Source organism: Anomaloglossus baeobatrachus, unplaced genomic scaffold (assembly GCF_048569485.1).
Source record: "Anomaloglossus baeobatrachus isolate aAnoBae1 unplaced genomic scaffold, aAnoBae1.hap1 Scaffold_177, whole genome shotgun sequence".
Lineage (NCBI taxonomy): Eukaryota > Metazoa > Chordata > Amphibia > Anura > Aromobatidae > Anomaloglossus > Anomaloglossus baeobatrachus.
The window spans coordinates 2252-146430 of NW_027441947.1; the positions used below are offsets into that span (position 1 = coordinate 2252).

Consider the following 144179-nt stretch of genomic DNA (forward strand, 5'->3'; position numbering starts at 1 on the left):
TGTGCGGCTCTGCAGGTGGAGGTAGGTGCAGGGTATTATATATCTAGTGTGCGGCTCTGCAGGTGGAGGTAGGTGCAGGGTATTATATATCTAGTGTGCGGCTCTGCAGGTGGAGGTAGGTGCAGGGTATTATATATCTAGTGTGCGGCTCTGCAGGAGGAGGTAGGTGCAGGGTATTATATATCTAGTGTGCGGCTCTGCAGGTGGAGGTAGGTGCAGGGTATTATATATCTAGTGTGCGGCTCTGCAGGTGGAGGTAGGTGCAGGTTATTATATATCTAGTGTGTGGCTCTGCAGGTGGAGGTAGGTGCAGGGTATTATATATCTAGTGTGTGGCTCTGCAGGTGGAGGTAGGTGCAGGGTATTATATATCTAGTGTGCGGCTCTGCAGGTGGAGGTAGGTGCAGGGTATTATATATCTAGTGTGCGGCTCTGCAGGTGGAGGTAGGTGCAGGGTATTATATATCTAGTGTGCGGCTCTGCAGGTGGAGGTAGGTGCAGGGTATTATATATCTAGTGTGCGGCTCTGCAGGTGGAGGTAGGTGCAGGGTATTATATATCTAGTGTGCGGCTCTGCAGGTGGAGGTAGGTGCAGGGTATTATATATCTAGTGTGCGGCTCTGCAGGTGGAGGTAGGTGCAGGGTATTATATATCTAGTGTGCGGCTCTGCAGGTGGAGGTAGGTGCAGGGTATTATATATCTAGTGTGCGGCTCTGCAGGTGGAGGTAGGTGCAGGGTATTATATATCTAGTGTGCGGCTCTGCAGGTGGAGGTAGGCGCAGGGTATTATATATCTAGTGTGCGGCTCTGCAGGTGGAGGTAGGCGCAGGGTATTATATATCTAGTGTGCGGCTCTGCAGGTGGAGGTAGGTGCAGGGTATTATATATCTAGTGTGCGGCTCTGCAGGAGGAGGTAGGTGCAGGGTATTATATATCTAGTGTGCGGCTCTGCAGGAGGAGGTAGGTGCAGGGTATTATATATCTAGTGTGCGGCTCTGCAGGTGGAGGTAGGTGCAGGGTATTATATATCTAGTGTGCGGCTCTGCAGGAGGAGGTAGGTGCAGGTTATTATATATCTAGTGTGCGGCTCTGCAGGTGGAGGTAGGTGCAGGGTATTATATATCTAGTGTGCGGCTCTGCAGGTGGAGGTAGGTGCAGGGTATTATATATCTAGTGTGCGGCTCTGCAGGTGGAGGTAGGTGCAGGGTATTATATATCTAGTGTGTGGCTCTGCAGGTGGAGGTAGGTGCAGGGTATTATATATCTAGTGTGCGGCTCTGCAGGTGGAGGTAGGCGCAGGGTATTATATATCTAGTGTGCGGCTCTGCAGGTGGAGGTAGGCGCAGGGTATTATATATCTAGTGTGCGGCTCTGCAGGTGGAGGTAGGCGCAGGGTATTATATATCTAGTGTGCGGCTCTGCAGGTGGAGGTAGGTGCAGGGTATTATATATCTAGTGTGCGGCTCTGCAGGAGGAGGTAGGTGCAGGGTATTATATATCTAGTGTGCGGCTCTGCAGGAGGAGGTAGGTGCAGGGTATTATATATCTAGTGTGCGGCTCTGCAGGTGGAGGTAGGTGCAGGGTATTATATATCTAGTGTGCGGCTCTGCAGGTGGAGGTAGGTGCAGGGTATTATATATCTAGTGTGCGGCTCTGCAGGAGGAGGTAGGTGCAGGTTATTATATATCTAGTGTGCGGCTCTGCAGGTGGAGGTAGGTGCAGGGTATTATATATCTAGTGTGCGGCTCTGCAGGTGGAGGTAGGTGCAGGGTATTATATATCTAGTGTGCGGCTCTGCAGGTGGAGGTAGGTGCAGGGTATTATATATCTAGTGTGTGGCTCTGCAGGTGGAGGTAGGTGCAGGGTATTATATATCTAGTGTGCGGCTCTGCAGGTGGAGGTAGGTGCAGGGTATTATATATCTAGTGTGAGGCTCTGCAGGTGGAGGTAGGTGCAGGGTATTATATATCTAGTGTGCGGCTCTGCAGGTGGAGGTAGGTGCAGGGTATTATATATCTAGTGTGTGGCTCTGCAGGTGGAGGTAGGTGCAGGGTATTATATATCTAGTGTGCGGCTCTGCAGGTGGAGGTAGGTGCAGGGTATTATATATCTAGTGTGCTGCTCTGCAGGTGGAGGTAGGTGCAGGTTATTATATATCTAGTGTGTGGCTCTGCAGGTGGAGGTAGGTGCAGGGTATTATATATCTAGTGTGCGGCTCTGCAGGTGGAGGTAGGTGCAGGGTATTATATATCTAGTGTGCGGCTCTGCAGGTGGAGGTAGGTGCAGGGTATTATATATCTAGTGTGCGGCTCTGCAGGTGGAGGTAGGTGCAGGGTATTATATATCTAGTGTGCGGCTCTGCAGGTGGAGGTAGGTGCAGGGTATTATATATCTAGTGTGCGGCTCTGCAGGTGGAGGTAGGTGCAGGGTATTATATATCTAGTGTGCGGCTCTGCAGGTGGAGGTAGGTGCAGGGTATTATATATCTAGTGTGCGGCTCTGCAGGTGGAGGTAGGTGCAGGGTATTATATATCTAGTGTGTGGCTCTGCAGGTGGAGGTAGGTGCAGGGTATTATATATCTAGTGCGCGGCTCTGCAGGAGGAGGTAGGTGCAGGGTATTATATATCTAGTGTGCGGCTCTGCAGGTGGAGGTAGGTGCAGGGTATTATATATCTAGTGTGCGGCTCTGCAGGAGGAGGTAGGTGCAGGGTATTATATATCTAGTGTGCGGCTCTGCAGGAGGAGGTAGGTGCAGGGTATTATATATCTAGTGTGCGGCTCTGCAGGTGGAGGTAGGTGCAGGGTATTATATATCTAGTGTGCGGCTCTGCAGGTGGAGGTAGGTGCAGGGTATTATATATCTAGTGTGCGGCTCTGCAGGTGGAGGTAGGTGCAGGGTATTATATATCTAGTGTGCGGCTCTGCAGGTGGAGGTAGGTGCAGGGTATTATATATCTAGTGTGCGGCTCTGCAGGTGGAGGTAGGTGCAGGGTATTATATATCTAGTGTGCGGCTCTGCAGGAGGAGGTAGGTGCAGGTTATTATATATCTAGTGTGCGGCTCTGCAGGTGGAGGTAGGTGCAGGGTATTATATATCTAGTGTGCGGCTCTGCAGGTGGAGGTAGGTGCAGGGTATTATATATCTAGTGTGCGGCTCTGCAGGAGGAGGTAGGTGCAGGGTATTATATATCTAGTGTGCGGCTCTGCAGGTGGAGGTAGGTGCAGGGTATTATATATCTAGTGTGCGGCTCTGCAGGTGGAGGTAGGTGCAGGGTATTATATATCTAGTGTGCGGCTCTGCAGGTGGAGGTAGGTGCAGGGTATTATATATCTAGTGTGCGGCTCTGCAGGAGGAGGTAGGTGCAGGGTATTATATATCTAGTGTGCGGCTCTGCAGGAGGAGGTAGGTGCAGGTTATTATATATCTAGTGTGCGGCTCTGCAGGTGGAGGTAGGTGCAGGGTATTATATATCTAGTGTGCGGCTCTGCAGGTGGAGGTAGGTGCAGGTTATTATATATCTAGTGTGCGGCTCTGCAGGTGGAGGTAGGTGCAGGGTATTATATATCTAGTGTGCGGCTCTGCAGGTGGAGGTAGGCGCAGGGTATTATATATCTAGTGTGCGGCTCTGCAGGTGGAGGTAGGTGCAGGGTATTATATATCTAGTGTGCGGCTCTGCAGGTGGAGGTAGGTGCAGGGTATTATATATCTAGTGTGCGGCTCTGCAGGTGGAGGTAGGTGCAGGGTATTATATATCTAGTGTGCGGCTCTGCAGGTGGAGGTAGGTGCAGGGTATTATATATCTAGTGTGCGGCTCTGCAGGAGGAGGTAGGTGCAGGGTATTATATAGCTAGTGTGCGGCTCTGCAGGTGGAGGTAGGTGCAGGGTATTATATATCTAGTGTGCGGCTCTGCAGGTGGAGGTAGGTGCAGGTTATTATATATCTAGTGTGCGGCTCTGCAGGTGGAGGTAGGTGCAGGGTATTATATATCTAGTGTGCGGCTCTGCAGGTGGAGGTAGGTGCAGGGTATTATATATCTAGTGTGCGGCTCTGCAGGTGGAGGTAGGTGCAGGGTATTATATATCTAGTGTGCGGCTCTGCAGGTGGAGGTAGGTGCAGGGTATTATATATCTAGTGTGCGGCTCTGCAGGTGGAGGTAGGTGCAGGGTATTATATATCTAGTGTGCGGCTCTGCAGGTGGAGGTAGGTGCAGGGTATTATATATCTAGTGTGCGGCTCTGCAGGTGGAGGTAGGTGCAGGGTATTATATATCTAGTGTGCGGCTCTGCAGGAGGAGGTAGGTGCAGGGTATTATATATCTAGTGTGCGGCTCTGCAGGAGGAGGTAGGTGCAGGGTATTATATATCTAGTGTGCGGCTCTGCAGGTGGAGGTAGGTGCAGGGTATTATATATCTAGTGTGCGGCTCTGCAGGTGGAGGTAGGTGCAGGGTATTATATATCTAGTGTGCGGCTCTGCAGGAGGAGGTAGGTGCAGGTTATTATATATCTAGTGTGCGGCTCTGCAGGTGGAGGTAGGTGCAGGGTATTATATATCTAGTGTGCGGCTCTGCAGGTGGAGGTAGGTGCAGGGTATTATATATCTAGTGTGCGGCTCTGCAGGAGGAGGTAGGTGCAGGGTATTATATATCTAGTGTGCGGCTCTGCAGGTGGAGGTAGGTGCAGGGTATTATATATCTAGTGTGCGGCTCTGCAGGTGGAGGTAGGTGCAGGGTATTATATATCTAGTGTGCGGCTCTGCAGGTGGAGGTAGGTGCAGGGTATTATATATCTAGTGTGCGGCTCTGCAGGTGGAGGTAGGTGCAGGTTATTATGTATCTAGTGTGCGGCTCTGCAGGTGGAGGTAGGTGCAGGGTATTATGTATCTAGTGTGCGGCTCTGCAGGTGGAGGTAGGTGCAGGGTATTATATATCTAGTGTGCGGCTCTGCAGGTGGAGGTAGGTGCAGGGTATTATATATCTAGTGTGCGGCTCTGCAGGTGGAGGTAGGTGCAGGGTATTATATATCTAGTGTGCGGCTCTGCAGGTGGAGGTAGGTGCAGGGTATTATATATCTAGTGTGCGGCTCTGCAGGAGGAGGTAGGTGCAGGGTATTATATATCTAGTGTGCGGCTCTGCAGGTGGAGGTGGGTGCAGGGTATTATATATCTAGTGTGCGGCTCTGCAGGTGGAGGTGGGTGCAGGGTATTATATATCTAGTGTACGGCTCTGCAGGTGGAGGTAGGTGCAGGGTATTATATATCTAGTGTGCGGCTCTGCAGGTGGAGGTAGGTGCAGGGCATTATATATCTAGTGTGCGGCTCTGCAGGTGGAGGTAGGTGCAGGGTATTATATATCTAGTGTGCGGCTCTGCAGGTGGAGGTAGGTGCAGGGTATTATATATCTAGTGTGCGGCTCTGCAGGTGGAGGTAGGTGCAGGGTATTATATATCTAGTGTGCGGCTCTGCAGGTGGAGGTAGGTGCAGGGTATTATATATCTAGTGTGCGGCTCTGCAGGTGGAGGTAGGTGCAGGGTATTATATATCTAGTGTGCGGCTCTGCAGGAGGAGGTAGGTGCAGGGTATTATATATCTAGTGTGCGGCTCTGCAGGTGGAGGTAGGTGCAGGGTCTCTTCTATTTCGGGGTCATCATTATCATTAACCTTTTCATTTCTCAACTATTTTCACCTTTAACCAGTTCAGTACCAGTTTCCCGCTATTCCTGACCGGCTCATTTACATTCAATTTAACCCCTTAAGGACTGAGCCAGTTTTGTACTTCATGACTCGGCCATTTTTTTGTAATTCTGACCAGTGTCACTTTGACAGGTTTCGAGAGGTAACGCCAAAAAGTGGACCCCACAGTTTGTTCCCCACTTTATTATGAGCGTGGTGATTCCCCACATGTGGTCAGAAACCTCTGTTTGGACAAATGGGAGGAGCCGGAACAGAAGGAGCAATATTTGAATTTTGGAAAGGAAATTTGGCTGAAATAGATTGTGGGCACCATGTAGCATTTGTAGGGCCCCCAAGGTACCTAAACAGCAGAAACCCCGCACAAGTGACCCCAGTTTAGAGACTAGACCCCTCAAGGAATTTCTCTAGAAGTTTGGTGAGCATCTGGAATCCCACGGAATTTTATAATATTAATAATATTAATATAATATAATTATAATTTGGTATAATATAATATATATATACCAAATTTCTCACTTTTTCAAGAGGAAACACCAAAAAGTGGACCCCACAGTTTGTTAACCAAATTTTAATGAACTCATTGATAACCCAACATGTGGCCAAAAACCTCTGTTTGGACAAATAGGAGGTCTCAGCACGGAAGGAGCACCACGTAAATTTTGGAAAAGTTTAAATAAATGGCGGGCACCATGTCGCATTTGCAAGGCTCCTAAGGCACCTATACAGCAGAAACCCCCCACAAGTGACCCCATTTTGGACACTAGACCACTCAAGGATTTTATTCAGGGGTACAGTGAGCATTTTGAATTAACAGGTATTTCACAAAAAATGCTGCTGTAGTGACAAATTTCTCACTGTTAGGCTGTGTGCCGACAACCCAGCGACACTGCATCTAGGACGCAGTGTCAGCCCTTCTGCGCAGATGCCAGTGTTGTCCACACGAGAATGCAGCTGCCCGTGTCCACAATCCGGGTTCAGGCCGCTGCGGACTTTATTCTCCCTGCGAAGAACACTCTCCTCTCCACAGCATAAACTGACATCCTGCGTCTCAGGAAGCCGCACCGCTGGTCAGTTTATGTTGCAGAAAAAAGAAGCACAGTGGGCCGGAGATTTCTAAACATCCCGCTACTGCGCTTGTACTGCACAACATCGCAGTCAAAACACTGCATCCAAACCACTGCAAATCCTGATCGTGGGCAAATAACCTAAAAGCTAGGATGGATGGATGGATGGATAGATAAATAGATGTCAAACACAAATATAATGTCCCACCCCCCCCTGCATATTCTAAGCTGGCTCCATTTAGTAACTTTCATGTGGCACTAAAGGGTGTTTAACCTTGTATTTAGCTAAAAAAATAAATTAATTAATAAATAAATAATTTAAAAAAAAAAACCCCAGCTAGGGTAAAGCAGACCACAGCTGTCAGCCTCACTTTGGCTGGTAATCCAAAATGAAGGTCTCCCCATGCTGTTTTTTTTTAAATTTATAAATAATTAAAAAAAAAAAGTGGGGTCCCCCCCAGATTGGATTTCCAGCAAAGGTAAAGTGGATAGCTGTGGCCTGGTATTCTTAGGGTGGAAAGAACCATGGTTATTTGGCCCTTCCCAGCCTAAAAATAGCAGGCCACAGCCGCCCAAAAGTGGCGTATCCATTAGATGCACTAATCCTGGCGTTTCTCCCTGGCTCTTCCCATTGCCCTGGTGCGGTGGCAAATGGGGTAATAAATGGGGTTGTTGGGGTTAGGGTTAATGATGTCACGGCATCTATCAGATACCCGACATCACTAACCTAGTCAGTAATAAAAAAAAAAAGTTATTTGAAAAAACACTCCCCAACACATTCCCTCTTTCACCAATTTATTGAAAAGAAAAAAAAAATCTGCCGCAATCCATTTTGGAGGATTTACGAAGACTCTGAACCTTCAGGAATATGGGTGGCACACTCCGAGAACGTATCCCCCATTTTCTGGAAGTGCAGACCCTCCATGTGAGGAGTGTGGGTGCAGTTATACTGCACTCACACTCCCGGGGTCCACAGAATGGCAGTGTGAGCTGCAGTAAGCTCAGTGTCACTACTAGCAGGGAACTGGCTGAGAGCCACTCTGCACATGTGGCCAGGATCTTCTGAGAAGGAAGAGCAGGGATCGTGGGGTATTGTCGCTGCAGGAGGTAACAGGAGACCCGGGATTGACATCTGGTGACCTGGCTGGACCTGGGGAGAACTTTAATTTCGCATATGACATGTCAGATACGACAAAACTCAGAGGAAGAGGATGAGCACAGTGTGCGTGCCGGCCATTTTAGATGATATGGGGGGGCATTTTGGCCACATCGGGGGACCAGAGAAGGCAACTTATCCCCCATCTGACATGATTGATCATGCCAGGTGAGAGATAAATATTTTTTTCGGCCCGAATCGTGATCTCCAGGGTCTGAGCTACCCTCAGTAGCTGAAACCACTGAAATTTTCCGATGCTGGGGGGTGGTATACACTTTATTTTTTTATTGCTTGCCGGCAGCAGCGGGAGGGGATTAACACTGACCGCTAGGACATAATTTTACTGCCCACGGTCATTAAGGTGTTAAAGTCTTCAAGCTCCGAAATTAGTTTAGAATATCTAAACTTTCATATTTACATAATTTTTCTAGTTTAGGAGTGAAATATAATGGGGGCACATTTTGTAATTGGGTAATTTTCACTATTTTGCTGCATTCGTTCAAGAAATGGGTGGTAAATTGTGCGCGTCAGCGAGTGCACAAATCCGTACACCATGTGTGACCCCTATTCTTCCATTAGAAACAAGAAAACATCGAATCCTAATTCCATTGCCCTGTTCTTAACCGAAAAACTGGGAAATTATTTAGTTTTGCACTTTTATATTTTCCTGCTCTTATTCCGGGAGCAATTACTGTTTTATTTTTCCGTTCACATTGCCGTGTGAAGGATTGTTTTTTTTTTATAAAGATAATGTGCTACTTTTATGGTTGTACTATTTACATAGCACATTTCATGTTGAATATTTTTTAGTACCGAAATGGTATCTCACCTATAGGGCTGATCGAATCCACCAAAGTCCTGAAGCGGCAGATCCCTGCCGGATTCAACAAAAACTCTGTATCCGCTCCGGATTCCGGTCCCTATATAAGTCTATGGGGACCAGAATCCAGAGATTAAAAACGTTTGTGGAGGGGACAGGGGGTAGGAACGCGCGTGCGGTGTACTCACCCGTGGCTGTGTCATGGTAGCAAACTTTTTCCAGGTCACGCTTTTCCCTTCCGGAGCCGACAATTCAATATGCATTGTTTTACCTGCCCACCGACGCGTGTAATTGGTTGCAGCTAGACGCGCTCCCCCTCTGAGTGGCAGCATGTCAGCTGACTGCAACCAATCATATAAACTGAAAAATAAGGAGCGCTGATAGTGTAATACCAACAGATCAGTGAGGTAGATCAGGAAAAATACACTCACCTGAAATGGTTGTGATAGTCACAACCACTGATAGAGCATAGGATGAAGGCGTCTGCTGCAGCCCCACATGGATGTGCATACAAATCAGAGTGAAGAGGGGGTTAATGCCGCGCATCAGCCAAAATGAAGATGCAGCACGTTGATGTTATAAACGTATTCTTTTATTCCATCGGTCTACGCGTTTCGAGGATATACCTCTTCTTCAGGACCAGTGCATCAACATACTATGTTGATGCACTGGTCCTGAAGAAGAGGTATATCCTCGAAATGCGTAGACCGATGGAATAAAAGAATACGTTTATAACATCAACGTGCTACATCTTCATTTTGGCTGATGCGCGGCATTAACCCCCTCTTCACTCTGATTTGTATGCAACCAATCATAGGCAGCAGGACAGCCGGTGGGCGGGGAAAGCAGTGCAAGTGTCTCCGGATCAGTATGGTGAAGTGCATGTCTTTCAGAAACACATGCACGTTCCTGTCAGAAAAGTGCGGCTGTGCCGGTGATGTACTGTTAGACTCGTACAAGTCTGACATAACATCAGTCGGCACAGCCTGCCCTCTCTGAGCATGAGCATGCATGTACACAGAAACACATGCACGCTCCTGTCAGAAGTGTGCGCGGCTATGTCGGTGATGCGGTTTTCTGTTTGTTTGTTTTTTTATTATTATTTAAATAAATAATTTAAAAAAAAACCCGACGTACGGTCCCCCCTAATTTTGATACCCAGCCATGATAAGGTTGGCTGGGGGCTGGTATTCTCAGCCCACAGCTGCCCGGTATTGCTGCATCTATTAGATGTGACAATCCCCAAGCAATACCAGCTCTTCTCGATTGCCATGGTGCGGTGGCAATCGGGGTAACAAGGGATTAATAGCAGCGCACAGCTGCTGCTAAGCTCTAGGTTAGTGATGGCACAGGCGTCTGAGATACCTGCATCAAATCCTGTAAATGAATGAAAATAAACACAGAAAAAAACCTTTATTTGGAATAAAGTACAACACCCACCCTCCTTCACCTCTTTATTAACACCCCTGCAGCTTCCGCATAATCCACATGATTTACCAGCTCTGCTACATAGCCATCGGCCATAGCGCACTACCGCTGGCTGTGCAGACAATGACAGCCGTGATGACTGCATAGCAGATACTGTCACCTGCTGGGGGCGCATCTACCTACAACCAATCACAGATGAGAGGATGGCAGGTGGACGAGGAAAACATGGAAAGCTGTGTGTATACATTGTACAGTACAGGAAGTGAATGCGCGACCCGGAAGCAGTGTGCTGCCATGACACCGAGTCTCGGTAAGTATGAAACGCTGTTTTATTTCTGGTTTTCTTTATTTTTCAATTATTTTCTCCAGTGCCGGATCTGGATTTTGCACCTGGAATACCGGATACGGCACCCGGAAATCTTTGAAACTGCACGGATCCGGATTTTTACAATATGGATCCGCTCAGACCTACTCAACTCCCTTATCGCCAATAATTTTACATATCGGCTCATCTCCTTCCCATTCAGGTCTTTATAATATTGGATCCTCTCAGCGATTTCATTCTGTTTAAGAAAACTTCCTGTCCAGGATGGATAGAGACAGAGACAAGATGGCGGATAGGATATTACACCTCACCCTAGAGATCCTCTTCCGGCTTACTAGAGAGGTGAGAGATTCTGATGACGTCACATTACATCATTCTTATCTATGGGAATAACAGATGGACAGAACTGGAGAGGTGACGACTCTGGAAATGTCTGGAGTGAGATTTATTACTGTGTCTCTCCATAACCAGGATTACACAGTAGTGAAGAAGACCTCTAGTGAGCGCTGTCAGGACCCTGTGTCTGAGGGATGGGGAAGACCCCTGAGCCCAATCACGGGGCCTCCACCTCACCCCCCGATACATGAGGACATCAATGACCAGAAGATCCTAGAACTCACCTACAAGATGATTGAGCTGCTGACTGGAGAGGTGACACTGCTGGGAATGCTGGGACATTATACAGTAACGCTATGAAGGGATCGGGGGTGACGGTATCATTGTATGTGTCAGGTTCCTATAAGGTGTCAGGACGTCACCGTCTATTTCTCCATGGAGGAGTGGGAGTATTTAGAAGGACATAAAGATCTGTACAAGGACATCATGATGGAGGTTCCCCAGCCCCTCACATCACCAGGTAATAGACAGGACTAAATACACACGGCCTATAATTATCTGTATGTAAGGAATGAATTCAGTCCCTGTATGTGTCTCCTCCAGTTCTATCCAGTAAGAGGACAAGACCAGAGAGATGTCCCCGTCCTCTTCTCCCACAGGACTGTAAACAAGAAGACCCCGATGTTCCTCAGGATGTGTTTCCTCCAGCTCTATCCAGTAAGAGATATCTACTCATGTACTTTCTGCACTCATTTAGAGTTTACATTTTTAGACTTTCTGCTCTGTATTTTTCAGCTGTATTTTCTTTGCTTCTGCTTTTTCTGCTGTTTGTTTCTAGTGCCTTATCTATGTTGTTACCCTGTTTCCCCGAAAATAAGACCTAGCCCAAAATAAGCTCTAGCATGATTTTATGGGATTTTTGAAGAATGCTTGAAATATAAGCCCTACTCCAAAAATAACCCCTAGTTACAGTCAGGGCTAATGTTAGGAGGAATCAAACTGCGCAATTTCTCAGGAACCCCACTCTCTTAGGGACCACATCAGTTGTTTTCTGAAGTTGATTGTTTAAGGACCTTTGATGACTTCAAAGTCATGTGACATGATGCAACCAAAGGCCTCTTAATTACAAGAGTCTAAATCAACTGAACAGAAGAAAGGCTGCCATGCAGGACTGGCACTAGGGGAAAGGGACAGCAAACTGGGTAATTGCACAGGGCTCCCTTTCTCCTAAAATGCAGGCGTAATGACTTTTATAAAAAAACACGGTTACATTCCAACTTATTCAAGAAAAAAAAGATGACATGGGACGATTTCATATTCTTGCCTGTAAAATCAATAACTGCTCATGTACTAATGTTAATATTTACGCTCCCAATACTGGCCAAATTAATTTCTTTGAAAAACTGCTAATAGAAGTAGATAAAATAAAAATTGGTGACCTACTAATGATGGGAGATTACAATATGGTAACAAATTGGGATCTAGATTCAACAGCACATTCACACTAGAAAAAAACAAACCCTCCATAATTGGCTGCTAAGAAATTAACTCCTAGGCACATTTCACTGTCTTGGGCCTCTTTCCCACATCCGTGAAAAACCACGCACGTTTTTCACTGACGTGTCAAAGGTGCGTTTCTTTGTCGCTCCATTGGGAGACCCAGACAATTGGGTGTATAGCTCATGCCTCCGGAGGCCACACAAAGTATTACACTAAAAGTGTAAAGCCCCTCCCCTTCTGCCTATACACCCCCCCCGTGCATCACGGGCTCCTCAGTTTTTATGCTTTGTGCGAAGGAGGCTGACATCCACGCATAGCTCCACAGCTTGGTCAGCAGCAGCTGCTGACTAGGTCGGATGGAAGAAAAGAGGGCCCATAACAGGGCCCCCAGCATGCTCCCTTCTCACCCCACTGTGTCGGCGGTGCTGTTAAGGTTGAGGTACCCATTGCGGGTACACAGGCAGGAGCCACATGCTGTTTTCCTTCCCCATCCCTTACTGGGCTCTGGGTGAAGTGGGATCCTAATCGGTCTCCAGGCACAGGGACCGTGCTCCCTCCGCAGCCCCTGGGAATCTGCTGGATAGGAGCCGGGTATCGTCAGGGACAAGGCCCTGCTACTGTGAGGTACTCTGTGTCCCCGTGGGGACCGCGCATGGAGCGCTTGTGCCATACACATTACAGCACTGCTGGGTGTGTTAGTGCGCCGGGGACTACCGCGCATGGAGCGCTTGTGCCATACACATTGCAGCACCGCTGGGTGTGTTAGTGCGCCGGGGACTACCGCGCGGCCGCGCTTATTGCCGGCCGCACTTATAACTTTAGTCCCCGGCTTCTGCGGCCTAGTATCGCATATTCCCGCCCACAGGCCTGCCAGTCAGGGGAAGGGCGGGACGCTGCACACATCGTCAGCGCGGAGGGCTGGAGCATACATTAGTATCCTCCTCCCTCCTCACTCAGTACACTGGGGCACTAGATTCCCGCACTTTTCTTGGGCACGCCCACGGTCCCCTCCTCCCCACAGAACGCCGGCAGCCATTCCTGTCAGCGATTCAGACGCTGGAGAGGAGAGACAACACAGGGAGACCCAGGCAGGGAATCTGGTGATCACACAACCGCTCTGAGCGGTCGGTAAGCAGCACCTGTGGTGCTGGCCCCACTGAGTGCCGAAGTGTGTGTATATATATATATATATATATATATATATATATATATATATATATATATATATATATAGGCTATACATTTGCACTGTACGGTCGCTCTGTTGTTTTTTGGCTATATACCCTCCTGGATTGTTCTCAGAGGAGACAACAGCATGTCGTCCGCAAAAAGCAAGGGTGCCAAAGCACAGGCGTACTTTGCAACCTGTACATCATGTACGGCTGTACTGCCGGCAGGTTCCACTGACCCTCATTGTGTGCAATGCTCGGCCCCTGTGGCACTTACTCAGCCGGAGCCTCTGCTACAGGTGGCCCAGGTGGAACCACCTGCTACCACTGTCCAGGTGACAGGGACGGAGTTTGCAGCTTTTGCTGACAAACTGTCTGAGAGTATGGATAAATGGTCTGCTAAAATACTAGAATCCCTACAGTCCAGACCGGTGACTCAGGCCCCGGGCACTGTTCAATCTTTGACCCCTGGTCCCCCTCCTTTGGAACAGCAAAGTGCCCCTGGGATGACCCATAGGTCCCAGGGTGAGGTCTCTGACACGGACCGCAGTCCCAGACCGCCTAAGCGGGCTCGCTGGGAAATTCCCTCCACCTCATCACACTGTTCAGGGTCTCAGCAGGACTCTCTGGAGGATGAAGCGGAGGTAACATATCAGGATTCTGATCCTGAAGCCGCTCTCAACCTAGATACACCTGAAGGTGACGCCGTAGTGAATGACCTTATAGCAACCATTAATCAGGTGTTGGATATTTCTCCCCCAGCTCCTACAATTGAGGAGTCAGCTTCTCAGGAGAAATTCCGTTTAAGGTTTCCCAAGCGTACATTGAATACGTTTCTGGATCACTCTGACTTCAGGGAGGCAGTCCAGAAAAACCGAGACTGTCCAGACAAGCGTTTTTCCAAGCGCCTTAAGGATACACGTTATCCCTTCCCCCCTGATGTTGTCAAGGGCTGGACTCAGTGTCCCAAGGTGGATCCTCCAATCTCCAGACTGGCGGCTAGATCCATAGTTGCAGTGGAAGATGGGGCTTCACTCAAAGATGCCACTGACAGACAGATGGAACTATGGTTGAAATCCATCTATGAAGCTATCGGCGCGTCGTTTGCTCCAGCATTCGCAGCCGTATGGGCACTCCAAGCTATCTCAGCTTGTCAGGCGCAGATTAATGCAGTAACACGTACATCTGCCCCGCAAGTGGTGTCCTTAACCACTCAGGCGTCGGCGTTTGCGTCCTACGCCATTAATGCTATCCTGGACTCTGCGAGCTGTACGGCGGTAGCATCCGCCAATTCGGTGGTAGTCCGCAGGGCCATGTGGCTACGTGAATGGAAGGCAGATTCTGCTTCCAAAAAGTTCTTAACCGGTTTGCCATTGTCTGGCGACCGCTTGTTTGGTGAGCGATTGGATAAAATCATTAAACAATCCAAGGGAAAGGACTCATCCTTACCCCAGTCCAGACCAAACAGACCTCAACCGCGGAAGGTACAATCGAGGTTTCGGTCCTTTCGGACCGCGGGCAGGTCTCAATTCTCCTCGTCCAAAAGGCCTCAGAAAGATCAGAGGAACTCCGATTCATGGCGGTCTAAGTCACGTCCTAAAAAGACCGCCGGAGGAACCGCTCCCAAAGCGGCCTCCTCATGACTTTCGGCCTCCTCAAACCGCATCCTCGGTCGGTGGAAGGCTCTCCCGCTTTTGCGACGCCTGGCTGCCACAGGTAAAAGACCGATGGGTGAGATACATTCTATCTCACGGTTACAGGATAGAGTTCAGCTCTCGTCCTCCGACTCGTTTCTTCAGAACATCTCCGCCCCCCGAAAGAGCCGATGCTCTTCTGCAGGCGGTGGGCACTCTGAAGGCGGAGGAAGTGGTGATCCCTGTTCCTCTTCAGCAACGGGGTCACGGTTTTTACTCCAACCTGTTCGTGGTGCCAAAAAAGGACGGATCCTTCCGTCCTGTTCTGGACCTAAAACTGCTCAACAAGCATGTGAAAACCAGGCGATTCCGGATGGAATCGCTCCGCTCCGTCATCGCCTCAATGTCCCAAGGAGATTTCCTAGCATCAATCGACATCAAAGATGCTTATCTCCACGTACCGATTGCACCAGAGCATCAGCGCTTCCTGCGTTTCGCCATAGGGGACGAACACCTTCAGTTCGTGGCACTGCCTTTTGGCCTGGCGACAGCCCCACGGGTCTTCACCAAGGTTATGGCAACAGTGGTGGCAATCCTACACTCTCAGGGACACTCGGTGATCCCTTACTTAGACGATCTACTTGTCAAGGCACCCTCTCAAGGGGCATGCCAACACAGCCTGAACATTGCTCTGGAGACTCTCCAGAGTTTCGGGTGGATCATCAACTTTCCAAAGTCAAATCTGACACCGGCCCAATCACTGACATATCTTGGCATGGAGTTTCATACTCTCTCAGCAATAGTGAAGCTTCCGCTGAACAAACAGCGTTCACTACAGTCAGGGGTGCAATCTCTCCTTCAAGGCCAGTCACACCCCCTGAGGCGCCTCATGCACTTCCTAGGGAAGATGGTAGCAGCAATGGAGGCAGTTCCTTTTGCGCAGTTTCACCTGCGCCCACTTCAATGGGACATTCTCCGCAAATGGGACAGGAAGTCGACGTCCCTCGACAGGAACGTCTCCCTTTCTCGGGCAGCCAAGGCTTCCCTTCAGTGGTGGCTTCTCCCCACTTCTCTGTCGAAGGGGAAATCCTTCCTGCCCCCATCCTGGGCGGTGGTCACGACGGACGCGAGCCTGTCAGGGTGGGGAGCGGTTTTTCTCCACCACAGGGCTCAGGGTACTTGGACTCAGACAGAGTCCTCCCTTCAGATCAATGTTCTGGAGATAAGGGCAGTGTATCTTGCCCTAAAGGCGTTCCAGCAGTGGCTGGAAGGCAAACAGATCCGAATTCAGTCGGACAACTCCACAGCGGTGGCATACATCAACCACCAAGGCGGGACACGCAGTCGGCAAGCCTTCCAGGAAGTCCGGCGGATTCTGCTGTGGGTGGAAGCCACAGCCTCCACCATATCCGCAGTTCACATCCCGGGCGTAGAAAACTGGGAAGCAGACTTTCTCAGTCGCCAGGGCATGGACGCAGGGGAATGGTCCCTTCACCCGGACGTGTTTCAGGAGATCTGTTGCCGCTGGGGCATGCCGGACGTCGACCTAATGGCGTCCCGGCACAACAACAAGGTCCCGACATTCATGGCACGGTCTCAAGATCACAGAGCTCTGGCGGCAGACGGCTTAGTTCAGGATTGGTCGCAGTTTCAACTCCCTTATGTGTTTCCTCCTCTGGCACTGTTGCCCAGAGTGTTACGCAAGATCAGGGCCGACTGCCGCCGCGCCATCCTCGTCGCTCCAGACTGGCCGAGGAGGTCGTGGTACCCGGATCTGTGGCATCTCACGGTCGGCCAACCGTGGGCACTACCAGACCGACCAGACTTGCTGTCTCAAGGGCCGTTTTTCCATCTGAATTCTGCGGCCCTCAACCTGACTGTGTGGCCATTGAGTCCTGGATCCTAGCGTCTTCAGGGTTATCTCAAGAGGTCATTGCCACTATGAGACAGGCTAGGAAACCAACGTCCGCCAAGATCTACCATAGGACGTGGAAGATATTCCTGTCGTGGTGCTCTGCTCAGGGTTTTTCTCCCTGGCCATTTACCTTGCCCACTTTTCTGTCCTTCCTTCAATCCGGATTGGAAAAGGGTTTGTCGCTCGGCTCCCTTAAGGGACAAGTCTCTGCGCTCTCTGTGTTTTTTCAGAAGCGCCTAGCCAGACTTCCACAGGTACGCACGTTCCTACAGGGGGTTTGTCACATCGTCCCTCCTTACAAGCGTCCGTTAGAACCCTGGGATCTGAACAGGGTGCTGATGGCTCTTCAGAAACCACCGTTCGAGCCAATGAGGGATATTTCTCTCTCACGCCTTTCGCAGAAGGTGGTCTTCCTAGTAGCAGTCACTTCACTTCGGAGAGTGTCTGAGCTAGCAGCATTGTCGTGCAAAGCCCCTTTCCTGGTGTTTCACCAGGACAAGGTGGTTCTGCGTCCGGTTCCGGAATTTCTCCCTAAGGTGGTATCCCCCTTTCATCTCAATCAGGATATCTCCTTACCCTCTTTTTGTCCTCATCCAGTTCACCAATGTGAAAAGGATTTGCACTTGTTAGATCTGGTGAGAGCACTCAGATTCTACATTTCTCGTACGGCGCCCCTGCGCCGCTCGGATGCACTCTTTGTCCTTGTCGCTGGCCAGCGTAAAGGGTCACAAGCTTCCAAATCAACCCTGGCTCGGTGGATCAAGGAACCAATTCTCGAAGCTTATCGTTCCTCGGGGCTTCCGGTTCCCTCAGGGCTGAAGGCCCATTCTACCAGGGCCGTGGGAGCGTCCTGGGCCTTGCGGCACCAGGCTACGGCTCAGCAGGTGTGTCAGGCAGCTACCTGGTCGAGCCTGCACACTTTCACGAAACACTATCAGGTGCATACCTATGCCTCGGCAGATGCCAGCCTAGGTAGGCGAGTCCTTCAGGCGGCGGTTGCCCACCTGTAGGACGGAGCCGTTTACGGCTCTATTACGAGGTATTATTTTACCCACCCAGGGACTGCTTTTGGACGTCCCAATTGTCTGGGTCTCCCAATGGAGCGACAAAGAAGAAGGGAATTTTGTTTACTTACCGTAAATTCCTTTTCTTCTAGCTCCAATTGGGAGACCCAGCACCCGCCCCTGTTACATAGTTACATAGTTACTTAGGTTGAAAAAAGACCTAGGTCCATCTAGTTCAACCTTCCTCCACCAGTTGTACATTTAGTCACTAAGTCATTTATAACCAACAATGTTTTGTGTACTGAGGAAATCATCCAGCCCTTTTTTAAAAGCTGTTATAGTATCTGCCATTACTACCTCTTGTGGTAGGGCATTCCACAGTCTGACCACTCTAACTGTAAAGAACCCTTTCCTATTTAGCTGTCGGAATCGCTTTTCTTCCACTCGCAGTGAGTGCCCCCTGGTCCTTAGTATTGTTTTCGGAAGAAATAAGTTATGTGCCAGTCCTTTATATTGACCACACATGTATTTATACATATAAATGAGATCTCCTCTGAGACGTCTTTTTTCTAAGCTAAACATATCTAACTTTTTCAATCTGCCATCATATGGGAGGCCTTCCATTCCTTGTAATAGTCTAGTTGCCCGCCTTTGAACTGACTCTAACTTCTGAATGTCCTTTTTAAAATGTGGAGCCCAAAACTGGATCCCGTATTCCAGATGTGGCCTTACAAGTGATTTATAGATGGGTAACAATACGTTGGGATCACGGGATCTTATCTCTCTTTTTATACACCCTAGAATCTTGTTTGCTTTAGCAGCTGCTGCCTGACATTGAGTGCTGCTGCTCAGCTTATTTGTAATGAGAATACCCAAGTCCTTCTCCTGTTCTGTAGTCCCTAGTTTACTTCCATTTAATGTATACGCAGCTATAGGATTACTCCGTCCTAGGTGCATTACTTTACATTTATCAACATTAAATCTCATTTGCCAAGTATCTGCCCATTCTGACATCTTATCCAGATCTTTTTGTAATATTGTACTATCCAGGTCAGTTTTTAATATCCTACATAGTTTGGTGTCATCGGCAAAGACTGACACTGTACTATCAATCCCATCCACAAGGTCATTAATATAGAGAGTAAAAAGAATTGGTCCTAGCACAGATCCCTGCGGCACCCCACTGCTGACTATAGCCCATTTAGAGAATGTAGCATTTATGACTACTCTTTGTTTCCTATCTTTTAGCCAATTCCTTACCCAGTTGCATATTGTGTCCCCTAGTCCTTGCTTCTGGAGCTTTAGTATAAGGCTATTATGTGGTACAGTATCAAATGCCTTTGCAAAGTCCAAATAAATCACATCAGCTGCATTACCAATATCCAGGTTTGCACTTACCCCCTCATAGAACCCCAACAGGTTGGTTAGACACGACTTATCTTTCATGAATCCATGCTGTTTGTCAGTTATCATATTATTTTCTGCAATATATTTTTGCATGTCATCCCTTAAAATGCCCTCAAAAACTTTGCATACTACTGATGTCAGGCTTACTGGACGGTAGTTGCCTGGATCTACCCTCTTACCTTTCTTAAATATCGGTACCACATCAGCAATCCTCCAATCCTGAGGCACCAACCCTGTTACAAGTGAGTCTAAAAAGATGAGATACAGCGGTCTGTCGATTACGGAGCTCAATTCCCTCAATATTCGTGGATGAATGCCATCTGGCCCTGGGGATTTGTCAATGTTTAATTTACTCAGACGTAGGCGTACTTCATCTTGTGTTAAATTAATTATATCGGGTGGTGGACTTTGATTTTTCACTTGTTGAATGATCCCTGGTACAGTCAGTTCCTTGGTGAATACAGATGAGAAATGCCTATTTAATATCTCAGTCTTTTGTTTGTCCTCTATAACTAACTTGTTATTATATTTTAAGGGTCCGATACTATCCTTTGTTTTCCTTTTGGCATTAATGTATTTATAAAAGATTTTGGGATTTATTTTAATGTCATTGGCGATTTTTGTTTCAGTAGCTAGTTTTGCTTGTTTGATTTCTTTTTTGCATTGCCTATTGATATCTTTATACTCCTGCAATGCTATTTCTGTATGCTCAGCCTTTAAGATGTTAAACGCCCTTTGTTTTTGTTTTATTATACTTTGTACAGTCTTATTTATCCATAGTGGTTTCTTTTTATTCCTGGACATTTTATTACCAGAGGGTATAAGTTTTTTACAGGACTCTAGCAGTATATCCTTAAACTTACCCCATTTATGTTCGGTATCCCCAGTTACCATGACTCTGTCCCAATCTACACATTTAAGCTCTTCCCTTAATTTGTTGAAATCAGCTTTCCTAAAATTCCAGGTTTTAGCATTCCCCCTTTGAAATGTTCTATTGAATATTATGTCGAAGCTTACCATATTATGATCGCTGGTGCCCAAGTGCTCCCGGACCTGTAGATTTGAAATTGTATCCGGTCTATTTGACAGGACCAGATCTAGCAAATTATCTCCCCTGGTCGGATCATCTACCATCTGAGAGAGGAAATGGTCCTGAATGGTAGATAAGAACTTACAGCTTTTAGCAGAACCAGAAGATTCTATGTCCCACTGTATGTCTGGATAGTTGAAATCCCCCATAATAAGAACCCGATTATTATTATTAGCTGCCTTTTCAATTTGTTCCAGCATTTCACCCTCTATTTGTTCAGGTATGTTAGGAGGCTTATAGCAAACTCCAATTAGCATTTTTCCATTATTCCCCTCCCCATGTACATTTACCCATACTGACTCTACATTGTTGCTGTTCCCCTCAATGTCATCATACAACACAGGTTTTAGGTTAGATTTGATAAATATACACACCCCACCACCTTTTTGGCCTTTCCTGTCCTTCCTAAATGTACTATAACCCTGTATGTTTGTCACCCAGTCATGGCTTTCATCCAGCCAGGTTTCCGTAATGCCCACCACATCATAATCCATGGTTGACATAAGAGTCTCCAATTCATTCATTTTGTTTGCAAGACTTCTTGCATTTGCCAGTAGACATTTAATCCTATTAACACCTTTATTACTCCTAGCCTCCCTACGTTCCTTGTATGTCCCATCCCCCCCTAATCCTTCATTGACCCCTACCGTCTCCCTGTCTCTATCTGCTCTATCTATCCCCTTATTTGCTCCACTACCCTCCCTCCCCCCCGATCCTAGTTTAAAAGCTCCTCCATCCGTCTGACCATTTTCTCCCCCAGCACAGCTGCACCTTCCCCATTGAGGTGCAGCCCGTCCCTACCGTAGAGCCTGTAGCCGACTGAGAAGTCGGCCCAGTTCTCCATGAACCCGAACCCTTCCTTCCTGCACCAATTTCTAAGCCACATATTTATCTCCCTAAGCTCCCGCTGTCTTTCTAGTGACGCTCGTGGCACCGGTAGTATTTCTGAAAACACCACCTTGGAGGTCCTGGACTTCAGCTTCTCTCCTAGTTCCCTGTAATCATTTTTAAGGACCTTCCACCTGCCTCTAACTTTGTCATTAGTACCAATGTGCACCATGACCGCTGGGTTTTCCCCAGCCCCACCCAGCAATCTGTCTATCCGATCCACAATATGCCGAACCCGAGCACCCGGCAGACAACACACTGTTCGGCATTCACGGTCTCGGCGACAGATGACCCTGTCTGTCCGCCTAATTATAGAGTCCCCTACCACCAACATCTGTCTGGGCTTTGCTGCACTCCTATTTCCCTCCTTCCTACAGCAGTTGTTTTCCTGGTTGCTAGGAGCAACGTCCTGCTGTAGTGACCCTAGTCCAGGCCCTTCATTCCTAATATCAGCCAAACAGGCATATTTACTAGGTTGTGCCAGGTCAGGACTAGGCTCCCTGACACTTTTCCCCCTACCTCTTCTTCTAACTGTTACCCAGCTACCTACCTCTGGGTCCTGATCTTCCCCACTTCCACCCTCCTCCATATCACTGGCCCCAGCCAGAGAAAGCTCAGTGAGCTCTAAACTCCTCTCCAGGTTTGCAATGCCCCTTAGTGTTGCAAGCTGCTTATTTAGATCAGTTACCTTGGCTTCCAAATACGCAACATGCTTGCATCGAGTGCAGACATATTCACCCTCGAACGGCTGCTCAAGGCATGCATACATCTGACAAGATACACACCTGGTAGCATTGTCCATGGAGCACCTATCAAATGGGGATCAACAGTAAAGTAGAAAAACAAAGAGAAAACAACGAAAGAAACCCAATGGGAAACGTATAAGGATAAATTCAAACTATGTTCTTGTGTCAAACTATGTAATTGTGTTGAAACTATGCACTTATCTTAAATTCAGCACTTTACTTGAATTCAGCACCTCGCTCGCTCAGCCCCCTTCGGGCTGTTGTTCTTTGTGTACACATGTTGTTCATGTTGAATGGTTTCAGTTCTCCGATATTCCTTCGGATTGAATTTACTTTAAACCAATTTATAATTTTTTCCTCCTTCTTGCTTTTGCACCAAAACTGAGGAGCCCGTGATGCACGGGGGGTGTATAGGCAGAAGGGGAGGGGCTTTACACTTTTAGTGTAATACTTTGTGTGGCCTCCGGAGGCATGAGCTATACACCCAATTGTCTGGGTCTCCTAATTGGAGCTAGAAGAAAAGGAATTTACGGTAAGTAAACAAAATTCCCTTCTTTGCTCTCCGTGAGCCGTGATTATGGCACACGTGTGTTCTCCGTGTGTTATCCGTGATAACACACGGAGAACGGGAACTTTCTACTCACCTGTCCCTGGCTTTGCTGTCCGTGGTGCTGATCTGCGGTCTCCGGTCCTGCCGACTCCCCGCTGCTGCTGTTTCCGGCCGCAGTGAAGTGAATATGCAATGAGCATAATGAGCGGCGGTCGGAAGCAAGTAACAGCAGCGGCAGAGACAGGAGGGCTGGAGACGGTGAGTAAAGTTTTTTTTTTTTTATTATTTTCTCAGACACGTGTGTTTTCTCCGGTGCGTGTCACACGAAATACCTCCGTGTGGTCCGTTTGCGTTCCGTGTGACACCCGTGATGCCGGAGAAAAACTGACATGTCTACGTGTGGAGCACACGGACACACATCTGCTCCACACGTACACACGGTCCATGGCAGAACACGCACGTGAGCGCAGACCCATTGATTTTAATGGGTCTACGTGTGCCCGTGTCTCCGGTACGTGAGGAAACGGACCAAACACGTACCGGAGACACAGACGTGTGAAAGAGGCCATAACACCAGATCCCGAGAGTTCTCATACTACTCAGAAAGTTATAAAACTTATTCCCGCTTTGATCATATCTTTACCACTTCTCAATCAATTTATAAATTTAAAAAAGTAACAATATTAAATAAAACATTTTCGGACCACTCACCCTTATTAGGAGAAATACAACTAAATTACAATGCTCAAAAAACTATGCTCTGGAAATGTAGTCCTGGAAACATTCTCAAATTATATTTTGAAGAGAATAATAAAGGAGATATATGTCCTACAATGGTATGGTTAGCACACAAGGGAGTACTCAGGGGGAACTAATAAAAATTTCAACATTAAAAAAAAAAGAAAAAGTAAAATTGAAGAACTGCAAAAATTAATAAACGATAAAGAAAAAATTCAACAAGAAAGTCCCACTCCACCATCAAACATATATAAAGAGTTATTAGATATAAGAACAGGTAAAATATATCTTTGAACTGTGTTAGCCAGTAAAGATAAAAAAATTGTTTAAAAGAACTGAGAGTCCTCAGTGGTTGATACCTTTAATGGCTAACTGAAAAGATGGTAATAATAGCAAGCTTTCGAGACTGCTCAGGTCTCTTCTAAAGGGGGCTTTACACGCTACGACATTGCTAATGCGGAGTCGTTGGGGTCACGGATTTTGTGACGCACATCCGGCCGCATTAGCGATGTTGTTGCGTGTGACACCGATGAGCGATTTTGCATTGTCGCAAAAACGTGCAAAATCGCTCATCGGTGACATGGGGGTCCATTCTCGATAATCGTTACTGCAGCAGTAACGAGGTTGTTCGTCGCTCCTGCGGCAGCACACATCGCTATGTGTGACGCCGCAGGAACGAGGAAGCTCTCCTACCTGCCTCCCGGCCACTATGCGAAGGGAAGGAGGTAGGCGGGATGTTACCTCCCACTCATCTCCGCCCCTCCGCTTCTTTTGGGCGGCGGATCAGTGACGCAGCTGTGACGTCGCTGTGACGCTGAACGAACCGCCCCCTTAGAAAGGAGGCGGTTCGCCGGTCACAGCGACGTCGCCGGGCGGGTAAGTATGTGTGACGGCTCTGGGCGATGTTGTGCAACACGGGCAGCGATTTGCCCGTGTCGCACAACCGATGGGGGCGGGTGCCCACGCTAGCGATATCGGGACCGATATCGCAGCGTGTAAAGTAGCCTTTAGCCTGATGAAGAGACCTGAGTAGTCTTGAAAGCTGCTATTATTACCATCTTTTCAGTTATCCATTAAAAGGTATCAACCACTGAGGACTCTCAGTTCTTTTAAACAATTTTTTTACATCTAAGAATTAAAATAAAAGCCCAACTATTTGATGAATATGAAAGCTATTTACACTATTAAAAAATGATAAATTATTCCAATATTAACAAGACAACCAGAGTAATGGCAGGAAAAGTCAAAACATAAAGGATAGAAATGAGATTAGTAGCCATAACCCAAACGCAGTACTGGTACATCAGCCGAAGGAAATTGGTGATGCATTCGCGGACAACTACTCCAGACTGAATAACTTAAAAAATCATTCCTCTACTCCCCACCCAACCCCTGAACAAATTAATGAATTTCTAGCCCAGATCAACCTTCCTAAAATAGAACCGGAACAATTACTGTCCCTTAATGCTCCCTTTAGTGAACCAGAAATCCTTATCACAATTTCATCCCTAAAATCAAGAAAAGCCCCTCAAGAAAACAACATTATTTGACAGTAAACTGAGAGGAGGCCTGGGAGTCCCTGATATTACTAGGTACTATTGGGCAGCACACTTACGTCACATCCCTGCATGGTCTAATCGCAGTGCCTTCTCTAGATGGATGGAAATAGAGAAGTTATGGCTAGCCCCAATACACCCTAACTCCTACCTTTGGGGCACCTCATCTAATAAGCCTGACCCACATACCCTGGGCCCTATAGCCTTCACGAAGAGGATATGGGACTGTTGTGTCAAAAAGTTTCCACTTAAATCTGAACACTCTCCATTGACCTCTTTTCTTTTTAATCCCAGAATGCCAGACGGTATGCAGGGTACAGCGACTAAAACGTGGTTTGACAGGAAACTCTTTTGCTTTGCTGACATAGTAGACGCACACTCCAGAGTCCTTCTCCCATACGCCACCATAGCTGCTAAATTTAATCTCCCAGGCAATTCCCAATATCGGTATTTACAAGTTAGACACCTGATGCACTCCCTTTTTACCTCATTAGAAGTCTCTATCCTACACTTTTTGAGAGATTGTGCAGAGCTGGGGCCTCTACTAAAGGCCTCATCTCCGATATATATCGTATTTTAATGGCTCCGTGCCCAGAAGACAAGCCAAATCATACATATATGAGGAAATGGGAAGATTTCCTTGGTGAGTCCATTCCCTTGTGTATGTGGAAGCGGATCTGGGATACGGCCTCAAAGACATCTTCGTGCTATGTTTATAAGGAAAATCAGTATAAATTACTTATGTATTGGTATCACACCCCATCACTACTACATAAACTAAACCCAGCTATACCTGACAATTGTTGGAGGTGTGGAGCCACAGGAGGAGACATACCGCACATATTCTGGGTATGCCCCAATATCCAGTGTTTCTGGAGGTTGGTGCAATCTCTTATTTATGAAGTAACTAACCTTCGGATTCCCCTGGATCCTAAATTCTACTTATTAAATATACCACTTGCTCAGCTGGGGAAAAGAGTGAAGCGGTTACTATTACACATGACCACAGCAGCTAGATGTCTAATTGCCCGTAACTGGAGGTTGGCCCATCCACCCTCACTTACAGATCTCCAATCTCGGATCCAAGATGTGAGAAGGATGGAGTATTTATCTGCCCTGTCAAATAACACAGTAGATCTTTTTGAGAGTGTTTGTGTCACTTTGGGATACTTATTGGGCCAACAAAGAATAACAGTGAAGTACGGCCTTGATGGAAGCCTGATATGCTCACCCTCCCCAATCCATCCCCCCTCCCTTATGTTTCCCTGTCTAGTACTGTATTGTTCGTCTTGTCATATTCCCTGTTTTCAGTGTATTAGTGGATAATGTGTATACTGATTTCTGGTTTACAGTTATTGTTAACAAGCTTGTGAGACATATCCATGTACTTTTTTTTGTATCTGTTCTAAAAACTTAAAAAAAAAATCAAGAAAAGCCCCAGGACCTGACGGATTCACAAATGATTATTATAAAGCTTTTTCCTCCCTCTTAGCCCCCCACCCAACTAAAGTTCTCAATAATCCTTCCTGTCGGGCACATTTTCACCCAAGATGTTGGGAGCAACTATCATACTAATACCAAAAACTGGAGACTGCAATGAATCTGTCGGCAACTATAGGCCTATCTCTTTAACCCCTTCACGGCGGGCTGATTTTTCGCTTTTTGTTTTTTGCCATTCTTCTTCTAAGAGACGTAACTTTTTTTATTTTTCAGTCAATATAATTATGTGAGGGCTCATTTTTTGCGGAACGAGCTGTACTTTTAAATGAAACCATATTTTTTACCATGTAGTGTACTGGAAAACGGCAAAAAAATTCCAAATGCAGAATAATTGCAAAAAAGTGTGATCGCACTATTGTTTTTGAGATATTTTATTCACTGTGTTCACTACATGGTAAAACTGATGTCTGGGTGTGATGCCTCAGGTCAGTGCAAGTTCGTAGACGCCAAACATGTATAGGTTTACTTTTATATAAGGGATTAAAAAAAATCAGAAGTTTGTCCGAAAAAAAGTGGCGCACATTTTACGCCATATTCCGTGACCGGAATGTGATAGGCGTTCTCATTTCTCGGGATCTATGGCACAGTGATGGCTTATTTTTTGCATCTTGAGCTGACGTTTTTAACTGTACCATTTTTGCGCACATGCCATGTTTTGATCGCCTGTTATTGCATTTTGCGCAAAAGTTGTGCCGACAAAAAAAGTAATTTTGGCGTTTGGAATTTTTTGCTGCTACGCCGTTTACTGATCAGATTAATTGATTTTATATTTTGATAGATCGGGCGTTTCTGAACGCCGTGATACCAAATGTGTGTATATTTTTTATTTTTTTAACCCTTTAATTTTCAATGGGGCAAAAGGGGGGTGATTTGAACTTTTAGGTTTTTTTTTTTTAATTTTTTAAAACTTTTTTTTTTTATTTTCTTTTACTAGTCTTCCTAGGGGGCTATAGCGATCAGCAATCCGATTGCTCTGCCCTATCTGCTGTACACAGCTGTAAACAGCAGATACGCTCACTTTCTGCTTCACTCTGCTCCGGGCCGAGTGATCACATCACTTGACTTCCGGTATCGGCCTGTAAGTAAAAGTTTACCGCAATCGCGATTATAATGGCGCTGTCACATATTGATAGCGCCATTTAAGAAGTTAAACGGCACGAGCAGATAATGATTCTGCATGCTGCCGGCGACAGACCACGGGCAGTAACATTATGACCCTATGACGTAATATTCCTGCCCGCGGTCGTTAAGGGGTTAATAAATACTGACATTAAAAATCTATTAAAAAATGATTGCTGACAGGCTCAATATATTCCTCCCAGATGTGATAAAGATCAGCTTGGTTTTGTTGAAGGACGGCAAACCACTGCTGGTACGAGGAGGACAATCAACCTCTGAATTAACAAAGATGTAACTCTTAAGGCCACTTTACACGCAACGACATTGCTAACGAGATGTTGTTGGGGTCACGGAATTCGTGACGCACATCCGGCCTCGTTGGCGACATCGTTGAAGTCTGAAACGCAGGAACGACCGTTAAGGTTCAAAAAATACTCACCATATCATTGATCGTTGACACGTTGTTCTAATCTCAAATATCGTTGCTGCTGCAGGTGCAATGTTGTTCGTCGTTCTTGCGGCAGCACACATCGCTATGTGTGACACCGCAGGAACGAGGAACAACATCGTACCTGCGGCCACCGCCAATGAGGAAGGAAGGAGGTGGGCGGGATGTTACGGCCGCTCATCTCCGCCCCTCCGCTTCTATTGGGCGGCCGCTTAGTGACACCGCACAAACCGCCCCCTTAGAAAGGAGGCGGTTTGCCGGCCACAGCGACGTCGCTAGGCAGGTAAGTATGTGTGACGGGTGTTAGCGATGTTGTGCGCCACGGGCAGCGATTTGCCCGTGACGCACAACCCACGGGGGCGGGTGCTTTCACCAGTGACATCGCTAGCGATGTCGCTGTGTGTAAAATGGCCTTTAGATGTCGAAATTGGACAACAGATTTAGAATAATTTGTTTCCTAATATAATTTCTGATATTATGGCTTAAAAAAAATGTATTTTCAAAATAATATCATTAAATAACTGTGTTTATTTTTAGTAGATGACTGTATTGGGAGTTCAGATGGAAATCTAATATCTTCAGAATTTATAACAGACGGTCAAAGTATCACGCATGATACATATGAAGAGCATGCTGTTGTCCCAGATACACCTCCAGTCCTTCCTTGGAAAGCTCTATCATCTGATCTTTTCCAACAAGTCCAAACTTCTGATTTATCACAAAATTGTAAGCAAAATAAAAGTTACAGAAGGGATGTGGAACATGAAACGGCTCCTACGAGGGAGAAACCATTTTCGTGTTCAAAATGTGGGAAATGTTTTACCAGGAAATCAAGTCTTTTTACCCATCAAAAAGTTCACACACATGAAAAGCCGTTTTCTTGCCCCCAATGTGAGAAATGTTTTACTCGAAAATCAATTCTTGTTAACCATCAAAGGTATCACACTGGGAAGAAGCAATTTTCATGTCAAGATTGTGGGAAATGTTTTATTCAGAAATCACATCTTTTTAGACATCAGAAAATTCACACAGGGGAGAAGCCATTTTCATGTTCAGAGTGTGGGAAATGTTTTATTCAGAAATCAGAACTTGTTCAGCATCAAAGATCTCACACAGGGGAGAAGCTGTTTTCATGTTCAGAGTGTGGGAAATGTTTTACTCAGAGATCAAAATTTTTTATGCATCATAGATCTCACACAGGGGAGAAGCCATTTTCATGTTCAGAGTGTGAAAAATGTTTTATTCAGAAATCACACCTTGTTAGACATCAGAGAATTCACACAGGGGAGAAGCCATTTTCATGTTCAGAGTGTGGGAATTGTTTTATTCGAAAATCAACACTTGTTGAGCATCAAAGATCTCACACAGGGAAGAAGCAATTTTCATGTTCAGAGTGTGGGAAATGTTTTATTTGGAAATCAGATCTTGTTAAGCATCAAAGATCTCACACAGGAAAGAAGCCATTTTTATGCCCAGAATGTGGTAAATGTTTTGCTAGGAAATCAGGTCTCGTTTGCCATCAAAAAAATCACACAGGGGAGAAGCCATTTTCATGCTCAGAATGTGGTAAATGTTTTACTAGGAAATCAAGTCTTGTTTACCATCAAAAAAATCACAGAAAATAAACCATTTTTATGTTCTGAATGTGGAAAATGTAATTCTCAGAAATCAGATCTTGTTAAACATGTGAAGTAGCCACACAGGGAAGGAACCTTTTTCATGTTGTGAATAATTGAAATGTGTAACTGGTAAATCAAATCTTGCCGACCATTAGAAAACCAACAGAGCGGAGCAGCCATTCTTGCTTTCAGAATTTGCCAAATGTTTTTAAGATTAATCAGGTCCTGTTGTCAGATGAGTCACACGGGAGAAGCCATCATGATGTACCATAATTCAAAGAGTTTATAAAAAATTCTGTTACAATTGCTCAAGTAAGAATTTGTGAGGGAAAGAACCATTTTCTTTCTCTTTAAACTTATTGTAATTTTCGGAACCATAAGACACACGTAGATTTTGAAGGAATAATGTAAAAAAATAACACAAAAAATGTGATCATTCTGCACTGTTATGGGGGGGGGGATCTTCTTCTGACATTGTTATGGAGATAAAATGACCCAATTCTGTACTGATGTCCCCCATCCTGGGCCCCTTCCAGATATACGTGTCTCCCATCTTCGTGTATTTGTCTTTCATCCTGGTACATTTGTTGACCATCTTTATCCCATCCTGGTATATTTGATCCCCATCCTGGTATATATGGCCCTTGTCCTAGAATATATGTCCCGATCCTTGTATATATGGCCGTCATCTTGGGCCCATTCTGGTATATATTTCCCCATCACACTGAACACATAAGAAAATAAATGATTATACTCACCATCCCTCCACTCTCCTGGTGCACGGTGTTCTCTTCTGATGCTGGCAAATAATCTCAGCATGTACACTTACACACGGACATCACTGCTCCCCACACCTGGGATTATGGGCTTGGGGAGCAGTGAATATTCATTCTCTAATAGTAGATATACATGATCGCCCAATCACAGCAGTAAGCCAGCGGCTGGGTGATCATGTGTACCTGATATTAAAGAGAATGAATATTCACTGCTCCCCATGCTAATAATTCCGCCCACCTCTTGGTTGGCGCTGGCTTAACTGCCTAGAGGGGGGCGGGATTATGGCACGGGGAGAAGTGAATATTCATTTTCTATTTTAGCTGTCACACTGTTAGCCTTTTTGAGAGCCTTTAGGAACATTCGTGAAATGTTTTTATACTGGATTATATTTAGATAATTCACTAATCTCAGATTTCCCACTGCTTTATTTACTAAAAAGCCCCAGATTGGAGACAGGAACTCTTAAGTATATCACATTGTATATAATTGCATTTCAAAACTTGTTGTTTTGTTAATAAATGCTTGTAAATATACAGTATATTTTTCATGCCTGTCTTTCTCTATTGTCTAGATGTGATGATTTTGACTATGAACTGTTGTGAATGTCAGTTATGCTTTTGCTGCTGTGAGGCTCCCTCTTGTGGTCAGGAATGGTTTGGTCAGAGACCAGGTGTGTTGAGCAATGGGCGTTTCCATTGCTAACTCTCTGCCTATTTAAACCCTGGTCTGATAGCAGGCTATGCAGGATGTCAGTTGTTCTTTTTGTACACCAGCCTGCTTCATCCTGCTCCAGACCACATCTACCCCAGATAAGTGCTTGACTCTTTATTTCTTGTTTAGTTCTTTTTGCTCTTATCTGAGTTTGTCATTTGCTGTGGTTGTTTTCAGTTTATTTGCATGCAGGGATCTTCCCTCTCAGTTGCTTAGCTGGGAAGCTCCCTGCAGCTATGTTTGGAGTATTGCTCTTATTAGTCCATGTGTTTGTTGCTTCTTGAATTTGTAATGGTTCCTGCTTTCTGTTCATTGGTATGACAAGAGCGCCTGGTATAGGACGGAGTTCAGATCCAGCGATCTGAGGGCTTTTTTGTACTATCAAGTTTTTGGATTTTTGCAGGGTTTTTCTCTGGCCACCATCAGTCCCTTTCCTATCCTGTCCTATTTAGTCAGGATTAGCAAGGCGAGGCCCTACTATCATCTATCTGTGTATTGTGTTTTCCTATATCACCGCAGTCTTTGAATGTGGGGGGCTTGCTATTCTTTGGCAATCTATTTTCTGAGGCAGAGAGTTATTCATCTTTCCTTCCTTTAGGATAGCTAGTTCTCCGGCTGGGTTCGCTGTGCACAGGATGTTAGTTCACCCCTCGGCTACTTCTAGTGTTGATGGTTAATAAGGGGATGGCGGCCAGATTAGTTGCCAATGCTCTTGTCACCTTTTACCAATGATTTATGGTAGTCTTCCATGGTTCCGGATCATAACAATTAACCTCTGGAGTTGAGGCAGAGCTGTAGGCATTTTGCACAAAAATAGTGAGGGGAGAATTGGATCACACTACAGTCTAGATATGAGGACGTTGTTAAGACTAGTGATTGGCGACTGTATTCGTTACTATTCGCTATTAGCAGAATAGTATGGTACTCGAGATATTCGTTAGACTGCAAGTAATACTGTATTCGCCTCGCTATATTTGGATGTCCCGCCCAGCCTTTTTGGCACCTGATTTGCAGCCACAAAACATGTTGGGCTTCTTAACCAATCACAGTAATGCCGCAGCCGTCTTGTTTGTGGCGTTACTGTGATTGGCTGGCCGCTGCCATTTTGTACACAGTACATTGCCAGTGTCTCTCTCCAAGCGCTTCATACTCACCGATCACAGGTGCGGCTGTCACGCTGCTCCCGCTGCCTCTCATTCTTCTTCCCTAGCCTCTCATTAGCCTCATTACATGTTCACTCCTCCTGCACACCGGTGGCCATGATTGGTTACAGTCAGACCCGCCCCCAAGCTGAGTGACAGCTGTCTGACTGCAACCAATTACAGCCACCGGTGGGCGGGTCTATATCATACAGTAAAAAATAAATAGTTAAAAAAACGGCATGCGGTCCTCCCCAATTTTGATACCCAGCCAAGATACAGCCTCAGCCGAGGGTTGGTATTCTCAGGTTGGGAGCTCCCCAGCCTAAAAATATTAGCCAGCAGATGCCCAGAATTGCCGCATTCATTAGATGTTACAATCCCGGAGCTTTACCTCGCTCTTCCCAATTACCCTGATTCAGTGTCAATTGGGGTAATAAGGAGTTAATTGCAGCCCATAGCCGCCACTAAGTTCTATATTAATCATGGCAGGTGTCTCTGAGACACCCCCCCATCATTAATCTGTAAGTGAAAGAAAATAAACACAAACACCAAAAAATCCTTTATTTGGAATAAAATATAAAAAAAGCCCCCTCTTTCACCACTTCATTCACCCCAATAACACAGAAGTCCGAGGTAATCCACACAAGGTCCCATGACGGTCCTGACTCTGCTACATCTGAGCCTGGAGAGACCGCAAACATGTCCGATCTCTCCAGGATCTGGAAAACACTGACAAGAAGAACCCGGCTGGGAACAGTGACGTCATACAGTTCATCAGCGGTCATACCCGGGTTCCCACGTTATGACCTCTGGTGACTTGAAGCACTCTGGCCTAAAGTTCAGGACCGTGTCCCACATCTTGCCAGTACTTTAACAGTGACAGTGCCGGCATGGAGATGCGAGCTGCCTTGCACTCCCCGAATGGCATTGTCAGTGTTAAAATGCGGGGCCGTGTCCCACTCACCACCAGCACTTTAACCGCGACTGGTAGGGTCTCTGCTACTTGTCCCTGGTTTTCCAGGATATCTGCTACATGTCCGTCCACGGCTTTCAGTCTCCTGTCTGCCTACAGCTTCCATTAAACCACTTTGTGAGCCCTTGAAAGAATACCAAGACCATGGTTCCCAATGGCGCAGTTACAAACTTTTTTGGGAGAGTCCCTACACAGCTCCACTCCGTACACCTCATACATACACGGCTCCGCTCCGCACACCTCGTACACACGGCTCCCTTCCATACACCTCGTACATGTACCGCCCTGGTGTTGGTCGGGCTGCTTGGATCCGGGATCCTGATGGCTTGAGGGGGCCCGGACCCGGCTTGGCGGACACTTGGCTCCGTAAAAAGGGGGGTATTTACAGGGAAAAAGTTTGTGACGCCACCTGTGGGTTGCGGTAATGGGAGTACCGCCATTGCTGTAAGGAGTACCGGGGCAGATGGATTTAAGCAGCCTGATGTTAGTCCCTCCACAGGTAGGGATGGCCCCGGGCTCGTAAGCACTGAGCAGCCATATATCTAGTTTGCGGCTCTGCAGGTGGAGGTAGGTGCAGGTTATTATATATCTAGTGTGCGGCTCTGCAGGTGGAGGTAGGTGCAGGGTATTATATATCTAGTGTGCGGCTCTGCAGGTGGAGGTAGGTGCAGGGTATTATATATCTAGTGTGCGGCTCTGCAGGAGGAGGTAGGTGCAGGGTATTATATATCTAGTGTGCGGCTCTGCAGGTGGAGGTAGGTGCAGGGTATTATATATCTAGTGTGCGGCTCTGCAGATGGAGGTAGGTGCAGGGTATTATATATCTAGTGTGCGGCTCTGCAGGTGGAGGTAGGTGCAGGGTATTATATATCTAGTGTGCGGCTCTGCAGGTGGAGGTAGGTGCAGGGTATTATATATCTAGTGTGCGGCTCTGCAGGTGGAGGTAGGTGCAGGTTATTATATATCTAGTGTGCGGCTCTGCAGGTGGAGGTAGGTGCAGGTTATTATATATCTAGTGTGCGGCTCTGCAGGTGGAGGTAGGTGCAGGGTATTATATATCTAGTGTGCGGCTCTGCAGGTGGAGGTAGGTGCAGGGTATTATATATCTAGTGTGCGGCTCTGCAGGTGGAGGTAGGTGCAGGGTCTCTGTTATTTTGGGGTCATCACTATTATTAACCCCTTCATGTCTTGGCTATTTTTAGCTTTAACCAGTTCAGGACCAGTTTCCCGCTATATATCACCGGCTCATTTCCATATTGTTTTGATACAGGTCAAATATATCTTTGTACCGTGTTAGCCAGTAGAGATAAGGGAGATGCTAGAACGTACGGGCTCCTGCCCAGTATGACGTAACTTGTCAGGGTGCAGGGGGGTGCGAAGCTACAGGATGGAAGGGTGCAGGGGGGGCGAAGCCACAGGAGAGGGGTTCAGGGGGGGCGAAGCCACAGGAGAGGGAGGGCAAAGCCACAGGATGGGAGGGTGCAGGGGGGGGCGAAGCCACAGGAGAGGGGTGCAGGGGGGGCGAAGCCACAGGATGGAAGGGTGCAGGGGGGGGATGAACCACAGAATGGGAGGGTGCAGGGGGGGGCGAAGCCACAGGAGAGGGGTGCAGGGGGGGGCGAAGCCACAGGAGAGGGGTGCAGGGGGGGGGCGAAGCCACAGGAGAGGGGTGCAGGGGGGGGCGAAGCCACAGGAGGTGGGTGCAGGGGGCGAAGCCACAGGTGGAGGGTGCAGGAGGGGGGCAAAACCACAGGAGGAGGGTGCAGGGGAGGCGAAGCCACAGGAGGGGGGGAGAAGCCCCTCTTGCATGATTACAGTAGACAGGGAGACATTGTCATGCCCCCAACCAAGCTGGTCACGCCCACTAACCTGATAGGAGCCCGTACATTCTAGACTCAGCCATAGAGATAAAAAAAAATGTTTTTAAAGAACTGAAGTCCTCATTGGTTGATGCCTTTTAATGGCTAACTGAAAAGATGGTGATAATAGCAGCTTTCAAGACTACTCAGGTCTCTTCATCAGGCTCAGTATAACACAAGATCTGAAGAGTCACATATTTATACACAACAGGACTTAGAATAGTACAGTAAATAAGACACGTTATGTGAAGCAGAACTATCAGTATGGCAAGGGGACAATCAGTTGTGGCAGTAATTATTGCAGCTGTTCATAAATAAGGAGGGGGAAAGTTTTATTGTTCTCTGATTGAGGTCTGGTCCAGAGTTGTGATGCCCCCAGATGCTCCGAGGATCACATTTCTTAATTGATGTAAAAAGACATAAATCCATGTGACACCTTTATTCCTGCTCTGAATGTGTCACCGGTCGTCATACGTTTGTATTACCGGAGTCTTCTTCAGAAGACTGGAACAGCAATGGGAAGCAAAATGGCACCACGATATGCAAATCTTTTCATGGCCAAGCTTGAGAGTGACTTTTTATCCTCTTGTCCTATCAGGCCTCTGGCCTACTACCGTTACATCGACGATATTTTAATCATCTGGACAGAGTCGGAGCAGCAGCTGAAGACCTTCCATAAACACTTTAGTCAGTTTCATCCCACGATCAACCTAACACTCAACTACTCCTGCATTGAAATAAACTTCTTGGACAACATTATTAAACTACGGAACAATGAAATAGAGACCTCCCTGTACCAGAAGCCAATTGACCGTCCAACATATCTGAAATGGGACAGTTTTCAACCAAAACACATAAACTCTATAGTGTACAGTCAGGCCATCAGGTACAATCGGATATGTTCCAACACTACAGATAGAGACAATCACCTTGAGGTCATCAGAAAGACCTTTTTGAATCAAGGGTACCACCCAAGAACAATTGAAAACCAGATTACAAGAGCCACCAGAATATCAAACAAATCCCTTTAAAATTATTCTTTATTTCATAAATATTAAAAATTCCCAAGTGATTCACCCATACACATAATTATCATGGGGAATTTTATAAATACAGTGCCTACAAGTAGTATTCAACCCCCTGCAGATTTAGCAGGTTTACACATTCGGAATTAACTTGGCATTGTGACATTTGGACTGTAGATCAGCCTGGAAGTGTGAAATGCACTGCAGCAAACAAGAATGTTATTTCTTTTTTTTTTTTTTAAATTGTGAAAAGTTTATTCAGAGGGTCATTTATTATTCAACCCCTCAAACCACCAGAATTCTGTTTGGTTCCCCTAAAGTATTAAGAAGTATTTCAGGCACAAACAACAATGAGCTTCACATGTTTGGATTAATTATCTCTTTTTCCAACCTTTTCTGACTAATTAAGACCCTCCCCAAACTTGTGAACAGCACTCATACATGGTCAACATGAGAAAGACAAAGGAGCATTCCAAGGCCATCAGAGACAAGTTCGTGGAGGGTCACAAGGCTGGCAAGGGGTACAAAACCCTTTCCAAGGAGTTGGGCCTACCTGTCTCCACTGTTGGGAGCATCATCCGGAAGTGGAAGGCTTATGGAACTACTGTTAGCCTTCCACGGCCTGGACAGCCTTTGAAAGTTTCCTCCCGTGCCGAGGCCAGGCTTGTCCGAAGAGTCAAGGTTAACCCAAGGACAAGAAGGAAGGAGCTCCGGGAAGATCTCATGGCAGTGGGGACATTAGTTTCAGTCAATCCCATAAGTAACGTACTCCACCGCAATGGTCTCCGTTCCAGACGAGCTCGTAAGGTACCTTTACTTTCAAAGCGTCATGTCAAGGCTCGTCTACAGTTTGCTCATGATCACTTGGAGGACTCTGAGACAGACTGGTTCAAGGTTCTCTGGTCTGATGAGACCAAGATCGAGATCTTTGGTGCCAACCACACACGTGACGTTTGGAGACTGGATGGCACTGCATATGACCCCAAGAATACCATCCCTACAGTCAAGCATGGTGGTGGCAGCATCATGCTGTAGGGCTGTTTCTCAGCCAAGGGGCCTGGCCATCTGGTCCGCATCCATGGGAAGATGGATAGCACGGCCTACCTGGAGATTTTCGCCAAGAACCTCCGCTCCTCCATCAAGGATCTTAAGATGGGTCGTCATTTCATCTTCCAACAAGACAACGACCCAAAGCACACAGCCAAGAAAACCAAGGCCTGTTCAAGAGGGAAAAAATCAAGGTGTTGCAGTGGCCTAGTCAGTATCCTGACCTTAACCCAATTGAAAACTTGTGGAAGGAGCTCAAGATTAAAGTCCACATGAGACACCCAAAGAACCTAGATAACTTGGAGAAGATCTGCATGGAGGAGTGGGCCAAGATAACTCCAGAGACCTGTGCCGGCCTGACCAGGTCTTATAAAAGACGATTATTAGCTGTAATTGCAAACAAGGGTTATTCCACAAAATATTAACCCTAGGGGTTGAATAATAATTGACCGCACTTTTAGGTTGAAAATTTATTAAAATTTAACTGAGCAACATAACTTGTTGGTTTGTAAGATTTATGCATCTGTTAATAAATCCTGCTCTTGTTTGAAGTTTGCAGGCTTTAACTTATTTGCATCTTATCAAACCTGCTAAATCTGCAGGGGGTTGAAGACTACTTGTAGGCACTGTATATATACAACCAAGATAGAATAGCCGTATTCTAGGAAGATATATAAATTCAATTGGTGGCAGAGGTCAGGATCTAGGATCTTACATTAAAGATACTCTTGCCCTATTGTACACTAACCCCTAACTACCAACAGAGGGTATGACGCCTTAGCTTAACTGGGCGCCCCCGTTCCTCGACGACTATCCCTTAATTCCCCTGATAATTTGCCCTACCATATAAGGACAGAATATTACTCTAAACTATGGTTGGACAGGTGGACCTTTAAATTTTATCTGAGAAAGCTATGTTCTGATTCAATATGCTAAAAGCTTTCCTCCTATGTTTAATCAGTAATGATCCATATAATCATAAATTCTTACACCTTATAAAAGCCCATGATGACCAAATGCATATAATCACCCGCATAGGATAGACACAAATCCTGGAACAATGCCAGTATATCAACCACATATATCCTGGAGCAATGCCAGTATATCAACCACATATATCCTGGAACAATGCCAGTATATCAACCACATATATCCTGGAGCAATGCCAGTATATCAACCACATATATCCTGGAACAATGCCAGTATATCAACCACATATATCCTGGAACAATGCCAGTATATCAACCACATATATCCTGGAACAATGCCAGTATATCAACCACATATATCCTGGAACAATGCCAGTATATCAACCACATATATCCTGGAGCAATGCCAGTATATCAACCACATATATCCTGGAGCAATGCCAGTATATCAACCACATATATCCTGGAGCAATGCCAGTATATCAACCACATATATCCTGGAGCAATGCCAGTATATCAACCACATATATCCTGGAGCAATGCCAGTATATCAACCACATATATCCTAGAGCAATGCCAGTATATCAACCACATATATCCTGGAGCAATGCCAGTATATCAACCACATATATCCTAGAGCAATGCCAGTATATCAACCACATATATCCTGGAGCAATGCCAGTATATCAACCACATATATCCTGGAGCAATGCCAGTATATCAACCACATATATCCTAGAGCAATGCCAGTATATCAACCACATATATCCTGGAGCAATGCCAGTATATCAACCACATATATCCTGGAACAATGCCAGTATATCAACCACATATATCCTGGAAAAATGCCAGTATATCAACCACATATATCCTGGAGCAATGCCAGTATATCAACCACATATATCCTGGAAAAATGCCAGTATATCAACCACATATATCCTGGAGCAATGCCAGTATATCAACCACATATATCCTGGAGCAATGCCAGTATATCAACCACATATATCCTGGAGCAATGCCAGTATATCAACCACATATATCCTGGAGCAATGCCAGTATATCAACCACATATATCCTGGAACAATGCCAGTATATGAACCACATATATCCTGGAGCAATGCCAGTATATCAACCACATATATCCTGGAGCAATGCCAGTATATCAACCACATATATCCTGGAGCAATGCCAGTATATCAACCACATATATCCTGGAACAATGCCAGTATATGAACCACATATATCCTGGAGCAATGCCAGTATATCAACCACATATATCCTGGAGCAATGCCAGTATATCAACCACATATATCCTAGAGCAATGCCAGTATATCAACCACATATATCCTGGAGCAATGCCAGTATATCAACCACATATATCCTGGAACAATGCCAGTATATCAACCACATATATCCTGGAGCAATGCCAGTATATCAACCACATATATCCTGGAGCAATGCCAGTATATCAACCACATATAAATAACCTGATCATTATTTACACAAGATTATTCACTTCCCTTTGTGTAGTGCATCCGCACTGCCTCAACGCGTTTCTCCGCCCTTTAGTCCGGTTCATCAGGAGGCCAGGGAGAAAGGGAGTTGCAGTCATTCAGTGGTGATAAAGAGACCCTCTCTGGTAGTGGCTGCCACCCATAAGGCGCCAGTTTAAATAGAAATATGTCACCAGCAACAGAATACCAGGTAGACATGTCTGGGATTTCCACCAAGGTAATATAAGATCTATGCGTTTTCGAGTTTTGGAAATGATTAGACCAAGCCCCAGAGGGGGTGACTGGGATAATAGAATTTTGAGGAAAGAATGCCAATGGATCTTCCGTTTAAAGACCCAATCTCCGAATGGTCTGAATGAAAAATTGAACTATACACTGTTTATTTGAGGGGTCCCCCTGTTGGGGTCTATCAGAGTGTTGGACATCTAGTCTCTAGTGAGAATAGCCAAATATTATACCCCGTAAATGGGGGTGGGACGACTCTGCATATAGCATGGAGTGGAATTATTTAGTGAATTTTCAGGTGATCTGTTTGGGTAGGTTTATGTCATCAGTAATTTGAATGGATATTATACATGAAATTATTCACAGGATGCCATATAGCCATATTGATTATTATTTAGAACTGATATTAAGGAATGTAATTCTGTGTGAAACTAATAGCCGCGTCCCTGGGGATAAGATTAAATAAATAAATATAAAAAATCTAAAAATGAAAATGAAAAATATAAAAAATAAATAGCGCTGTGTGATGTATGGGGACTAACTCATACCGGATTTAATTATTCAAAAATCTGGGGGGTTGGAGAATTATGATACTATATCTGTTTTAATATATACACAAATATATCATTGGGTATTATGGAACATCTAAGTATATTATTAAACAGAGATTCATGAGGAGATTTTACCCCATATCTGGTTGTTGTAGAATGTAGCGCTATGTATTGATATAATGAGAAGTGGTTTCCGTTGGCATGGTGACCAGGGAGAGTGTATGGACACTGAACGCTTTAAAGATGTAGCGTTTCTTGGAATCCATTGCGCATGCGCGGTGAGGCGGCATGACGTTATAATATAATATTTTGGTGGTTGCTATGGCGCCGCATCCGGATATGCGCAGTACCCGTTTGGACAGCGCGATTGCAGAAGCCTGAGGGGATGTGGCAACCGGATGGTTGATATGGTAACCGGGATATCGCTTCCGGACACGCGCAGTTGGATACTGCGTGCTCTAGTGACACAGAATGGTCATGACATGCGCAGTATACTCTAGCAGACAGAAGTCTGCCTTGGGTTTGTCGACCTGGTATTCTGTTGCTGGTGACATATTTCTATTTAAACTGGCGCCTTATGGGTGGCAGCCACTACCAGAGAGGGTCTCTTTATCACCACTGAATGACTGCAACTCCCTTTCTCCCTGGCCTCCTGATGAACCGGACTAAAGGGCGGAGAAACCCGTTGAAGCAGTGCGGATGCACTACACAAAGGGAAGTGAATAATCATGTGTAAATAATGATATCAGGTTATTTATATGTGGTTGATATACTGGCATTGCTCTAGGATATATGTGGTTGATATACTGGCATTGCTCCAGGATATATGTGGTTGATATACTGGCATTGCTCCAGGATATATGTGGTTGATATACTGGCATTGTTCCAGGATATATGTGGTTGATATACTGGCATTGCTCCAGGATATATGTGGTTGATATACTGGCATTGCTCCAGGATATATGTGGTTGATATACTGGCATTGCTCCAGGATATATGTGGTTGATATACTGGCATTGCTCCAGGATATATGTGGTTGATATACTGGCATTGTTCCAGGATTTGTGTCTATCCTATGCGGGTGATTATATGCATTTGGTCATCATGGGCCTTTATAAGGTGTAAGAATTTATGATTATTTGGAACATTACTGATTAAACATAGGAGGAAAGCTTTTGGCATATTGAATCAGAACATAGCTTTCTCAGATAAAATTTAAAGGTCCACCTGTCCAACCATAAATAATTTGATGTACCGCATAGTTTAGAGTAATATTCTGTCCTTATATGGTAGGGCAAATTATCAGGGGAATTAAGGGATAGCCGTCGAGGAACGGGGGCGCCCAGTTAAGCTAAGGCGTCATACCCTCCGTTGGTAGTTAGGGGTTAGTGTACAATAGGGCAAGAGTATCTTTAATGTAAGATCCTAGATCCTGACCTCTGCCACCAATTGAATTTATATATCTTCCTAGAATACGGCTATTCTATCTTGGTTGTATATATATTTATAAAATTCCCCATGGTAATTATGTGTATGGGTGAATCACTTGGGAATTTTTAATATTTATGAAATAAAGAATAATTTTAAAGGGATTTGTTTGGTTTACACTTTGAATAATTTTGACTATCCTGGAACAATTTGAACAGTTAGCCACCAGAAAATCAAGAAACCATCTCCTACTTTATAAAACTAAAGAAGAAAACAACCGGATCCCTCTCGTGATCACCTACAATCCAAATCTGGAGGTGTTAAGAGGAGCTGCACAGAAAGTACAACCATTACTGCAAAGAGATGCCCAATTAAAAACTATTTTTCCAGACCCCCCACTTCTGTGTTTTAGGCAGCCCCCAAATCTAAGGAACATCATTGTCAGAAGCTCCCTGTCCTCTCCAACAACAGGAACATTTCCCTGCAACCAGAAAAAATGTAAGACCTGTCCATTTATACTGACAACGGACAAGATAAAAATTCCCAGATCACATCAGGACTACACGATCCCAGAGACCTTCAGCTGCACCACAACTAATGGGGTGTACTTAATTATATGTACCAAATGTCCAACTGGGGTCTGTATGTAGGGGAGACAGGACAACAGCTCAGGACAAGGATGAATTCTTATCGCTACACAATTAGAGAAAAAAAGGATACATCTACCTGTGGCCAAACATTTCTGTAACCCAGATCACAGCATCATGGACATGAAATTACTGGTATTGAAAGGAAACTTCAAAACTGACAGACACAGAAGAGTCTGGGAATACAAACGTATGATGATCGGTGACACATTCAGAGCAGGAATGAAGGGGTCACATGGATTTATGTCTTTTTACATCAATTAAGAAATGTGCTCCTCAGAGCATCTGGGGGCATCACAACTCTGGACCAGACCCCAATCAGAGGACAATAAAACTTTCACACTCCTTATCTATGAACTGCTCCAATATTTACTGCAACAACTGATTGTCCTCTTGCCATACTGATCGTTCTGCTTCACATGACTTGTCTTATTTACTGCACTATTCTATGTCCTGTTGTGTATAAATATGTGACTCTTGAGATTTTGTGTTATACTGAGCCTGATGAAGAGACCTGAGTAGTCTCAAAAGCTGCTATTACCATCTTTTCAGTTAGCCATTAAAAGGCATCAACCACCCAGGACTCTCAGTTCTTTTAAACAATTTTTTTTATCATATTGATTGGTACATTCAGGTTAATGCTTTGTCAAAATCTTTTTTTTGTTCGGATTTTCCAGAAAATTTTGTGTCTTTTTTCGTGATTTTCTCGGCTTTATTTTCATGTTCCTGTCTTTATTTGTTTGTTTGCTTTTATGGCGATGCTGAAGTCGGTTTCTCATTCGGGTTTTTTCTGTTCTTCTGTTTTTTTTTTTTTAACAGGTTTAACAACAAAAATAAAAAATGAATAAACCCCTGCAATGTGGAGCCTGAATGTGAATACACTGAAAAGGACCAACAAAAATGATAAAACTGGCACAAAAATGGGCATCAAACTGGCACCGAAGGGCGTTGTGGAAAGGGTTAAATGACCTTGGATCACTGATCTGTATAGGTAATTTGATAATAGACTGAAATCAGAGAACAATGGCGGCTTTCCCTTTATGATTACTAATTAGTGACACAAACCCATTTACATCAGCCGGAAGAGAACTTAACAGAACACCAGTTACTTATTCACATCTGGGTGAATTGGCTATTTACTCACTTTGGTGCCAGTTCTGACGCCCAGAACCCATTTGGGCCGGGTTGGAGTGACCTGAGTTAGATGCGAGACATCACTATATAATGGTGGTGTGAGATCAGTGCTCCAAAGTCATTTAACCCTTTCAACTACGCTTTTCAGTGCCCACTTTCATGCCCAATTTATCCCAGTTTTATCATTTTTGTAGCTGCTGTTAAGTGTATTCACATCCGGGCTCCTCGCTGTATTGTACTTTATTATTGGGATTTTTTTTTTTACGTTTGTTGTTAAAGCTGTAAAAAGAAAAACAGAGAAAAAACCCAAATAAGAAATCAACTTCAGCCACGAATAAGAAACTGGACCAATAAGAAACCAACTTCAGCATCAAGTTTTTATTGCTGATGTCGAGCGAAACTGGTGGGAAATAAGGGAAATGTCTGTTATTACCACATATATACCCTGCCCCCCGCAGTGACTGACAGCCGCTCAGCATTAGAACCTGCTGTCAGTCAGTGCTGATAGCATGGTTTACTGAGTGGAGATTAAAACTGCATCAGTGCCACCCCTATGACTGAAAGCTGGATGCTGTCATAATATCTGTTGTTAGAGTTAAAGAAATTTGGGGATCTAAGTAACTTTAAGGTCAAATATGGAAAATCCGAAGCCTTGAATGTTTCTCTGAGCCCCACAGAGGTATCGATGGCCAAAACTAGCTTCCCTTTTAAGTGGCAGTCCAGGGCAATCCAATTTGTTAGGTATCTCCATCTCTGCTAATCTAGACTCCCTCTACTCCATGAACTATCAGGCGCTTTTCTCATATACTGTAAGGGAGCTTCTAGCATATCATAAAAAAAGCATCTCTTAGCTCGGGCGTATTAACACATTCAAAATGGATATACTCCCTCGGTTCTTATATTTGTTCCAAGCATTCCAAATACTCCCTCTCACCAGTTTTTTCCACACTTTAAAGTCCGCCCTGCATACATTTATTATATGGGGACACTCTAGAGCCAGGATTAAGTATCAGATACTCACACGCCCTACCTCTAAAGGTGGCATGGGTCTCCCAGACTTCCGTAGACATCATCTCTACTGCACGTGTTTGACTGTCATTTCCATGCAGACACTAAAAAGTGGGCTGCCCTGGAACAGGGACGTACAATCAATGCCCCTAAAATATATACCGAGGCTGGGGACATGGGACAGGGTGCACACAGGAATGGCAGATATCTTGACTAAAACCACATTGAAAGTTTGGGATGAAAGAGTCCCTGGTTGGACCCTCTCTTCTGTTATCCCCAAATTTCTCCAACCCGGAATTTCCGCCAGGCATCTCGCGAAACACATTCTTACGTTGGAATGTGGAGGATGACTGTCATATCTACGACATATTACAGGGAACTAATATTATGCCGTATACTGATATGCAGAACTTAGAACCCCCTCAGTCATAGTCGTGGCTCGAATATAGACAGCTGTACTCCTTTGTTTGTGCTCAGTTGAAGGGGGTTTGCCCTCACCTAATAGTACACTTTCCTTTTTGAGAAACTATTCTTACAGGACACCATACCTCTCCATTTGATATCACTTATCTATAAATTATTGGGTCAAGGTACACCTTCTGCGCACATGGATCTGAGTTTGATTACTATCTGGGAAGCAGAGCTGCGGACATGTTTTACAGATGAGAAAAAACAGAAAGTGTATTTATTTACACAGAAGATGTCCGCAGCTGGATACACCAAAGAAAAAAACTATAAGATTCTAACCAGGTGGTGCCAATATCCGGTAAGGCTTCACAGGATTTTCCCTTTGGGGTCCAAAATGTGTTGGCGTTGTGGAACAGACCGTGGAACCATGACACATGTATGGTGGGATTGTTCTAAACTTCAGCCGTTTTGGGAGGCAGTTATACAGCCGTACTTTATAATTACCGGAGAGGTTAGTGATCCCTTCTCTTCAGATATCTCTAGTATCGATACTTCCTGGCTCTATTAGATCTCAGAATGTGATTTGCTGCGGTTTTGCCTAACGGCCGCACAGTGGGTGATACCTAGGCATTGGCGATCATCAGGGGTTCCATCCCTGAGGAAATGGCAACAGGAACTAGCTTTTATTTATCACATGGAGGATCTGTCAGCTGAGGTAGAGGGGGACAATGAGGGATTTTTGAAGATGTGGCAGCCTTGGATCCTCTTCAAGGACACTAGCGATTACCGGCATCTCTTTGGCCCGTGAGTTGGATCCAGTTACGCTCAAGATCGATCCTATATCTCACACTATCCGACATTCCCCTCCTTTGTTTTCCTTTCTTACCTCCCCTTTTTCCCCTTTTCTTTCTCTTTCTATCCTATCTGTTCATTTCCTCGCTCTCTTTCTCTCTTTCTCTCTCTATATCTTTCTATATCTCTCTCTATCTCTTCTCAATATCTCTTTCCATTTTCAATGATATAGACTCGATTCACCTCTACACTTTGAGGTTTCGCGAGTCATAAAAATTTGTATTGTTTACATGTAGAACTGCTCACACTTTGTGAACAGCTAGAATTTACAGTGCACTCGGTGGCAATTATTAGAACGTCAGATGGCTGTAGAGTTGTTTGTTCTGATTCATGTATGTTGCTTTGCTGTTTTGTTGTTTAATAAAGACAGATTATACATAATATATCTTAATGACCACATGGAAATATTTCTTAGCTATTTTTTAACTTCATTGTTTTGTAACAAATCTATTTTGTTATTTTGTATATATGTTTGTTTTTTAAATGGTCGGGGCCAATAACATTGATAGTGGTATATTCCTATATTTCACACTTTCTTGCGGGGGGGTGTCACAGTTTTTCATTTTACATAGAAATCTACTGGAAATTAAGTAAATTCAAAGTCCGATGAAATGGTGAATAAATAGTTGGTGCACACTACATCCGATCTCGCTGTTGTTACCCCCAGTGTGAGCCGATCAAACACTGCAAGCGGCTCACACTGGGCTGAGCACCGAGCGTACCCGAGCACATCGATACTCCCAAGATTAGTTTGCATACATAAAGCATCCGATCTCCGCACCTTATCGGAAAAGTCTGAGTTCAGGTTCACTCATCTCTAGTGGTGAATAAAAATCACTTTTGTAAAATAAAATCAGCTTGTGTTGCCATTTTCCGACACCGGTAACATTATTATTTTTGCGTCGATGGAGTGAGGACTTGTTTTTTTCTTGATGAGCCGACATTTTCATTGATACCATTCTAGGTGCAATATGGATAATTGATCACTTTTCATTGTATTTATATTGCTATAAAATAATGTGCTACTTGTATCGGTCGGTTTTATTACTTACATTGCACATTTCATCTTGATATTTTATCCTACCTAAGTGATATCTCACCTCGCTTATTATCTGCAGTATTTTATATATCGGTTCATCTCCTTCACATTCAGGTCCTTATAATATCGGATTCTCTCAGTGGAGATCTTCTATATAAGAGAATTCTCCTGATTGCCCCGTGAAGGATGGATATGGACAGGGACAAGATGGCGGAGAGGATATTACACCTCACCCTAGAGATCCTCTTCCGGCTTACTGGAGAGGTGAGAGATTCTGATGACGTCACATTACATCACTCTTATCTATGGGAATAACAGATGGACAGAACTGGAGAGGTGAGGACTCTGGAAATGTCTGGAGTGAGATTTATTACTGTGTCTCTCCATAACCAGGATTACACAGTAGTGAAGAAGACCTCTGGTGAGCGCTGTCAGGCCCCTGTGTCTGAGGGTTGGGGAAGACCCCTGAGCCCAATCACGGTGCCTCCACGTCACCTCCCGATACATGAGGACATCAATGACCAGAAGATCCTAGAACTCACCTACAAGATGATTGAGCTGCTGACTGGAGAGGTGACACTGCTGGGAATGCTGGGACATTATACAGTAACGCTATAAAGGGATCGGGGGGTGACGGTATCATTGTATGTGTCAGGTTCCTATAAGGTGTCAGGATGTCACCGTCTATTTCTCCATGGAGGAGTGGGAGTATTTAGAAGGACACAAAGATCTGTACAAGGACGTCATGATGGAGGTTCCCAAGACCCTCACATCATCAGGTAATAGACAGGACTAAATACACACGTCCTATAATTATCTGTATGTAAGGAATGAATTCAGTCCCTGTATGTGTCTCCTCCAGTTCTATCCAGTAACCGGACAACACCAGAGAGATGTCCCTGTCCTCTTCTCCCACAGGACTGTAAACAAGAAGATCCCGATGTTCCTCAGGATGTGTTTCCTCCAGTTCTATCCAGTAAGAGGACAACACCAGAGAGATGTCTCCATCATCTTCTCCCACAGGACTGTAAACAAGAAGATCCCGATGTTCTTCAGGATCATCAGGTAGATGTAGAGAAGGTGCCATGAAATCTCCCTATGATGTGTAGATGGCTGTGAAGGTCTTATGTTCAGTCTTGTTTTATCCACCAGTGTTATGTTTTATACTTGTGTAATGAGAGTGGTGGAGATGGCAGTGTAGCACCCCGGGGTCGTGGGGTTTTCACCCAACACATCGCCGGGCCAGGGGTGCGGATTCTCTACATCGTCATGGGCCAGCCTTGCCCAGTTTCGTGATCCTGAGACGTACAGGAAGGGAGGGAAGGCAGTGGACGGGTTGGTAGGATGGAGGGAGAGGGCGGTGAGGAAACTCTTTTTAGATTGTGACGCCACCTGTGGTACGCGGCCCCAGGGATGGGCCTCCGCTGCACTTCCGGGTGCTGCTCTCCGGGGCTGATGGTGAAGGTCAGAGTTGGGATGCTGTCACTCCTCACAGGCGGAGCGGGGTTACCTCGGGGAGGATGACTGAAGACGGACGGGGTGGTGGTGGTCCCCATTGGTTCCGCAGCGTTGGGCGACAGTGCCGGTAAAGATGAGGGAGAGACAGGGGCTGCGGTTCCAGGTCTTTTTACTCACTGGTAGTTCAGGCGCTGCCCCAGAGTACCGTTCTCCACAACGATGGACTCCAGCCGATACCGATTCCGTGGAAGTTCAGATCTGGTGTGTGTCAGTCTATGGTTCAAGACCTCAGCCCCAGATCCTTTATGCTATTTGGCTGCACACTTGGTGGGACAGGTTCGGTGACTTTTCTAGCCGTTCCCGCGACCCTTGCAGAGTTGGTAGACAACGTGAAGTATGCCTGCGCTAGGGTTCTGTACCCTGACATTACTGGTTCTGTGGAAGCAGCCACCTGCTTCTCCCCAGCGACCGTGTTCAAACACCTTGGCCCACAGAGCTGCTTCTCGGCATGTCTGCTTTGCTCTGTGTCTAGAGCTGTTCTCTCCTTTTGTAGTTGTGTTGTGTGTTCCAAGCTGTTGCCCCCAGCCACTGCATCGGATGGTTCACTACTCTCACTAGGTCAACCTGCTCTTCCCACTGTGTGCGCCTGACTCCCCCTGTGGTTGCTTCTCCCTGACCCTGAGTCCCCGGTTCCAGTAGATCAGGGAGCCCCTGGTGCGGTGGCGTCCTGTAAACCCACCGCTGTAGTGACCCCCTACTGTGACCCGACCCTGGCACGGTCCCCATTGAGTAGGGCAACCCACTGTAACTGTGTGTATGTGTGTTGGTGGAACTGGTACCGACCCTCCTTGAACCCGGGATAAGTACTACACCCTAATTGAGGTGCAGTACCCTGTGGCACCTGAAGCCTCAGGGGCAACCACAGCAGGATTAGAGCTGATCATAGATGTGACTTCTCCATCTGTCTGTGACTTTTGGATCACATTTATCCCGTTCTCTACACTGAACACTTACATCAGGGTTTCGACACCAGGTTATCAGACAGAGAGAGGTCACCCCTAACCCATGGGTCAGAAGGTCACAGCGCAAGCCAGCACTAGTTGGATCTGCTTTGCCTTCCACTTAGCTGTGGATACTATCCTCGTGCTGGCGCTGCTAGGGTTAAGCAGATCCTTGTGTCTTTCTTGGCTTACCATCCTGAGATGTCTCAGCTGTTCTGATTTTTGTACTCCCCTCTGGTATAAGTTCTCACCACTTCACCTCAGTATTTGCCAGTGATAACTTGCTTTTCCATGGTCCTAGCATGGAGGTGTGAGCCATGGAAAGAGCAATGGTTTTGAATTTGATCCTGGAGATTGCTGCCTGGAAGTTTTCTTTGGTGTCTTCCTATTAATCATCTCCCTTTTTATTAATTTCTCTTTCCACCCCCCTTTTTTACCACTTGTTGTTTGGGAATGCAGTTTCTTTTTCCTTTGCCTGTCGTTTTCTTTTTGTGTCATTATTATAAAGCAGGACTAGTGTTCCTCCTGCCCTGCTCACTAGACACGGTTGTGATTAGGGTAAGACAGGGATAGACACGTGATTGCAGCACAAGAGGAAAAAACCTGTCTTGGGACATCGGGGAGCTCAGGGTTGCTCAGAGTAAGTGACAGGGTTTATCCTTCCTGTTCTTCCCTAGAGGCAGTGACTTCCACCCCATCTTTTTCATGATACACCGCTCAGCCTCTTTGTGGAACACAACAACCAGGGACTGCCCTGTATTGGTAACTGGTGCCTACTGTCAGCAAAGTCCAACCTCAGAGGCTCTGGTGATGACTGAGTCGGCACTTAATCATGCCCCCCTGGATAAGCCTGGTTCAGGGCGCAGTGAAGCCCTCACACAACGTATTAGCATGACATGTTTACATGTAATTATTCAAATGAAATGATTCAGATGAAACCCCCAAATGATCCATTCACTGTAATGAGGAAGCAGAGTTAGTCTGGACTTCTCATGGCAGCGCGGCAATCATCCCTATCTAGTGAATGGTTATCTCCAGTAATTGTATTATTACACCGGATTCTTTATGATGTTATGTCGCGGGCGGAGGAGGGGACGCTGCGCTCTCCCACTGCTCGGGTCCAGCTGCTGCTGCTCGGTGATGGCTCGAGCGGTGGGCCGGATCCCGGGGACTCGAGCGGCGTTCCTCGCCCGTGAGTGAAAAGGGGGAATTGATTGTGGGGATTTGATATTGTCCGTGACGCCACCCACGGTTGTGGTGAGATTGGTAACACCACCGCTGCTCTGGACGGGGATCCCGGGAGCGATGACAGGGAGCAGCCTGGATGTTAGTTCTCCCCTCCGTGGGTAGGGGGTTGGTTGTCCCGGGGCCCGGTGAGGGGGTAGGGATGGATGGCAGGCTGGTTACAGGGCCTGGTGAGGTGCAGGGTCGTGGGGGCAGCGCTGTGCCGCACAGCACGGTGGTACTCACTCAGCCAATGATGAACACAGAGTCTCCGGTAAAACAAACGGCTGGATGGACGGGTCCCACAGACGGCTGTGGTGTTTCTCCTCCCGGCAGGTTGATGGTGACTGCCTTTCCCTGCACCTGTGTAGTGTGTACGGTTCCAATGGGTTCCCACCGGTAACCCGCTCCCCAGCTTGGATATGTGCTGAAGGAGCCCCTTTTGCCCGCAGGCTCTGGCCCTGAGAACTGTAGCCTTGGCGGTGACTGTGTCTCCCTCTCTCAGTTGGACTGTTGCCTTCTGTCGGGACTTGGCTGCTGGGAAACCCAGGAGGTTCCCTTCGCTAACGGATTTGACAAATTGCACGGCGACTCCTAGCCTTGTCGGGGTCCGTAAGCCCCTGCCGGATGGTGCTGGCTTCTCTTTGTGTACCGGTCCGGTACCGCCGGGCCACCGCCCGTCCACGGTCCTTACGGCTAGCTCCAATAGGCCTCTCCTGCAGACGGTCACCACCGTCTGCCAACCTTGCTGTTCCGTCCGGGCCACACACCCGGACCACTTTCTGTCTGCTCCTTTACCACTTCACTCTCCTCACTCAACTCCCAACTATCTGCTCTCCTTTTCCCACCTCCAGGACTGTGAACTCCTCGGTGGGCGGGACCAACCGCCTGGCCCACCCCCTGGTGTGAACATCAGCCCCTGGAGGGAGGCAACAAGGGTTTTTGTTTGACTTTGGTGTGCCTGACCGGGAGTGTGGGGTGTGTTGGTGTAGTGCTTGTGACGTCCTGGCTTGTCCAGGGCGCCACAGTTACATCGTCATCTCCTCCCCATTCAGGTCCCTAGAATATCGGATCCTCTCAGTGGAGATCTTCTATATAAGAGAATTCTCCTGATTGACCCATCAAGGATGGATATGGACAGGGACAAGATGGCGGAGAGGATATTACACCTCACCCTAGAGATCCTCTTCCGGCTTACTGGAGAGGTGAGAGATTCTGATGACGTCACATTACATCATTCTTATCTATGGGAATAACAGATGGACAGAACTGGAGAGGTGAGGACTCTGGAAATGTCTGTAGTGAGATTTCATATTGTGTCTCTCCATAACCAGGAATACACCGTAGAGAAGAAGACCTCTAGTGAGCGCTGTCAGGCCCCTGTGTCTGAGGGATGGGGAAGTCCCCTGAGCCCAATCACGGGGCCTCCACCTCACCCCCCGATACATGAGGACATCAATGACCAGAAGATCCTAGAACTCACCTCCAAGATGATTGAGCTGCTGACTGGAGAGGTGACACTGCTGGGAATGCTGGGACATTATACAGTAACGCTATGAAGGGATCGGGGGTGACGGTATCATTGTATGTGTCAGGTTCCTATAAGGTGTCAGGACGTCACCGTCTATTTCTCCATGGAGGAGTGGGAGTATTTAGAAGGACACAAAGATCTGTACAAGGACGTCATGATTGAGGTTCCCCAGCCCCTCACATCCCCAGGTAATAGACAGGACTAGATACACACGGCCTATAATTATCTGTATGTAAGGAATTAATTCAGTCCCTGTATGTGTCTCCTCCAGGTCTATCCAGTAAGAGGACAACACCAGAGAGATGTCCCCGTCCTCTTCTCCCACAGGACTGTAAACAAGAAGATCCTGATGTTCCTCAGGATGTGTTTCCTCCAGCTCTATCTAGTAAGAGATATCTACTCATGTACTTTCTGTACTAATAGACTTTTAGACTTTCTGCTCTGGGTTTTTCAGCTGTATTTTCTTTGCTTCTGCTTCTTCTGCTGTTTGTTTCTAGTACCTTCTCTATGTCATTATGACGGCAAATGCAGAGGGTTAATGAATACCGTTTCTCCGAAAATACGACCTACACTGAAATTAAGCCATAGCATGATTTTATGGGATTTTTTGAGAATGCTTGAAATATAAGCCCTATTCCAAAAATAAGCCCTAGTTACAGTCAGGACCAGTGTTAGAAGGAATCAAACTGCACGATTTCTCAGGAACCCCACTCTCTTATGGACCCCATGAATTGTATTCTAAGGTTGATGGTTTGAGGACCTTTGATGATTTCAAAGTCATGTGACATGATGTAACCAAAGGTCTCTTAGGCTGGTTTCACACTACGTCTTTTTAACATCCGCTGAAAACGTTTTTTTAGCGGAAGTACGGATCCTGCTTTTACAGCAAATAACGTATGCAAACGCATATGTTATTTTGCAGGATCCTGCACTGGATGTTTAGGGGCGGGCATTGGAGTCATGTGATCGGGAGTGAGGGGAGCTAGACTGGGAGGAGGCTTCTGACAGCTGCAGACGCTGGTAACCAAGGTAAACATCGGCCTTGGATACCCGATATTTATCTTGGTTACGAGTGTCTGCAGCTGCTAGGAGCCGGGCTGCCTGCACGCGTAACCAACGTAAACATCGGGTAACTAAGAGAAGTGGTTACGCGATATTTACCTTGGTTACGAGTGTCTGCAGCTCTCAGGCAGGGGAGAGAGAGACAGGAGAGGAAGGGGGAAAGACATAGATAGAGAGAGAGAGAGGGTGAGGGAGGGAGTAGAGAGATAGACAGATCACGCGAGACTGGTTCTGGGCATGCTCAGTACTTTCTGGGCATGCTCAGTACAAAAGCAGGATCCTGTTACAACGCAACTGAACGCATTCTGCTAGGCAGGATCCAGCACTCATTGAAATGCATTGCAGCTCGCGGCGCAATGTGAAGGATCCTGTGAGATGCGTTATTTTGACAAAGCAAAAAAACGCTACATGTTGCGTTTTTGAAACATGTCAAAATAACGCAAAAGGACGGATCCTGCGTCTAACGGACGCAAACGCATGCAAACGCAGGTGGACGCGAGTCCATTGAAAATGCATTGCAGTGAAAACGGATTTGCACAGGATCCGTACTTCCGTTAAAAAAACGTTTTTAACGGATGTTAAAAAGACGTAGTGTGAAACCAGCCTTAATTGCAGAAGTCTAAAAGAACTCAACAGGATACAGACTGGCATTAGGGGAAAGGGAGAGCAAACTGTGAAATTTCACAGGCCCCCATTCTCCTAGCAGTCATAGTGTTTATACGCCAATTATAGGACTGCTTAAGGACCTTTTTGACATCATATCATGTGACCAAAGGCTGGTGTCTGTGTCTGTTCACACCAATTTTAACCAGCTTTGCAAAAATGGGCAGAGCTTGGCCAGAAGCAGGGTGTGATGCCACCGCTTCTCTAATTCATAACAAACTGTGGCGTTCCCTATGCCAGAAATCTCACTTCAGTTCCTGATGTCATTTGTCAGTGTCCATTGCCGGTCTTGATGAACTGGAGCCCTAATGTTTATCTGGACAGACCGCAAGACCCTGCTACTTGCTTTGGTTACAAAACCTAAGGATGGGCCATCAACGTTACAGTCCCGGACAATCCCGTTAAATATCCGGCATCTGTCTAACTATTTTAAGTTCGTCTTTGAAAAAAAATTCTTTGAAATTGTCCATGTTGTGGATCAAAGATACAAGGAGATTTTTGCAGGTTTTGCCAACTGTAATGGCGGCGCCAGGATCTGTGAAAATTATAGATTCTGGTACTCTGCATGTTAACTGCTCTGATGTCTGTGAGCAGTGCAGGGAGACGCAGGCGTCGAACCACAGGCTTGGGCAGGCTAGCAAGAGTAAGGGGCACTTTGCACACTACAACATCGCAGGTGCGATGTCGGTGGGGTCAAATTGAAAGTGACGCACATCCGGCGTCGCAGGCGATATCGTAGTGTGTAAAGCATTTTTGATACGATTAACGAGCGCAAAAGCGTCGTAATCGTATCATCGGTGTAACCTCGGTCATTTCCATGAATTGGGAATGACCGATGTTACGATGTTGTTCCTCGTTCCTGCGGCAGCACACATCACTGTGTGTGAAGCCGCAGGAGCGAGGAACATCTCCTACCTGCGTCCTGCGGCTCACGCCGGCTATGCGGAAGGACGGAGGTGGGCGGGATGTTTACGTACCGCTCATCTCCGCCCCTCCACTTCTATTGGCCGCCTGCCGTGTGACGTCGCTATGACGCCGCACGACCCGCCCCCTTAATAAGGAGGCGGGTCGCCGGCCAGAGCGATGTCGCAGGGCAGGTGAGTGCATGTGAAGCTGGTGTAGTGATAATGTTCGCTACGCCAGCTATCACCATGATATCGCAGCTGCGACGGGGGCGGGGACTATCGCGCTCGGCATCGCAGCATCGGCTTGCGATGTCGTAGTGTGCAAAGTGCCCCTTATTCTCTGCTGGGTTGCTTGTTAATGTCTTTGATCACATGCTGTAGAGGAGAAAGTATCTATCAATCCCCTTCTGTATATGCTCGCTGGACTATTCCATTAATGCCATCTATAGGTTACCTATACTGGTCTGGTGAGGTGTTGAGATCCAGACTTACGGGTGGTTGTTGTGTATTATTGCCGTGAGCTGTTGTGGTGTTAACCCTTGTCTTTTTGTTGCTGCCTTTCTGCATTTCCATCATATTCCTGCCCCTTCCTTCCCCGGGGGATAACAGATTAGATCTGGTCAGGAGAATAGTAAGGCACAGGACTCAGGCATCTCCATCTTCAGGGGTAATCAAGAGGTTAGGAACAGTTTAGGGTCCCCTAGCTTGAGGGACAGTATAAGGGCCCCCTGTCTCTCATTATCCTGCAGTCATATTGTGACAATCAATCAGATTATTTCCTGTAGCACATTCCAGAGAACTGGTGCTAGTAATGGGAGATTCAAATTAATGAAGATGTAACTCTTAGGGGTACTTTGCACACTACGACATCGCAGGTGCGATGTCGGTGGGGTCAAATTGAAAGTGACGCACATCCGGCATCGCAGGCGACATCGTAGTGGGTAAAGCCTAGATGATACGATTAACGAGCGCAAAAGCATCGTAATCGTATCATCAGTGTAGCGTCGGCGTAATCCATAATTACACTGACGCGACAGTCCGATGTTGTTCCTCGTTCCTGCGGCAGCACACTTCGCTGTGTATGAAGCCGCAGGAGCGAGGAACATCTCCTACCGGCGTCACCGCGGCTCCCGTAGGATATGCGGAAGGAAGGAGGTGGGCGGGATGTTTACATCCCGCTCATCTCTGCCCCTCCGCTCCTATTGGCCGCCTGCCGTGTGACGTCGCAGTGACGCCGTACAACCCGCCCCCTTAATAAGGAGGGGGGTGCCAGCCAGAGCGACGTCCCAGGACAGGTGTGTCCATGTGAAGCTGCCGTAGCGATAATGTTCGCTACTGCAGCTATCACAAGGATATCACAGCTTAGACGGGGGCGGGGACTATCGCGCTCGGCATCGCAGCATCGGCTTTCGATGTCGCAGCGTGCAAAGTACCCCTTAGATAGGGATGGGAGATCCCGATTTGTAAAGATCGGAGATCATACCGATCACATAGTAATCGAGTCCACGATGCCGATCACGAGCTTTCCTGAAAAGCTTGTGTTACAGATCAGTCCAAATCGGGACCAGGGGCTGTAAAAAGAAAGCACATTAATAAAATAAAAAACTTTATGATCATACTTACTGGTCACATGACTATGACGTTTTCAAAGGTCCTCTTAACTTCCGGGGGTATTCACTGCACTGCTCGTCACTTGGCAGTTATCGGCTGTTTTTGTCCGTGTTCGCGGTGATGTCAGGGTTCACCCAAGTCCATGGCTCATAGACTCGATTGAAGTTTGACTGTCACTGTGCGAGTGTCGCATCGCAAAATGGCGCTCAATCTCCAGACAGCAGCGGGTCGGCTGCATGTCATTCCATGCAGCTGAAGCGCTCCTGTCCTGACATCAGTCGGTGCGGGGTGATGCCCATGCAAGACGCCAGTGCAATCATCCGCTCATTGTCCGCCTGCTTCTTGCTCTGTACAGAGCGATGTAGCAGAGCTTACAATGCTCTCTGCTTCTCGCTGTGTTTAGACTGTGTCTGTACAGAGTGATGAAGCTGACAATGCTCTACCTGTGGATTACGTCGGACTAAGGATTTTTTTATTATAAAGATGGAGTCTCTAAATGTTTCTTTGTTTTATTTCTAATAAATTTTTTCTCTGTGTTGTATTTTTTTTACTGTTTACTAGAAATTCATGGTGGCCATGTCAATTTGGCGTGACACCATGAATTTCGGGCTTAGTACCATCTGAGAATACAAAGCTGGTATTAACCCAATTATTACCCAGTGTGCCACCATCATTGGATGAGCCGGGTAAAGCGCCTGGAAATGGCGCTAAGAAACAATGCGCCATTTGCAGGGGCGGCTGCAGGCTGCCTAGAATCCCAGCCCCCATCTGCCAGGGCTCTACCTGACTGCCCATCAAAATACAGCGGGAGCCCACGCATTTTTTTTTTATTATATTTTTAAATAAAAAAATAAATAAATAATGGGTTTCCCTGTATTTTTATTGTCAGGCAGGTGGGGGTGGCAGCCCGTAGCTGCCCGCTTCATCTGCACTGAGAATCAAAAATACTGTGGAGCGCCACGTCATTTTTTAAAATTATTTATCTTTATACAACTATATATACTATATATTGTGTACAATATATATTGTGTACAATATATATTGTGTGTGCGCATATATATATATATATATATATATATATATATATATATATATATATACAGTTCTGTCAAAAATTGAGTGACCACTGCAAAATTTTCAGTTTTTCTGATTTTTTACTTTATAGGTATATTTTTGAGTAACAATTAAATTATTGTAAAATAAATACAAATTTTTTTGCTTCGAAATTTGGAGACGTTGCCAGTAGTTTATAGAATAAAAGAACAATTTACATTTTACTCAAAAAATATAAAGAGAAAAATCAGAAAAACTGAAAATTTTGCAGTGGTCTCTTGTGTGTGTGTGTGTGTGTGTGTGTGTGTGTGTGTGTGTGTTTATATATATATATATATATATATATATATATAATGTATATATAATTATTGTACACAATATACAGTTGTATGAGAGTAAATAAATAATTTAAAAAAATGCCGAAGCGCTCCGCAGTGTTTTTGATTCTCAGCACACATAAGGCAGATGGCTACGGGCTGCCACCCCCATCTGCCTGGCTTTACCTTGGCTGGCAATCAAAATACAGGGAGGCCCTTTTTTTAAAAAAAGTTTTTTGCCAAAAATAAAAAAAAAGTGACGTGGACTTCGCCATATTTTTTTATGCTAGCCAGGTACGGCAAGCAGGTACGGGCTGCCTCAAACCCCCAGCTGCCTATTTGTACCCGGCTGAGAACCAAAAATATAGAGAAGCCTTTTTAAATTATTTCATGAATTTCATGAAATAATAAAAAAAAATGACGTGGGCTTCGCCCAATTTTTGTGTCCAGCCAGGTACAGCTAGGCAGCTGGGGATTGGAATCCACAGCACAGGGTGGCCCAAGCTTTCTGGGCCCCCCATGCGCTGAAAATTGCAGTCCGCAGTTGCCCCAGAAAATGGCGCTTTTATAGAGGTGCCATGTTCTGGCGCTGTATCCAACTCTCCAGTGGCCCTGGTGGCGGGTAGCACGCTGGGTAATAAGGTGTTAATACCAGCTTTGTTTTACCAGCTGGTATTAAGCCCAAGATTCTTAATGTCAAGCAAGTTTGACCCGGCCATTAAGAATCTCCAATAAAGGGTTCGAAAAAAGACACCACAAAGAGAAAAAAATACTTTAATAGAAATATATACACAGACACACTTAGAGACTCCATCTTTTTTACTCCCTCTCACCCCTCCACGATCCTAGTCTTCTGTCACCGATCTAGCTCTGCTATATCAGAATGCACAGGGGGGTGGAAGAGCGCTGCTGCTGCTCCCCGCGCTGTCTAATCACTCAATGAGTGATCAGAGGCTGCGGGTTGGTAAACGGTGACGTCGCCGCTGCCACAGTTGCCATAGTAACCTAACAAGCGGGTTACTATAGCAATGGTGATCTCCGATCACCTGATTCCCGGTGCCGCTATTCATCACCGGGTGTAGCAGCCAATCTCTGCATGTGGGCTAACTCTGTAAAGAGCGCCAACATGCAGGGAGGGGGGGCAGGCATGTACCCGAGCATCTCGTTGGTATACAGCAATCGCCAAATATATCGAGTACTGAGATACTTGGGCGAGCACCGTGTACCGGCAAGCATGCTGGCACTACAGGACCTTTGCATGACGTCATAGCCATGTGACCCAGTCTGTAGCCAATGAGATAATACCACATTCCCACATGACTGATCACATGGCTATGACGTCACAAAAGGTCCTTTGGTTACCGGGAGGACACAGCGATCATCGCACTCGGAAGTAGAAGCGGTGGGAGACAAAGTGCAGGACGCGTCGCGGGACCTGTAAGTATAATGACAATGTTTATTATTGAGTGTATTCTTTATTTTACAGCCCCCCTCCCCCGCCCCATCCCATAACTGTAAAGTCCAACATCGGTGATCGGACGCAAGATCGTGTTATCTCGATCCCGATCTTGATCTTTACAAAATAATCGGATGAGTCTCCCCGATCCCGACCATCAGGGGGATCACCCATGACTACTCTTCAGGCTGCTTTACACACAGCGACATTGCTAGCGATGTTGCTAGCGTTTGCACCCGCCCCCGTCGTTTGTGGGTCACGGGCAATTCGCTGCCCGTGGCACACAATATCGCTAGGACGCGTTAAACTTACTTACCGTCCTAACGACGTCGCTGTGGCCGGCGAACAACCTCTTATTTAAGGGGGAGGTTCGTGCGGAGTCACAGCAACGTCACACAGCGGGTCACCAATAGAAGCGGAGGGGCGGAGAGCAGCCGAATAAACGTAACGCCCACCTCGTTGCCGGAGGACACAGGAACGCTGTTGTTCGTTGTCCACGGGGTGTCACACGTAGCGATGTGTGCTGACTTAGGAACGACGAACAACCTGCGTCCAGAACGTGCAACCTTGTAAAACTGTAAAGGGGAAAAAAGCGCAATAGGGTCTTACCCGGTATGAGGGTGGACAAACAAGACAAAGAAGCACTCACCTGGTGAGGTTGTGCCAGTCACAACCCCTTATGATAGCCTGTGAGTGCCTGGTGGTTTAGCTGCAGCCCCGGGAGAGGAATTTTGTATCACACAGGTAGAAGAAAAGACCGGGTTTATGCCGCGCTGAAAACCACTGATGCGTGTAAATTAAAAGATTTCCTTTTTATTGGATAGTTCCTACGAGTTCCTACGAGAAATTTCTTTTCCTGAGGAAGGAGACGGATGTCTCTGAAACGCGTAGGAACTATCCAATAAAAAGGAAATCTTTTAATTTACACGCATCAGTGGTTTTCAGCGCGGCATAAACCCGGTCTTTTCTTCTACCTGTGTGATACAGAACGTGCAACGATCTTTTGAAAATGAACGACGTGTCAACGATCAACAATTAGGTGAGTATTTCTGATCGTTAACGCTCGTTCGTAGGTGTCACATGCAACGACGTTGCTAACGATGCCAGATGTGCCTCACGAATTCCTTGACCCCCGACGACATATCATTAGATACGTCGTTGTGTGTAAAGCGGCCTTTAGATGTTGAAATTGGACAACAGATTCAGAATACATTTTTTCCTAAGTTAATTTCTGATATTATGGTTTAAAAAATGTATTTTCAAGATAATATCATTAAAACATTGTGTTTATTTTTAGCAGATGACTGTATTGGGAGTTCAGATGGAAATCTATTATCTTCAGAATTTAAAACAGATGATAAAAGTATCACACATGATATATATGAAGAGCATGCTGTTGTCCCAGATATACCTCCAGTCCTTCCTCGGAAAGTTTTAACATCTGGTCTTTTCAAACAAGTCCAAAATTACGATTTATCACAGATTTGTATGCAAAATAAAAGTTACAGAAGGGATGGGGAACATGAAACGGCTCCTACAAGGGAAAAACCATTTTCATGCCCAGAATATGGAAAATGTTTTACTCAAAAGATACTCAATCAGAATCTTATTGAGCATCAAAGAATTCACACAGAGGAGAAGCCATTTTCATGTTCAGAATGTGGGAAATGTTTTATTCAGAAATCAAATTTTGTTATGCAAAAAAAAAAATCACACAGGGGCGAACCCATTTTTATGCTTGGAATGTGGTAAATGTTTTACTAGGAAATCAAGTCTTGTTGACCATGGAAAACTTCACACAGGGGAGAAACCATTTCCATGTTCAGAGTGTGGGAAATGTTTTATTTTCAAATCAGATCTTGTTCGGCATCAAAGATGTCACTCAGGGGAGAAGCCATTTTCATGTTCAGAGTGTGGGAAATGTTTTGATTTCAAATCAGATCTTGTTAGGCATCAAAGATGTCACACAGGGGAGAAGCCATTTTCATGTTCAGAGTGTGGAAAATGTTTTATTCAGAAATCACACCTTGTTAGGCATCAAAGATATCACACAGGGGAGAAGCCATTTTCATGTTCAGAATGTGGGAAATGTTTTAGTCAGAAATCAGCCTTTGTTATGCATCAAAGATCTCATACAGGGGAGAAGCCATTTTCATGTACAGAGTGTGGGAAATGTTTTATTCAGAAATCAGATCTTGTTGTGCATCAAAGATCTCACACAGGGGAGAAGCTGTTTTCATGTTCAGACTGTGGGAAATGTTTTATTCGGAAATCAAAACTTATTCAGCATCAAAGATCTCACACCGGGGAGAAGCCATTTTCATGTTCAGAGTGTGGGAAATGTTTTAATTTGAAATCAGAACTGGTTGTGCATCAAAGATGTCACACTGGGGAGAAGCCATTTTCATGCTCAGAGTGTGGGAAATGTTTTAATTGGAAATCAGAACTTCTTGTGCATCAAAGATGTCACACAGGGGAGAAGCCATTTTCATGTTCAGAATGTGGTAAATGTTTTATTCAGAAATCAGATCTTGTTGTGCATCAAAGATGTCACACCGGGGAGAAGCCATTTTCATGTTCAGAGTGTGGGAAATGTTTTATTCGGAAATCAAAACTTGTTCAGCATCAAAGATCTCACACCGGGAAGAAGCCATTTTCATGTTTAGAGTGTGGGAAATGTTTTAATTTTAATTCAGAACTTGTTGTCCATCAAAGATATCACACAGGGGAGAAGCCATTTTCATGTTCAGAGTGTAGGAAATGTTTTATTCGGAAATCAGAACTTGTTGTGCATCAAAGATCTCACACAGGGCAGAAGCTGTTTTCATGCCCAGAATGTGGTAAATGTTTTACTAGGAAATCAGGTCTTGTTCACCATCAAAAAAATCACACAAAATAAACCATTTTTATGTTTTGAATGTGGAAAATGTAATTCTCAGAAATCACATCTTGTTAAACATGTGAAGAAGCCGCACAGGGAAGGAACCTTTTTCATGTTGTGAAAAATTGAAATGTTTAACTGGTAATCAAGTCTTCCGACATCAGAAAACCAGCAGAGCAGAGCAGCCATTCTTGTTTTCGGAATTTGCCAAATGTTTTTATCATTAATCAGGTCCTGTTGTCAGATGAGTCACACGGGAGAAGCCATCATGATGTACTATAATTCAAAGGGTTTTATCCTAAAATCGGCTACAGTTCCTTAAGTAAGGATTTGTGATGAAAAGAACCATTTTCTTTCTTTTTAGAAATTATTGTAGTTTTTCGACCATAAGACATACCTAGGTTTTGAAGGAGGAATATAGTGAAAAAAATTACGCAAAAAATGTGGTCATGAAGCAATGTTATGGGTAGAATCTGCTGCTGACACTGTTACGGGGATAAAATCCCCCAATTCTGTACTAATGTCCCCCATACTGGGCCCCTTCCAGGTATATGTGTCTCCCATGCTGGTATATATGTCTTTCATCCTGGTATATATGTTGCCTATCTTTATCCCATCCTAGTATATATGATCCCCATCCTGGTATATATATGGCTCTTGTCCTAGTACATATGTCCCCATCCTTGTAGAGTATATATGGCCCTCATCTCGGGCCCATTCGTGTATATATTTCCCCATCACGCTGCACACATAAGAAAATAAATGATTATACTCCCCATCCCTCCGCTCGCCCGGTGCATGGTGTTCTCTTCTGATGCATGCAAGTGACTTCAGCATGTAAGCGGCGCAGCGCATGACATTGCTGCCATGTGCCCCCAGTTACACGCGGACGTCAGCTGCCGGAATATTCACTGCTCCCCACACCCGGGATTGTTTGGGGAGCAGTGAATATTCATTCTCTAATAAACACACGTGATCGCCCAGCCACAGCAGTAAGCCAGCGGCTGGGTTGTTATGTGTACCAAATATTAAAGAGAAAATAGCAATTCAGAGGCTAAAATATAGCTTTTAATCTATTCCATTAAAATTTAGATTAAAATATGTGAATAACCCAAAGTTCTCTGGATTGTTGTCATTAGATTCTGCAATCACGTTTCCAGAGAACCTATGATATAACAAAATGAACAAAAAAACACAAAATACACAACAAAAATTGAATAAGTTGATTATCACTCCAATAAGGACAGTTGTCCAATAATATGAGTATCTAAAAAATAATCAAAAACAACTCAATATAACAAACATATAGTGCACGGTGATCCTCAAAGAGGAAATCACCAATTCAAATTTTGTAGAATAAGTTAGGAATGATCTCACCCATTCTTGCAGCTTGGGGTAAACAGGATTTCCTCTATGTGGGTCCACACAGCATCAGCTGGCCCTAGGGACGAGGGCCAGGAACATTGTAGGGGCACCAAGAGAGGGCTAGATGTGGTCTGTTCTTGTAAGAGCAGAAGCTTTGGGGTATCAGGTGTTATTAAGATTCCCTAGGGTCAATTGTAGGGCCAGCTGATGCTGTGTGGACCCACATAGAGGAAATCCTGTTTACCCCAAGCTGCAAGAATGGGTGAGATCATTCCTAACTCATTCTACAAAATTTGAATTGGTGATTTCCTCTTTGAGGATTACCGTGCACTATATGTTTGTTATATTGAGTTGTTTTTGATGATTTTTTAGATACTCATATTATTGGACCACTGTCCTTATTGGAGTGATAATCAACTTACTCAATTTTTGTTGTGTATTTTGTGTTTTTTTGTTCATTTTGTTATATCATAGGTTCTCTGGAAACGTGATTGCTGAATCTAATGACAACAATCCAGAGAACTTTGGGTTATTCACATATTTTAATCTAAATTTTAATGGAATAGATTAAAAGCTATATTTTAGCCTTTGAATTGCTATTTTCTCTAATTATAAGTGGCTTATCCTCCTATATCAAGAGCTGCTGTTTGACAAATATTAAAGAGAATGAATATTCACTGCTCCCCACGCAAATAATCCCATCCACCTCTTGGTTGGCGCTGGCTTCATTGCCTAGAGGTGGGCGGGATTATGGTGTGGGGAGCAGTGAATATTCATTTTCTTCTTTAGCTGACACACTGTTAGCCCTTTTGAGAGCCTTTAGGAATATTTTTGAATATTTTTGATACTGGATTATATTTAGATAATTCACTAATCTCAGGTTTCCCACTGCTTTATTTACTAAAAAGCGCAGCACCAGATTGGAGATAGGAACTCATAAGTATATCGCATTGTATATAATTGCATTTCAAATCTTGTTGTTTTGTCAATAAATGCTTGTAAAATATACTGTATATTTTTCATGCCTAACTTTCTCTATTGTCTAGATGTGATGATTTTGCCTGTAAACCTCTGGAGTTGAGGCAGAAGTGTAGACATTTCACACAAAAATAGTGAGGGGAGAATTGAATCACACTGCATCCTAAATATGTGGAAGTTGTTAAGACGCTCTGTTCCCAAATCATCAAAGCTTTTATGCTAAAAAAAATTGGCACAAAAGCTGTGAAAAGTCTCAAAAATTCAGAAAGTTGTGTCAACATTTGGTGGCTTTTGGCATTTTCAAAAATTGGCAGAGCTTAGGTGGGACGGGGGCGTGACAGCACAGCTACTTTAATTCATGACAAGCTGTGGCGTTCCCTGTGCCAGAAATCTCATTCCAGTCCCTGAAGGAAGTAATATTTCTAGCATGGTACAAGGAGGCACATGCCACTCGTCAAACGCTCCAGATTCATGAAGAGGCATGCACCACTTCATCAATCAGGAGCGGCCCCCGCATAAATTGGGCTCTTAATGTTATAAAATGATTTTTTATAAAGGATAATTGTTGTAATCAAAAAACTAAAGGATTTTATATGTCTGATATCAAAGGGATTATTTTTTTTGTGGGGCTACCCACAAATAGAGATAAGTGCACCCATTGAAGTTTGGGTTCAGCTTTTTCTGTTATATTTTAGATATAGTTCAGATCGGGAACCGGACAGGTCCTGAACCTGTTGGAAGTCACTGATTGGGCAATTCGGGTCTCCGCCCACATGCATCCAGCCATTAACTGAGTATTTATTACCGGGGGAGGGATGACGGAGTTTTTTCCTTGTACACAATACATCCTATAACAATGTTTTTACTTCCCCGTGAAAGCCATTCACACTCTGCAAGCGGCTCGCACTGGGCCGAGCACTGACTGTACCCGAGCACACCGATGCTAGATCGAGTGGTTAGGATACATAAAGCACCCAAACTCCGAACTCTAACACTGATTTTTTTTATAAAGTCTGTATTTGGTACAAACACTGAACTTTACTATTTATATTCGCTCATCTCTGCCCACAAACCTTTATTACAGTTTAGATTATGAGTGTAGAAGAGACCAGAACTGAAAGGGGCCTATCTCTTTGTGAAAAGCAAGTAACATTTATGATACCTATGCTGGGGTTTTGTGAATTTTCTGGGATTCTGTCACTAAGTGTTTACCCCTTAATTAAAAATCAGAATAATATAAAGACAGTGCCACATTAGGTACGGGGAAGTACGAAGTGAACGGCTAAAGGGAAACCCTGTGTGTAGCAAAGTGGGAGATGGTGACCCCTGTCCATGCCTACCGCTGGGCCCTGGGTTCCCTCACCACCTTAGATAGGTTCCACATCTATGAGCAGAGCCGGATACCTGACTCTAGGCTGACCATGATCTGGGCCCTAGGTAGGGATCGGATGGGATGAGCTCTTTGTCAACCCTACAAATCACTAAAGGTACACAAGGCTAACAAACAAGGGGAAACAATATACAACTTATCTCTAGACGACTCAGTTAGAAGTTCGGTAAAGAGCAACAACGATCCTACTGATGTGTGCAAGCCGCCTCCTTGCATCCAGAGCTTGTGAAAGAACTGAAGATCACCAGCCCAAGTCCAGGGAAAATGAGAGTATTTAAACCCATTTGGAAATAAAGATTATTAGCAGCTGAAGGGAAGAGGAGCTCTCCTGGGTCCTAAAGAAAAAAGGATGAAAAACCAGCAGAGGAGATATCAGTACACTGAATACTAACAGCAGAAATAATAGAAAGTCAGTGAGTATTTTGCGCAGCCAAATGCTGTGACCTTCCATTGTCGGACACTACAGGACTGTCACTGTCTGTCATCAGTGCAGACAAGGACTCTTCTTCCAATGATGTGTCACTTACTGGCCTATTTTCTGTAGTTTTGATAAAATTACTGTATCATCACTAGGGGATTATCACTAAAGAGCTAGTAAACCTGCTGCCATGTATCCTCGATCTCCATAAGCTCTGTATAACCCCGTCCTCACCCTTGACTGGCAGCTTTCTGTCTATGCTCATTGTACACAGCTGCCAATCAGTGGTGTGGGTGGGTTATACACACAGCAGCATTTCGAGAACTGATAGATCTTAAGCAGATAAAACTGTTTATCAAAACTTCAGCAAGCAGCCAAGTAAGTGACACATCGCTGGAATCAGGGTCTCTGCTTATACAGGTCGATTGGACACACGTTACAGGTAGCTTTATTCCTCCTAATCTTTAAATTACACCCCAAAGCCATACGCTACTAAATGTTATATATTTAATCTGAAAAGTAAGCAGTGTTTACAAAGATATACAAAAGATGTTACAAAGGGGAACAAAACAATACAGTATATACAATTATATAAAATAAAAGGGAATAACCTGGGTCACAGAAATGGCTTCAGATTTCTGGAGGGAAGGACTCCAATGGAACGTGAAGCAATCCTACACAGCAATGTTCCTTTCATTGAACGAGGATCATAATTGGCATGAGCTTTTTATTAACACAAGTTACTCCCACATACTTCCATCATAACAGGGCTGGACTTCAGATAATTATAGTATGGGTTTAAGTCTTTTCAGTTTATTATTTTTTTTCAAAAGTTTAAAATAAGCAATAAATTTCATTCAACTTCACAATTGTGTCCCACTTGTTGATTCTTCACCATAACATTACAATTTTTATCCTTAATGTTTGAAGCCTGAAATGTGGGAAAAGGTTTAAAAATCCAAGGGGGCTGAATAATTTCGCAAGGCTCTGTGTATATACTGTAATATATATCTATATATAACATACAGTCAGGTCCAGAAATATTTGGACAGTGACATAAGTTTTGTTATTTTAGCTGTTTACAAAAACATGTTCAGAAATACAATTATATATATAATATGGGCTGAAAGTGCACACTCCCAGCTGCAATATGAGAGTTTTCACATCCAAACCGGAGAAAGGGTTTAGGAATCATAGCTCTGTAATGCATAGCCTCCTCTTTTTCAAGGGACCAAAAGTAATTGGACAAGGGACTCTAAGGGCTGCAATTAACTCTGAAGGCGTCTCCCTTGTTAACCTGTAATCAATGAAGTAGTTAAAAGGTCTGGGGTTGATTACAGGTGTGTGGTTTTGCATTTGGAAGCTGTTGCTGTGACCAGACAACATGCGGTCTAAGGAACTCTCAATTGAGGTGAAGCAGATCATCCTGAGGCTGAAAAAAAAGAAAAAAATCCATCAGAGAGATAGCAGACATGCTTGGAGTAGCAAAGTCAACAGTCGGGTACATTCTGAGAAAAAAGGAATTGACTGGTGAGCTTGGGAACTCAAAAAGGCCTGGGCGTCCACGGATGACAACAGTGGTGGATGATCGCCGCATACTTTCTTTGGTGAAGAAGAACCCGTTCACAACATCAACTGAAGTCCAGAACACTCTCAGTGAAGTAGGTGTATCTGTCTCTAAGTCAACAGTAAAGAGAAGACTCCATGAAAGTAAATACAAAGGGTTCACATCTAGATGCAAACCATTCATCAATTCCAAAAATAGACAGGCCAGAGTTAAATTTGCTGAAAAACACCTCATGAAGCCAGCTCAGTTCTGGAAAAGTATTCTATGGACAGATGAGACAAAGATCAACCTGTACCAGAATGATGGGAAGAAAAAAGTTTGGAGAAGAAAGGGAACGGCACATGATCCAAGGCACACCACATCCTCTGTAAAACATGGTGGAGGCAACGTGATGGCATGGGCATGCATGGCTTTCAATGGCACTGGGTCACTTGTGTTTATTGATGACATAACAGCAGACAAGAGTAGCCGGATGAATTCTGAAGTGTATCGGGATATACTTTCAGCCCAGATTCAGCCAAATGCCGCAAAGTTGATCGGACGGCGCTTCATAGTACAGATGGACAATGACCCCAAGCATACAGCCAAAGCTACCCAGGAGTTCATGAGTGCAAAAAAGTGGAACATTCTGCAATGGCCAAGTCAATCACCAGATCTTAACCCAATTGAGCATGCATTTCACTTGCTCAAATCCAGACTTAAGACGGAAAGACCCACAAACAAGCAAGACCTGAAGGCTGCGGCTGTAAAGGCCTGGCAAAGCATTAAGAAGGAGGAAACCCAGCGTTTGGTGATGTCCATGGGTTCCAGACCTAAGGCAGTGATTGCCTCCAAAGGATTCGCAACAAAATATTGAAAATAAAAATATTTTGTTTGGGTTTGGTTTATTTGTCCAATTACTTTTGACCTCCTAAAATGTGGAGTGTTTGTAAAGAAATGTGTACAATTCCTACAATTTCTATCAGATATTTTTGTTCAAACCTTCAAATTAAACGTTACAATCTGCACTTGAATTCTGTTGTAGAGGTTTCATTTCAAATTCAATGTGGTGGCATGCAGAGCCCAACTCGCGAAAATTGTGTCACTGTCCAAATATTTCTGGACCTAACTGTATATATATATATATATATATATATATATATTTATATATATGTATTAGTATCTCCCATACATAACTCTACAGGCTCAGGAATGAAGCGTCTGGGTTCAGACAGGAGCATTCCATCCACAGACGACACCAGCAAAGGCTTCAGAAGGCGCCGGATGGGAATCTGGTAACATTCGACCACAGCTCACTGAACAAAATTCCCAATGGAATTGGAGTCCAGATGAGCTGTCTAAGGGCACATTCAGACGACCGTTCCATTTGTCCTGGTTAATTCCTGTTTTTTTTGCGGACCTACTGACAGGACTATCTTTTCAATGTCTTTTGTGAAGGATTGGATGGCACACAGAAGAACTTCCGTGTGCATCTGATCCTACAAAACACACATAGGATGCCGTATGTCCATTCCGTTATTATGGAACATGTCCTATTCTGTTCCGTAATAACGGACCGTGACTCAGTATAAGTCAATGGGCCCCCAAAATCCCTGGAAGCCATGCAGAAGCACTTCCGTGTGACCTCCGTCGGGTACCTGTGCAGTCTCTGTCCCGCTCCCTGCCAGCCCCACGGCTGCCCGCACACGAGTGTGTCAGGAGGTTAGATGAGATCATTACCTGCTGTGACGATCTCCTGCACTCCTGATGTCAGCGCTTGTCACTGCCTTCTATACCCGCCGTGTTCTCACATCACGTCTCGCGGGCGGCCCGAGACTGTCACTAGCGGTGACGTCATGGGCTCCCGCGATTCTTCACTGTGAACGCGGCGGACAATGGAAGTCAGTGACAGCGCTGACGTCAGGAGTGCAGGAGATCGTCACAGCAGGTAATGATGTAATCTAACCACCTGACAGCAGCGCTGATCATTCCCTGCAATGACCTGGGCTGACCTATTGATGTTAGCTCAGGTCACTGCATTACTCTCCCAGCCAATGGGGAATGTTCTGTTCTTCATTGACTGGGACAGTGACTATGGTATTGATCGTCGTGGGACCCCCTTACTGGATTATGCTAGACCCGGATTTGATTGTTCTTTTCAATAAATTGGTGAAAGAGGGAATGTTTTTGGGAGTGTTTTTTCAAATAAAACTTTTTTTGTTGTCTATTGTTTTTTAATTACTGACTGGGTTAGTGATGTCGGGTATCTGATAGACGCATGACATCACTAACCCCACGGCTTGCTGCTTGGTGACATTACACATCTGGCATCAACCCCATATATTACCCCGTTTGCCACTTTGCCATCTAATGGATGCGTCACTTCTGGGGCCGCTGTGGCCTGCTATTTTTAGGCTGGGGAGTGTCCAATAACGGTGGACCTCCCTAGTCTGAGAATAACAGAGCACAGCTGTCCGCTTTACCTTGGCTGGTGATCCAATTTGGGGGGCACCCCACGTTTTTTGTTTTAAATTATTTATTTAATTTAAAATAACAGCGTGGGGTCCCCTCTGTTTTGGATTACCAGCTAAGGTAAAGTTGCCAGCTGTGGTCTGAAGGCTGCAGCTGTCTGCTTTACCCTAGCTGGCTACAAAAGATAGGGGGGACCCCAGGTTTTTTTTTTTTTTTAATTATTTATTTATTTTTTGGCTAAATACAAGGCTAAGCACCCTTTAGTGCCACCCTTTAGTGCCACTAAAGTCACTAAAGGGTGCCAGCTTAGTATATGCAGGGGGTTGGGACGTTATATATGTCTTTCTCATCTATTATCTATCTTTCTATCTATGCCTCCATTCATTCATCCATCCATCAATCAATCCCTCTATCTCTCTGTCTCTATATCTATCTATCCATCTCTATATCTACCCATCTATTTATTTTTATAGCTGCTTCTGTTTTTTTATGGTCCGCAAAAAAAACAGAAGGCACACGGATGACACACAGATGCATACGTGAAAAAAATGAACCGTTTTTGCGGACCAGAAAAACGGAACGGTTATGTGAATGTAGCCTAAAGGAGTTGAAGTTCTCCAAACAATGTGGACATGGACTGGAACGAGGAAGAGGAAGAAGGCTTGCTTCTGCTGAGGGTAATCCCTTCTACAAAGCCCAGGCAAGAGGGTTTCAGTGTCAAAGGACAAGTTTGGATAAAGTGCTCTGCTCCTCCACGCAGGACCTTGACTTGAAGATTTCACATCGTAGATCAGATGATTTTACACTGATTACTTATGAAGGCTCAGGAACAGGAGTGGAAACAGGAACCTGGGAAGCAAATAGCCTCTGGAAGGATGGAGCCAGGAGGATAGGTTTCTTCACACGGCAGATTTCCTTGGCATGTTCCCGAAATTTATGATCAACCTGTAGGGCAAAGGTGATAAGATCATCCTGGATAGCGGGTATATCAAGACCAGCCTGTACATCCTTGGTTCTCTTGGATAAACCTTCACAAAAAGTGGTCTCTGGTGCCTAATCTTTCTATCTTAATTCAGAAGCGAGGGCGCGGAATAGAGATATATACTGACCCTCAGTTAGAACTCCTTGACACAAGTGCAGAAGAAAGGACACAGCTGAGATGACTCGAGCTGGGTACCTAAAAACTCTCCAGAAGGACTGCAGAAATTCCAAGAGGTCAGGAGTAATTGGGTCATATCAAGAGCCTCTGCGAGGTGCAACATCAGAAATGCCACTTTGGACTGGTCTGATAAAAACTGATGAGCCAACAGCTTAAAGTGCAGGGTGCACTGGTTGATGAAACCTTGGCATTGCTTGGGATCGCCGTCAAAGCAGGGTGGAGGACTGGATTCAGACAGGGCCGGAGCTGTTCAGGCAGACATTCATTGACTGAAGATGGACCAGAAGTTGTTTTTATTGCTCCTGCATCTGTAACATCTCACAGTACAGTTCAGACTGAGGCAGAAAACCGGAGTCAGCTGAGTCCTGACCTTTCTCCCCCGCCCCTCCAGCCTAGGAAAGCAAACAGAGCCGGGTGAACAGAGCAGCACCCGACCTACAAAGGCCCACCCACAATGCATAACTCAATCAAAGTGCAGTGCATTTCTGCAACTTTGATTAGATATTTCAGCAACCCATGTTTCTATAACAGGTATGTGTTTCAATAATTTGTATTAATCGCTAGGCAAAGTAAAGAATTGAACAACATTTCTGAGATTTTTTTGAGTAAGAATTTGTCAATACATATAATATAACATTTGAACTAAGCATAAAGATTAACAATATCTTGGAGGGGGTGGAAAAGATGGGGTGGAAAAATTAAGGAAAAGGTTTTTTATTTGGGGAAACAAGGGAACAGGGATGGAGAAGTTGGAAGGAGAAACGATAAGAAAGAATAATCACGTACTAATTACAGTGCATAGTTTTCTCAAATAAATGAGTATCTAATTAATATTGGTGAGTTAACCTTATTATAAATAACAGGAAATAACTGAAAACTAATCTAGGTATAACATTGAAAGAAAAGAGAGAAAGAAATAGAACAAGAAAGAGAGAGAAGAAGAAAAAAAATAAAAACAGAGAAGGGGGAGGGAGGTATGTCTGGAGAGGAGGTAGAGCTGGTACATAATCAATATTTTCTAGGGATTATTGCTTTTTATAAAGAGATTCCAGATATTCCACCTTCTATGGTATGAAGGGAACAAGTTATTGATTATCGCATGCCGTTTCTCATAATCATGATGGATAGATACCAGATGAATGACATCAGAGATGTTGGGAACATGGTCTGTTCTCCATTTGGACAAAACTAATTGCTTAGTTGTTAATAAGATGTGAATCACAACTGAGATATGAGAGGAACTTATATCTTGTAGGTCTAGTGATAATAAAGCCATCTGAGGTAAGAGTTTTATTTTAGAGTGTGTGATCTGATTTATTAGTTTTGAAGCTTCTTCCCAGAGAGCTTTAACCTTTGGGCATTCCCATAGGATATGGAGTAGGGTGACTTTTTTACTACAATTCCGCCAACACTAAGCTGATTGTTCTGCATTTATTCTGTTTAGTTTAGAGGGCGTAAAGTACCATTTTGTTAGTACTTTATAATAGGATTCATGCAAGACAGCAGAGAAGGTTGAGGAGTAGGTAATTTTTAGGCTTGACTGACAGTTTTCTACTGAGAAGCTCTTTTGGAGGTCTTTTCCCCACGACAACATATAGCTTTGGGTAACTGGTTCCATATCATCATTTATGGCATCATAAATGTTTTTAGTTTTCCAGATGGTGTTCTTGTCGGTATTGCAGATAAGAAGGCATACGGTCTCAGGGATAGAGATATTGTTGGCTAAAATTTTGTGAAGGGAAGTTCTTAGGGAAATGAGTAGAGTAAATTCCGAGTCATTAATTTTATGTCTTATCTTTAAATCTAAGAAAGGGATGTAATCGTGGCCAGTATGTATATCACCTATACATCTGAGGCCTAAGTCATGCCAATTGGAGGGAATGTTTTCTTTAGAAATATGTGAGAGTAATTTTAGTGGATAATTTTTAATTTGTTGGAATGTCGGGGTTTTTGTTTTTCTTCTGCACACATTTTTCCATGCCAATATGGTAGAGGCCAAAGTGGAGGACTTAGGTAGGGGTAGTTTAGGATTGAGAATATAAAGTAAAATGAGTGATTTGAGGGAAGAATAATTGTTTGCTGCAAGTTCAAGATCTATCCAAGGTAAATAATGGTTGTTCTGTAGCCAATTAAGGCTGTTTAATGGTAGTAGTCTTGTAATAGCATTCTAAATTCGGCAGACTATACCCTCCTCTTGTTTTTCGCTTCATTAGGATGGATTTGGAGACTCTAGGCCTCTTGTGATCCCAGACAAAGCCATTTAGAATGTTTTAGAGTTTGTTTAGATATAGCGGGGGTATAGTGAACGGAATAGCTCAAAAAAGTAGCGTATCTTAGGTAGAATGATCATTTTATAGGATAGTAATCTGCCAAGCCATGTAATATCCTTTTTGAACAGGGAGGCTGTTTCTTTACTTGTAGTTTCTAGGAGGTTTTCCATATTTAATTTCACTAAAGTATGTAGGTTGTTTGTTATTTGAATTCCCAGATATATTATTGAATTTTCTGCCCAGGAAAAAGATGACAATTTTTTATGGTTTGGATGGTTAAGTGAGCAAGGAAAAATGGGAGAATTTTTGATTTATCCATGTTTAGTTTGTAATCGAAAGCAATGGAGAATTCATGGAGTATAGATTGAGCGTTTTGGATGGAGTTTACAGGATCAGACAATGAGAGAATTACCGTATTTTTCGCTTTATAAGATGCACCGGATTATAAGACGCACCCCCAAATTTGGTGAAGGAATAGAGAATTTTTTTTTAATAAATGGGGTCCGTCTTATAATGCCAGTGTCCGTCTAACAAATCATATAGGGTATATGTCCCTCATAGCCCCCCCATCCGAAAATTAGCCCCCTTAATCTGGATATGGCCACCTTATATTGAATATAGCCCCCTTGTGCTGGCACACGCCCCCTGTGGCTGCCACACACTGCCCCCCTGTGGCTGCCACACACGGCCCCCCCTGTGGCTGCCACACACGGCCCCCCTGTGGCTGACACACACGGCCCCCCCTGTGGCTAATACACACGGCCCCCCTGTGGCTGACACACACAGCCCCCCTGTGGCTGCCACACACGGCCCCCCTGTGGCTGCTACACACGGCCCCCCCTGTGACTGACACACATGGCCCCCCTGTGGCTGACACACACGGCCCCCCTGTGGCTGCTACACATGGCCCCCCCTGTGGCTGCTACACACGGCCCCCCCTGTGGCTGACACACATGGGCCCCCTGTGGCTGCCACACACAGCCCCCCTGTGGCTGATGCACACGGCCCCCCTGTGGCTGACGCACATGGCCCCCCTGTGGCTGCCACACAAGGGCCCCCTGTGTTAGATATCGCCCCAGGCTGCTGTTTTAGTAAAATAAACTCTTTCCTTACCTTCTCCAGCACTGTGCTCCCTCGTGTCCCCCTCCTCAGGGTTGAACTCCGGCCTCCTGCCTGCATTTCCTGGTTCACGGTCCGGTCATGTGATCGGCACAGCAGAGTGAAATCTCTGCGTGCCTGATCACAGCACCAGGAGGGAGACACGCTGGAGGGGGTAAGTAAAGAGTTTTTTATTTCACTATGGGCAGCAGCATGGGGGCCATAGCTAACACAGGGGTGCATGTGCGATCAAAGGAGGGCGCAGGTAGATATAATATGCCCCGCTGCCCCAGCCCCTCAGCATGATGCAGTTTCAGCACCACACTGCTGGACAGCGGCTGTGCATATTATATGAGCGGGAGCAGGAGATCAAAAGCTGCCGCCCGCAGCTGTCACCTGGCCCCAGCACCGCTCCAGAGCGGACCCTGCAGTATATATATATATTATATACACCCCCCCCGTATATTTGGTTTATAAGATGCACCCCCTACTTTCCCCCAAAATTTGGGGGAACAAAAGTGCGTCTTATAAAGCGAAAGATATGGTACATCATCCACAAAAAGGCCTATCTTATGGTGATAATTCTTTGTTTTAATGCCCTGAATGTCCAAATTTTCTCCGATTAAAACCGTCATGGGTTCGATGGCCAATACAAAAAGAAGCAGTGACAAGGGGCAACCCTGTCTTGTACCATTTGTAATTCCAAATGGTTGTGATAAGTGATTATTTGCGGATACCTTGGCTGAGGGACATGTATAGGGGGCCATGATGGATTTTATAATTTGGTTTGTGAAGCCGAATCTAAATAGGGTGGATTAAAGGTATTGTCAGTTTACCCTATCAAAGGCCTTTTCCGCATTGAGTGCAATCAGTAAAAAGGGTTTTTTCTTAGTATTAATATGTGAGATGAGGTTTAACACTCTCCGAACACCATCTGAGGTTTGACGTCCTTCGATGAAGCCCATCTGATCAAAATTGATAAGTTTAGGAAGGATTGCTTTAAGCCTAGTGGCAATTGCTTTAGCATAAATTTTTATGTTGGTATTTATGAGTGATATAGGTCTATAGTTCTTGACCAGATCAGTATCTCCTTTTGGTCTAGGGATCACTATGATAACCGCTTCAAGCATCTCTTTTGGGAAGGAACCCATCAGAGATGCGTTATTGAAGACCTCAACCAGATGAGGTGTCAAGATTGCAGAAAAGGCCTTATAATATTCACCACTGAAGCCATCTGGGCCTGGGGCTTTTCCATTTTTTAGACCAGAAATTATTTTTAATATCTCTGGTTCTGAAAAGGGTACGCTTAGTGTTTCCAATTGGGAATGGGACAATTGCGGTAGGTTGACTTTGTTTAAAAAGCCTTTAATTATGGCTTCAGTGGGTTGAGAGTTCAGAGGATCATTTTTCAAATTATAAATTTTTGTGTAAAACTTGGCAAATGAGTCAACTATGTCTCTCGGGTGAATGGCTAGGGAACCAGCTGTCTTTTTTATTTGGTGAATACATTTTTTGATTCTCATTTGTTTGATTCTTTTGGCTATGAGGGAGGTAGGTTTATTAATTAGGGAGTAGAATTTAGCATTCATGTTTTTGGTGAATTGTTCATACTCTAAGAATGTGGGCTTTTAAATCTAATCTAAGTCATAGGATTTCCTTATGGAGTTCAGGGGATGGAGTTGGTAATTGTTGTTGTATTATTTCTTTTCCTCTAATGTCTGATTGTATCTTTTCAAGTTTTTTCTTTTGTAGTTTTTTATGGGTCGCTGCTAGCTGGATTAAGTTACCTCTTAAAACGGCTTTATGCGTATTCCAAATAATAAACGGTGAGATATCTTCGGTGATATTTTCCTTAAAATAGATTTCAATTGTCTTTTGGATTTGTTTATTATATTTAGGGGAGTTGATTAAATAGGAATTATTTTTCCATAGGGGTCTGCTCTGAGTTGGGAAGCCTAATGCCAATTCGCAGAGGATAGGGGATTGGTCTGAAAATGTTTGTTGGTTTATTTCGATCTTTTTAAATTTAGATATCGATAGTGAATTGGTTAGTGCCAGATCGATATGTGAATAGGTGTGGTAGATGTCTGAATAGTAAGAATATTCCTGTGAGGAGTTATTTAGACATCTAAATATGTCAAAATATTCCTGATTAATCAGCCATTGTTTCAGGGTATGTCTATAAGTTCTAATAGGAGCCTTCATGTCCAGGAATTTGTCAGGAATCAAATTGAAATCCCCCAGGATGATCAGGTCTCCACGTTAATTTTCATGGATATCACGACATACCATGTTTAGAAATCTAATCTGGCCCCAATTGGGTGCATGCAGATTAACAATTGTACAAGGACAATTGTTTATAAGGCATGATATGATGATATAGCGTCCTTTATTGTCCTTTGTTTCTGATACTAGTTCAAAAGAAATCGAGTTTCTAAACATAATAATCACACCAGCTTTTTTCCTTTCATTGAGAGAGCTAAAAATATGGGGAAAGTTTTTGTGTTCAAATTTGGGATGATTTTTACTAGCCAATTTGGTTTCCTGTAGGCAAACAACATCTGCATTGAAGTTTCTTACCTCTTTCCAGAGTTGGAACCTCCTTCCAGGTGAGTTCAGACCTCTCACATTGTATGATAAAAATTTGATGGACATAGTGGTTGATTGATAAAAAAAAAAGGGTCACGGGCGAATATTTAAAAGTTTAGGAGAAGAAGGAAATTTTTGAAGGCAAAAGAGTAAAGGGAGAGACTGGAGGTTAGGATGGGGGACAAGACGAAGAAAAAGAGAAAAGAGAGGGAGAAAAAAAACCCCTACTAAAGTAATTTCCTTATTATTAATTCTACCTAATTCCTAATTAATTAACCAACAAACTAACTAATAAAGTAACTATGATATTATAGGTTAAACTTTAAAGCAATGTGTACCAGTGAATACAAGTTATTAAGCACTATATTACTAGTATTCTAATGTATAGCAGAAAAAATAAAGAGATAATCTGAAACCAAATTAAACAAATATAAATGCTATACCGAAAGAAAACGGTTAGCTCTCCCGGAGGAATTATAGTCCCAGATTACCAACTTGGGAAACGATGTATTCCTCCTCTTTGGGCAAAAGTTTGTGAATAGACACGGAAAGTTCCAGACGCGGTCCTCCGTATCTAGCTGAAGATTTTGAAGAGTACAGCAGAAGTCAATTGTTGGTCAAACTCTCATCCTGAATAAGTAATGTAAGGCAATTAAAAAGTTTTAAAGTCTGTAAGTAATTTATCCTGAAACGACAAAAAACCTTTTAGTTGGTATTTATAATCCAATAGAGACATAGTTGTGCCATTATCTTGGGTGAAGTCTGATGACATAAATTCATGTTTTAGTTTTTGAGTCCTGTCCCAGATCAAGATTTCTATTTAATAAAGAAACATATCTTAAGCCATCCTCCGGAGTTGCCAGGGGAATCAATTTATCATTGTTCCATACCAATAATTTAGTGGGGAAGCCCCAACGGTAATTGATCCCCCAGTCTTGTAGTTGTTTTCTCGTTTGTGAAAAAGCCTTCCTTGCAGAAACAGTGTCTTTAGAAAGGTCTATGAAGATCTTGATGTTTTTATATGGGTCTGGTAATGTTTTATTATTTCTCATGAATTTCAAGAGGAGTTCTTTGGTGCGATAGAAGTGGAACTTTAGAATGGTATCTCTCGGTAAATCTGTTGTCAGGTTTCTGGGATGCGGTAGTCAATGTGTCCGATCTATGGTAATGTCAAGATCTGTAAGAGAAGGCAATGCCTTTGTGAGAATATTTTTGACATATTTTTCCAAGTCTATAGCAGGTATGGATTCTGGGATGCCTCTTAGCTTCATATTGTTCCTGCGATTTCTGTCCTCAAGATCCGCTAATTTTCTCTTTAAAGCAGTTAGTTGGTCTTGTTGATCATTATGTTCTCTAACAAGGGTGGTGGTAGTTTCTTCAATATTAATAATCTTCCTCTCATTGGTCTCCATTTTTTTGTTCAAGGAGTCAAAAGTTTCCTGGATTTTTATCGTTTGCTTTTCAAAGGCCTCATTAATATTAAGATTTATGCTTTTGACGAGGTTATTTAAAAACAATTCCATATCAAAATTGTTGGAGCTTTGCCAATTTTCCTTAACCATGAGAACCTTCGGATCGATGGATGGCATATCAGCAACAGTATGATCAAATCTAGGTCTATGTCTGTCGGGACTTGAGAGATCTGAATCCTCACTGACTCCGTCAATATGACTTGAAGGGGTGGATTGAAACATATCTCTGTTTTCCTGTTTGTTTAGACTTTTACGTTTATTGGTGCCTTGACTTGTGTCCGTATCAGAAAATTCCGGCAGGCCATCTTGTCTGTAGTTAAATGGGTTTAAAATTGCAGGTTTGATATATGATGTTTCCTTATTGTCGGTAAGGTATGAATTTATCGTGGAAGCCTGACAGCTTTGGTGGTGAGAGTCTAAGCATTCTTTTGCAGGTATTTCGCTTGTATTGTGCTTAGCGAAAGCGACATCTTTTGCCAAAACAGCTTTGTCAGTTTTGAGGGTTAGTCTGTTGGTTTCAGTTTTCCCCACTTTATTTCCTTGTAATTTGTCTTTATTTTGATTTGTTCGGCTGGATGAGTTGGAGGTTGATGTATTATAGTTCTTAAGTCTGGTGCCTTTCTCCATGTTGTGGGTATATATGATTTATAACAGGGTACTGACTACTTAAGCTAGCAATGTGCTTCGTATGTGTTTATAACAACGTCGCCAAGTCAGTGGCAGCTTGCAGCGCCGCTTCTTAATAACCGGGTGTGCTGTTTAGTAGTTAATAAAGTAGCAAACAGGCTAGGAAGACCCGGGGGTCTTAGGACAGGATTTCTAGGAGGTTCAGTGACGTATCCAATATATTTTTAGACAGGCACAGTGCACTTAAAAGTCTTTGTTATACGTGTAAGGCTCTGTGCCCACGTGTGCGCATTGCATGCAGTTATGCTGCATTCTGCACCGCAGCGTAACTGCATGCGTCCTTCGTCCCCAGTACAATCTTATGAAGATTGTGCATAATCCATGTGCACGTAACGTTTTAGAACACAGCGATTAGCATGCTACAAAATCGCTGGGTTCTAAAAAGCAACATGTCACTTCTTTCGTGCGCTTTGGATGCAGCCCCCGCTCTATGTATGGGAGAGGCTACATCCAGAGCGCATGAAATCGGCTTTTCATTACGCAGTGTTTCTGCAGCAATTTGAAGCGCACATGTGCTGTTCAAATCACTGCAGAAATTTCTGCAGGGACAACGCAACGTGGGCACATAGCCTTAATGGGATCCAGTGAGTCTTGTTGGTTACTATGACAACAGTAATTGAGGGCTCCTTTTCCTTATCTCTCTTAGGAGAGGAGACAATGGTTAACTGTTAAAACATAAATGAGTTTGGTGAACACTTTCTTTGTTCAGTAGATTAGTGGTGTAAGCAGTGTGCAACAGCTGGTTATCAGTTTCCCTGAAGTTTAGATAAGATGCACGCAGCTAGATGTCCGCAGAGCAGAAGCTCGTACCTACTGCCGTTAATGGCGGACTTGATAATAGTATATCGCTAACTAAGAAACACAGTGTCTCTGAACGGGGCACTAAGGAGGTAGACTTTTATTTAATGAGTGTAACAGCGGCAACTGCAGCTCCAGGACTCACTACAGACTGGGGGGGCTTACATCAGAGGCAGTATCAGCGGATCCATCAGGACAAATCGCTGTACAGATCCCTGTATATAGGAGATCATGGTGATAGCTAAATTGGGTGGAAGAGGCTCTCCTATATTAATTTAAGAGTTACTGGAGACCGGGTCGGATAATGGACATAGCGAGGAGATGTGTGATATGGCCCGGGGTTCTGCAGTGGAAACGCAGGAGATTCACTCACATACCGCCAGGTTTAGCCCTGAATATCTCTGGTGTGCCAGCATCAAAATCTACGGAAATGGTATCAAAATGTTCCTTAGGTCTTCTAATTTCTTGTCATCAGGTTGGTAAATGAATCCATTGCCATTATATTTATTAAAAATCCGTAGCTTGTAGGATGACAGTTGGACCTCGGTTAAGCTGCATCTCACATCATCAGCGTCGCCACGACCCCCTCTGCATTATGCTTTAAATCTTGTTGCCAGTATTTGATAAGTCAATTGTCTCGCCGGTATTTGAAATACGGTGGGCGATCCTCTGATGTATCTGTATATATATATATATATAGGTTCTTTCCTCTGTAGTAGACTGTTGATTTTTCCTTGATGTCCTGATGAAGGAGACAGAGTTCTCTGAAATGTATCGACCTGAATAAAGATAAAAAGATGAAATAATCAACATCTGATTTTCTGGTGATAGCGCGGAGTACACCCGATCTCTCCCCCGTTATGTCTGAATTCTTTTCCAGGGCTGCGGCTTTCGCCATCTTTTATGTGCGTTTAGCAGTTGTAACCGACACAACCCTTATAGGTGAATGAAATTACTTTGGCTTATCTGTTACCTTACCTGGTAAGACTCTATTCTGCGCTTCTATCTAACAGGATTTCCTACGTACACTGTGAGGTTCAGGCACAGATTGAGTGAGTTGCGTGATGAACGGTGAATGAACTCCGGTGAGGTCACTGAAGTCACCTGAGGTTAAGTTACCAGCGGTCACAAGTGGAGGACCGTGGGAACCTCCAGCTGTGGCCGCGGCTAACCTGAGTGATGTCACCACTGATCGCTGCTCAGTCTCTGCCTGAACCTCATAGAAGGCGGTCATGTGCCATGATCACGCGCTGTAACTACATGTAGCAGAGCTTGAATCATTTTCGGACCTCGTGTGGATTATATCGAACCTGCATGGGTAGTTTGGGGACTAAAAAAGTGGTAAAAGAGGGTATCCACTACATACACATTTTTTACACACTGCTCCGCTACATACACGTCATGCACACACGGCTCCGTTACATACACAGCTCCGCTACGTGAACATCGTACACACAGCACTGTTCTGAACACATCGTACACATGCGGCTCTGCTCCATATACGTTGAACACACATTTTCAGCTACTTGTGATACAAGATCGATCAGGTCCAAACATTTTCCTTCTAAAGTCGCTCAACAAATCTTCTCCTCACCCGAACTTATCAATAAAGAATTCAATTTAGCAAAGATTGAAATGAGTGTGAAGGGGTCACATACATACGCAACAGGGGTCACATACATACAGTGGTTTATAACCGTCCACTGGCACCACGCCTCATCCAGTGTCTGCACGCCAATATAGGACTACACTGAGGAGCTGATCATGTGACCCCTGACTCCTCCCCTCCATGTGACATCATCACAGGTCCTCTAAGCACAGAGCAGCCATATATCTAGTGTGCGGCTCTGCAGGTGGAGGTGTGTGGAGATTCCCCATTACTGGGCTAAGGTGGTATTAACCCCTTCAGCTCTGAGACTTTCTTGGAGTTTTTCTCTCGTTGATTTCTATGAATCGTGAGGTTTTTGTTCCTTTTCCTCTGATAGATACAAACGCCCCAACTATGAGAGGCCGGAAGTGAGGAAACCCGTCTACCCTCAGTCCTCGGCCCCTTTCTGCCCTCAGTCCTCGGCCCCTTTCTGCCCTCAGTCCTCGGACCCTTTCTGCCCTCAGTCCTCGACTCCTTTCTGCCCTCGGTCCTCTGCCCCTTTCTGCCCTCAGACCTCAGCCCCTTTCTGCCTTCAGTCCTTGGCCCCTTTCTGCCCTCGATTCTCGGCCCCTTTCTGCCCTCAGTCCTCGGACCCTTTCTGCCCCCCACAGTATAATGTTCCCCCAGAATGTTCTCATCATATGTTTCACCTTATTTTCTCCAGTAATTGTATTATTACAGCGGATTCTTTATGATGTTACATCGTCATCTTCTCCCCATTCAGGACCCTACAATATCGGATCCTCTCAGTGGAGATCTTCTATATAAGAGAATTCTCCTGATTGCCCCGTGAAGGATGGATATGGACAGGGACAAGATGGCGGAGAGGATATTACACCTCACCCTAGAGATCCTCTTCCGGCTTACTGGAGAGGTGAGAGATTCTGATGACGTCACATTACATCATTCTTATCTATGGGAATAACAGATGGACAGAACTGGAGAGGTGAGGACTCTGGAAATGTCTGGAGTGAGCATTATTACTGTGTCTCTCCATAACCAGGATTACACAGTAGTGAAGAAGACCTCTAGTGAGCGCTGTCAGGCCCCTGTGTCTGAGGGATGGGGAAGACCCCTGAGCCCAATCACGAGGCCTCCACCTCACCCCCCGATACATGAGGACATCAATGACCACAAGATCCTAGAACTCACCTACAAGATGATTGAGCTGCTGACTGGAGAGGTGACACTGCTGGGAATGCTGGGACATTATACAGTAACGCTATGAAGGGATCGGGGGGTGACGGTATCATTGTATGTGTCAGGTTCCTATAAGGTGTCAGGACGTCACCGTCTATTTCTCCATGGAGGAGTGGGAGTTTTTAGAAGGACACAAAGATCTTTACAAGGACGTCATGATGGAGGTTCCCCGGCCCCTCACATCACCAGGTAATAGACAGGACTAAATACACACGGCCTATAATTATCTGTATGTAAGGAATGAATTCAGTCCCTGTATGTGTCTCCTCCAGTTCTATCCAGTAAGAGGACAACACCAGAGAGATGTCCCCATCCTCTTCTCCCACAGGACTGTAAACAAGAAGATCCCGATGTTCCTCAGGATCATCAGGTAGATGGAGAGAAGGAGCCATGAAATCTCCCTATGATGTGTAGATGGCTGTGAAGGTCTTGTGCTCAGTCTTGTTTTATCCTCCAGTATTATGTGTTATACTTGTGTAATGAGAGTGGTGGAGATGGCAGGATTAGGAGAGATAAGAGCTTTGAGGATTCCTTTTAGTTCTCGTTCACACTACTGTATTTTCAGTGCTGTCCATAAAATAACACAACGTCTCGCCCTCAGACCATTGTTATTGGATGTAGCAGTGCAGATGGGGATTTTCTTTCTCACTGACAGAATCTGCGTGTGAGAATAATCCCAGCATCCTCTAGTGCCTTCCGTAAATCGGAGGAGACTCGTCCATTCAGGTCTGTGTCTGCACAAACCATCAGATTCCCTGCTCCACCATACAGCAGACATTGTGTTACGGGTACATTGCAGTTCTGTAATGGATGAAGCTGTAAATGGTCTTGTAAATGATTAATAGCGGCTGTAAATACCGGATTGTATATGGATGACAAATAAGAAAAGACTTGTCCTAGTTTTCTGGATGAAGCTGTGATGATTCTTTATCCGGCCGTGTGATCCCGGCATTAGAGGCCGTTACATCCCGGGAAGAGAGGATTTATCTACAAAGTGTAAAATCTTTCCCTTCCCTGAATATTTCTGCCTCCGGTCACATCCCGTCTGCCGGTATAACGGGCTCCGCACCACAAAACTCACATCCAACTCATCAATTGTGTTTTTTTCTAAGTCACTTTTTTTGTGTTCTTGTATTAATGTTTTTTGTTACAAATTCTTCAGAATGGAGCAAGTGGATGATGAATTTTGCGTACAATAGAAACGCTTTGTATTTTTCCTGTGACCTGTGTTTTTGACTTTTTAGTGCAAAATGTCTCGTGTTCCTAAATGGCTGCAAGTTTGCACCAAAGTATTTGCTATACATAAAATATCTCGGGTGTGGACTGAAGAACATTTTTGACAAAATTTCATTGTTTTTTGAAAGTAGACATACCGTTCCTTGAAAAACTATTGTCGCGGGCGGAGGAGGGGACGCTGCGCTCTCCCACTGCTCGGGTCCGACTGCTACTGCCGTTGCTCGGTGGCTCGAGCGATGGGCCGGATCCCGGGGACTCGAGCAGCGCTCCCCGAGTGAAAAGGGGTGGTTTGGTTTTGGGAATATTGTCCGTGACGCCACCCACGGTTGTGGTGATTGTGTGGACACCACCGCTGCTCTGGACGGGGATCCCGGGAGCAGTGACAGGGAGCAGCTTTGGTTGTTAATTCTCCCCTCCGTGGGTAGGGGGGTTGGTTGTCCTGGGGCCCGGTGATGGGGTAGGGATTGATGGCAGGCGGGTTGCGGGGCCTGATGAGGTGCAGGGTCGCAGGGGCAGCGCTGTGCCGCACGGCACGGAGGTACTCACTCAGCCCAATGATGATGACACAGTTCACGGTAAAACAAGCGGCTGGATGAACGGGTCCCTCGGACGGCTGCGGTGTCTCCCGACAGGTTAGTGGTGACTGCCTTTCCCTGCACCTAGATACGGTTGTTGGTTCCAATGGGTTCCCACTGGTAACCCGCTCCCCGGCTTGGATATGGGCCGGAGGAGCCCCTTTTGCCCGCAGGCGCTGGCCCTGAGAAACGGTTGCCTTGGCGGTGGCGGTGTCTCTCTCACTAGGTTGGACTGTTGCCTTCTGTCGGGACTTGACTGTTTGGAAACCCAGGAGGTCCCCTTCACTAACGGATTCGGCAAATTCACGGCGACTCCTAGCCTTGCCGGGGTCCGAAAAGCCCCTGCCACTGGTGCTGGCTTCTCTTTGCGTACCGGTCCGGTACCGCCGGGCCACCACCCGTCCACGGTCCTTACGGTAGACTCCAATCGGCCACTCCTGCAGACGGTCACCACCGTCTGCCAACCTTGCTGTGTCGCCCGGGCCACACACCCGGACGCCGTCAGTCAGTTGCTCTCCTACTACACTTTCCTCCTTCCACTGTCACTGTCCAAAACTGAACTCTCCTCTCTCCTCTCCAAAACTGAACTGGTTGTTTTCCCGCCTCCAGGACTGTGAACTCCTCGGTGGGCGGGACCAACCGCCTGGCCCACCCCCTGGTGTGATCATCAGCCCCTGGAGGAGGGCAACCAGGGTTTTGTCTGACCTTGATGTGCCTGCTGGGAGTGTGGGGTGTTGTGGTGTTGTTCTCTGTGGCCCCTGGCTTGTCCAGGGCGACACACTATGCACACCCGATGAACATTTCCATGTATTTTTATATTACAGCCACAAATAAGTGGATTTTATTGGAGTTTTATGTGATACCAACATAAAGTAGCAAATATTTGTGAGTATAAAGGAAATTATACACGGATTTCTAAACATTTTAAGTAATGTAACTATGAAAATTGTGATATGCATTAGTATTTAGCCCCCTGAGTGAATACTTTGCAGGACAAATCTTTCACTGCAATTGCTGCTGCCAGTCTCTAGGGGTATGTGTCTACCAGCTTTGCACATCTAGAGGTGACATTTTTGCCCTTTCTACTTTATAAAACAGCTGTATCTCTGATAAATTGGAAGAAGGCGTCTGTGAAGCAATTTTCAATTCTTATGTTTTGCTTTTAAAAATGTTCAAATTTGTGGAGTTTATGACTTATAGATTCTCCCCCTGAGCTCTGGATCTCTCCTGCTTTTCCATTGACCATATGCATTTTGGCTGCTTCTCTATAATTAGTGCTCTCCTTGCTTGGGATGTTGGTTCAGGTGGACGGCCATGTCTTTCTCGTTTTGCAGTTGTGCTATATGTGACAACTCAGCATCTGGAGATTTGTGTGAGTGGTGAACTGTTCTTAATTAGGCCAGACATATCGTGCCTTTGATTGCAAAATCAAGAGGAGTTAGCCATTGTTTCATGTCAGACTGACCAGAGCCCTATTGTCTGTTAAATATTGATTGCCTCAGCTTCTTTGACTATGTCAATTAGAGGAATATATGATGCAGTCAGATTGAACTGAACCAATGAGAGAACAGCCATCTCCCACCAATCCTGTAAGATACAATACTCTGAAATGAGAACTGAGGGGTATAAAAAGGGCTTTGCTTCTCTTTCCACATTAATTTTGCAGGACTTCAGCCTAAAATCTGCATTTTTAGCTGGAGGATCACAGATCTGCTTCACTGCTCAATGCTGAGCCCACAATTGTGCCTGGAGAACCCAGGTGAGGACAATTCAGTTGTCTGGCTACATATCTTGCTGTGCTCGTTCAGCTTTCTAAGCTTGCCGCTATCTCCTCTCAGTGGGTGCTCATCAAAAGCGAAGTGCTGTTGGCTGTGATAGTTGGCCCAGGAAGCCCCGAAGTCGCAAAGTTTCTAATCCCTTGCGAGCCAACGGATGGGTGAGACTCTGTCACTTGTACCATCTTGAGGTCTTGCTGGAAATGTACGATATGTGTTTGCCTGTTGGTGAACCAGTAACGTCTTACCAAGGTGTGGTTCCCTCACCCTGTGTTGTCTGAGTAGTGTTCTGCCCACAAAAAATGAGTGCAAGCGTTCAGTGGGATGAGCCCTGGTCTGGGCGGTCTTTCTGAAGACAACCAGGCCAGCGGACGACCCTACCAACTGTCCCTTGTGTCTCCACACTATACTGCTGACATTTTTGGATGATGGATTGAATAGTGCTTACTGAGATGTTCAGAGCTTTGGCTATTTTTTTTTATAACTGAAGCCAGCTTTACTCTTCTCTACGACTTTATCCCTGACCTGTCTGGTGGGTTCCTTGGTTTTCAAGATGCTGTTTGATTCCTAATGTTCTGAAATAAAACTTGTGAAACCTTCAAAAAACAGCTGTAGTTATACTGAAAATAAATGATACTGGTGACTCAATTTACTAATTATGTGACTTCTGGAAGCAATTGGTCACTCTGACATCATACTACAAGGGACTGAATACAAATGCTCATCACAATATTAAGATTTATATTTTGAAATAATTAGATTTTTTTCTATCATTTCCTTTACAGTTCACAAATACTTGTTACTTAATGCTGGTATATCACATAAAACCATAATAAAATACATTTACGTTTGTGGGAGTAACGTAAAAATAAGTGGAAACGTTCCGGGGGTGTGAATACCTTTTTCAAGGGGCAAAAATCATTCATGACTCTAAAAATATCAGACTTGTTCCCTGGATCAATGTCCCATCACAAAATCTAGTACTGACAACCTGCCATAATATACTTTTCACAGAAGGCATCCAAGCCCGCCTTGAATTTTTGTAGTCTATCAACAATTATCACATCATGTGTCAGAGAGTTCCATATTCTCACTGCTCTTACAGTAGAGAATCCCCATCTGTGATTATGATTGAACCTCCTTGTCATCATTGCAGGCCTCAGTTGTAAAAAGCTCATTAGAAATATCTAAGTAATGCCCCTGATATACTTGTACATTGTAATAAAATCTCCCCGTAGCCTTTGTGTTTCCAAAATGAATAACCCCAAGCTTGCTAACCTGTCCTCCTAGTGCAGACCTTCCTTTCCTTTAATGGTCGCTCTTCTCTGCACCCGCTCTAGTTCAGTTATGTCCTCCTCATTCACTGGAGCCCGAAATTGTGCAGAATATTGTAAGTGTGGCCGCACTAGTGACTTGTATAGAGGCAAAACTGTTCTTGTCCGGAGCATCTGTGCCTCGTTCACTGCATCCTATTATATTATCTGCCTCGGCAGCAGCTTCCTGGCACTGGTTGATTTTCTCGTCCACCCGCACACCCACGTCTTTTGTATGCAGTAATTTTGTGTATATTTAAAAAAAAAAAAAAAATCAGTGAGAATCAGACAAAAAAATCTGGAAACCTAAAAACCTGCAAACATACAAAAAAACCATCAAAAACAAGCAAACAGATTAATATTATAAAATAGTCACGTGCCATACATGTGGAAGAAAAGCCGCTTCCTAATATTATTGGATTGAGGTTCTTCATTTCGGTTAATGCAGCCCCAAAACCATGTATTGTCTTCTTCTTCATGCCATACATGTTAGTGTTATTTCTGCAGCCAGTAGATATAAAGTCTCCAGTAATTATATTACTGTACAGGATTCTTTATGATGTCACATCATCATCTTCTCCCCATTCAGGTCCCTACAATATCGGATCCTCTCAGTGGAGATCTTCTATATAAGAGAATTCTCCTGATTGCCCCATCAAGGATGGAAAAGGAGAGGGATAAGATGGCGGAGAGGACATTACACCTCACCCTAGAGATCCTCTTCCGGCTTACTGGAGAGGTGAGAGATTCTGATGACGTCACATTACATCATTCTTATCTATGGGAATAACAGATGCACAGAACTGGAGAGGTGAGGACTCTGGAAATGTCTGGAGTGAGATTTATTACTGTGTCTCTCCATAACCAGGATTACACAGTAGTGAAGAAGACCTCTAGTGAGCGCTGTCAGGCCCCTGTGTCTGAGGGATGGGGAAGACCCCTGAGCCCAATCACAGGGCCTCCACCTCACCCCCCGATACATGAGGACAACAATGACCAGAAGATCCTAGAACTCACCTACAAGATGATTGAGCTGCTGACTGGAGAGGTGACACTGCTGGGAATTCTGGGACATTATACAGTAACGCTATGAAGGGATCGGGGGTGACGGTATCATTGTATGTGTCAGGTTCCTATAAGGTGTCAGGACGTCACCGTCTATTTCTCCATGGAGGAGTGGGAGTATTTAGAAGGACACAAAGATCTGTACAAGGACGTCATGATGGAGGTTCCCCAGCCCCTCACATCACCAGGTAATAATAATAATAATAATAATAATACTACACATAATAGACAGGACTAAATACACACGGCCTATAATTATCTGTATGTAAGGAGTGAATTCAGTCCCTGTATGTGTCTCCTCCAGCTCTATCCAGTAAGAGGACAACACCAGAGAGATGTCCCCATCCTCTTCTCCCACAGGACTGTAAACAAGAAGATCTCGATGTTCCTCAGGATCATCAGGTAGATGGAGAGAAGGTGCCATGAAATCTCCCTATGATGTGTAGACGGCTGTGAAGGTCTTGTGCTCAGTCTTGTTTTATCCTCCAGTATTATATGTGCTATACTTGTGTAATGAGAGCGGTGGACATGGCAGGATTAGAGCTGATCATAGATGAGACTTCTCCATCTGTCTGTGACTTTTACAATATTTGTTTCAGGGGGAAGATCTGCCCCATATTAATACTACAGAGACATATGTGAGGGGTGATGAGCGGAGTAAAGAGGAGATTCCTACAGATAACCGCCCAGGTGAGTAGTGACCACTAAATGCAGAGAAGTCACAGATTCTTCTCAGTCACCGGCTGCTACGATGTGGGACTAAAAGGAATGAAAATAACTTATCCTAAAAAGAAGGTGAAAGAGGTTCCCGTACGTCCTAGACACGGAGAATGTGCAGTTTATAGTGGAATGTTCACATGTTCCATATTATTTATACTGGTGATTCATTGATTTCTTGTATATTATTGGATTAGAGCACTTATGTGCAGGTATAGTCTAAAATAAGACACATGTACAGAACCTCTAGATGCAGAGTGGTGCCGGACAGCCCCTTTAAAATATAAGGGTTTATTAGAATCGATGTGGAAAAATGTTGCTGTATACAGGCCAGATACAGAGGCGGCCATCCACACCCTACCCCCCCTCCCCTGACAGTTTTCCTGCACATGTTCTACTATTTGGTTACATAAGATGGTTGCCTAGATCTCTTGTACAGAGTATAGCAGCATTTTTCTGCACCTGATTGCCAGGCCAAGATCGAAGAAGAGCACTAAAGTAGTTGCCCTGAAATGGCAATGGATTTAACAGGAGAGTAATGCTTATATTATAATAATAATCTTTATTTCTATAACGCCAACATATTCATATTTACAGTTCAATGGTTCATATACAAACAATCATAAGTAGTTAAGCCCCTCCCTCTAAAGGGTAAGCCCAGGTCCCCCTGTGATCCAGTGTGTTCACTACTCCCATTTGCTGCCTCTATATTGGCCACAAGCATTACAGCAATGACTAGCACAGAGCGAAAGTGTCTGAGCAGTGATTAGCTAGTAGTAACGATTACCCTGGCGTCAGCATTAAAGATTCATTGGAGAAGGGAAAGTCTAGTGAGGGGGGAGGCCAATTAATAGAGAATTACAGTAATCAAGGCGGGAGTGGGTCAGGGCCACAGTGAGTTGTTTCCATAGTGAGAAAGCAGCGGATTCTAGAGATGTTTTTCAGGTGCAAGCTGTCACGGGTTGATAGGGGAACACAGGGAAGCTCATACTGGCCCTAGGGTGAGCGTAGGGGCTCAGCCTTAACATCTGGAGGTACCCTTGTTGGTAGGGAGGTCCAGGCCTCCAACCTAGGTCATAACTCCTGTCCTTGTCTCTGATGTTAAGACCCCCCCTCCACAACCCAACACTCAGGGGAAAGGGACAAGAACCAAAGTAAACACCCCACTAAGAAATATGATAAACAGGGGTAACAACTACTCGTACACATGGGAACCACACACAAAGGAGCCACTAAAACTGCATGAGGGAAATAAACAGAAAAGGGGGGGAATGAAACACTACTGGGGAACATCCGTACCATTTAACCAGCACACCTAGAAATTCTGCAGCCTGCAACACAACTCTCAGAGAGAGGAAGGAAAATAACAGCTCCTTCCACCTCCTGGCCAAGGTTCCAAATGGTGAAAATAACCTGCACCCTCTGGTAGAAGTTGAGGGTATTTATAGGGCCTGGGCTTGGTCCAAACCGGAAACACCTGTCCAGGAGTCAGGAGCTGCTGGAAGGTAAACTGACATTAACCCTCTCCTCCCCAAAGGAAAGGGAATCCATTTAATAAACTGAGTCCCACAAGAAAAAGTGAGACTCAGAACCTGTCACAAAAATCTGCAACAGAGGAAAGTTCGTGACACAAGCGACAAGAGTCACCGAGAGATTGTGTATAAGAGGTGAAGGGAACATCGGTGTCAAACATAACACCCAGGCAGCCAGCATACGGCCTTGGCGTTATCATGGTGCTGCACACAGAAAGGGAGATGTCAGGATTAGGTAGGTTAGTAGACGAAGGGAGTAGAAGTTCAGTTTTGGATAGGTTACGTTTCAGACAGAGAGCAGACATGATGTTAGAGACTGCGGACAGACAGTCACTGGTGTTCTGTAGTACAGCGGGGGTGAGGTCAGGGAATGAGGTGTATAGCTGTGTATATTCATTTATTACATACTTCCACTTTTTTAACAACATGATAAAACCACTTTACAAATTTACTTTTCTAGTTTTACACTTTCTGCAAAGTCAGAGATTCTTCATACATAATCGTACTGCTCCTCCATTCTGCAGTAAAATGCATGTGACTGTTAGGGATTGTGCCAGACAGACCCCTCTAATAGGACTGACAGACAGGCTCATTTATGATTCTCCACTAAAGGCCCTGTCACACACACAGATAAATCTTTGGCAGATCTGTGGTTGCAGTGAAATCATGGCCATATTGTTCCATTTGTACACAGCTACAAACCTGGCACTGATTGTCCACAATTTCACTGCAACCACAGATCTGCCACAGATTTATCTGTGTCTGTGACAGGGCCTTAAGAGTCTTACTACAAAATAGTGGTGACCAACGCTCTGAGACATGAACCTAGGAAGATGCTGAATTCAACACTGAATTGGGAAACTGCTTGAGCCAATCCTGGTGGCCTGATATCATTCTCTAGTGGTCCTTGCTCCGTGGTCTTCAGTTAGAATGTGAACTGTGTTGTCACCATTACCTTAGTGAATAATGAAATTTTGCAACATGACTTGCAATTTTAATGGACTTTGGCTATAGTTAAAAAATAAACTATACATTATTGAAAAAGTATTAACAGTGTTATTCTTAACAGGTGACTGTATTAGGAGATCAGAGGGGCTTCTGACTTCTTCAGACATTGATCATCAATCATATGATCTTGGTGTGCTACAAGACACATATGAAGAACATTGCGTTATCCCAGCTGTATCCTCAACGCTTCAGAGCAAAGATCTACCATCTGATACTATTAAACAGGTCTTATTTTCTGATTCATCACTGGCTATTAAGGAAAATAAAAGTCACAGAAGAGATGTTAGAATTACCATAGGAACGAAGACATTTTCATGTTCAGAGTGTGGGAAGTGTTTTAATTGTCAATCAAACCTTGTTGTACAGAAGAGAACTCACACAGGTGAGAAGCCATATCCATGTCCAGAATGTGGGAAATGTTTTGGAAAAAAATCAAAACTTTTAACACATCAGATAACTCACACAGGACATAAGCCATTTTCATGTCCAGAATGTGGGAAATGTTTTACAACTAAATCAACTCTTGTTACACATCAGAGAATTCACACAGGGGAAAAGCCATATTCATGTTCAGAATGTGGGAAAGATTTTATTCGGCTATCAGGTCTTCGTTTCCACCAGAGAAGTCACACAGATGTGAAGCCATATTCATGTTCAGAATGTGGGAAATGTTTTGCACATAAATCACATCTTGTTGAACATCAGAGAACTCACACAGGAGATAAGCCATATCCATGTCCAGAATGTGGGAAATGTTTTGGAAAAAAATCAAATCTTGTTACACATCAGATAACTCACACAGGACATAAGCCATTTTCATGTCCAGAATGTGGGAAATGTTTTACAACTAAATCAACTTTTGTTACACATCAGAGAATTCACACAGGGGAAAAGCCATACTCATGTTCAGAATGTGGGAAAGATTTTACTCGGCTATCAGGGCTTCGTTTCCACCAGAGAATTCACACAGATGTGAAGCCATATTCATGTTCAGAATGTGGGAAATGTTTTGGAGAAAAATCAACTTTTGTTACACATCAGAGAACTCACACAGGAGATAAACCATTTTTATGTCCAGAATGTGGGAAATGTTTTGGAGAAAAATCAACTTTTGTTACACATCAGAGAACTCACACAGGAGATAAACCATTTTTATGTCCAGAATGTGGGAAATGTTTTACAGCTCAATCACATCTTGTTAGACATCAGAGAACTCACACAGGGGAGAAGCCTTTTTCATGTTTAAAATGTGGGAAATGTTTTACAACTAAATCACATCTTGTTACACATCAAAGAAATCACACAGGGGAGAAGCCATATTCATGTTCAGAGTGTGAGAAAAATTTTACTCGGATATCAGGTCTTCGTTTCCACCAGAGAATTCACACAGATGTGAAGCCATATTCATGTTCACAATGTGGGAAATGTTTTACAGATAGATCAACTCTTGTTACACATCAGAGAATTCACACAGGGGAGAAGCCTTTTCCATGTCCAGAATGTAAGAAATGTTTTAGATTTAAATCAAATCTTGTTACACATCAGAGAACTCACACAGGGGAGAAGCCATTTTCATGTTTAGAATGTGGGAAATGTTTTGCCGATAAATCATATCTTATTACACATCAGAGAATTCACACAGGGGAATAGCCTTTTTCATGTCCAGAATGTGGGAAATGTTTTACAATTAAATCAAATCTTGATACACATCAGAGAATTCACACAGGGGAAAAGCCGTTTTCATGTTCAAAATGCGCTAAACGTTTTGTGTGTAAATCACATTTGATTAAACATCAAAAAAATCACATAGGGAAGAAGCCATATTTTTGTTGAGAATGTGAGAAATTCTTTTCTTTCAAAACATCTCATGTTAAATATTAAAGAGCTCACATAGGTGACAAGTAATTTTCATACCCAGAAAGTGGGAAATGTTTTATTTATTAAATGTTTATTCTTTTTATCAAAAATTAAGAATTTAAGTGACTTTTTTTCCCACAAAAAATGTAAGAGCCAAAAAACTTACAAAATAGCATTTTTTTTTGTATTGTACAGTCATTTTTATTATGATTTTCAAAAGTTTAACAGGGAAGAATAAAGTAAAAATCAAAACCATAGATTACATAGCTTGGCGGAGGTAGGGAGTGAAAGAGGGATGCTAAAAAGTAATAGCAAGTTTTAATAGAAATAGAAAAGAGGGAGGGAAGGGAAAGTACAGGAAAAAATTAACCCTTCAACCCCTTCATCCCAGGCGATTTTTCGTTTTTGTTTTTTCCTCACCTTCTTCCGAGAGCCTTAACTTTATTTTTCCGGCTTTTTGCCATTTGAGGGCTTATTTTTTTGTACGACGAGTTATGATTTTGAATTAAATCATTAGTTTTACCATATAGTGTACTGGAAAACAGGAAAAAAATTCCAAGTGAGGTGAAATTGCAAAAACAGTATTTTGGGGATATTTTATTCAGTGTTCATTTTATGGTAAAACTGATGCCTCATGTCGTTATGAGTTCGTGGATACTAAACATGTATACTTTTTATTTTTATCTAAGGAGTTAACAAAAATTCTGAAGTTTGTCCTAATAAAAAGAATTTCGCTTTTGACGCCATTTTCTGAGACCCATAGCGTTCTCATTTCTTAGGATCTGGGGCTCAGTGATGGCTTATTTTTTGCATCATGAGCTGACATTTTTAATTTCACTATTTTTCTGTAGTTGCTAAGTTTTGATCACCTGTTATTGCATTTTTAAACAATATTGAAGTGACCAAAAAACTTAACTTTGGCGTTTGGAATTTTTTTTCTCGCCACGCCGTGTATAGATCAGATAAATGGATTTTATATTTTGATAAGGCATTTCTGAAGGCGGCAATACCAAATGTGTAATTTTTTATTGTTTTTAACTGATTTATTTTCAATGTGGCTAATGAGAGATGATTTGAACTTTTTTTTTAATTTTTTTTTATTTTTCATATTTTTAAACTTTTTTTCCTTTTTAATAGTCTCCCTAGGGGACTTATCACTGCACGCTGCGAGCACTTGTTCGCAGCGATGTTGCTCTGATCAGCAGAAATGCAGCATTCCTGTCAGTGCCGGTGGTCTGTGGTCCCAGGATGGGAGTTATGGTAGCGTTAGGCGTCATCAGCTGACCATGCTCTACCATGTTAATACCAAGGCACCCTGTGATCACGTTACGGGGCGCCGAAGGCGGCGGGGAACAGCGCGATCCCCATCGTGGCCATTTAAATTGTGCTGTCAGTGCAATCTAAAGGGTTAACAGGTGCGGGTGGATCAGATCAGTAGAGATGTGTGAGGATTACCACGGGCTTGCCGCCGGAGACTACGGTAACCAGGGGGAGGCAACAAAGGGCGTACAAGTACGTCCTTGGTCGTAAAGTGGTTTAGAAAAAAGGGAGGATATTACAAGCGCTATATATACTTGCATTGTCGCTTATTTATTTTTTAGTCTACGATAAGCCCAATGCTTAGTCCAAGGTTAATGTTGTTTTTAATCTGTATGTTCCTAAATTAAAATAAAATTCCATAAAATGTTGCTTAGTCCTTAAAAACTTTCTGGATTTTTCTTCTTTCATCTTTTAAGGCAGGAGGCATCTTTGTAATTCTATGACGTCACCTTGTTTCTCTGAAAGGGGGAGTTTGTTATTGGATAGGGCATGGGTCCCCAATTCCAGTCCTCAAGGGCCGCCAACAGTGCATGTTTTCAGGATTTCCTTAGTATTGCACATGTGATAATTTAATCACCTGCACAGTTGATGATTCCAACACCCAAGCAATGCTAAGGAAATCCTGAAAACATGCACTGTTGGCGGCCCTCGAGGACTGGAGTTGGGGAACCCTGAGATAGGGCTTCCCCTGATGGTTCTTGGAATGATCTTTTCTTTCATGATGCAGGTGCATCTCAATAAATTAGAATATTATAAAGTTAATTTATTTCAGTAATTCTATGCAAAAAGAGAAATGCATATATTATATAGTCATTACACACAGAAGGCTCTATTTCAAGTGTTAATTTCTGTTAATGTTGATGTTTATGGCTTACAGCCAATGAAAACCCAACAATCATCTCAGAAAATTAGAATAATTGCCACAAAATACATTCAAATGCTTCCACACACAGATGCTCAAGACCAAAAAGATTAAATGACCGAGCTTTAGGCAATTTGGCATTTGGCCAAAAGGTAATAGCACAACCATATGGGTGGAGGGGTGGCAAAGCCTCGGCCTCTTTTTCCGAGATAATGTCTCCGAAGTCCTTCAAGTATTCTGGAAGACCCTCCAGACTTGCGGAGAAAACGTACAGATTTGAGACACCCTTTATGACAATCAGGACTAGGGATGGGCAAACCCGAACTGTAAAGTTCGGGGTCCGTACCGAACACATGGCGTTCGTGCACACGACCCCAAACACGAGCTTTCTGGGACAACCGTGTCACAGTTCGTGTCCAGGGGCTGTTAAAAAAAAACATGTTATTAAAAAAACATTCTGATCATACTTACAGGTCTCGCGACACGTCCTGCAGACTTGTCTCCCGGCATTTCTGCTTCTGCGTCCGTCCGATCAATGCCGTTTCCCCTGGTAAGCACCTCTGGTTAAAAGGACCTGCCGTGACCGTGATGTCATTCCCATGTGACCAGTCATGTGAATGCTGTATTACCTCATTGGCTACAGACGTCACGTGAGTATGACGTCATCAAAAGTCCTGGTGCGCCGTGATGCGATGACAATCTCCCGACGGCAGCGGGTCAGCTGCATGTACGTATTTCCATGCAGCTGAAGCGCTCCTGTCCTGAGAGTGGGGTGATGCAAAGCGAGATGTAAGTACAATCATCCCCATCACTGTCAGCCTGCTACATCGCTCTGTCTAGAGCGATGTAGCAGACCTCACGTGGCTCTCTGTGTTTCTCATTATGTATAGACACTGTCTGTGCACAGTGAAGAAGCCGAGTTGGCATTGCGCTTTTCTTCTCACTGTATATAGCCTGTGTGCAGAGTGATGAAGCAGAGTTGACATCGCTGTCTCAGTGGATTACGTCGGACTAAGGATTTTTTTTATAATAAAGATGGAGGCTCTAAATGTTTTTTTTGTTTTTTTTCTAATGAAAAAAATATCTGTGTTGTGTTTTTTTACTGTTTCCTAGAAATTCATGGTGGCCATGTCTAATTTGGCGTGACACCATGAATTTTCGGGCTTAGTACCATCTGAAAATACCAAGCTGGTATTAACCCCTTTATTACCCAGCGTACCACAGTCATCACGGCCGCTGGACGAGCTGGGTAAAGCGCCTGGAAATGGCGCTAAGAAACAATGCGCCATTTCAAGGGGCGGCTGCGGGCTGTCGAGAATCCCAACCCCCAGCTGCCAGGCTTTACCTGATTGGTGATCAAAATATGGCGGCAGCCCATGCATTTTTTTTAAATTATTTTTTTTAAATAAAAAAAAAAAATTAATGGGTTTCCCTGTATTTTGATTGCCAGCCAAGGTAAATTGGGTAGATGGGGGTGGCAGCTTTATCTGTGCTGAGAATCAAAAATACGGCGGAGCGAAACATTTTTTTTAATGATTTATTTATTTTTACAGTACTGTGATGTCAGGCAATCAAAATACAGGGCAGCCCATTTTTTTTTGTTATTTAAATAAATAATTTAAAAAAATATGCGTGGGCTTCTGCTGCAGTTTCTATTGCTACCTAAGGGTAATCCAAGCAGCTACTGGCTGCTATCCCCCACTGCTTGGTGTTACCTTCACTGGCAATGGGAAATCCAGGGAAGCTTTTTTTTTTGTCAAAAAAACTAAAAAAAAAATGGCGTGGGCTTTACCATATTTTTGTATGCTAGCCAGGTACAACAGGCAGGTATCGGCTGCCCCCAACCCCCAGATCCCTATTTGTACCCAGCTGGGAACCAAAAATATGGGGAAGCCCTTTTTTTAATTATTTCATGAATTTCATGAAATCATTAAAAACAAACAGACCCAATTTTTGTGTCCAGCCAGGTACAACTAGGCAGCTGGGAATTTGAAAACGCAGCGCAGTTTGGCCCAAGCTTTCTGCCCCCCCCCCCCCCCCCGCTGTGAATTGCAGTCCACAGCCGCCTGTTATGATTCAGTGACCGAGGAGGACCAGGAAAAGGACAAAAACTCGGACACCCAAAAAATAACCAGAGTGGCTGGAACCTTAACAGACTGCAGACCTAATACTGACACACAACTAGAAGTAGCCGTGGGGTGTGCCTACCATGACCTAGTCGCCTCGACACAGCCTGAGAACTAAATATTCTGACAGAGAGAAACATTAGAAAAGCTAATCTGCCTTGGAGCAGTCCCCAAAGATATAGATAACCCTCCACATGTAAAGACTATGGTGATATAAGAAAACACAATATGTAGCTAGAGAACAGATTCAGCAAAGATGAGGCCCAAACTATCTGCATAGGAAAGGATAGAAAAGAGCACTGACTGCAGCCGTAAAAACCCTAGTAAATACCAGCACGCCTGATATGGTAAGAATCCTGAGCCTACACAGGCTCTTCGCCAATATATCAGTACTCTGATGTTACTGGGATCCAAGAAAAACACAAATATAGAGGAGGGACTGAATTTTGTTACATAGCAGAACATGGGGCAAGGTACACAGATACTCCCAGCAGGGAATAATCCAACTCCACCAAAAACTCCACACACGCAAAAACAACAAGAAAGTGAAAATAATAAGCATAGGTACAATAACCAACTTATCTGAGAGGAGTTCTGGTAGACACAGAGAAAAGGGCTAGTTTCAGAATGTCCTTAGCACACAGGAGATACATTGAGTACCGGCAAGGAACAGGAGGAAACTACTTAGTTATATAGGCCCAATCCAAATAGCCTGATTGCCAATCCTCCTTAGCTGTCTGGTTTCCATTCAGCAAGTCAACTGCACTACCAGCACTGACCACAAGAGGGAGCCCCAAACTAGAATCTAATTGAAAAGTATTCACAACAGCCGCCCCAAAAAATGGCGCTTTCATAGAAGTGCCATCTTCTGGGGCTGTATCCAACTTTTCCAGCGGTCCTGGTGCCGAGTGGCACGCTGGGTAATAAGGGGTTAATACCAGATTTGTTTTACTAGCTAGTATTAAGCCAGAGATTCTTAATGTCAGGCCAAGTTTGACCTGGCCATTAAGAATCTCCAATAAAGAGTTAAAAAAAGACACCACACAGAGAATAAAATACTTTATTAGAAATAACTACACAGACACACTGAGGGACTCCATGTTTTTTACTCCCTTTCACCCCTCCACGATCCTGGTCTTCTGTCTTCTCCTTCAACCCATGCAGCTCTGCTATATCAGGCAGCACAGGGGAGGAAGAACGCTGCCTCTCCTCTGTGCTGTGTAATCACTCAATGAGTGAGCAGAGACTGCGGGTTGGTAACCGGTGACGTCACCGCTGCCATTGTTGCCATAGTAACCTGATGGGTAAGTTACTATAGCAACAGTGATCTCCGATCATCTGATTCCTAGCGCCGCTATTCATCACCGGCTGTGGCAGCCAATCCCTGCAATGTGGGCTGACTCTGTAAAAAGCGCCGACATGCAGGGACGGGGAGCTGAGCATGTGCCCGAGCATGTCGCCGATACACGGCAGTCGCCGAGTATACCGAGTACTGAGATACTTGGGCAAGCATCGCGTACCGGCGACATGCACTGACAGGACCTATCATGACTAGTGATGAGCCACCACCCAAGTGTTCAGGTTCGTTTCCTCGAACTGCGGGTGTGTTCGTCGAACATTCATCGAACACTTTCGAACACCATTGAAAACAATGACAGGCAAACACAAACACATACAAACACATAGAAAACACCTTCTAAGGTGTCCAAAAGGTGACAAACTACTCAGAAGACACAACAAACACATGGAAAAGTGACAAGTACATATACTCATGCGAAAAGAAAAGAGCTGGACGAGTAAAAGGAGGAGGAGACACATATAGGCATGTCATGCCCTTCTAAAATCATGTAAAACACAGCAAGAGGACTCCAACAAGAGTCTCCATTTTTTTCCAAAAATTTGGGCACAGACACCACTTAAGTGGCATCAATTGTCCCACAGTTGCAAACTTAAAATGGTTATGTTCATAAAGCACATTCAAAAATCCACAAGCTTTTAGTCTCCCCAGGATGATACAGGGGTAGAAAAGTCGTTGCGGATCAATGACCTGTTCATGTTGATGAACGTTAGTCTGTCCACATTGTCACTGGACAGACGTGTGCGCTTATCTGTCAGCACACCACCAGGCACACTGAACACACGTTCCGAGAGAACGCTGGCTGCAGGACACGACAAGATCTCCAAGGCGTAAGTGGCGAGCTTAGGCCATTTGTCCATATTGGAAGCCCAAAATAAGCAAGGCTCAAGTTGCACAGTCATGGCATCTATGGTCACTTGGAGATACTCCTGTGAGATTGACTCTGTGCACAACTGGTGTTTAGTGGAAAACCCGATCTAAGATTGTGTAACAGCTTCTGCTGATACTCCTGCATACGTGCGTCCTTTTGTATGGCAGGAATTATTTTGCCAAATTTTGACTTGTACCGGGGATCTAAGAGTGTGGCAACCCAGTAGTCAACATTACTTAGAATTCTGACAATCCGAGGGTCATGTTGTAGATAGTGCAGCAAGAAGGCGCTCATGTGTCTTGCGCATCCAGGATGACCAAGTCCTTGTTGTGTTGGTGGCGGCGAGGTGAGAATCATGTTTCCTTCCTCTGCCCTCTCCCCCCAACCTTGCACAACAAAAATGTGATCTAGGTCTCCTTCATCTGCTGAGTCTTCCATGCCCATCGCCAGTTCGTCCTCCATTTCTTCCTGGGCTCCTGCACCTTCCTCAACAGTTTGGCTGCTACCATGCGCCCTTGTTAATCTTTCTTCCCCACCGTCCCATGCCTGCCGCCTTGATGCTGCTGACCGTCTGGACCTTGGAGATCTTGTTATCCCTTCTGCATATGACTCCCCCTCTACTTCCTCCCCTTCCTCTTGTCCCACCACCTGACTCCGAATACTGTTTAGAGTGTGCTCCAGCATGTAGATGACTGGAATAGTCTTGCTGATATGGGCATCGTCAGCGCTAAACATCTTTGTCGCCATGTCAAAACTGTGCAGAAGGGTGCTTAGGTCCTTGATCTGAGACCACTCCAGCAGCGTGATCTGCCCCACCTCTGGATCTCGTTGGCCCAGGCTATACGTCATAACGTATTGCACCAAGGCTCGGCGGTGCTGCCACAGTCGCTGAAACATGTGCACAATCGAATTCCAGCGTGTCGGCACATCGCATTTCAGCCGGTGAACTGGCAGGCCTAAAGACTTCTAGAGCGATGCAAGTCGTTGAGCTTCGGGGTGTGAACGGCGGAAGTGAGCACATAGCGACCGTGCCCTACGCAGAAGCCCATGTAGGCCGGGATAGTGGGTTAAAAATTGCTGGACAGGCAGGTTCAACAGATGAACCATACAAGGCACGTGTGTCACATGCCCCGGGGAAGGGCTGCACCCAGGTTTGCAGCATTGTCGCACACGGCCTTCCCTGGCTGCAGGTTGAGTGGAGACAACACTCGGTCTCCAGAGCTGACCACAAGTCGTCAGCTGTGTGACTCACATTTCCCAGACATTTCAAAGTAAAGGCCGCCTGAAGCCGTTGAGCTCTGCTGCCAGCATAGTAAGGAGGTGTGCGGGATTCCTTGTGCGCAGTTACAATGCAGGTGGCCTTACCAGACAGACTTGGGGTGGAGGTGGAGGACCGAGATGAGGTTGAGGAGGCAGAAGCAGTGGAGGAACTTCTACATAAAGAGGATTGATGCACAACTCGTGGGGACGGCAAGACTTGTACAGCAGACCCTTCTCCGTCTCTCACCATAGTTACCCAGTGCCCAGTCAGCGACATGTAACGCCCCTGTCCATGCTTACTGGTCCAAGTATCTGTGGTGAAATGCACGCTGTCACACACAGACTTTCTCAAGGAAGCGGTTATGTTGTGTGCAACATGCTGGTTTAGCGCAGGCACACCTTTCTTGGAGAAGTAGTGACGACTGGGCATCTGATACTGGGGCACTGGGACGTACATAAGTTCTCGAAAATCCTCTGTGTCCACCAGGCGGAAAGACAGCATTTCTGTAGCCAACAGCTTGCAGATGCTGAAATTCAACCTCTTGGCTTTGTCATGGCTAGGAGGAAATGGTCTTTTACTTGTCCACATCTGAGGGACCGAGGGCTGGCTGCTGTGCTGAGACGGCGTTGAGTAGGGTGTCCCTGGTAAACTGCTGGTCTGTGAGGAAGGTGCAAGCGGAGACATAATGCCTTCATCCAAAGGTGGTGCTCTCGATGTCTGAGAGAGATCAACACCAGCAGCTGTTTCCACTTCCAAAACAACTGATGACCTGCCATTCACACTGCCTGTTGCGGGTAAAGAGGTAGAAGGTCTGCGTCCAAAAGCATGTGTGACTGCTGTCCCCACAGTCACAGAGGATCAAGAGCACGCGGATGCACTTGATGGGGAAGACGGTGGTTGGCCCGCCCTGCTAGGCCGCATTGTAGCACAGTGAGCTTCCCACTGCGACTTATGCTTCATATCCATGTGATGGTTCATGGATGAAGTACTCAACTAGTGAGTTTTTGGCCTCTACTAGAGATTGGTGACAAATCTCACAGATGACATGAGTTGTGTGATCCTTTGCGATGTCAAAAAGGCTCAGGCTAGACAAGGCTTGGAGCCCATGCGACCTGCAGAGCCACCCCGACTTCTGCTCAGAGACAGAGTTGTGGCTGAGGATGCAGTTGTTGACGTGCTTCCAGTACTCCGTCTCTGTCGAGGAAGGCGCAACCTAACCTCGTCGTCAGTAGCATCCTCCTCCACCTCGTCTGCTGACCTCATCGACTGGCTGACTCTGAGTTGTCAAAACCATATAATTTGTATCTAGAATAGAGGATATACTACCATATAACCATGAAAAACCTCTAAAAAAACAATTTTATTAAATATTCAGTAAAATACTCCCAATCTAAAAACTTTGGGGTCATACCCAGTAGTTCAACACTAGACAAAAAGTCGTGATTGTGAACAGTGTATAAGGTCCTAAAAATAGGGCAGTAGGCCAAGGGCGTGCGCCCCCCGTTCGTGATTTTTAGGGGGTATCGCAATATGGGATGGAGGGACCTAGTATTCCCTAATGTTTATCCCTACCTGGCAACGGAGGTGAATACACCTTAAAGTTTTTGGGTGCCCCCGTTCCTCGGTGGCTTGCCCTAAATGCCCCTGTCACTATTCCTGGCCTATAACCACCACCAGTGCATTGTGTTGGGGTGATTAAGTGGTCATGCGTCAAAAGTCCTATGTCAAGACCTTATATAAATCAAACACAGATATTGTACATCACCAGTATTCCAGTTATATAGTTTCAAACACTATCCGCCCTCAATCATTAATTCAGCTAGTACATCATATTGTTGAGGGAGATATCAAAGGAGTTTCTGGGGAGATGAAAAAAGGTCTTGACAGAAGGTATGATAGGCCCAACTGTCCTAGTACAGTTAGATCCAGAAATATTTGGACAGTGACACAAGTTTTGTTATTTTAGCTGTTTACAAAAACATGTTCAGAAATACAATTATATATATAATATGGGCTGAAAGTGCACACTCCCAGCTGCAATATGAGAGTTTTCACATCCAAATCGGAGAAAGGGTTTAGGAATCATAGCTCTGTAATGCATAGCCTCCTCTTTTTCAAGGGACCAAAAGTAATTGGACAAGGAACTCTAAGGGCTGCAATTAACTCTGAAGGCGTCTCCCTCGTTAACCTGTAATCAATGAAGTAGTTAAAAGGTCTGGGGTTGATTACAGGTGTGTGGTTTTGCATTTGGAAGCTGTTGCTGTGACCAGACAACATGCGGTCTAAGGAACTCTCAATTGAGGTGAAGCAGAACATCCTGAGGCTGAAAAAAAAGAAAAAATCCATCAGAGAGATAGCAGACATGCTTGGAGTAGCAAAATCAACAGTCGGGTACATTCTGAGAAAAAAGGAATTGACTGGTGAGCTTGGGAACTCAAAAAGGCCTGGGCGTCCACGGATGACAACAGTGGTGGATGATCGCCGCATACTTTCTTTGGTGAAGAAAAACTTGTTCACAACATCAACTGAAGTCCAGAACACTCTCAGTGAAGTAGGTGTATCTGTCTCTAAGTCAACAGTAAAGAGAAGACTCCATGAAAGTAAATACAAAGGGTTCACATCTAGATGCAAACCATTCATCAATTCCAAAAATAGACAGGCCAGAGTTAAATTTGCTGAAAAACACCTCATGAAGCCAGCTCAGTTCTGGAAAAGTATTCTATGGACAGATGAGACAAAGATCAACCTGTACCAGAATGATGGGAAGAAAAAAGTTTGGAGAAGAAAGGGAACGGCACATGATCCAAGGCACACCACATCCTCTGTAAAACATGGTGGAGGCAACATGCTGGCATGGGCATGCATGGCTTTCAATGGCACTGGGTCACTTGTGTTTATTGATGACATAACAGCAGACAAGAGTAGCCGGATGAATTCTGAAGTGTACCGGGATATACTTTCAGCCCAGATTCAGCCAAATGCCGCAAAGTTGATCGGATGGCACTTTATAGTACAGATGGACAATGACCCCAAGCATACAGCCAAAGCTACCCAGGAGTTCATGAGTGCAAAAAAGTGGAACATTCTGCAATGGCCAAGTCAATCACCAGATCTTAACCCAATTGAGCATGCATTTCACTTGCTCAAATCCAGACTTAAGACGGAAAGACCCACAAACAAGCAAGACCTGAAGGCTGCGGCTGTAAAGGCCTGGCAAAGCATTAAGAAGGAGGAAACCCGGCGTTTGGTGATGTCAATGGGTTCCAGACTTAAGGCAGTGATTGCCTCCAAAGGATTTGCAACAAAATATTGAAAATAAAAATAAAATTTTTTTTTTGGGGTTTGGTTTATTTGTCCAATTACTTTTGACCTCCTAAAATGTGGAGTGTTTGTAAAGAAATGTGTACAATTCCTACAATTTCTATCAGATATTTTTGTTCAAACCTTCAAATTAAACGTTACAATCTGCACTTGAATTCTGTTGTAGAGGTTTCATTTCAAATCCAATGTGGTGGCATGCAGAGCCCAACTCGCGAAAATTGTGTCACTGTCCAAATATTTCTGGACCTAACTGTACTTATCTTGCCAGGACTGTTATTACTCCCATTGCTCCCGACGCGTTTCTCCCCAATATAGCGGGGTTCATCAGGGGAGATGTGAATTGCAAGTTGTCACTATCCAAATTAGGCCATCAATCTATAATTGAAAATATCATTTTTTAGGAAATGTATCACATTTCATCATCCCATGACCCATCCATCCTGAATTGCACATACCTCATGCTTCCATATGTCCTTCCTATAATTAGGTCGTTTTCAGTTACCCTGTGGGGGTCCGGCTGCTGTCCTGGATTACCCCGTCACGTGCTGATTGTAATGGTGAAAATCTCCTCCCAGATCAACAATGCATCATAAGGGAGGGTCTGAAAACAGTGAGTGGTTGGAATAGCAGTGTTTCACTGTGGCACTGACTACTTAATAGTGTGGTGCGCCTGCTTCCTGAGTATCTTTAAAGGGATTAAAGATCCCAGCCCCCTTAGAAATGGCCTATCCTGAATCCTTACAGATTCAGGGATTCCCGCCTCCTATTGTGGGCAGTATCTCATATGCCTAGTATTTGGCAGGGCTTCCTTCATTAAGCTGGATGATGTCATCCTAAACTGTCATCTCAGTGGAGCACTGTACTCCACCCCTCATTATCATACAATGATGGTATCAGCACTTGTAAATTTGTTTATCCAGTTCTGCCCACTTGATGACTAATACCTTCTGAGCGGTGAACCACATGGAGCACAGCGTGCACTCCACATGTTTGGCCGGGCCAAAGTGGGCAGAACTGGACCTGGGAGTCTGAGTGACCTCCTCAACCATTACCCAGACTTAGTTGTTTTTTGATGGCTTGTTAGCAGATGGACAAACCGGACAGTCCTTCCTCCAGTTTCCAGGATGGCCACAATAAAAGCAAAGCTTGTTGTCATGGTGACGTTTCCTCTCTTTTTCATCCAGACTGGCTGCTCCCATTGCCATAGGTTCAGCAGCAGATGAAAGAATCAGTCTTAAGCGAGAAAAATGACATCCCGAAGGGTCCCCCGTCTTTCACGAAGTCTTTGTTCAATGCGGACGGCCTGTGTCATAGCCTTATCCAAAGAACTGGGAAGAGGGTGAAGGGCCAAAGCGTCCTTGAGGGAATCTGACAGTCCCTTCCAGAACTGACACCTAAGCGCGGAATTGTTTCACTGCACCTCAGCGGACCATTGCCGAAATTCTGAGCAATACAGCTCAGCAGTGCGGGTACTCTGAAGAAGACTCATGATTCTGTACACAGTTCGGTTCGTCATAAATTACCCCCAGGGAGTCAAAGAAATGGTCCACAGAAAACCTTTCAGGAGCAGTGGGAGGTAACGAGAATGCCAATGTCTGGGGGCCCCTCTAAGCAAGGACATGATGGTCCCCACCCGCTGAGCCTCATTCCAAGAAGAATGTGGACGACGTGTAAAAAGGAACCTACAACTTTCCCTAAAAGTCCGAAACGTTTTTTTTTTTCCCCAGAAAATTTATCGGAAAGCATGACTGTGGGTTCTGGAGTACTAAGTGAAACGTCAGTGATGTTGGACTGTCCCATAGCCTGCTGTGCAGATGCTCCCTGAAAGGACCTGACAATGGACGAGACCTCTCAATGTAACCGATTATGAGAGGCTGCCAAAGAAGCAGCCAAATCCTGGACAACATGGTTGAGATAGGTTACTTGTTCACACAGGGTACTGAGCGTGTCCATAATGGGGAAAAAAAAATGTTTACGGCCAGTTATACTGTAATGAACCAGCAGGGGGAGTTGAAACACCAGGAAAATGCTAGGTAGGGATTCCCCACTAGATGGCACTATACTTAACAAATCAGCAGGGGGAGCAGAATCACCAGGAGAATGCTGACAGCAATCCTCCACTAGAGGGCACAAGTCTCCCCAGTGGAAGAAGTGCAAGGTCGTATGGGCCAGAGTCAGAACCAGGAGGTCTATGAGGTACCAGGGGCCAAACAGAGACAGAGTCTAGGGAGAGCCGAGAGAGAACGTCAAAGACCGGGGCAGCGCGGAAACACAGTTAATAAACAAGCCGAAGTCGGGAGCCGAGAGAGCAAGTAGTAGCAGGGAGTACAGGAAGACGGAACAACAGGGGAGGGAGGAAGGAGTCAGAGAGGAACGGAGGCGGTCAGGATGTAAAGCAGTGGGGATGGAAAGTCAGGACGGGAGGCAGGGAGAACGTACACAGTCAGGACAAGAGACGGGGGGAGCAGACACAGTCGGGACGTGAGGCAGGGAGGACCAATGTAGTCAGGATGGGAGACAGGATCATAACTTACAGGGACCAGCGGTACACTGCAGAGCAAAATTATAACTGGCATCGCATAAATGGAAATGCCCTGAAGATAAAGGCGTCATGATCATGGGAACGAGGCACGGAAGGGGTGCCCCTCCTCGCTGCCACACTCCAGGAAACACTGACAGCCGGGGTCATAAAATGTGTACGGGAAAATGGCAAAAAAATTCCAAGTGAGAAAAAAATTGGAAAAAAAGTGCGACTGCCTGTTTTTGGGATATTTTGTTCACTGTGTTCACTATATGGTAAAACTGATGTGGTTGGTAGGAGTTCGTAGACACCAAACATGTATAGGTTTACTTTTAACTAAGGGGTTAAAAAAAAGTTCACAAGTTTGTCCAAAAAAATGGTGCACTTTTTGCGCTATTTTCCGTGATCGAGCATTCTCATTTTTTGAGATCTATGGCTCAGTGATGGCTTTATTTTTAACAGTACCATTTTAGATGCTACGTTTTGATCGCCTGTTATCGGATGTAGCGCAAAATATGCAGCGACCAAAAATCGTAATTTTGACGTTTGGATTTTTTTGCCGCTACGCCCTTTACCGATCAGATTAATTGATTTTATATTTTGATAGATCAGGCATTTCTGAACGCGGCAATACCTAACATGTGTATATTTTCCACGTGAACACATCACGTGACTTCCGATAGCGCCGGGTAAGTGATTATTTACCGCAGCCGGCATGTACAGCGTGCTGTGACATTTTCACAGCGCACTGTAAGGGGTTAATAGGCACGAGTGGCTAGCGAATCCAGTCGTGCCTTATAGCCGCACGTCAGCTGTACAAATCAGCTGACATGTGCAGAGATCGCAGCTGGCAGGGATTAACCTGACACGATCCATGACGTACCAAGTACATAGAGAATCTATGGGGTAATGTCAAGAGGAAGATGAGAGACACCACCAGACCCAACAATATAGACGAGCTGAAGGCTGCTATCAAAGCAACCTGGGCTTCCATAACACCTCAGCAGTGCTACAGGCTGATGGCCTCCATGCCACGCCGCATTGATGCTGCACTTCATGAAAAAGTAACCCGACCAAGTATTGAGTGCATTTACTGTACAGACTTTTCCGTAGGCGCCAACATTTCTGAGTTTAAAATAATTTTTTCAGTTTGTCTTATAAAATATTCAAATTTTCTGAGATAATGACTTTTAGATTTTCATCATCAACATTACCAGAAATAAACACTTGAAATAGATAAATCTGTTTATAACTACTCTATATAATACAATGTGTACAGAATTATTAGGCAAATTGTATTTTAGAGGATTTTTTTTATTATTGATCAACAACTATGTTCTCAATCAATCCAAAAGACTCATACATATCAAAGCTTAATATTTTTGGAAGTTGGAGTGGTTTTTTTTAGATTTGGCTATCTTAGGAGGATATCTGTTTGTGCAGGTAACTATTATTGAGCAGAATTATTAGGCAACTTAATAAAAACCAAATATATTCCCATCTCACTTGTTTATTTTCACCAGGTAAAACAATATAACTGCACAAAATTTAGAAATAAACATTTCTGACATGCAAAAACAAAACCCCCAAAAATTAGTGACCAATATAGCCACCTTTCTTTATGATGACACTCAACAGCATACCATCCATAGATTCTGTCAGTTGCTTGATCTATTTACGATCAACATTGCGCGCAGCAGCCACCACAGCCTCCAGACAGTGTTCCGAGAGGTGTACTGTTTTCCCTCCCTGTAGATCTCACATTTTATGAGGGACCATAGGTTCTCTATGGGGATCAGATCAGGTAAACAAGGGGGCCATGTCATTATTTTTTCATCTTTTAGACCTTTACTGGCCAGCCATGCTGTGGAGTAGTTGGATGCATGTGATGGAGCATTGTCCTGCATGAAAAGAATGTTTTTCTTGAACGATAGCGACTTCTTCCTGTACTACTGCTTGAAGAAGTTGTCTTCCAGAAACTGGCAATAGGTCTGGGAGTTGAGCTTCACTCCATCCTCAACCCGAAAAGGTCCCACAAGTTCATCTTTGATGATACCGGCCCATACCACTTCCCCACCTCCACCTTGCTGGCCTCTGAGTCGGAGTGGAGCTCTCTGCCCTTAACTGATCCAGCCTCTGGCCCATCAAGAGTCACTCTCATTTCATCAGTCCATAAAACCTTTGAAAAATCACTCTTAAGATGTTTCTTCGCCCAGTCTTGACATTTTATCTTAAGTTTCTTATTCAAAGGTGATCATTTTTCAGCCTTCCTTACCTTGGCCATGTCCCTGAGTATGGCACACCTTGTGCTTTTTGATACTCCAGTAACGTTGCAGCTCTGAAATATGGCCAAACTGGTGGCAAATTGCATCTTGGCAGCTTCACGCTTGATTTTCCTCAATTCATGGGCAGTTATTTTGCGCCTTTTTTGCCCAACATGCTTCTTGCGACCTTGTTGGCTATTTGCCTTGAAACGCTTGATTGTTCGGTGATCACGCTTCAAAAGTTTGGCAATTTCAAGACTGCTGCATCCCTCTACAAGACATCTCACAATTTTGAACTTTTCAGAGCCCGTCAAATCTCTCTTCTGACCCATTTTGCCACAGGAAAGGAAGTTGCCAAATAATTAAGCACACCTTATATAGGGTGTTGATGTCATTACACCACACCCCTCCTCATTACAGAGATGCACATCACCTGATTTACTTAACTGATAGTTGGCTCTCAAGACTATACAGCTTGGAGTAGGACAACATGTATAAAAAGTATCATGTGATCAAAATACTCATTTGCCTAATAATTCTGCACACAGTGTATGTGTATTGGGGAATAGAGAAGGGGGTCATTTCCCAATGATGATGAGAAAACTACTAAACTTAGTGGAAAGTGATTATAAACTCGATCACATCAGATGTTCACACAACGAAGGAATGGATTGTAGATGGAAACAGTAATATGAACATGTTAACATGTTTATTATTGTAGTACAGAGAAGTTACAGACATTGGTCAGACATGGAAATTGTGTGCTTAAAGTAACAAATGAATGGCAAATCGCTGAGATTGGGAGTTAGGAAGAAGGTAGAGAAATGTTAGGTATTTTCGGAGGAGGGGTGCAATACTCTTCTCCATTTAGTGAATATATAAATATATAACAATGTGAAATACTCAATGCACATGGAATATTGGTTTTTATTTGATTTTCAGAAAACAGATGCCTATTAGTATATATATATATATATATATATATATATATATATATATATATATATTGTGAGGTAGCGTGGTCGGCTGCGCAGCAGAAGACACGGGATCCAGGCATTAAGGTTCACAGCACACGGTTTAATGTCCAAACAAAAGTCCACAACAATATACATGTGCCTCTCCAGCAGGGAACTCAGGGAGTTCTGTTCACTCCCTCACACCCGGCACGCCTGCCCTTGTTCCTGTTTCCATTTAACCCTTCCTTCAGCCTGTAGGGAAACAGCATTAACCCTAGAGTGGATTTACTTTCTATCATGGAGTGAGCACAACCGGGGCGAGACATACCGGCCGTCATAGATAACCCCGGTCACAGTCTCACATACCCCCCCCCTCAGTTCAAGCGTGCGGGGTTGAACTCCCACCATCAAACACGGGCCGCGGGACAAGGCATCGGCGTTGCCCTGCAACCCACCGGCCCTATGTTCAACCGTAAACCGGAAGTTCTGCAGAGAAAGGAACCACCGGGTAACCCGGGCATTCCGTTCCTTGGCGGACCTCATCCAGACCAGTGGAGAGTGATCCGTCACCAAGCGAAACTGCCGTCCCAGCAGGTAATAGCGTAGGGACTCCAAGGCCCACTTGATCGCCAGGCACTCCTTCTCCACTACGCTATAATTCCGCTTGGGAGGGGTGAGCTTCCTACTTAAGAAGGTGACGGGGTGTTCCTCCCCCTGAACCACCTGAGACAGCACTGCCCCCAGGCCGACCTCTGAGGCGTCAGTCTGGACTATGAACTCCTTCCAGAAATCAGGGTTGACAAGAACGGGCTGTCCGCACAGGACCCCCTTCAGGGCCAGGAAGGAGTCCTCGGCCTGCGGAGTCCAGCGCACCATGACGGACTTCTTGCCTTTGAGAAGGTCCGTCAAGGGGGCTGATAGTCCCGCAAAATCCTTTACAAACCTCCTGTAGTACCCCACGATACCCAGGAAGGCCCTAACCTGCTTCGTGGTCAGGGGTCTAGGCCACTTCTGGATCGCCTCAACCTTGTTAATTTGGGGCTTAATCACTCCTTGGCCTATCACGTAGCCCAAGTAGCGGGCTTCCGTGAGTCCCAACGCACATTTCTTGGGATTGGCTGTCAATCCGGCTGTTCGAAGCGCGTCCACCACCGCTTGTACCTGTTCCAAGTGGGTCTGCCAATCGGAGCTGTAAATAATGATGTCATCAAGGTACGCTGATGCATACGCCTGGTGGGGTTCCAGCACTAAGTCCATCAACCTCTGGAACGTGGCCGGAGCGCCATGTAACCCAAAAGGCAAGACAACATAGTGGAAGAGACCCTCCGGCGTAACAAAAGCGGTTTTCTCCTTGGCGGACTCCGTCAGTGGCACCTGCCAGTACCCCTTGGTCAGGTCGAGCGTGGTAAAATATCGCGCCTGTCCCAGCCTATCAATCAGCTCATCCACCCGGGGCATGGGGTAGAGATCGAACTTGGATATTTCGTTCAATCTCCTAAAGTCATTGCAGAGCCTTAAGGAGCCATCGGGTTTTGGTATTAGGACAATCGGACTAGCCCATTCACTCCGGGATTTTTCGATGACCCCCAGGCGTAACATTGTCTTTACTTCCTCCGATATGGCTTGTCGTCGAGCCTCCGGTACCCGGTATGACTTCAGGCGTACCTTCAGGTGGGGCTCGGTGACAATATCATGTCGTATCAGACTGGTCCTACCGGGCAGCTCGGAGAAGACATCGGGGTTCTGCTGAACCAACCGTCTGGCCTCTCGCCTCTGAGTCTTGGTGAGGGCTTCTCCAATCCTTACTTCCGGTTCGTCCTCCCCGGAGGTCGCTGGAGCCGGAGGTGAACGACCCGAAGAGGAGGGAGATGGGGAAAAATCAGCCATCAGGCTTTCCCGTTCCTGCCAAGGTTTTAATAGGTTGACATGGTATATTTGTTCAGGTTTCCGCCTACCGGGCTGCAATACTTTATAGTTAACCACCCCGACTCTTTCCTTTATCTCGTAGGGGCCTTGCCACTGAGCCAGGAATTTACTCTCCGCCGTGGGGATCAATACCAACACCCGATCCCCGGGTTTAAAGGTCCGCACGGTGGCTTGTCTATTGTAGCGGCCGCTTTGTGTGGCCTGAGCCTCCTGTAAATGCTCCTTCACAATTGGCATGACCGCGCTTATGCGGTTCTGCATACCCAAAATGTGTTCAATCACACTTTTATGGGGGGTGGGCTCTTGCTCCCATGTTTCCTTTGCCAGGTCCAACAATCCCCGGGGATGTCGCCCGTATAACAATTCAAAAGGCGAAAACCCCGTGGATGCCTGTGGCACCTTACGGATGGCAAACATCAAATAGGGAAGCATCATATCCCAGTCTTTCCCGTCTTTTGAAATCACCCTTTTTAGCATGGTTTTCAGGGTTTTATTGAAACGCTCGACTAAACCGTCCGTTTGAGGATGATACACAGACGTACGCAACTGCTTGATCTGGAGTAGCCGGCATAGCTCTTTGGTCACTTTAGACATGAATGGGGTCCCCTGATCCGTAAGGATCTCCTTGGGCAACCCCACCCGGCAGAACACAGCAAACAACTCCCGAGCTATAAGCTTTGCTGCAGTATGTCTGAGAGGTATCGCCTCGGGATACCGGGTGGCATAGTCAACGATCACTAGGATGTGTTGGAGCCCTCGAGCGGACTTTACGAGGGGCCCCACCAGATCCATCCCTATCCGTTCAAAAGGGACTTCTATAATGGGTAACGGTACCAACGGACTGCGAAAATGGGTCAGGGGTGCGGTAAGCTGACACTCCGGGCAGGTTTCGCAGAACCGTTTTACCTCCCCAAAGACCCCGGGCCAATAGAACCTTTGCAATATTCGCTCCTGCGTTTTCTTGACCCCTAGGTGGCCACTCATCAGGTGTTTATGAGCCAAATCGAGGACCCGCCGGCGATGCGGCTGGGGCACCACCAACTGCTCTACCCCCACGCCCCGTATTTCATCTACCCGGTAGAGTAAATCCTGCTTAAGAGCGAAATGGGGGTACCTTACCTGGGCACCGGGCAGCTGTGCCACCCCGTCAATTACTGTCACCCGACTCCGGGCATGTATTAATGTAGGGTCCTGGAGTTGGGCAGTCCCAAACGTATCCGGGGACGCCTCCAACTCCGGGATGGGTTCGACCGTCTCAGCCTCTCCTGCCAATACCTCTAGGGGCGACCTATCGGGTTCACATTCTGTCCCTATCATGGGGACCCCTACGGCAGGTGTCCCGGATTCAGGATTGTAGGGCTCAGGTCCCGGACTGACCAATATCTGAGGAGACTTAGGGGGTCCCTTCCATAAAGTCCAAAAATAGGGCAGATCCCTTCCTAGGATCACGTCATAGGGAAGAGTGTTAAGAAGTCCCACCTCATGTTGCACCTGACCGCAAGGTGCTGTGATGGTGACAATCCCTGTGGGATAGTCTCGGCGGTCCCCATGTATGCAAACCACCCCCACGGTACATCCTGTGGCCTTTACTTTAGCCCTCAAGGAGGATCGCACAAGGGTCACTAAGCTTCCGGAATCCAACAATCCTGTAACCGGACATCCATTCACCTGTATTTGGCACAAGTGGGGCTCCGTCTCTGGGGAGACCAGGTCAGCGGTACACACCACCTGAGCATACATTGAACCCCGCCGGGTAACCCCACAATCCATGGGCTCCGTGGTGAGTGGACACTGGGCTTCCATATGTCCCACCCGCTGGCACCGCCAACATCTAATGGGGACGGAAACCCCCTTGACGGGTTGTCGTTTAGGGTACAGAACCTTCCGGACCTCAGGAATGGCGGCCGCGGCCTCAGACGGGACGGTAGGGGACTCCTGCACCGTTGTCAGCGGTGGGTCCTTGGCCCTAGGCTTGGAGGGGCCGGACCGACGGGCGGTACGCAAAGTCTCAGTGTCCCGTATCAAGTCCTGCGTAGCCACATGCCGCTCTACCAGGGACACTAATTGGTCCAGGGTACTCGGGTCACCCTGTCCTACCCACCGTTGAACGGTGACGGGTAAAGTGCGCACAAAACGATCCACTACTACCCTTTCCACCATTTGCGCCGGGCTCAGAGTGTCAGGCTGCAACCACTTTTTTACAAGATGCAACAAGTCATAGGCCTGGGAGCGTACGGGTTTGGCTTCCTCATAGAACCACTGATTTACCCGCTGAGCCCGTACATAGGTATTCACCCCCAACCGAGCCAGTATTTCGGCTTTTAGGGTCACATAGTCAATGGTGTCCTCGGTACAGAGGTCCAGGTACGCTTTTTGGGGTTCCCCCGTCAGATAGGGCGACAATACCTCAGCCCACTGGGGGGTCGGCAGCTTTTCCCGCTCGGCCACCCGCTCAAACACCGCCAGGAACGCTTCCACATCATCCCCCGGGGTCATCTTTTGCAACGCTTGTCTCACCGCTTTCCGGACGCTGCCGTCGTCACCCGGTCCCGGGGTTGTTGCTGCTGGTCTGGCACGGATCGACTTGGCCAGGAGAACCATCTGTTCTTGATGTCTTTGTTCCTGCAATTGTAAGGCTTGCTGCTGACGTGCATTGGCCTGAACCAGCTGTTCTTGGTGTCTTTGTTCCTGCGATTTCAAGGATTGGAGCAGGTGTGCATTGGTCTGTTGCTGCTGTGCATTAGCCTGTTGTTGCTGTGCATTAGCCTGTTGTTGCTGTGCATTAGCCTGAGCCAAATGCTTTAGTATGTCCTCCATGGCGTCACCGGGTTTGGGCTGTAGTATAGCCGCTCGAATCCAGGACATGTGCTACCGGGTCACCAGGGATGGATGCTACACCTCACCGAGCTGGCATGCCCGCCGATTCTCCACCATATGTGAGGTAGCATGGTCGCTGCGCAGCAGAAGACACGGGATCCAGGCATTAAGGTTCACAGCACACGGTTTAATCCAAACAAAAGTCCACCACAATATACATGTGCCTCTCCAGCAGAGAACTCAGGGAGTTCTGATCACTCCCTCACACCCGGCACACCTGCCCTTGTTCCTGTTTCCATTTAACCCTTCCTTCAGCCTGTAGGGAAACAGCATTAACCCTGTAGGGAAAAACAGCATTAACCCTGGAGTGGATCTACTTTCTATCATGGAGTGAGCACAACCGGGGCGAGACATACCGGCCGTCATAGATAACCCCGGTCACAGTCTCACAATACCAGGATGAGGGCCATATATTCCAGGATGATTTGCATACATACCAGAATGAGAGCCATACATACGAGGATGAGGATCATGTTTACCAGTATGAGGGCCATATATACCAGTATGAGAGCCATGTATACCAGGATGGGCCCAGCATGAGGGCCATATATACCAGGATGGGGATCATGTGTACCAGGATGGGACAAAGATGGGGAACAATGTATACACCAGGATGATCGACACATGTAACTGAAAGGGCCCCAGGATGGGAACCATTAGTACAGAATTGGTTGATATTACCCCCATAACAGAGGCAGCAGCAGATTTCATTACTTCATTTTTTTGCTTCTATTTTTTTTTCCTATTTTCCTCCTCTAAAACCTAGGTGCGTCGTTTGGTCATAATAATACAGTAAGTTTAAAAAGAAAGAAAATGGTGCTTTCCATGACCAATTCTTACTTGAACAATTGATTTTTGGATAAAACCCTTTGACTGATTAATGATAAAAATATTTGTCAAATTCTGAATGCAAGAATGGCTCCTCTACTGTGTGGGTTTTCTCATGGTTGGCAAGAATTGATTTACTAGTTAAACATTTCAGATAGTCACAACTTGTAAAAGGTTCCTTCCCTGTGCGGCTTCTTTAAATATTTAACAAGATCCGATTTCTGAGAATAACATTTTCCACATTCAGAACATAAAATTGGATTATCCCCTGTGTGAAATTTTCCATGGTCAACAAGAGTTGATTTCCTAGTAAAACATTTACCATATTCTGAACATGAAAATGGCTTCTCCCCTGTGTGAGATCTTTGATGCACAACAAGTTTTGATTTTCTAAATAAAACATTTCCCACATTCTGAACATGAAAATGGCTTCTCCCCTGTGTGATATCTTTGATGCAAAACAAGTTCGGATTTACGAATAAAACATTTCCCACATTCTGAACATGAAAATGGCTTCTCCCCTGTGTGATATCTTTGATGCAAAACAAGTTCTTATTTCCAATGAAAATATCTACCACATTCTGAACATGAAATTGGCTTTTCCCCTTTGTGAGATCTTTGATGCTTAACAAGATGTGACTTCTGAATAAAACATTTCCCACACTCTAAACATGAAACTGGCTTCTCCCCTGTGTGAATTCCTTGATGCTTAAAGGGAAGGTGTCGTCAACATTTTTTTTAATAACCAAAAAAATATAAAGTATTAATGATTTAATGTTATGTTTAAATAAAATTATTTGTTTTTAATTGAGAAAAATAGAAAAAAAAATAATTTAAGTTTGATATATTCCACTCTTAAACACTAGGGGGGCAGCTGCTGAAATCCTACAGAAATCCTACTGTAGAACTAGCCTGGATTACAGCTGCAGTAAAAGTGGGCAGAATCTGCCCTCCTTTGTGTGATGTCACACCTCCCCCTCCCAATCTGGGTGTTTTCAACAGGATAAGGGAAAAGGAAATGTAGGGACACAGTGTGGAGCCATTTTGTTGTGGCCACAGAGTGATTGATCCCTCTTTCACACATCAGTTTTTTGCCATCAGGCACAATCCAGTTATTCCCCAACATCTCTGCTTCCTGTCAGTGAGTGGAAACATTCCCCAACACGTCTGCTTGCTGTCAGTGAGTGGAAATATTCCCCAACATCTCTGCTTCCTGTCAGTGAGTGGAAACATTCCCCAACACATCTGCTTGCTGTCAGTGAGTGGAAATATTCCACAATATCTCTGCTTGCTGTCAATGAACAGAAACATTCACCAACATCTCTGCTTGTTTTCAGTGAATAGAAACATTCCTCAACATTTCTGCTTCTTGTCAAGTAATTGAAACATTCCCCATCTCTGTTTGCTGTCAATGAATTGAATCATTTCCCAACTTTTCTGCTAGTTGTCAGTGATTAGAAGCATTCACCAATATGTCTGCTTGATGTCATTGAGTAAAAACATTCCCCAACATCTCTGCTTGCTGTCATTAAATGGAAACATTTCCCAATCTCTCTGCTTGCTGTCAGTGAGTGGATACATTCCTCATCATCTGTGCCCCGTGCCCCCATATACTGTGCTGCCGGCAGGGATCGGAGGTTCAAGGTGACATGCAGCGACGAGGGGTGATCTGTAGAGCAGTGCCGCTCCGGCTGCAGATCACTGCTCCCAGCAACATGCACTCACCTCAGACCCGCGCCCACAGCAGCCTGTCCTGTCAGCGATCACTAACAGCTGACGGAGGCCCTAGGTGAGTACACGCGGGGAGGGAGGGTTTTGAGGAGAGTGGGGGAGAGTTGAGCAGCAGAGTGGGGGAGGGGTGCACGGCAGAGTTTTGGAGGCGTGAGCGGTGAGCAGCAGAATGGGGGAGGGTGCGCTGCAGAGCGGGGAGCAGCACGCCAGGATCACTAATGGTGCAATCACTGATGCCCGGCGTCAGTACTCACCCCATCCATCCCGGCGGGTGACAGGCGGAAAGTGAAGCACACAGCATATGCTATGTGCTCCACAAAAATGGCGCTGATCTCCTCCCTCTGCTGTGATCTGGACAGACCAGGGGGCGCGTCCATTTTACAGCAGACGCCTTCTGTAATGTTACTAAATTGGGTCGGAATCCGACCACTGTCTTCTATGCCCAGGGGGCTGCCATAAAGGAGGTGAGTAACTGTCGTTACAAAAACCAAATCCAAGATGGCAGCCTCCAGGGCTTCAGTAAAACTAGAATTAAATAAAAACTAAACAGTGAATTTAATTTTGTATTAAAAATACTTGATTTCATAATCACTATTATTAATACAAAAATAAAAAAACCGTGACACCCTACCTTTAACAAAATCTGATTTCCGAATAAAACATTTCCCACACTCTGAATATGAAAATGGCTTCTCCCCTGTGTGAGATCTTTGATGCTCAACAAGTTCGGATTTACGAATAAAACATTTTCTACACTCTGAACATGAAAATAGCTTCTACCCTGTGTGAATTTTCTGATGCCTAACCAGATCTGATTTCTGAATAAAACATTTCCCACATTCTTGACATGAAAATGGCTTCTTCCCAGTGTGATATTTTTGATGGTTAACAAGATTTGATTTACTGGTAAAACATTTCCCACATTTTGAACATGAAAATGATTTCTTCCTTGTAGGAGCTGTTTCATGTTCCACATCCCTTCTGTAACTTTTATTTTGCTTAAAATTATGTGATAAATCGGAATTTTGGAGTGGACTTGTTTGAAAACATCAGATGATAGAGCTTTCCGAGGAAGGACTGGATTTATATCTGGGATAGCAGCATGCTCTTCATATGTATCATGTGTGATAATTTGATCGCCTGTTTTAAATTCTGAAGATATTAGATTTCCATCTGAACTCCCAATACAGTCATCGGCTAAAAATAAACACAATGTTATTAGTTTTTAAATGATATTTTCTTGAAAGTACATTTATTTTTTTTAAGCCATAACATCAGATATTAAATTAGAGCAAAAAATATTCTGAATCGGTTTTCCAATTTTCAGATCTAATTTTTTTCCTTAAATAGATGTCTATCTGGCCATCCTTTAAATGGAATTAGTCACTGGGTTTTGCTATCTCATCTCAGAACAGCATGATGTAGGGGCAGAGACCCTGGTTTCAGGGATGTGTCACTTACTTGGCTGCTTGCTGAAGTTTTGATAAACATCAGTTTTATCTGCCTAAAATCTACTAATTCCGGAAGTGCTCCTCTGTGTATAAACCTACCCACACCACTGATTGGCAGCTGTGTACAATAAGCATAGACAGAAATCTACCAATCATGGGTGGGGTGGGGCTATACAGAGCTTATGGAGATAGAGGATACATAGTAGAAGGTTTACTACTGTAGTTCTCTAGTGAAAATCCCCTAGTGATAATACAGTGATTTTATCAAAATTACAGAAAGCAGCCCAGTAAATGACACTTCAGAGTCTCTCTCTGTCACAGCATTTGGCTGCGTACAATGCTCCCTCACTTTCTATTTTTCCTGCTGTCAGTATTCATTGTACTTGGTATCTCCTCTGCTGGGTTTTCATCCTTTCCCCGTTAGGACCTAAGGGAACTCTTCTTCCCTTCAGCTGCTTTTCCCTTGGGTTTAAATAGTCTCATTTTCTCTGGACTTGTTTTGGTGATATTCAGTTCCTTCACAAGCTCTGGATGCAAGCAGGCGGCTTGCACACACCAGTAGGATTGTTCTTGCTCTTTACTGAACTTCTTACTGAGTCGTCTAGAAATAAGTTGTTTGTTGTTTTGCCTTGTTTGTTATCAGTGTGTGTCCTTTAGAGCTTAGTGGAGTTGATGAAGAGCTCATCCCATACGTTCCCTATTTAGGGCTCAGATCAAGGTAAGCCTAGAGTCAAGTATCTGACTTAGCCCATAGGTGTGGAGTCTATATAGGGTGCTGAGGGAACTCAGGGCCCAGTGATAGGCTTAGTCAGGGGTCACCATCTCCCCCTTCCCTAGGCACAGGGTTTTCCTTCCCTTTCGCTGTTCGCTTGGTACTTCACCGTACCTAGCGTGACACTGTCAGAACACAAGCAAGGTCAGCGCACAGGAATCAAAATACAAACAGCACAGGAACCAGGAATACAAACTATCTCTGGCAGTGGTCACATGACAGGAGGGGGAATAAGAAGGGTGTTGGTGTCTTCCCATTGGCTGTAGGTGAATGATGGCAACATCAGCTAGAAGACACACGCCACCTACAGTCAGCCAGTGGTACTGCAGGTTCCAGGGAAACCCAGCCTAGTGGATGAGCGGAGCCTGTGCTCAGCAGAGCCACGGGCACCGACTCCTCTCCCATCACAAGCACTATCCATGCTGGGAACACGGCGTCGCCTGGCGATCGGAGCAGAGGTCGCAGGGGTGGACTCCGATGGGGACATGACAGCCGCATGAAGTGTTTGAATGGCTTTCACGGGGAGGTAAAAACATCGTTATAGGATGTATTGTGTACAAGGAAAAAAACTCCGTCATCCCTCCCCCGGTAATAAATATTCTGTTAGAGGCTGGATGCATGTGGGCGGAGACCCGAACTGTCCAATCAGTGACTTTCAACGGGGTTCAGGACAAGTCCGGTTCTCAAACTGAACTTTATCTAATGTCCAACTGAAAAAGCTGAACCCAAACTTACGGGTCCGCTTATCTCTATTTGTGGGGATCCCCACAAAAAAATAATCTCTTGGATATCAGACAGATAAAATTTAGTTTTTTATTACAACAATTATCCTTTGTAAAGGGATCATTTTTCTAACATAAAGAGCCCAATTTATGAGGGGGCCACTCCTGATTCATGAAGTGGTGCATGCCTCTTCATGAAGCTGGAGCATTTGACGAGTGGAATGTGCCTCCTTGTGCCATGCTAGAAATATTACTCCCATCAGGGACTGGAGTGAGATTTCTGGCATAGGGAACTCCGCAGCTTGTCATGAATTGAACTTCAGAAGCTGTGGTGTCATGCCCCCGTCCAACCCAAACTCTACAAATTTTGGAGTGAAAATGGTAAAAACTTGGCACAACTATGAATTGATCCAAATTTTTGTGACTTTTCAAAGCTTGTGTGACAACTTTTTGTCATAAAAGCTTTGTTAAATTGGGACCAGAGTATGTTAAGAACTTCCACATATCCAGGATGCAGAATGCGATTAACTTCTCTCCTGTCACGGCTGGGGATAGAAGCTATAACAGCCGTATATTACAATACAAAGGGAAGGGGAAAAGAATGCCCTATCACTAGGGAAAGGGGGAAGTGGTGACCCCAGACAATACATCTCACCCTCACTGCCCTCACCAACCCTATATAGGTTCTGCACCTGTCGTCGAGCAGGAATACCTCACCCTAGGCAAAACCTGATCAGGGCCTAAGTAAGAATGGCAGGTATGAGCTCTTCGTCAACATCACAAACGCTAAGGGAGACAAAAGGAAACAATACAGGGAAGACACAAATGCTACCACCTGAGCCCAGGTACATAGCAAAAATCAAACACTTATCTTAGGAACAGCTACTACAGAAGACTCTGGAACAACAAGAGGAAACGACTGCTGCAAACCACAGCCAAGTACAACTATAAACCACACCCAAAGCACCCTAGGGTGAGGTTTATAAAGGAAGTCAGAGGCTGGCCATAGAGGAAAAAGTGACAGTTTCCCAGGGTCATAGAGTCCACTGCTGCAGAAACAGAGTTAACAACACGTGCTGCAAATATTTTGGATTTTCCAACACTTCTGCCACTGGATTGTCAGCCAGCTGTGACAACTCCGTGACATCCCTGTTGGTATATGCAACAGATGAGGACTTCTTTAACGGTGTGAAGGAGGACTTTATACTGATCTAACAGTAGATGGCGATGTTGAGTAAAGATTCCTTACTCACTTTATTGTAAAAAGTCTCTTGTTTTTCTTTTTGGTTTCACTTTCTCTTCCAGATACAATGCTGTATTAGTGTGCAGATTTTTACCTCATGTTCCAGAAGGAAAGAGTTTGTTATCCCATGTGATCCGCTCTGTGAACTTTCTTCTGCAACTGGGACACTAGAAGCTGTGCAACAATCCCCTCACTATTTTTGTGCAAAATGCCTACAGCTCTGCCTCAACTCCAGAAGTTCTGAGGCAAAATCATCACATCTAAACAATAGAGAAAGACAGGCATGAAGAATATATATACAAGCATTTATTAACAAAACATGTTTTGAAATGCAATTATATACAATGTGATATACTTCAAAGTTCCTATCTCCAATCTGGGGCTGCACTTTTTAGTAAATAAAGCAGTGGGCAACCTGAGATTAGTGAATTATCTAAATATAATTCAGTATCAAAAACGTTCCCAAATGTTCCTAAAGGCTCTCGAAAAAGAGAATTTTGTTTACTTACCGTAAATTCTTTTTCTTATAGTTCCGACATGGGAGACCCAGACAATGGGTGTATAGCTTCTGCCTCCGGAGGACACACAAAGTACTACACTCAAACGTGTAGCTCCTCCCTCCGGGCTATATACACCCCCTGGATGACAATCTAACCAGTTCAGTGCAAAAGCTGAAGGAGGACATCCACCCATAAGTAGAGATAGAGTAAAACTCGGAAAAACCGGAACTCTGTCTACAACAACAGCCGGTGAAAACACAAGGAACAAAAACTGCCAACAGGCAACAGGGAGGGTGCTGGGTCTCCCATGTCGGAACTATAAGAAAAAGAATTTACGGTAAGTAAACAAAATTCTCTTTTTCTTCATCGTTCCTTATGGGAGACCCAGACAATGGGACGTTCCAAAGCAGTCCATGGGTGGGAAATAAACCAAACTGAGAAGTAGGCAAAACCTAACTTCACAAATGGGCGACAGCCGCCTGAAGGATGCGTCTGCCCAAGCTCGCATCTGCCGAAGCATGAGCATGCACTTGGTAGTGCTTCGAAAAAGTGTGCAGACTGGACCAAGTGGCAGCCTGACAAACCTGCTGAGCCGTAGCCTGGTGCCTGAAAGCCCAGGAGGCACCGACAGCTCTGGTCGAGTGCGCCTTAATCCCTGGCGGAGGGGGCACCTGAGAACACTGGTAGGCATCGGCGATAGCCGACCTAATCCAACGAGCTAGGGTCGGTTTAGAAGCAGAGAGACCCTTGGCTGACCCGTGGTTAGCACAAAAAGTGAGGTGCACCGCCTAAAATCGGCGGTGCGTGACACATAGATTCAGAGCGCCCGCACCAAATCCAAGGAATGCAACGCCTTCTCAAAGCGATGCACAGGGGCCGGACAAAGAGAGGGCAATGAAATGTCCTGGTTAAGGTGGAAAGAAGACACCACCTTAGGGAGAAAGTCCGGAGTCGGACGAAGAACCACCTTGTCTTGGTGAAACACCAAAAAGGGGGATTCCGAAGAGAGCGCAGCCAAATCAGAAACTCTCCTGAGAGAAGTTATGGCTACTAGAAAAACAACTTTCTGTGAAAGTCTAAACAAGGGAACCTCCCTAAGAGGCTCAAAGGGGGGTTTCTGTAAGGCCGTGAGGACCAGATTAAGGTCCCAGGGATCCAAAGGCCGCCGGTAAGGAGGAATGATGTGAGCTGCGCCCTGCATGAAGGTGCGCACCTGAGCCAGTCGGGCGATACGCCGCTGGAATAATACCGACAGAGCCGACACCTATCCCTTGAGGGAATTGAGGGACAGTCCTAGCTGTAGACCAGACTGTAGAAAAGACAGGATGGTCGGCAAGGAGAACGGCCAAGGAGCATGGTCGGAAGAGCGACACCAGGACAGGAAGATCCTCCAAGTCCTGTGATAAATCTTGGCCGAAGAAGACTTCCGAGCCTGAGTCATAGTGGAGATGACCTCAGAGGGAATGCCTGAAGCCGTCAGGATCCAGGACTCAAGAGCCACGCCGTCAATCTGAGAGCCGCAGAATTCTGGCGGAAAAACGGACCTTGAGAGAGGTCTGGGCGGTCCGGGAGATGCCACGGCACCTCTACGGACAGGCGGAGCAGGTCTGGGTACCAAGCTCGCCTGGGCCAGTCCGGAGCAATGATTATGACCCGACGGCCCTCCATTCTGATCTTGCGCAGAACCCTGGGCAAGAGAGCTAGAGGGGGAAACACGTAGGCCAGACGGAACTGGGACCAATCCTGAACCAGCGCGTCCGCTGCGAAGGCCTGAGGATCGTGGGAGCGAGCCACGTAAACCGGAACCTTGTTGTTGTGCCGGGATGCCATTAGATCCACTTCCGGAGTACCCCACTTGCGGCAGATTGACCTGAACACTGCCGGGTGCAGGGCCCACTCGCCGCTGTCCACGGTTTGACGGCTGAGATAATCGGCCTCCCAGTTTTCTACGCCTGGGATGTGGACTGCTGATATGGTGGACTTGGAGTCCTCCGTCCACTGGAGGATTCGTTGAACCTCCAACATCGCCAGGCGGCTGCGAGTTCCGCCCTGGTGATTGATGTAGGCAACCGCTGTCGCGTTGTCCGACTGGACTCGAATGTGCCTGCCCGCCAACAGGTGGTGAAAGGCTAGGAGAGCTAGAAACACAGCTCTGATTTCCAGCACATTGATCGAGAGGGCTGATTCGGACGGAGTCCAAGTGCCCTGTGCTCGGTGATGGAGAAATACTGCTCCCCAACCGGAGAGGCTGGCATCCGTGGTGAGGATCACCCAGGACGGAGTCAGGAAGGAGCGTCCCTGTGACAGAGAGAGGGGCCGAAGCCACCACTGAAGAGAGCTCCTGGTCTGTGGCGACAGAGCCACCAGTCTGTGCAAGGAAGAGGTCCGCTTGTCCCAACAGCGGAGAATGTCCAGCTGCAGGGGACGCAGATGGAACTGGGCAAAGGGAACCGCTTCCATTGACGCCACCATCTGACCCAGCACCTGCATGAGGTGCCTGATGGAATGACGGCGGTGCCTCAGCAGAGAGCGCACCGCCAGCTGAAGGGACTGCTGTTTGACTAAGGGCAACTTCACAAGTGCCGGCAGAGTCTCGAATTGCATCCCTAGGTACATAAGTCCCTGGGTCGGGGTCAGAGTGGACTTGGGCAGGTTGACAAGCCACCCGAACTGAACGAGCGTGGCGAGAGTGAGCGAGACACTCCGCTGGCAGTCTGCACTGGATGAGGCCTTGACTAGAAGGTCGTCCAGGTAGGGGATTACTGCCAACCCCTGGAGATGCAGGACCGCAACCACTGCTGCCATAACCTTGGTGAAAACACGAGGGGCCGTGGCTAACCCGAAGGGGAGAGCCACGAATTGGAAATGTTCCTCTCCGATTGCAAAGCGGAGCCAACGCTGGTGTGAAACCGCGATAGGCACGTGCAGATAGGCATCTCTGATGTCGATGGATGCTAGAAAATCTCCTTGGGTCATTGATGCAATGACCGATCTCAGATTCCATGCGAAAACGCCGCACCTGAACATGCTTGTTGAGAAGCTTGAGATCCAGGATGGGCCGGAAGGAACCGTCCTTCTTGGGGACTAGAAAGAGGTTTGAGTAGAAACCTCTGAACCATTCCCGGGCGGGAACCGGAACAATTACACCGTTGGCCTGCAGGGATGCCACGGCCTGAGAGAAGGCGGCGGATTTGGAGCAGGGGGGGTGGACAGAAAAAATCTGTTTGGCGGGCTGGAAGAAAATTCTATCCTGTAGCCGTGGGAGATGATATCCCGCACCCACTGATCGGAGACGTGTTGAAACCACACGTCGCCAAAGTGGGAGAGCCTGCCACCGACCAAGGACGTTGCTGGCGCAGCCAGATAGTCAAGAGGGGGCTGCCTTAGTGGCAGCGGGTCCTCCGGACTTCTGAGGACGCGGCTTCGCGCGCCAGTTGGGTTTACGATCCTTGGCTGCGGTAGTGGACGAGGCTGAGGGCTTAGAGGATGACCAGTTAGAGGAACGAAAGGAACGAAACCTCGATTGGTTCCTGCCCTGGACAGGTCTCTTGGCTTTAGTTTGTGGCAAGGAAGTACTCTTCCCGCCAGTAGCTTCCTTAATTATTTCATCCAGTTGTTCACCAAACAGCCGGGACCCAGCAAAAGGGAGACCCGCAAGGTACTTCTTAGAAGAAGCGTCTGCTTTCCACTCTCGAAGCCACAAGATCCTGCGGATCGCGAGAGAGTTAGCGGAGGCCACAGCCGTGCGGTGAGAAGCCTCCAGAATGGCAGACATGGCGTAGGATGAAAAAGCCAAAGCTTGAGAAGTTAAGGCATCCATCTCAGGCATAGAGTCCCTGGTGAGGGAATGTATCTCCGCCAGAGAGGCAGAGACTGCCTTAAGAGCCCACACTGCCGCAAAAGACGGGGAGAACGAGGCCCCTGCCGCCTCATATACAGACTTGGCCAGAAGGTCAACCTGGCGGTCAGTGGGATCCTTAAGAGAGGTGCCATCGGCAACAGCTACGACTGTGCGGGCTGAGATTCTAGACACCGGAGGGTCTACCTTTGGGGACTGAGCCCACTCCTTCACCACATCTGGTGGAAAGGGAAAACGGTCATCAGAACTACGCTTCGGAAAACGTTTGTCAGGACAGGCCCTGGGCTTGGTGACAGTAGCCTGAAAACTGGAGTGGTTAAAAAACGTACTCCTAGCTCTCTTAAGTGAGGCAAACTGATGTATCTCTACCAGAGAGGCTTGTTCCTCTGACACTGGTGGATTGAGGTTCAGTACGGAGTTAATGGACGCAATCAAGTCACTAACATCCGCATCACCCTCAGACAAGGCAATGGGGTACATAGAGGTAGCGTCTGAGCCCACAGTAAAAGTATCCTCCTCGCCCTGCACCTCGGCTCGTGAATCAGAGCCGTGGGACGAGGAAGGAGAAGGGTCCCTGCGTCTCCGTTTAGGAGGACGGGGTCCTAGAACATGCTCTGAGAGCTCTGCAGAGCTCGGAGCAGCAGAGGCGCCCTGAGAAGGGGGCTGATGCATGGTCAGCAGTGTCCGGGACAGCTGTCCCATGGAGTCGGCAAAAGACTGGGAAATAGCTCTGGAAAAAGATGCTACCCAAGCCGGGGGATCAGCCACCGGGGCTGGAGCGGCCGGAGGAACCCCTGAGGAGGCTCCAGGCTGAGGGACCACCATGTTAGAGCAGGCATCACAATGTGGGTATGTGCTTGGCTCTGGCAGAATGAGCTTACATGCAGTGCATATAGCGTACAGCTTTGCAGCCTTGCTCCTAGTGACAGACATGCTGCTGAGGTGGAGGCTCTGCAGTAAGAATACACTCCTGTAGAATGCCCTGAGAGTGTATAATAAAAACCCCACAACCAGAGGTTGTGGCTTACCAGACCGCTCTCTGTGTGCCCTCCGGATTCCACAGCTCGGACCCCCAGTGAAGCGTCAGCCTTCCTAAAATGCAGCAGCTGCAGCATCCAGCGTCGATCAGTGTGAGAACGCTGAGAAAATGGCGCTGGAAGGAGGAGGGGGGCGGGGATTAGCCCAAGAGCGGGAAACCGGAGGGCCAAGGAGAGATACAGGGGAGGGAAACATCTCCTCAGAGAGGAGTGTCCTCCCCTCTGCTGGCCGGCGCCACACTATTCCCCTGCATGAATGACATGCAGGGGAAGCTGAAACCGAAACTAGGCCCAAACTGAAGCCGGGGCCTAGATTTTAACATGCGGCCGACGAGCAGGCACCCTCGGCGCGGTTCTCAGGAAAAACCCCGAGAACCGGCCGGAATTTACAGTAAAGACAAAAGACATACTCTCCCCTCAATAAAAGTACCCGGGACCCCTGAAAAACGTCTCAATACTTAGCTTTTGAGACGCAGGGGCAGTCCCTGAGGGAAGGTTAAACGCTCCGTCCAGCAGGAACCTGACAGGGCTGCGGATGGAGACCGGTCTCCTGCAAGCAGAGAGGACCGAGACGGCTCCCACTTCAAACCAGAGCCTCAAAGGATGTTGAAGGAGCGCGGCATGTGAAGGCTCCAGCCTTGTAAAGTCAACCTTAACAGCACCGCCGACATAGTGGGGTGAGAAGGGACATGCCGGGAGTCCAGACTGGATCCGCTTTTCTTCCATATCTTTAAAATCAAAATCTTAAAAATGAAAAATCAGAGAATGCATGTGTGTGTGTGACCTCCTGAAACACAAAGCATTGAACTGGTTAGATTGTCATCCAGGGGGTGTATATAGCCCGGAGGGAGGAGCTACACGTTTGAGTGTAGTACTTTGTGTGTCCTCCGGAGGCAGAAGCTATACACCCATTGTCTGGGTCTCCCATAAGGAACGATGAAGAAATACCCAACTTACTAACAAAGTGGAGCCAGAATTTCCATTTTGTGGGATCTCAGTGTGCAGAGCGGAATCCCACAAATCGCTGCATCTGCTCTAAGCACGAGACATTGCTCTCTCAAATAATCTAGTGCTGTCACATACTTTAAGGTTTAACTGAACTGCTTAAGAAGGATGCTGCAGCGCTGGGGTCATGGACCTCACTATCACAGTGAGTGATCGCTGAGGGTTGTAGCATCTCAGAACCTGGAAGTTCTTTTCAAGGGCCAATAGGGACACTTCTAAAAGTTTTGGTACTGGATTATATTTAGAAAATTCACTAATCCCCTGTAACAGTGTCAGCAGCAGATCTCCCCCATAACAGTGCGTCATAACCACATTTTTTGCTTCAATCTTTTTCCCTATTTTCCTTCTTCAAATTCTAGGTGCATCTTATCGTCCGAAAAATAAGATAAGTTTAAAAAGAGAGAAAATGGTTCTTTCCCTCACTAATTCTTACTTGAGCAATTGTAGCCGATTTTTGGATAAAACCCTTTGAATTATAGTACATGATGATGGCTTCTCCCGTGTGCCTCATGTGACAACAGGACCTCATTAATCTTAAAACATTTGGCAAATTCTGAAAGCAAGAATGGCTGCTCCGCTCTGTTGGTTTTCTGATGGTCGGCAAGACTTGATTTACCATTTAAACATTTCAATTATTGACAACATGAAAAAGGTTCCTTCCCTGTGCGGCTTCTTCGTGTGTTTAACAAGATCTGATTTCTGAGAATTACATTTTCCACATTCACAACATAAAAATGGTTTATTCTGTGTGATTTTTTTGATGGTAAACAAGACCCGATTTCCTAGTAAAACATTTACCACATTTTGGGCATGAACATGGCTTCTCCCCTGTGTGAGATCTTTGATGCCTAACAAGATCTGATTTCTGAATAAAACATTTCCCACACTCTGAACATAAAAAAGGCTTCTCCCCTGTGTGAATTTTCTGATGTCTAACAAGGTCTGATTTCTGAATAAAACATTTACCACATTCTGAACATGAAAATGGCTTCTCCCCTGTGTGAATTCTTTGATGCTCAACAAGATCTGATTTCCGAATAAAACATTTCCCACACTCTGAACATGAAAATGGCTTCTCTCCTGTGTGATTTTTCTGATGTCTAACAAAATGTGATCTGTGAATAAAACATTTCCCACACTCTGAACATAAAAATGGCTTCTCCCCTGTGTGAATTTTTTGATGTCTAACAAGCTCTGATTTATGAATAAAGCATTTTCCACATTCTGAACATGAAAATAGCTTCTCCCCTGTGTGAGAGTTTTGATGCCTATCAAGTTCTGATTTCCGAATAAAACATTTCCCACACTCTGAACATGAAAATGGCTTCTCCCTGGTGTGAAATCTTTGATGCCCAACAAGTTCTGATTTCCGAATAAAACATTTCCCACACTCTGAACATAAAAAAGGCTTCTCCCCTGTGTGAATTTTCTGATGTCTAACAAGGTCTGATTTCTGAATAAAACATTTCCCACACTCTGAACATGAAAATGGCTTCTCCCCTGTGTGAATTTTTTGATGTCTAACAAGCTCTGATTTATGAATAAAGCATTTCCCACATTCTGAACATGAAAATAGCTTCTCCCCTGTGTGAGATTTTTGATGCCCATCAAGTTCTGATTTCCGAATAAAACCTTTCCCACACTCGGAACATGAAAATGGCTTCTCCCCTGTGTGAATTTTCTGATGTCTAACAAGGTCTGATTTCTGAATAAAACATTTCCCACACTCTGAACATGAAAATGGATTCTTCCTAGATTTATTTTTTGGATGGTTAGCAAGTGTTATTCTGTGAGTAAAACATTTTTCACTTTCTGAGCTTGAAAATGGCTTCTTCCCTGTATGAGTTATTTGATGTTTAAAAAGATCTAATTTCTGAATAAAACATTTCCCACATTTTGAACATAAATATGGCTTCTCCCCAGTGTAAGCTTTTTGACAATCTGAATTTTGGACTGGTTTGAAAAGATCAGATGATAGAGCTTTCCTAGGAAGGACTGGAGGTATATCTGGGACAACAGCATTCTCTTCATATGTATCATGTGTGAGACTTTCATCATCTGTTATAAATTCTGAAGATATTAGATTTCCATCTGAACTCCCAATACAGTCATCTGTTAAAAATAAACACAATGTTATTATTTTTTAATGATATTATTTTGAAAGTACATTTATTTTTTTAAAACATATCAGAAATTAAATTAGGGAAAAAATTATTCTGAATCTGTATTTCAATTTCGAGATCAAAGAGTTACGTCTTTGTTAATTCAGACCTCCGATTCCTGTCTCCAAGATATCTCTCCAATAGCACCAGTTCTCTGAAATGTGCTACAGTAATAATCTGATTAATTATCACAATGTGACTGCAGATTAATGAGGGAAAGGGGGCTCCTATACTGCCCCTCATGCTAGGAGACCTTAAGCTATCCCTAACCTCTGAATTATCCCTGAAGGTGGAGATGCCAGAGTCTTGTGCTTTACTATTCTCCTGACCAGATCTAATCTGTTATCCCCCCAGGAAAAAAAAGACCAGGAGTATGATGGAAAGAGATTAAGACAGACGGGTAAACCAAAATTTACACACATTGAAAAGTCATAGAAATAAGCAGTGAGAGACTAAAAAGAAAAGCAAGAGCAGGAAGGCAGCAACAAAAAGACAACAAGGGTTAACACCACAACTACTCACACCAATAATACACAACAACCACCAGTTAGTCTGTATCACAACACCTCACCAGACCAGTATAGATGAACAATAGCTGGCATTAATGGAATAGTCCAGCCAGCAAATACAGAAGGGGAGAGAATGATACTGGCTCCCCTACAGCATCTAATCAAATACATTAACAAGCAGCCCAGCAGAGATTAACTCTTGCTAGCCTGACTATGTCTGTGGCTCGATGCCTGTGTCTCCCTACGCGGCTCACAGACATCAGAGAAGTTAGCAGGAAGAGAGCAGTCTCCAAAGATCCTGATGCCACCATGACAGTTGGCAAAACTTGGAAAAATCTCTTTGTGACATTGAGCCACAAAATAGACAATTTCAAAGAGGTTTTTTTTTCAAAGATAAAAATAAAATAGTTAAAGCCACATGTAATAAAAAGCTATTAGCTCCTACGTGACAATTCACCTGTATTTGCTCCATTCCCCAGTTTCTGCTGCTATGTGACTGATCATCTGTATTTCCTGTATGAGCATGTAACCAAAGCGGACCGGCCATTAACTCCAATAGCTAAGCCATCCCCCTTCTCTGTCTTTGTAACACGTCCTCTCTGTGTACAGACACTGGTTCAAAAAGATTTGTATACTGACCTGTTTTTGTTTGTTTTTTGTTACAAAACACAGATCATAAAAACACATCTGGTATTTAAATCATTTTTTCTCATTAGATTGTTTACTGATTGCTCTAATTAATTTTATAGTTTGAGCTTGAGAAGATACAATACAGCAGCAATGGAGAACTTAGTGACCCTTCTACGTCCCACATTCGCATCACAAGGCGCCGACAGGAGTTGGTATGCGCAAGTTGTGCGAGTTCCATTAAGATGACTCTGTCAAAAATTAACCGGCAAGTTTAAAAGGCTAAGAGCCGCCTCTGTTAGAGACAGATGCTGGATATTTAATGGGGTGTTGTGTGACTGTAACATTAATGGCCTAACCTTAGGCTTTGTAACTTTGCAAAGCAGGTAGCAGGGTCTTGGGTTTGTGCTGATAAACATTAGGGCTCCAAATCATCAAGACCGGTGATGGACACTGAAAAATTACATCAGGGACTGGAGTGAGATTTCTGGCATAGGGAACACCGCAGTGTGTTATGAATTAGAGAAGCGGTGGCATCACACCCTTCTTCTGGCCAAGCTCTGACCATTTTGGCAAAGCTGATTAAAATTGGCGTGAACACACACACACACACACACCAGCCTGTCTCCTCTTCAGCTTTAGACTCCTGCACTTAAGACCTTTGGGCACGTGATGTCATGTCAAAAAGGGCCTTAAGCAGTCCTATACTTGGTATATAAACACTGGGGCCCCTAGGAGGATTGGGGCCCTGTGCAATTGCCCAGTTTGCTCTCCCATTCCCAAAATGTCAGACCTGCATGCCAGCCTGTCCTCTGTTCAGTTCTTTTAGACTCTTGCAATTAAAAGACCTTTGGTTACATCATGTCACATGATCTTGAAGTCATCAAAGGTCTTTAAATAATCAACCTTAGAATACAAGTGATGGGGTCCCTAAGAGACTGGGGTTCCTGAGAAATTGTGAAGTTTGACTCTTCCCAACGCTGGCCCTGACTGTAACTAGGGCTTATTTTAAATCCCGTAAAATGATGCTACGGATTATTTTCTGGGTAGGTCTTATTTTCCAGGAAACAGCGTATTCATGAACCCTCTGCAGGTCTTTGCGTTGCTTTCATAACAACATAGAGAAGGGACTAGAAACAAACAGCAGAAGAAGCAGAAGCAAAGAAAATACAGCTGAAAAAAACCAGAGCAGAAAGCCTAAAACTGTAAACACAAAATTAGTGCAGAAAGTACATGAGTAGATATCTCTTACTGGATAGAGCTGGAGGAAACACATCCTGAGGAACATCGGGATCTTCTTGTTTACAGTCCTGTGGGAGAAGAGGACGGGGACATCTCTCTGGTGTTGTCCTCTTACTGGATAGACCTGGAGGAGACACATACAGGGACTGAATTCATTCCTTACATACAGATAATTATAGGCCGTGTGTATTTATTCCTGTCTATTACCTGGTGATGTGAGGGGCTGGGGAACCTTCATCATGACGTCCTTGTACAGATCTTTGTGTCCTTCTAAATACTCCCACTCCTCCATGGAGAAATAGACGGTGACGTCCTGACACCTTATAGGAACCTGACACATACAATGATACCGTCACCCCCGATCCCTTCATAGCGTTACTGTATAATGTCCCAGCATTCCCAGCAGTGTCACCTCTCCAGTCAGCAGCTCAATCATCTTGTAGGTGAGTTCTAAGATCTTCTGGTCATTGATGTCCTCATGTATCGGGGGGTGAGGTGGAGGCCCCGTGATTGGGCTCAGGGGTCTTCCCCATCCCTCAGACACAGGGGCCTGACAGCGCTCACTAGAGGTCTTCTTCACTACTGTGTAATCCTGGTTATGGAGAGACACAGTAATAAATCTCACTCCAGACATTTCCAGAGTCCTCACCTCTCCAGTTCTGTCCATCTGTTATTCCCATAGATAAGAATGATGTAATGTGACGTCATCAGAATCTCTCACCTCTCCAGTAAGCCGGAAGAGGATCTCTAGGGTGAGGTGTAATATCCTCTCCGCCATCTTGTCCCTGTCCATATCCATCCTTCACGGGGCAATCAGGAGAATTCTCTTCTATAGAAGATCTCCACTGAGAGGATCCGATATTATAAGGACCTGAATGGGAAGGAGATGAGCCGATTTGTAAAATACTGCAGATAATAAGGGAGCTAAGATATCACTTGGGAAGGAAAAAAAATGTCAACATGAAATGTGCTATGTAATAGTAAAACCGACCGATAAAAGTAGCACATTATTTTTATAGCAATATAAATACAATGAAAAGTGATGAATTATCCATATTGCACTTAGAATGGTATCAATAAAAATGTCGGCTCACCAAGAGAAAAACAAGTCCTCACTCAACTCCATTGACGCAAAAAGAATAATGTTACCGGTGTCGGAAAATGCCGACACAAACTGAATTTTTTTTTACAAAAGTGATTTTTATTCACCACTAGAGATGAGTGAACCTGAAGTTCAGTGTTCGGTACAAACTCAGACTTTTCCAAGAAGGTGCGGAGATCGGATGCTTTACGTATGACCGCTCACTTTCAGGACACAGTGTACATAGTAAAAACAACACTAAAAAACAAACAATAGTTGAATTATTTTTTTTTTTCCCCACTATTTCACCGTGCTTTGACTTTTTACTTAATTTCCAGTCCATTTTATGATAAAATTAAAAACTATGAGTAATTTTTTAAAAAAAACAAAAACAATCCTTCATATGGGAAGGTAGGCAGAAAAATAAAAAAGCAGTGCAGCAACAAGCAAACATGTAGCAACGGAGAGGAAATCCATCCATCTCTACATAAGGCACAGACTGTTTATTACTGCCTCTGCCTTCTCTGTCACTGTATACGCAGCTTTGGTGTAATGCAGCTGGAACAGTGAGGGACCTGACAGCGACACAGATCTCTGTGTGAGAGCCCATCCACCATTGGTACTTGCCAACGGTAATTGTTTGGGGCCTGGTGAGTGTGATTTTTTTTGGGAGGCGTTTGTCTGCTTTCTTTTGAGGGTGTCCGTTTTCTTAAATAAAAGTTCTGCTGTATTTAACTTTTTTAGCTGCTTGGACACTTCCCTATGGAACCACAACTAGGGCTTTTTTTTGGAGTAGGGCTTAGGGTATGACAGCACTTTGCGTTGTCCAAAACGCATGTCAAAACGCCCCCTTTGGCAGTAATTGATTTAGCCCAAGTTGGTTTTGACTACAAATTAGCGCTAAAAACGCATGCGTACTTACCGCATTTTAGATGCGTTTTTAGCGCTTTTTACATGCTTTTTCAATTGCGTTTTGAGAGATGTGTTTAGAACATAAAGACTGCTTAATAAAGTTTAAACAGTTAAACTCAATGAAAAAAAGGAAGCAAAAGAAACAAATCTATATTTTTAAGAAAAATAATGGAAATAGACATATTTAATAAAATTATTGCGATAATATTATATTTATTGCAAAAATAGCAGTAAATTAATATTTTTCTTTATTTTAATTGTCGGACTATGTGTGTGTGTAAAGGGACATATGTAATCATTATTTTGATGTCCAAAAAGCATGCGTTTTTTAAGTCCAAAACACATGTTTTCTGCACCTAAAAAGCATGTAAAACGCTGGAATTTTGATGTTTCTTGGTTATTGCCATTTCTCATAGACTTCAATGTTAGCAAAACGCACCCAAAATGGCAAAAACAATTGACATGCTGCTTCTTTGAACGCACAAAATATCCAAATTAAACGCTGCGTTTTAAAACGCAAAGTGCGGACAGGAATTCAACATTTTCCATAGACTTTGCTGGAAAATCAAAAACGCATGCATTTTGGCATGAAAACGCTGCAGTTCAAAACGGACCTGAAACGCAGGTGAAAACGCAAAGTGCAGTCATAGTCTTATATTTTAATTATAGTCAAAAAAGCCCCAAAAATCCCACCAGGGCTTATTTTCCAGGTAGGTCTTATTTTCGATGAAACAGGGTATAAAGAGCTGACGTTGCTTCCTCCCCCATATACAGAGGATATGGTCACCGCGGAGTCATTATATCAGCCCCAGTTACCAGGGAAGTAAGAAGAAAATAAAAATAAACTGAACTGACCCCCCCCGCCCCCTTCCAAATGTGTGACATATAGGAAAATACCACTGTCAATCCAAATCTCTGTTATTAGCCCCGACCAGGTAAAAAACAGCGATATATACAAAATAATAAGCGTTACTAAATAGCTATGAAATATGTAAATGCAATCATAGACATATATTGAGACGGCGTCCAGCTTTCAGTCATATGGGGTGGCACTGATGTGGTTTTAGTCACTGCTCAGTATACCGCGCTCACAGCACTGACTGACAGCAGGTTCCAATGCTCAGCGGCTGTCAGTCAGTATGGGGGGCAGGGTATATATGTGGTAATAACAGACATTTCCCTCATTATCTAAGCGGTATCGCTCGACATCAGACACAATGCTGCAGTTGGTTTCTTATTCATCCAGTTTCGTATTCGGTGCCGAAGTTGGTTTATTTTTAGATTTTTTTCATTTTTTTTTGTTTTGTTTTTTTTTACAGGTTTAACAGCAAACATAATAAAAAAAAACACAAGAATAAAATACAATACAGTGCGGAGCCCTGATGTGAATACATTTAAAAGCAGCAAAAAAAGTATCAAACTAACACAAAATGGGCATCAAAGTGATATCAAAGCTCTATATTCACAAGGGTAACAGGAAAAAATGCAGCATACAATTTATTCTGCAGTTTTTCCTGAGTACACAGATACCTCATATGTGCTGGAAATCAAATGTTTGGGTGCACGGCAGGGCTCGGAAGGGAAGGAGCGCCATTTGACTGTAAAATTGGCTGGATTCATTTGCGAATGCCATGTCGCGTTTGGAGCTCCTGAGCTGCCTAAACAGTGGAGCTCCATCAAAAGTGATCACATTTTGGAAACTAGACCCCTCAAGGATTTTATCCAGGGGTATAGTGAGCATTTTGAACCCACAGGTACTTTATAGAATTTAATAAACTTAAGTCGTCATATAGAAAATTCTCTTTTTTTTCCCACAAAAATGTTGCTTTAGCAACAAATTTCTCACTTTTTCAAGCGGCAACACCAAAATGTGGACGCCACAGTTTGTTATCCAATTTCTTCTCATATCAGGTCTCATAACAGAAGGAGCACCATGTGAATTTTGGAAAAATTGAAAAAAATTGTGGGCACCATGTCACATTTTCAGGACCCCTGAGGTACCTATACAGCAGAAACCCCCACAAGTGACCCCATTTTGAAAACTGGACCCTCAAGGATTTCATTCAAGGGTATAGTGAGCATTTTGAAACCACAGGTACTTCACAAAAATGTTGCTGTAGTGCCAAATTTCTCACTTTTAGGCTACGTGCCAATGACCAGGTGACACTGTGTCTAGGACGCAATGTCAGCTTTCATGCAGAGATGCGAGTATTGTCCACTGGAGAACGCAGCTGCCCGGACCCATGATCCAAGTTCAGGCTGCTGAGGACTTTAGCTCTATTTTCCCTTTGGACGAAACTCTCGTCTCCACAGCATAAATTGACATGCTGAGACTCAGGAAGCCGCGCTGCAGGTCAGTTTATGCTAAAGAAAAAAACAAGCACAGTGGGCAGGAGATTTCCAAAAATCCTTCCATTGCGCTTGTACTGCACAGCGCAGCATTTTGGACGCAGCAAAAAGACTGTGTCCAAAACGCTGCAAACATTGATCGTGGACACATAGCCTAAAAAGCTAGGATGGATGGATGGACAAACACATATATAATGTCCCACCCCCCAGCATTATCTAAGCTGGGACCCTTTAGTGACTTTCATGTGGCCGTGAAGGGTGTTTACCTTATATTTAGCCAAAAAATAAATAAAAAAATATATCTGGGTTCCCCTCATTTTTATAGCCAGCTAGGGTAAAGCAGATGGCTGAAGCCTGCAGATCACAGTTGGCAGCTTCACCTTGGCTGGTAATCCAAAACAGAGGGCACCCCACGCTGTTTTTTTAAAAAAATTGATAAATAATTAAAAAAAACCCCATTGGTTCCCCCAAATTGGATCACCAGCCAAGGTGAAGGTGACAGCTGGCATCTGGTATTCTCAAGGTGGGAAGGACCATGGTTATTTGGCCCTTCCCAGCCTAAAAATAGCAGGCTGCAGTTGTCCCAGAAGTGGCGCATCCATTAGATGTACCAATCCTGGCACTTCACTCTGGCTCATCACATTGCCCTGGTGCGGTGGCAAACGTGGTAATAAACGGGGTTGATACCAGCTGTGTAATGTCACCTGGCATCAAGCCCTGGGGTTAGAACAGCTCTGCACATGCGGACGATATTTTTCAGAGGATGAGTAGGGATCGCGAGGACGGAGCAGCAGCTGGTATCAGGAGACCGGGGAGTGACAGGGGGTGACTTAGCTGGACCTGGGGAGGACTTTTTGGTCACATCTGCCATGTCACATAAATCAGAGGGGGAGGATGAATGCAGCGTGCGGCCACCATCTTAGATTTTCAGTATGGGGAGGGTGAATGGGGGGCACTTTGGCCAGATGGAGGACCGGGGGAGGGGATTTATTATCTCCCATCTGACATGTCTGATCAAGCAGTGCTGGCTCCTCCTTTTTCTAGTATGAAAATGTGCCTGATCAAGAACCGGAGTAAACTGGACATGAAGGGGTTAATGATAATGATGACCCCAAAATAACAGAGCCCCTGCACCTACCTCCCCCTGCAGAGCCGCACACTAGATATATAATACCCTGCACCTACCTCCACCTGCAGAGCCGCACACTAGATATATAATACCCTGCACCTACCTCCACCTGCAGAGCCGCACACTAGATATATAATACCCTGCACCTACCTCCACCTGCAGAGCCGCACACTAGATATATAATACCCTGCACCTACCTCCACCTGCAGAGCCGCACACTAGATATATAATACCCTGCACCTACCTCCACCTGCAGAGCCGCACACTAGATATATAATACCCTGCACCTACCTCCACCTGCAGAGCCGCACACTAGATATATAATACCCTGCACCTACCTCCTCCTGCAGAGCCGCACACTAGATATATAATACCCTGCACCTACCTCCACCTGCAGAGCCGCACACTAGATATATAATACCCTGCACCTACCTCCACCTGCAGAGCCGCACACTAGATATATAATACCCTGCACCTACCTCCACCTGCAGAGCCGCACACTAGATATATAATACCCTGCACCTACCTCCACCTGCAGAGCCGCACACTAGATATATAATACCCTGCACCTACCTCCACCTGCAGAGCCGCACACTAGATATATAATACCCTGCACCTACCTCCACCTGCAGAGCCGCACACTAGATATATAATACCCTGCACCTACCTCCACCTGCAGAGCCGCACACTAGATATATAATACCCTGCACCTACCTCCACCTGCAGAGCCGCACACTAGATATATAATACCCTGCACCTACCTCCACCTGCAGAGCCGCACACTAGATATATAATACCCTGCACCTACCTCCACCTGCAGAGCCGCACACTAGATATATAATACCCTGCACCTACCTCCACCTGCAGAGCCGCACACTAGATATATAATACCCTGCACCTACCTCCACCTGCAGAGCCGCACACTAGATATATAATACCCTGCACCTACCTCCACCTGCAGAGCCGCACACTAGATATATAATACCCTGCACCTACCTCCACCTGCAGAGCCGCACACTAGATATATAATACCCTGCACCTACCTCCACCTGCAGAGCCGCACACTAGATATATAATACCCTGCACCTACCTCCACCTGCAGAGCCGCACACTAGATATATAATACCCTGCACCTACCTCCACCTGCAGAGCCGCACACTAGATATATAATACCCTGCACCTACCTCCACCTGCAGAGCCGCACACTAGATATATAATACCCTGCACCTACCTCCACCTGCAGAGCCGCACACTAGATATATAATACCCTGCACCTACCTCCTCCTGCAGAGCCGCACACAGATATATAATACCCTGCACCTACCTCCACCTGCAGAGCCGCACACAGATATATAATACCCTGCACCTACCTCCACCTGCAGAGCCGCACACTAGATATATAATACCCTGCACCTACCTCCTCCTGCAGAGCCGCACACTAGATATATAATACCCTGCACCTACCTCCACCTGCAGAGCCGCACACTAGATATATAATACCCTGCACCTACCTCCACCTGCAGAGCCGCACACTAGATATATAATACCCTGCACCTACCTCCACCTGCAGAGCCGCACACTAGATATATAATACCCTGCACCTACCTCCACCTGCAGAGCCGCACACTAGATATATAATACCCTGCACCTACCTCCACCTGCAGAGCCGCACACTAGATATATAATACCCTGCATCTACCTCCCCCTGCAGAGCCGCACACTAGATATATGGCTGCTCTGTGCTTACAGGACCTGTGATGATGTCACATGGAGGGGAGGAGTCAGGGTCACATGATCAGCTCCTCAGTGTATGCAGGGCTCTGCTGTGCTGGTTGTCATGGTGCTGGGTGAGGGGAGGTTTATGTGTGTGGTCAGGAGGGGTTTACAGTGTGGATGTAGCAGAACCGTGTGTGTACGAGGTGTACGAAGCGGAGCCGTGTGTGTACGAGGTGTACGGAGCGGAGCCGTGTGTGTATGAGGTGTACGGAGCGGAGCCGTGTGTGTACGAGGTATACGGAGCGGAGCCGTGTGTGTACGAGGTGTACGGAGCGGAGCCGTGTGTGTACGAGGTGTACGGAGCGGAGCCGCGTGTGTACGAGGTGTACGGAGCAGAGCCGTGTGTGTACGAGGTGTACGGAGCGGAGCTGTGTGTGTACGAGGTGTACGGAGCGGAGCCGTTTGTGTACGAGGTGTACGGAGCTGAGCCGTGTGTGTACGAGCTGTACGGAGCATAGCCGCGTGGGTACAAGGTGTACGGAGCGGAGCCGCATGTGTAAGAGGTGTACGGAGCGGAGCCGCGTGTGTACGAGGTGTACGGAGCATAGCCGCATGTGTATGAGGTGTACGGAGCGGAGCCGCGTGTGTACGAGGTGTACGGAGCAGAGCCGTGTGTGTAAGAGGTGTACGGAGCGGAGCCGCGTGTGTACGAGGTGTACGGAGCATAGCCGCATGTGTACGAGGTGTACGGAGCGGAGCCGCGTGTGTACGAGGTGTACGGAGCAGAGCCGCGTGTGTACGAGGTGTACGGAGCAGAGCCGTGTGTGTATGAGGTGTACGGAGCGGAGCCGCGTGTGTACGAGGTGTACGGAGCATAGCCGCGTGTTTACGAGGTGTACGGAGCCGTGTGTGTACACACAGCAGAAGTCCTGAAGACTGCAGACAGGCTGCAGAGGTACTGACACCCACAGGCAGACAGGTAACTGAGGTATTGGAAGCCGCAGACGTCCTGGAGACCTCAGACAGGGGCAGACATACTGGAAGCCACAGGCAGATTGGTAGCTGAGGTGCTGGAGGCCACAGATAGTTTGGAGATGTTCTGGAGACTGCAGACAGGTCGCTGTGCACAGACTAATAGTCTTAATACCAGGACACAGGTGTGTATCTTGGTAGCCTTATATAGGCCAGTTAAGCTCAGCACATGGAGCGTGTCCGGCTACTTACAAAGTCCAACATGGAGCACAGGAAAGTTTAGCAGAGCGGGGGAAGGGGCAGATCCCAGACACGGGACAGGCGTGTAACAAGTGGATGTTGTCAGACAAATATCCAACAATGAGCCATAAAATTGTGACAACTCTGAATTTTTCTTCCCCTTACATCTATTGATTAATTCTCTATTGATCTATTCTCCCCTTTATCAGTGAATACCATTTACTTTTATCCTTTATCAAGTAAAATAATAATTGTAGATAGTGAAAGTCATTCTTCTGTTACCCAAATCTTTGCTGAACATTACACAATGTACATATTACATTCCTCTAAATCAGCGGTTCTCAACCTGGGGGTCGCGACCCCTAGGGGGGGTCGAACGACCAAAACACAGGGGTCGCCACCTCTCTCACCTCCCCATCCACCTTCCCCCGTATGCCAGGACTGCTAGCTTTACTCCCGGCATAGCTTTGGGATCCCCGCAGGAAAATGAATCGATCGCGCATCGGATCTAGGGAGATACCAACTTCCGACGTCCCCCCTTCTTGTTTGGTGCAGCCAGGACAGATCCGGAATCTGTGGCACGTATCTGGCAACGGAATCCAGGGACGAAGGACGAACGTGGCTGCCGGCATCGATAATCGGGTTGAAGGGCTGCGGGAGAGCACGCCATAAAGGAGCCGTTCGGTACCCAGCAGTGATCCGCCGCCATCACTGTGTTACAGTGTGCCCCCGGACAGACACCTCCCCCATCCCCTCCGGAGTAACAAGTAAGACTCCCAGACATTGGGAATCTACCAGTTATTTTTGTGGCCCAATAACTGGTCATTTAAAGCAGAATGTCCTGTTTTATACTTTTATGCACTGACTGTGGGCTAGGGGGGAACTGGATGAATCTGGAGGGAGGCTTTCTATGAGAAATGTGCCCAAGAGCTGAGGGATGGAGCTTGCTGACCCAGCTATAGGAAACCTAAAAGAAGTGATAAATGGAGAATTATCCCTGTAATAAGGAAGGATGTCTAATTAAGGGCAGGGCCGTCTTACGCATTGGACACGGTAGGCGGCTGCCCGGGGGCTCCTGAGTCCTAGGGGCCCCTCTGCCCGTAGGTGGGTTAAACAGGTGTGTAGGGGAGTTAATCATGAAAGGAGCCGTGTGGAGAAGGACCTTTCAGCCTCCTGCACACAGAGGGGTAAAGGACCTTATCACATGACCCGCAGATCCTGAAAGTGTAAAGAACAAGCCAACTACAGAGAGGAGGAGGGGGAGGACCAGGATCTGTAAGTGTGTGTGAACCTGTGTGTGTATATGTCAGTGTGTGTTTATATGTCAGTGTGTGTGTATAAAGAGACAGTGCTCTGACAGTGCGCTGTTAAGACGGCCCTGATTAAGGGGGGGGGGGGAACCCTCCACAATCCATAACATCGCATTACGTGTGTCCAGCGCCGGACACACGTAATGCGATGTTATGGATTGTGGAGCTGCCAAGAAGATTATAAAGATGAATTTCTGAGCATTACTGAGGATGAAGAAGATAAGAAAAGATGTATTAGGATGCTATTCACTGCACCCACAAGGTAATGGCAGCAGCTTCATAGGGTCCAGGGGGGGTGACAGGTGCGCTTTAAGCATGTGAATACGGCCCCCTGGTCATAGTAACAGGTGTGTAATAGAAGACAACACAGGGAATAGTAAATAATAGGAAACTTTAACAAGCTCTTTAGACGTGACTATCTTTTATTTTTTCTTTAGCAAACCGTCTCATGACAATGAATCGTGTAGAAAAGAATATTAAGAAAAGAAAATACACTGAGGATTTCTTGCAGTATGGTTTTACCTCAATAATTACAGCAGGAATTGAGAAACCACAATGTGTTATTTGTTGTGAAGTTCTCTCAGCTGAATCTATGAAGCCGAACAAACTAAAACGGCATTTTGATAGCAAGCATCCACTCTTTGATAGCAAGGATATCAGCTATTTTAGAAGCAAAGCTGATGGACTCAAGAAATCTAGATTTGACACTGGTGGCCAGTACCATAAACACAATGTAGCAGCTGTTGAAGCGTCATATTTGGTGGCACTCAGAATTGCCAGAGCTATGAAACCTCACACCATTGGTGAGGATTTACT

General features: G+C 45.2%; 3 protein-coding genes and 1 long non-coding RNA gene across 4 annotated transcripts in view; 3 read left to right on the plus strand and 1 right to left on the minus strand.

Annotated features, from left to right (window-relative positions):
• Positions 1-10540: 10540 nt before the first annotated feature.
• LOC142260748 (uncharacterized) lies at positions 10541-95930 on the plus strand. Its single transcript, XM_075332072.1, is given in 10 exon segments — positions 10541-10828; positions 10958-11342; positions 11426-11539; positions 28624-29699; positions 60715-61842; positions 89021-89173; positions 89255-89378; positions 89495-89592; positions 89790-89880; positions 92509-95930. Coding segments are annotated over 9 exon segments (4689 nt in total). The 5' UTR covers positions 10541-10828; positions 10958-11209; the 3' UTR covers positions 94281-95930.
• On the plus strand, positions 83050-83553 carry LOC142260754 (uncharacterized). Its single transcript, XR_012728690.1, has 3 exons — positions 83050-83209; positions 83292-83415; positions 83499-83553. It is a non-coding gene; the product is annotated as an uncharacterized LOC142260754 (long non-coding RNA).
• Positions 95931-129062: 33132 nt separating the features above from the next.
• LOC142260749 (uncharacterized) lies at positions 129063-135078 on the minus strand. Its single transcript, XM_075332073.1, has 3 exons — positions 135045-135078; positions 133665-133778; positions 129063-131226 (listed from the first exon to the last, which is right to left on the minus strand). The coding sequence occupies exons 1-3, from the start codon at positions 135076-135078 to the stop codon at positions 129854-129856; spliced, it is 1521 nt and encodes a 506-aa protein (XP_075188188.1). The 3' UTR covers positions 129063-129853.
• An 8428-nt stretch (positions 135079-143506) lies between these two features.
• The window catches only part of LOC142260751 (zinc finger BED domain-containing protein 5-like), a 1553-nt gene continuing 880 nt past the window's right edge, over positions 143507-144179 (plus strand). The window contains exons 1-2 of the mRNA XM_075332074.1: positions 143507-143594; positions 143801-144179. The exon at positions 143801-144179 is cut by the window's right edge and continues 880 nt beyond it. Of these exons, the coding sequence (XP_075188189.1) occupies positions 143507-143594; positions 143801-144179 (467 nt within the window). The remainder of the gene's footprint in view (positions 143595-143800) is intronic.

Bases quoted from the DNA above. Each gene is read 5' to 3' on its own strand.
- LOC142260749 (XM_075332073.1), bottom strand. From the start codon at position 135,078: ATGGACTGGAAATTAAGTAAAAAGTCAAAGCACG. The intron at 133,779-135,044 runs GTGAAATAGTGG...TGTCTCCTCCAG, and splicing joins AAGTAAAAAGTCAAAGCACG to GTCTATCCAGTAAGAGGACA. The intron at 131,227-133,664 runs GTAAGAGATATC...TATTTTTAACAG, and splicing joins GTTTCCTCCAGCTCTATCCA to ATGACTGTATTGGGAGTTCA.